Here is a 108,371-nt window from a genome sequence, read left to right on the forward strand (position 1 = left end):
GAGAGGGAGAGTGACAGACAGACACCACTTGTGAAACTTCCCTCCTATAGGTGGGGAGCTGGGGACTTGAACTCAGATCTTTGCACGGGTCCTTGCACTTTGTACTATGGGCATTTAACCAGGTGTGCCACTGCCCAGCCCCCTGGAGGCTCTTCTTTATCCAGCCTACTTTTTGGTCTAGTCACACTCTGAAAAGCTCAGGCTGGTCTCCAGATGGTCCAGAGAGACTTATGAAGCCAAGATGGAATAAAGTGGGTACTCAGCCCCACGGTGGCAGGACTGACTGATCTGGGCCAAGACCGTGAGGCCCACTGGGGCATGTGGATGGAGGGCTGGCGGAGCAGTGAAACTGGGCTAATAACATTGCAAAGCAGATTGCTATCCATGTGACCTACCGTGTTGTCCTGAACGTGTATGTTGCTGCACTGAAGTTTCGCACATGTGTAATCTCACTGCTCCAGGGCCAATGTTTTCTTTCTGTTGACAGGCTGCCTGGTACATGCACAGTTTTTGTTTGTTTTTTCGGTGTTGTTGTTACTATTATTGTTGTTGTTGGATAGGACACAGTGAAACTGAGGAGGGAGGGGAAGACAGAGAGGGGGAGAGAAAGCTAGACACCTGCAGACCTGCTTCACCACCTGTGAAGCGACTCCCCTACAGGTGGGGAGCCGGGGGCTTGAACCGGGATCCTTACGCTGGTCCTTGTGCTTTGTGCCATGTGCGCTTAACCAGTTGCACTACTGCCCGGCCCCCCATGCACAGTTTTTAACTACTCCAGGGCCATTTTTATGTATCAGAGCTTCCTCTGGTACTATGGCACCTTCTGTGTGGTGTCAGGACTCAGATTGAGACACATGCAAGATAAGGCAGGCTACCTATCTAGTGAACTGTTCTCCTGGTCTTGAGCCAACTTTTTTGTTTGTTTGTTTTCTTATATTTTATTTCAGAGAGAGAGAGAGAGAAGTGACAGAGAGAGACTAGCTACCATAGCATTATTCCATTATCTAGGGAGCTTCTCTGGTAAAATGGCGCTCCTGTGCGGTGCTGGAGTTCTCATCCAGAGGATCCCACAGCACCAGGGGAAGCTCCGTGGATCACCACAGAGGCAGAGGTAGTGCTCTGTGGTCTCTCCTTTGCTCTCTGTCTGTTTTTGCTATGAAGATAATGAGACACAGGTCATTAAGCTTAAAGAACTTAAGCTGTCAAACAAACAAACAAAGGGTAATATCATAGCCTGGGAGGTGGTGCTGTGGATAAAGTGTTGGACTCTCAGACAGGAGGCCGTGAGTTTGATCCCTGGCATCTCATATGCCAGAATAAAATTCTGGTTCTGTCTCTCTCATTAATAAATAAATATTTCTTGGAATTGGAGTATTACACCAAAGTAAAAGACTCTGGGGTGGGTGGGTGGGTGGGGAGAATACAGGTCCATGAAAGATGATGAATGACATAGTGGGGGTTGTACTGTTAAATGGGAATCTGGGGAATGTTATGCATGTACAAACTATTATATTTACTGTTGAATGTAAAGCATTAATTCCCCAATAAAGAAATAAATTATTTAAAAAATAAATAAATAAATAAATAAATAAATATTTCTTGTGGTCTGGAAGGTGGTGCAGTGGATAAGGCACTGGACTTTCAAGCATGAGGTCCTGAATTTGATCTCGACAGCACATGTACCAAAGTGATGTATTGTTCTTTCTGTCTCCTCCTGTCTTTCTCATTAATAAATAAATAAACAGAATCTCTTAATAAATAATTATTCTTTAAAAAATTAATATTGTGGGAGTCGGGTGGTAGTGCAGCCGATTAAGCGCAGGTGGCACAAAGCGCAAGGACCAGCATAAGGATCCTGGTTTGAGCCCCCAGCTCCCCACCTGCAGGGAAGTCGCTTCACAGGCGGTGAAGCAGGTCTGCAGGTGTCTATCTTTCTCTCCCCCTCTCTGTCTTCTCCTCCTCTCTTCATTTCTCTCTGTCTTATCCAACAACAACAACAATAATAACTACAACAATAAAACAAGGGAAACAAAAGGGAATAAATAAATATTTAAAAATTAATATTGTATAAGTCCAGTTTTTTTTCTTCTGTCAGGGTTATCACTGAAGCTTAGTGCCGGCACTACAAACCCACCACTTCCAGTGGCCATTTTTTCTTGTCTTTCTATATTATTTGACAGGACATAGAGAAATTGAGAGGGGTGAGGGAGGGAGAGAGAGAGAGAGACACCTGTAGACATGCTTTACCACTTGTGAAGTGTCCCCACTGCTGGTGGGGAGCTGGGGGTTCAAACTCAGGTCCTTGTGTATAGTACTATATGCGCTTAACCTGGTGCACCACTGCCTGGCTCTTAAGTCCACTTATTTGAGGCACCTGGATCTTCGGTTTTGTAGAGACAGGGAGGCAGAGTGGTGAGTACCAGGAAGGGTAAAAGGGGAATCAGTGTTTATGGACTCAGAATCTCAGTTTAAGGGTTAGGGACACAGCATGATGATGATGATGGCAGACTTTCTCGCCTGAGGCTCCAAGGTCCCAAATCAAACCCCAGAACCGCTAAAAGCCAGAACTTAATACTGCTCTGGTCTCTCTGTCTCTCTTTCTCAAGTAAAATAACAAGCAGAAAACAACAACACAAATTTTTAAAAAAATCTCTAAGGTGAAAAAGTTGAGGAGATGGACAGTGGTGATGGCTGTACAACATCAAGTACTCAATGTCACTGAGTGCACTGAAAATAATTCAGACAATGGCTGGCAAAATAGCTCCTTTGGGGGGCTAGGCAGTAGTACAGCAGGTTAAGCGCACATGGCATGAAGTGCAAGGACAGACATAAAGTAAGGATCCCGGTTCGAGCCCCCGGTTCTGCACCTGCAGGGGAGTTGCTTCACAGGCAGTGAAGTATGTCTGCAGGTGTCTATCTTTCTCTCCCCCTCTCTATCTTCCCCTCCTCTCTCCATTTCTCTCTGTCCTATCCAACAACAACGACAACAATAATAGTAACAACAAGGGCAACAAAAGGGAATAAATAATTTTTTTTAAATATTAAGAAAAAGAGGAGGAAGAAGTCAACCAATTGATGCCACTGAAGTCCCCTCTGTCACCTCCTTGGTTCCAACTCCTTTCTGTCAGTCAAACTATTTATTTATTTATTTATATTTGCTACCACAATTATCGTTGGTTCCTGGCAGCCATCCTCCCCCTTTTTAATTACTTATTTTGGCCAGGGGTAGATATCATAATGGTTATGCAAAGAGACTCAGGGGGTCAGGCGGTAGCGCAGCGGGCTAAATGCACGTGATGCGAAGCACAAGTACCCACATAAGGATCCCGGCTGGGTCGCTTCACAAGTGGTGAAGCAGGTCTGCAGGTGTCTGTCTTTCTCTCCTCCTCTCTGTCTTCCCCTCCTCTCTCTATTTCTCTCTGTCCTATCCAACAACAACGACAGCAGTAACAAGAAGGGTAACAAAACAGAAAAAAATGGCCTCTAGGAGCAGTGGATTCAAAGTGCATGGACTGAGCCCCAGCAATAACCCTCAAGGAAAAAAGAGAGAGAGAGAGAGAGAGAGAAAAGAGACTCTCATGCCTGAGGCTCTGAAGTCCCAGGTTCAATCCCCTGCTCCACCATAAAACAGAGCTAAGCAGTGCTCTGGTAAAAAAAAAAAAAAAAAAAAAAAAGGATAAATTACTTATTTTATCTTGATAGGACAGAGAGAAATTGAGAAGGGAGAGGAAGATAGAGAGAGACTCCTGCAACCCTGCTTCACCACCACTCCTGAAGCTTCCCCCCTGAAAGTGGGACCAGGGGCTTGAACCCTGGTCCTTGAGCATGGTAATGTGTGCTCAACCAGGTGTTCAGCCTCCTCCAGAAATGTTCTTGACCTGCTGCATATTTTCCCCAACCTTTCATTTAGACTGTCTCTCTAAGCTGTAGGAAGGGGGCCGGAAGGTGGCACATCTGGTTGAGCATATATGTATGTTACAGTGCACAAGGAGACGGGTTTGAGTCCCCAGTCCCCAAGTGCAGGGGGAAAGCTTTGGGAGTGCTGAAGCAGGGCTGCAGGTGTCTCTCTGTGTCTCTCCTTCTCTATCACCCCTTCCCTCTCAATTTCTGACTCTCTCTATCCAATAAATAAATAAATAAAATTTAAATAATTTAAATTATATTATCTACTGTGCCACCTCCCAGACCACAAAAAGACAAATTCTTTTAAAAAATTTTTTTTTAATTTTTTCCTCCCAGACCACAAAAAGACAAATTCCTTTTAAAAAAAAAGACAAATTCCTTTAAAAAAATTTGGGGAACTGGGTGGTGGTGCACCTGGTTGAGCACACATGTTACAGTGCGTAAGGACCCAGTTCAAGCTCCCAGCCAAAGAACGATAATTAAAATTATTTTTTAAATATTTTATTATCTTTATTTATTGGATAGAGACAAGTCAGAAATCGAGAGGGAAGTGGGTAATAGAGAAGGAGAGAGACAGAGACACCTGCAGCTCTACTTCAGCTCTCGCAAAGCTTTCTTCCTGCAGGTGGGGGCTGGGGGCTCGAACCCGGGTCCTTAGGCATTGTAACATGTGTGCTCAACCAGGTGTGCCACCACCCAGCCCCCAAAAAAAGGTTTTTTAAAGGAATTTGTCCCTCTGTGGTCCTGGAGGTGGCACAGTGGATAAAGCATTGGACTCTTTTTTTTTTTTTTTCCTCCAGGGTTATTGCTGGGCTCGGTGCCTGCACCATGAATCCACCGCTCCTGGAGGCCATTTTTTCCCCCTTGTTGCCCTTGTTGTGGTTGTTATTATTATTACCACTGTTGATGTTGTTTGTTGTTGGATAGGACAGAGAGAAATGGAGAGAGGAGGGGAAGACAGAGAGGGGGAGAGAAAGACAGACAACATGCAGACCTGCTTCACCACCTGTGAAGCGACTCTCCTGCAGGTGGGAAGCCAGGGGCTCGAACCAGGATCCTTATGCCAGTCTTGTAAAATGACTTTTGAGCCTGAGGCTATGTGAGCTCTCAGGTTCCATTGCAGGCACTGCCATTAGTCAAAGCTAAGCAGTGTCCCTGTGAATAAATAAAATAGAAACTGTCTGAAAGCCGTTATTACACCGAACGCCCACACCTGGGGCCACTTCTGAGATCAGAGATTCACCCAGATTGACCCGAGCAACTGAATCTGGTTGGTTTCCATTGCTGTTCAGCGTGATGTTTCCTGCGGGAGGAAGGCCACCAGCTTCGTTATCATTCTCCTGGTATCGGACACTTGGGCTGTGGCCAAGGGAAACCCTCTGTACATATAGAATGAGTCCACTCCCCCTCCTCATCCCAGAGATGACATTCCCTGAGTGTGTATTAGTTTTCTGAAGCTGTTACAAGAAACCACCAGCTGTGTGTCTGGGCACAGCCTTCATCTATTGTCTTACAGTTCTGGAAGGCAGAAGTCCAAGTGGGTCACACTTCCTCCAGAGTCTCTGGGGGAGGGTCCATTTCCTATTCTTTTCTTACTTCTAGAGGTTGCCTGCACTCCTTGGCTTGTGGCTGCTTCATCTTCAGAGCCAGTGGCAGCAATAACCCTGGAGGCAAAAATAAAAATAAAAGAATAAAAGTCTTTTGCTGAACTATTATGCTGTCTCCTGGCCCCAAATATCAATATGATATAATAAATCACAGAACAGACCTTTCTCCCTTTGTGTGTATGTTGCTCTCTCAACAGGAAAAAATACATATATATATATTTTATTTGTTTTGTTTTAATTTTATATATATTTGCTTTAATCTCTTCTGTCAGGCAGTGTTGTAGGCATAAACCTGGTTCCCAGTCTGGATCGTAGGAGTACTACCCGCTTTAACCCAAAAGGCTCCCCAAAAATAGAGACTATGACCCCCCCACCCCGTGCCCAGCACACAGGCCCCTCCCACCACCCACGCACCCACTCCTCCAACTCTGAGACTCTGCACAGACAACAGAACCGGGACTGTGATTTTGGGGACATCCTGTCTTCATCATTAAAATGTCAGCCACCTCGAGGCCGGGTGGTGGCACAAATCATTGAGCACATATGTTACAATGCACAAAGACCCAGGTTGGAGGCCCTGCTCCCCACCTGCAGGGGGAAAGCTTTGCGAATGGTGAAGCAGTGTTGCACGTGTCTGTCTCTCTCCCTCCCTGTTTCCCCCTTCCGTCTCGACTTCTGGCTGTCTATATCCAATAAATAAAGATAACAAAAAATTTTAAAATATATACCAGCCACCTCTGCAAGTAAGCCCTCCGCAGCACCCGTCACCCCATTTCACAGACGGAAAGACTGAAGTTGGCGGGGTGGGGAGCGGCAGACCAACAAGGAATCCAAGTTAGCAACAGGGGAGGAGCTCCCGACTCTGCAAATGGTCGAGCGAACCCGGGTGGAGAATGGAGTGGGGGGGGGGGGTCTTAGCGCAGCCAGCGGATTGCAAACTCCAGGGCGGGGGTGGGGGGCAACCGGGGGAGAGGGGGAGGGCGGGGGCGGGAGGAGGACGTGAGCCCAGGGGCGGCTCCAGCAGTCCGGGTGGCTGCTGGAAGCCGGGTTTCGGGGCGCGCCCGGCTGGCGGGGATGCGGCCCGCCCCCTCCGGCCCCGCGCCCCACCCCCAGCCCGGCGCGGCCCCTTTAAGGACGCGTGGGGCGCCCCCTGGCGGCGGCGCGGCGCGGCGGCCGGGATCCCGGAGCAGGAGCGGAGCGGCGCGGACCGGGGCGGAGCGGGCCGAGCGGGCCGAGCCAGCAGCCGAGCTGGGGGCGCGGGCGGGCGGCATGTACCGGGCCCGGGCGGCGCGGGCGGGGCCAGAGCCCGGCAGCCCGGGGCGCTTTGGGATCCTCAGCACCGGGCAGCTCCGGGACCTGCTGCAGGACGAGCCCAAGCTGGACCGGATCGTGCGGCTCAGCAGGAAGGTAGCGCGGGGGTCGTGGAGGCGGGGGGCGCGGGGCAGCGGCCTGGATGAGCCGCCGGGGACCGAGGGCCGCGGGTGTTGGGGTGCAGGGCCGGGGCGCGGGGGGCCGGGCACGTCCGGGTGGGCCCCGCGGAGCCGCCCCCGGGGAGGGGGTGCCCGGGAGGCGCCGTGCACCCCGGGATGGCCGCGAGGCGTGTCCTCCAGCCGATGCTCCTGGGAGGTGTGTTCTGAGGGGCGGGGGGGCCTTCCCTGTGTTGTGGGGGGCCCAGGCTCGCACACCCACGTTCTGGAGGGCCAGAAAGGGGAGGAGCCATCGTGGGGAGAGCTGGGGGGCCCCTGACACCTTGGAGGAACCCTCGGGGCGGGGTGGGTGGGTGGCGTCCACATTCTGGGGGTGCACGAGGGGGCTTTGTGCCTGGCGTTGGGGAGCCGTGCGTGCCATAGGCCGCCAGAGGAGAAAGTTGTCTATTTCAGATAGGCCTGGGCTGCTGGGTGTTGGGGGGACAAGAGGGGAAAGCGCCTACAGGAGCCAGGCGGGCAGGGGGGCCAGTGCGTCCTGGAAGGGGCAGATGGAGGGTAGTATACCTCTCGGGGGCACACGGGGATGACTGTCCCTCCTGCAAATGGGGGGGGGGGGCGGGACAGAGGCTTCTCCAGGCCCGAGGAAGCTAGGGATGTGATTTCTACTAGAGCAGAAAGTGAGGAGTAGGTCCTGAGGGATCTGGGAGGAAAAGGGGGTGTGTATTCCTAGGGGGTGCGAGGATCCCCCCTGGAGGGCAGAAGGAGGGGGGGCAAAGGCAAGATAATGCTGCTTGGTTGGCGGGGGTCCTGGGTGGGAGAAAGCCAGGGCGCAGATCTGGCTCTGAGCACTTGGAACTGGGGGGTTGGGGTGTTTTGGACCAAGAACACCTGAAGAGGAAGCAGACAAAGGCCCTGGCGGGAGGGGGCTGCCCAGGCCTGGAAAATGGGACAGAGGCGGGAGGGGGACTCCCAGGGGACCTGCGCTGAGGTATTAATTGAAAAATTAAAAATTAACTAACATTTGTAGAAGGCTTGGGTTGCTTCCCAGACACCCAGACGCTGGGCCCAGACCCTCCACCTGTTGGTTTGCCACCCTGTGGGCCCAGGTCGGGGTGGCCTCCTGATGGGGGCCTGAGGTGGCCTTTGGGGCCCCCAGCCAGGCCCCCTGAGACTTCCCTGGTCTCTCCTTTGCCGCCAGTTCCAGGGCCTGCAGCTGGAGCGCGAGGCCTGCCTTGCCTCCAACTACGCGCTGGCCAAGGAGAACCTGGCGCTGCGGCCCCGACTGGAGATGGGCCGTGCTGCCCTGGCCATCAAGTACCAGGAGCTGCGAGAGGTGGCCGAGAGCTGTGCCCACAAACTACAGCAGCTGGGTGAGGTGGCCGTGGGCTACAGTGCCCAGGCTGGGACACAAAGGGTGGCCTTACCCCTGCCAGCCCCAGGGGTGGTTGGGGAGTCCTGTGGGGGAGGATCTGGGTGGTGGGAGAACAAGTTCCCTCAAAACTTAGGACCTGGGGAGGGGGCTCCAAGAGCCAACCCCTTCCCCACAAGGCCACAGCAGGGACCCAGATGAACACTGCACAGAAACTCTCAGCAGGGACCCTGGACATCCATCCGCCCTGCCTGTCCCTCTTCCCTTGGGACACCTTGGGGTTCACTCTGCTCACCAGCCCTTCTCCCCCACTCCCCCAGAGGATGGCGTACATCGCTGGAGCCCCCACTGTGCTCTGGGCTGGCTGCAGGCTGAGCTGGAAGAGGCTGAGCAAGAGGCTGAGGTGAGTGGATAGGTGACTAGAACTGTGGCCAGAGCGGGAGGTCCAGCCTGGGGTTCACCACCTCCCTCCCCGCCCTACACATATACCCACTGCATCCTAACATTGCAAGCTGGACAGCTTCTCCAGGAAGCCTGCCCTGAAGTGCCGAAGTGCCAGGCCTAGAAGAGCCTCCTCTGCACAGCAGCAAGCTCACCCCCAGACACACACTCCAGTTCTCCCTGTCCCCCCAGTCTCCCACAGCAGTTGGGGCAGAATTCTCCCTGCTGGGTGGGGAACACAGTGCTCAGTGAGCTCAGAAGACATGAGTCCAAGTCCCTTAACGTGTCAGACCTAGGCCCAGGCTGGAACCCAGAAGGTGTTCAGGGCCAGAGAGGGGAGAGGGGCCTTTTTTTTTTCCCTTTAAGATTTTATTTATTTACTGACACAAGAGAGAACCAGAGCATCGCTGGTACATATGATGCAGGGGGTGGAACTCAGGACCTCAGGCTTAAGAGTCCAACCCTTGGGCAGGGGTAGATAGCATAATGGTTAATGCACACAGACTCATGCCTGAGGCTCCAAAGTCCCAAGTTCAGTCTCCTGCCACCACCATAAGCCAGAGCTGAGCAGTGCTCTGGTTCTTCTTCTTCTAGCGTTTGCCCTTCTTCCGTAGCCAGTCAACAGCGTCAGGTTGAAAGCTGTCAGGAGCTGCTTGTTGCTGGCTTTGAAAGTGACTGGGATCCATGTGGATTCAGTCCGCTAGGAAGGATCGTCAGTTTCCCCAGTGAATGGGGACTCACGGGATGCACCACGGGAAGGTCGATCCAATGTGCTCTGGTTAAAAAAAAAAGAAAAGAAAAAGAAATGTCCAACCCTTATCCACTGTGGTATGTCCTGGGAGGCACTTTATTAACCTTTTCTTCTTTTAAAATTTTACTTATTTATTTATTGGATAGAAACAGAGAGAAATCTAGAGGGAAGAAAGATATAGAGAAGAGACAGAGACCTGGAAGGGACACTGCTTCACTGCTAATGAAGCTTCCCCTGCAGGTGGGGCTGGGCCCAGCTGTTGTTTACTTTTTTTTTTTTCTTTCTTCACCAAAGCACTGCTCAGCTCTGGCTTATGCTGGTGTCTGGGACTGAACCTCTGAGCTCAGAGTATCAGGCATGAGAATCTGTTGGCATCACCATTGTGCTGTCTCCTCCACTGCTCTTTCTTTTAATTATCTTTTTATATTTATTTATTTATTTATTGGATAGAGATAGCCAGAAATCGAGAAGGAAGGGAGGGGTAAAGAGGGTGAGAAACAGAGTCGCCTGCAGCCCTGCTTCACCACTTGCGAAGCTTTCCCCCTGCAGGTGGGGTCGAGGGCTCAAAACTGGGTCCTTGTGCACTGTAACATGTGCGCTCAACTATGTGTGCCACCACCTGCCCCGCTTCTGTTTGCATTATCTACAAATGACTTTTTAAAGATAGGCAGAGAGAAAGAACCAGATACCACTCTGGTACATGGTACATGTGCTGCCAGCAATTGAACTCAGGACCTCACACTTGAGAGTCTAATACTTTATCCACTGCGTCACCTCCTGGACCACATCTACAAATAATTTTATATCTCAGCGAGAGAGGAGAGCCAGCCACCTTCTGGTACATGTGATGCAGGGATTGAACTCAGGACCTCATTCTATGAGAGAAGGGAAAGAGCTGGAGCCCCACTGTGGCAGGTGCGATGCTTGGGATCAAATCTGGGACCTCATGTTTGAGAGTTCAAAGCTTTATCCAGTGCGCCGCCTCCAGGGCCGCACACCGCCCCACACCGGCCTTCGCCTCCCGTGTAGGAGCAGATGGAGCAGCTGCTGCTGGGGGAGCAGAGCCTGGAGGCCTTCCTGCCCGCCTTCCAGCGCGGCCGCGCCCTGGCGCACCTGAGGCGGACCCAGGCCGAGAAGCTGCAGGAGCTGCTGCGCCGCCGCGAGCGCTCCGCCCCGCCGCCCCCCGCCGCCGCCGACCCCCCTAAACCCTTCCCGCCTGCAGCCGTTCTACCCACCGGGGCCGCCCGGGGGCCTCCAGCAGTGCCGCGGAACCTGCCTCCCTTGGACTCCCGCCCAGCGCCCCCTCTCAAGGGCTCCCCCGGGTGCCCCCTGGGCCCAGCCCCTCTGCTGAGCCCTAGGCCCTCGCAGCCAGAGCCCCCCCACCGGTAGGATCCAGGGTATGCCCCCTCAAGGGGGGGCTCCCGACTTAGTTGATGCGTGGCTCCTCCCCCCCCCACTGCCTGGGTGGGGGGAGGGGCAGGCCCCTCCCCCGGCCTCCCCAGGTCCTGGAGGATCACCCCTTAGGCGCCGGAGACAAGCAGGGTGGGTGGGCTGGGATGAGGCCTCTGGCGCTGAACAACTTTTGGGGTAGGAGACCCGGGAAAGAGCTTTCCTCCTGGGGGGGCCTGGGAAGATGCCCGCTCCCCCCCAAGGGGCCCCGCCTGGGGGGGCCTGTCGCACCCCGCCACTGCACAGAGCTCTCCTCTCTCCCTGCAGACCCGGGGCCTGCGCCCTAGGAGCTGGGTGGGGGCTCCAAGCTGCAGGTCAGGGCCGCTGGGCCCCCCCCTCGTGCTCCAGACCCCGGGGCAGGGGAGCCCAGGGCCTTGTGACCTACACGGGTGAGAGTGGGCCACCCCCCCAAAGGCCGTTCATTATTTTTCTGTCCCGGTCTCTGTAGAATGGAAGCGTTTGGAGGGCAGGTCCTTGTCTTTGTATGTTCTGTCCCTAGCCCCGCCTCCCAGGGGCCGTCAATAAATGTGCTGATGAGGTCGGTGCCTGCCGCCTGCTCTGTCCCCTGTCTCCTGCAGTGGAAGATTGCCCAGGCCAGTCTTCCTGCCTCTTCCGCCGTGCCCGCTCTTGCTGGGACCCGCGGGGGCCCTGCGGATGGCACCTCCTCTGGCCCAACACACATGGGGAAGGAAAGGCAGGAGTGGAGAGAGGGGGTTCTCAGGGCAGGGGCTTAGGGCAGGCCCCGTGTGGTGTACAGGGGTCTGACCAGAGGACAGTGTGGGCTCTGCTTTTCTCTCTTTCTTTCTTTCTTTCTTTTTTTTGCCTCCAGGGTTATTGCTGGGGCTCAGTGTCTGCACCATGAATCCACTGCTCCTGGAGGTTATTTTTTCCCTTTTGTTGCCCTTGTTAATTTTTTATCGTTGTTGTGGTTATTCTTACTGTTGTTACTGATGTCGTTGTTGGATAGGACAGAGAGAAATGAAGAGGGGAAGACCTGCTTCACCTCTTGTGAAGCGACCCCCCTGCAGGTGGGGAGCTGAGCTGGGGGCTTGGACCAGGATCCTTATGCCATGTGAGCTTAACCTGCTGCACTGCCACCCGACCCCCAGCTCTGCTTGTCTTTCCTTTTGTGTTGTCACCAGAGCTTCCCCCACTCCAGGCTTTCTGGGGGTGGGGAACAGAGGGAGAGACCACAGCACCTAAAGCTTCCTCCAGTGCGGTGGGGGTGGGGGCTTGACCTTACCGGAGCCCGCTGTCCAGGTGAGTGGTTTTTGCTAGCCCTGGGCCTTGCTTTCCAGTGAGTAATTTGTTTGCTTTTTGAAATTTTATTTACTTACTTTTTTTTTTCTATTGATTTTCCCAGAGCCCTGCATAGCTCTGGCTTATGGTGGTGCTGGGGATTGAACCTGGGACCTTTGATGCCTCAGGCAGGAAAACCTTTTTTGCAGAACCATTGTTTCCTCTTCAACCCTATTTATTTACTTTTTTAGGAGAGAGGGGAAGGAGGAGGAGGAAGGAGAGAGAACCAGGGCATCACTGTGGCACTGCAATGCTGGTGGTGGAACTCTGGACCTCACACTTGAGAATCTGCTGCTCCCTCGTGGGCTGCTTCACTGATGTCTGACCCTCTGGGCAGGACCTTAGAGCACTAAGGACGAGAAAGAGCTGGGACTGAGAACTGGGAGAGACGGTAGAGAAGTGTGCCTCTGATGTGTGATGACTCGCCTGAGCCTTTCAAGGCTGCTTCATGTTGAATCAGAGCCTGGTGTGATGGGCAGAAAGCGCTGGGGGCCATACGAGGACTCAGGATGAGACCCTGAGTTAGGGCAGCTGTGCGGTGGACATCCCCACCCCTCCAGAGGCAGGGGCTTTAGAGAAGCCAGCGACAGTGTGAGGGACTTGCCCTTCCTTGGCTTTATTTTCTTATATTTGATAGAACAGAGAGAAATTGACGGGAGACAGACACCTGCTGCCTTGCTTCATAGCTTGCTACCTTTAAGTGGGGGCCAAGGGCTTGAACCTGGGTCCTTGTGCTCAACTGAGTGCACTACCGCCTGGTCCCTCTGTTTCACATAGACCTGAGCTTTCAGGAATCGGGGAGCAGCACCCCTCGAAGGCAAAACTGGTATCCAGGGCCTGCTTCAGCTTCCCCCTCCCCAGGCAACGGAGGGAGGGCCTGGGAGGGAGAAATGTGTCACCATGGGAACCAGATGGCATCTTTCAGACTCAGGTTTAGGGATAAGGACCCCAAGGAAGACTCAAGGCAGGTGGGATAGACACCACTAGAGGGCAGTGGGCCTGATTCTGGGCCATGAGAATCTTCAGAAAGGCTGAGAATTGGAGGGTTAATCAACTTCATTGCTCCCCCTGCTTGAAGGCACATGGAATGTTCTAGAATGTTACAGGCAGCCTGTACTTTCCTTCCCTCCCTGAAACCTGCTGGCACTTCCTGCTTACAGGTTCGGGGGCCTGGGGGAATGTTCCTGGCAGTGATTTTGTGTGTGTGTGTGTGTGTGTGTGTTGGAGAGAAAGAGAACTTGAGGGCCTACGTCATTGTGGGAGGGGCCTATGAGAGGTCTCACCCACTACAGACCACAAGTACTTAAACAAAACAATACCCAGATAAAAAGCTTTACTCCTTTTGATAAAAGCAGAGTTTCTGCCCTTGGACAGCCTGCTGGGGACTCTGTAGCCTCTATTCACCTCCCCAGCCTCCTCCCTTGTGGGGACTTAACATGAGATCATAACATCAAGTACACCTCCTTGTGTTTGGGATCTGGGAAGGCCTTGAGCCCAAGCAGCACACATGAGCCCTGTGGTCGCTGCACAGCCACAGCTAAGAGCCTTCCCCTGACCCAGGGCACGACAGAATGAGATGGTGTCCAGCAGACCCAGTGGGACTGGCTGCAGGTTGGTTCCAGCTGACACAGCCATTTTCCCCAAGGGCCTGAGTGTAGAGCCTGGCATCACTGGCCCCAGGTGCCTTCGCATATTCAGTCATTGACAAAACAGAGATGCAAAGAGGAAAAGAGACCAGGAGAAAGCCAGAGGATTACTCTGGCATATTCAATGCCAGGATTGAGCTTGGGGCTTCATGCTTGCATGTCTGGTGTTCTAGCCACTGTACAACCTCCTGGACTGTGGCCCCCAGCTCCCCACATGCAGTGAAACATGTGTAGGTGGGGAGCTTGCGGCTCGAACCCAGATCCTTATGTGGGTCCTTGCACTTAGTACAATGTGTGCTTAACCCTGCCCCCTCCTCTTTCTTAAATAAATCTTTTTAAAAAAATGCACCCTCCCCCATGTTTCTGGAAACATGTGGTCTTCCCTGCCCTACCCCCCTTTATAGAGATGGGGTACTGAATGGTCCTTCTCTACTGTGAGCAAAATAGGGCAAGTGTGTGACTCCAAGCTTTTGAGAGCTGCCCTGTTGGGAGTGCAGGGCAGTGGTTAGCAACTAACCCAGATGTCAGTGTCTCCAGGCACTGATGGAGGCTGGGAGTACAGTGGTGGCCTCTCATTCTTTGAAAGAAACCAGGAACCTTCATTGTCATGCAAAGTCTACTAAGTTTGGGGAGAGAGAGAGAAACCACACCACCACATCTCCCTTCAGCGCAGGGGGTCTGGCCTCCAACCAGGATGGTGCACACAGCACTTCTTCACCAGCCTGTCTCCTAAATTTTGTCGTTGGCTAGTTTTCTTCCTTCATTCCTCCTCTTTCTTCTTTTTTTGCCTCCAGGGTTATTGCTGGGGCTGCTGCCTGCACTGTGAATCCACTGCTCCTGGAGGCTATTTTTTCCCTTTTGTTGCCCTTGTTATCTTTTTCTTTCCTTTCTTTCTCTTTCTTCCTTTCCTTCTTCCTAATATTGCCAGAGCACTGTTCAGTTCTGGTTTATGGTGGTGCTAGAGACTGAACTAGGTGCTCAGAGCCTTAGGCGAGAAAATTGCTTGTATAATCATGACACATGAGTCTCTCCAGCCCTGAGTTATCTTAAACCGCAGTACCAAACATTGCATAGTGTAACTGTGGCCCACGACCTGTGAAGCTCAGGTGTTTTTTTTTTTTGCCTCCAGGGTTATTGCTGATGCTCGGTGCTAGCACTATGAACCCACTGTGCCTGGAGGCCATTTTTGTCCACTTTATTGGATAGGAGAGAGAGAAGCAGAAAGGTGGAGAGAGAGGGAGAAAGACAGACACTTAAACCTACTTTGCCACTTGCAAAGCTTCCCCTTGCAGGTGGGAAGCCAGGGCCTCAAGCCTGTATATATATATATAATTTATTTATTTATGAGAAAGAGCCAGATATCACTCTGGCACATGTGCTGCTGGGGATCGAACTCCGGACCTCATGCTTGAGAGTCCAGAGCTTTATCACTGCACCACCTCCCGGACCACATACATATTTTCCCTTTTTGAAAAAAAAAATTTAAATATGACAGAGAAATGGAGACTGGAGGAAAAGACAAGAGGGGGAGAGAAAGACACCTGCAGACCTGCTTCACCACCTGTGAAGTGACTCCCCTGCAGGTGGGGAGCCAGGGGCTCGAACCGGGATCCTTATGCTGTACCTTGCGCTTTGTGCCATGTGTGCTGAACTACCTCCTGACTCCCGCGAACCTGGATATTTGCACAGGACTTTGCACTTAGTAACTATATGCATTTAATCAAGTGTACCACTATCATACCACCTTTCTTTTTTCCAGACATTTATTTTTATTATTTTGGATTTTTTTTTTTTAATTATTGCCGGGGCTTTGTGGTAGCACTACAAATCCACTGCTCCTGTGGCTATTTTTTCAATTTTTTTTTTTTTTTTTTGGATAAGAGTGGAGAGGAAGATAGGGAGAAAGACAGACACCTGGAGACCTGCTTCACTGCTTGCAAACTGACCCCCCCCTTGCAGGTGGAGAGCCGAGGGCTTGAACCAGGATCCTTGCGCGGGTCCTTGCACTTCATATTATCTGTGCTTAACTGGGTGTGCTGCTGCCTGCCCCCCTTCAGGAATTTCTTTATTCAGAAATACTTATTTTTTTTTATCCCCCTTGCCTCCAGGATTATTGCTGGGGCTCAGTGCCTGCACTAAAACCCACTGCTCCTTGAGGCTATCTTTTTTTCCCTTTTATTTGTTGCCCTTGTTTATTGTTATTATGTCAGGTTGAGCCTGAAGTAAAGTTTCGAGACCTCCTTTGAATCTGGAGAGGTGGCAGTCTCTGACTATGTGGGTCATAGTCTGTCTGGAGCCGCAGGGGCAGTTCGGGTTGTCTCTGGCTCAACCTGACGCTGTTGACTGGCTACGGAAGAAGGGCAAACGCTAGAAGAAGAATTGTTATTACTATGGTCGTTATTGGATTGAACAGAAATGGAGAGAGGAGGGGAAGACAGAGGGGGGAGAGAAAGATAGACACCTGCAGACCTGCTTCACTGCTTGTGAAGCAACCCCCTTGCAAGTGGGGAGCCGGGGACTCGAACCGGGATATTTATACCAGTCCTTGTGCTTTGAGCCATGTGCACTTAACCTGCTGCACCACTGCCCAGCCCACTCATTATTTCTTTATTCAGGAGCAGCAGAGCTGGATTACTTTGGCACATGCAATGCTGGGGATTGAACTTGGGACCTCATGTCCAAAAGTCCAGTGCTTTATGAACTATATACCACCTTCTGGGCCACGTGGTTTGTTCCTGGTCCTCTGGAAACAGGCATTATTATTTTTAAAATATATTTATTTATTCCCTTTTGTTGCCCTTGTTTTTTATTGTTGTAGTTATTTTTTTTTGCCTCCAGGGTTATTGCTGGGGCTCGGTGCCTGCACCACAAATCCAGTGCTCCTAGAGGCAGTTTTTTCTCTTTTTTGTTGCCCTTGTTGTCCATCAGTGTTGTAGTTACTATTATTGTTGTCACTGTTGTTGGGTAGGACAGAGAGAAATGGAGAGAGGAGGGGAAGACAGAGAGGGGGAGAGAAAGATAGACACCTGCAGACCTGCTTCACCACCTGTGAAGCGACCCCCCTGTAGGTGGAGAGCCGGGACTTGAACCGGGATCCTTACGGGTTCCTGTGCTTTGCGCCACATGCGCTTAATCCGCTGTACTACCATCCGGCCCTCCCCCCATTGCAGTTATTATTGTTGTTGTTGATGTCATCGTTGTTGGATAGGACAGAGAGAAATGGAGAGAGGAGGGGGAATACAGAGAGGGGGAGAGAAAGACACCTGTAGACCTGCTTCACCACCTGTGAAGCAACTCCCTTTCAGGTGGGGATCGGGGGCTCGAACCAGGATCCTTACTCTGGTCCTTGTGCTTAGCGCCACCTGTGCTTAACCTGCTGTGCTACCACCTGACTCCCAGATACAGGCATTATTATTCCATTATCATCATCCCAGCATCAGTCCTCTCTAGGGCTAAGGATGTGAACACTGAGAAGCAAAGCCAGGACCCCTGTTCCTACAGACTTAGGAGACAGTGGTGTGGGCTGGGGAGAGAGAATAATGGTTCTGCAAGATTTTCATGCTTGAGGCTATGAGGTCCCAAGTTCAGTCCTCAGCACCATCATCAGCCAGAGCTGAGCAGGGCTCTAGTCTCTCCCACTCAGTGAAAAATGAGTAGATAAAATACCCCCGCACCACCATAAACCAGAGCTGATCAGCTCTAGTTTTTAAAAAAAATGTGCTTGTACTTGGTGACACTATGTCACATGGTGGTACCATGACCTCAGGACATACGATGGCACGCTGCACTGGCTTGGTGGCATGAGAGCACAGAGTACCCAGGTATCTGCCAGGCCACTTCAGCACCTCCTAACACCAGCTGGCTTGAGGTACCTGAGCTGTTCTGCAGAAACCCCCTGGTGACAAGGTCCCAAGCTGCTGGGACAGATGAGGGGGGACTTTTCCCACCACCCAGCTCCTAGGCAGGTGGCCTTGTGTGACCTCACTCACTCCAGGGCAGAGAAGCTGCGAGGAGTCGCAGGCTGAGACCCACTTTACAAAATCCCTGATTTGATCAGAGCTCTGGCGCTGGGGATTGAACCTGGGACCTCAGAGCCTCAGACAGGAGAGTTTGTTGCATAAGCCATTGTTCTGTGTCCCCAGCCCCTAGAGTACACTTTTCTTGAGCCCTGAAAAAAATTTTGATAAAGCAGCATCATTACTTATCCATGGCCCCTTCCCTTGGCCTCTCTTCAAAGAGTCTGCTGACTTCTGTGGAGCCCAAAAGTAGCAGACATAGTCCTCCTCACTCCCACCCATGTCCCCCCAAAAAGCACCGTGGGGCTCCACACTTGTGCTTTAGCCTCAGGATGTGACTTCAAGAACATCTTACACACACACACACACACACACACATATACACACACACACCAGGTGGAGCATGGCCTGACCAGACTATTCTCACTTACCTTAGCTTGGGCTGGGCCTTTACAGAGGGAGAGATGCCCCAGCCAATGAGACACCAGGATGTTAGGAAGAAACCAGAAATCCTGTTCCCAGGGCCCTGGGATTGGGAGGACTCTCTGGCCCAGCAGGGAAAAACAGTCTGGCTGGGGAGGAAGAAAGTCCCACTCAAGTTAACAGTATGGCAGGACACCTTTGCTTTCGGTCTGGCCCCATGTGGGCCTCCCCCGACCAAGCCTCACCCCAGCCCTGATGAACGACACCTCTCCAGGCCTGTCTCCCATTCTGGGCCCACATTTCCCTGGAGTGTTGTGCCAGGTTGTGATCAGAAGGAAAAGAAGGACAGTTGAGCAGGTCTGAGAGTTCTTCCTGTAGGAACTGGGGAGTACTACCACCATTGAGAACCTGGGTTGGAACCCCCACTCCCCACCTGCTGGGGGGAAGCTTCACAAGCAGTGAAGCAAGTCTGCAGGTGTACCTCTGTCTCCCTAGCTCCTGCTCCCCTCTCAACTTCTCTGTCTTACCAAATAAAATAAGGAAAAAGAAAAAAAGGAACTGGGGAGCAGTTCCCTGACCCACCCCCCTCATCCCCAGAAGGCAGGGGTTCTTGTCACAGGCTTCTCCCCAGGGCAGGGGAGAAGAGGAAGCAGAGACCATGGAAGTCTCCATGGAGTGGGAAGGGAGGGAGATGGGCCACCAGAAGAACCAGCTGAGGGTTTCTGCAAAAAACTCTTCCAGGGGCTGGGCTGTGGTACACCTGGTTGAGCATAATTAAAAGGCATAAGGAGTTGTACCCCTCCTACCCTATGGATTTGTTAAGTTATCCTTTCTTAAATAAAAAATAAATTAAAAAAAAAAGGCATAAAGACCTGGGTTCAACCTCTGATCCCCACCTCAAGGAGGGAAGCTTCACAAGCAGAGCTTATGAAGCAAGGCTGCAGGTGTCTCTGTTTCCCCTTCCCTCTCAATTTCTGTCTCTATCCAAAAGAATAAAACAAGCAAGTAAAACAAAACAAACCCCTCCCACACTTCTCCAATGCCAGGCAGAGCCCAGGCTGGGTTTTCTGGTGGGGGTTCTGGCCTAAAAACAGTACTAACACAGTGGGCTGACCCGCTAGGCCTAAAGAGGGACTGAAGAGTGAAAGAAGATAAACTGGAGGGGGCCAGGTGGTGGTGCACCTGGTTAAGCACACTTGGTACAATGCACAAGAACCTAGGTTTCAATCCCCAATTCCCCACCAGCCTGATGCGAATTGAAGCAAGAATGGAAACTGGTTCAGCCAGCACTGGGTAAGGGCATGGATTCTCATCCTGGGCTTCTTGCTCCTCCGTCATCTCAGGACTACCCAGAGTCCTTTACAAGTATGGGCAAAGCGGCAGGTACACTAGCTCACTTGGATAGAGCACTGCATTGCCATGCAGGAGACCCAGGTTCATGTCCAGCTATCACTGCACTGGAGGAAGCTTTGGTGCTGTGGTCCTTTTCTCTCTCTCTCTTTAAAAGCTTTCCTTTTAAAAAATATTTATTTATTCCCTTTTGTTGCCCTTGTTTTATCGTTGTAGTTATTGTTGTTATTGATGTCATTGTTGGATAGGGCAGAGAGAAACGGAGAGAGGAGGGGAAGACAGAGAGGGGGAGAGAAAGACAGACACCTGCAGACCTGCTTCACCGCCTGTGAAGTGACTCCCCTGCAGGTGGGGAGCCGGGGCTCAAACTGGGTCCCTTGCGCTTTGCGCCACCTGCGCTTAATCTGCTGCGCTACTGCCCGGACTCCCTCTCTCTTTCTAAAGAAGTCATCTTGAAGCTGTGATGTCCCAGCATGATCAAAGAAATCTAAGGGCAGTGAAGTCTGACAGATGCCCACAGGAGACATAATCTGGTGTCCTGCCCAGAGTAACATCAAGGTCATAGGTCGGATAAGTGACCTTATGCCCTGTGACCTTGGTTTCCCTCTCCTGGGGGAAGGGGGTGACCACTGCACGGCCAGTGTCTACCTATCAATTCTGACCCTCCACCCTGGTCTCACCTGGGGCCCCGAGGACCCACAAAAAGACAAGGATGGCACAAGCCCACACTCTTTTTGGCAGCCACCAAGTGGTCACATTGCACGTTTTGAGGTTACAAAGGAGCCCACCCCCAACCCCCGATCCGGGGCAGCACACACACTCCTTGCTCCCAACCTTACAAGGCAGGTGGAGCGAGGGTTCCAGAAGCTGACAATGTCAGGAAGGCAACCTCTGGGAGCGAGCACCCCAGCCAACCCTTGCTCCCGGGCTTCCAGGGCTCTTCATCTTGAGGCCTCTTTGCTAGGTGAAGACTTCTGTTCTGGAAGGTAGGAGAGGGGTGCACACACGTCAAAGGTCCCCAGAGAGGTAGACTACGGAAGGCAAACAATTCCAGGGATGGAATCAGGCCTTGTCCTGGAGGGAAGGGGCTGCCCCCCCCACCTCTGTTAAACACGAAATCCCATGATGATGAAGAGAGTGATGAAAAGGAAAATCAAGGCCGTGTCCCGGGTCTCGTCCCAGCGGAAGCCCTTGTTGGCCTTGTCCTCCTGCAGTTTGCGAAGGGCCTCCCGCCGGGCTCTCAGGCGCCGTTCGCGCTCGAGCTGCTCCCCGTAGTGCGCCTGGTAGAAGGCGTCGAAGTCGAACTTGGGGCGCCGGGAGCCCTGAGCAGCCTGGCCGGGGTCCTGAGAGGCCGGGGGCCGGGGACCGGGTTTTCTGGGGCTGGCGGAAGGCGATGGGGAGGGCCGGACGCCGGGTCCGCGCAGGTCCTCGTCGCTGAGGAGGCCTCGGTCGTACTTGCGGCGCAGGCTGGTGCTGCCCAGCACCAAGTATGCCTGGGAGATGCGGGTGAAGCGCTCGGCCGCCTCCGCGCTGCCCCAGTTGCGGTCCGGGTGGTAAAGGAAGCTCTGCCGGTAGTATGCGGCCTTAATCTGCGCTTGCGTGGCGGTGGAGGGCACGCCGAGCAGCTCATATAGCGCCGTGCGCGAGTACGGACCATCGCACCGGGAATAAGCCCTCACTTCCAGGCCCAAGCCCCATCCCGGGAGTCGGGGGGCGCCTGGGACTAGCCACAGCCTCCAAAGGTGTAACCCAGGCAACCTTAGACCGCTCTTGGCTACCATCTTGAAGAGGTGGGCGGGGCGGGCGAGCTGACCAATCAAAAGCGCGCGTCGGTCGCCACGTGGAGACCACCGTAGCCAATGGGCTAAAGAGGAGGGCGAGGAGCGCTGTGGTGCATGCGTATTACTAGGTCGTCGCGGAACCGATGACATAAACTTCAAGCTCCCGGAAGCGGGTTCTTAACAGCGCTGCCGAGGCGTGAGGATGGCGTGTCGCGGGCGGAGGCCAGAGCACGGCGGACCCCCGGAGCTGGTGAGGCCTCCGGTCTGCGGGTATCCTCTCTTTCCTTAGGAAATTCGAGTCTGTACTCCCTGCCGACCACCCTTTTCTTTTCTTTCCTTTTTACGGCAGTTTTACGACCAGAATGAAGCCCAGAAATATATGCGCAAGTGAGAGGAGCCTGGATGCGGAGCGGCGCCCAGGGGGCGGGGGCCAGAGAGTCCCCCAGATCGCCGCTGTGGCTGGGGGACAAGAGGGTTTTGGGGGTTTGGAGGTGAAGGATAGGGGGCTCTCGTGTCTTGTTTTGAACTGGAGCGACCGTGGGTTGCTGGAAAAGAGGTAAAACGGGCAGGAGACAGGGGTCCCGTGCTGTTGCGGGGAGCAGATAATATTCACTGAATGCTTACTGAGTGCCCCATCTGCACGATCGAAGTCCTCCAGACATCTGTCAGTGTAGCGTGCCTTATTTTCACAGGAGGCGGTGTTTATGGAACTGTAGTCATTTAGCTGGTAAAGGCAGGAGCAGAGACTCCCGGGCTCACCCTTTTGGATGTGGTACTGTAGACAGTGCCACCAACAAGGGGCCCTGGGAGGTGGCACAGTGGATAGAATGCCACTTGAGTGCATGAGGTCCCGAGCCTGATCCCTGGCAACGGATATGCCAGAGTGATGCTCTGGTTCTCTATCCCTATCATTCATACATACGTACGTACATACATACATACATACATACATACATACATATCACAGACATTTGTTCTCTTATTCAACTTCGAATCCAGGACAGGGTTATTGAACACTGGAGAATTGCACAGGTCCTGTTGTCATTAAGTAGCAAGTTTTATTTATTATTGGACAGAGACAGAGAAGTTGGGAGAGGAGGGGGAAATAGAACGAGAAAGAGGCTGAGAGACACCTGAAGCCCTTCTTCACCACTTGTGAAGCTTTGCCCCTGCAGGTGGAGGCTGGGGGGCTCAAACCTGGGTCCTTGTGCATTGTAATGTGAGCGCTCAACCAGGTGCGCCACCACCCAGTCCCAGCAACAGTTTTTTTTAATATATTTTTTTTAATATTTATTTTATTTATTCCCTTTTGTTGCTCTTGTTTTATTGTTGTAGTTACTATTGATGTCGTTGTTGGATAGGACAGAGAGGAATGGAGAGAGGAGGGAAAAACGGGGAGAGAAAGACGCCTGCAGACCTGCTTCACATCTTGTGAAGCGACTCCCCTGTAGGTGGGGTGCAGGGGGCTCGAACCAGGATCCTTACTCCGGTCCTTGCGCTTTGTGTCACGTGCGCTTAACCCACTGTGCTACTGCCTGACTCCATTCTTCTTCTTCTTCTTCTTTTTTTTTTTTTAAAGATTTTGTTTATGAGAAAGGAGAGAGAGAAAGAATAAGACCGGGGACTGAACTCAGGACATCACACTTGAGAGCACAATGCTTTATTCACTGCACCACCTCCCAGACCACAATCCTTTTTCTTTTAAACTATATATTCTTTCTGTTTTTTAAATTTTTATTTATTTATTAATGAGAGGGATAGGAGGAGAGAGAGAAAGAACTAGATATCACTGTGGTACATGTGCTGCCAGGGATTGAACTCAGGACTTCATGCTTGAAAGTCCAATGCTTTTTATACTGCGCCACCTCCCGGACCATTGTAGTGCTGATCCTTAAATGAGGAACTCTAGTGAATAATTCTCCCAGAAGATAAGTTCTTTTTTTTTTTTTAATCTATTTTTTTAAACTTTTTTAAGGTTTTTTTTTTTTGTTATCTTTATTTATTTATTAGATAGAGACAGCCATAAATTCAGAGGGAAAGGGGTGATAGAGAGGGAGAGAGACAAAGAGACACCTGCAGCCCTTCTTCACCGCTCACAAAGCTTTCCCCCTGCAGGTGGGGACCAGGGGCTTGAACCTGGGTCCTTGCTCACTATAACATGTGCGCTCAACCAGGTGCATCATCACCTGGCCCCAGAAGATAAGTTCTTAAGTGATACATTATGAAAGCCTGATAGAGTTGAAAATATCCAGTAGTTGGTCGTTAGCTAGGAGATTTGTTCCACATCAAGATTCATTTTTCAGAGAGAGAGAGAGCAGAGTACCACTCAGCTCTCTGGCTTATGGTGGACTGAACCTGGGACTTTTGGGGCTCTGAGTATGTGAGTGCTCTCTGCCTGCTGCCCTGTTTTTGCTCTGGATGAGCTTTTGGTCTAAAACTCCCTCTCTGCTCGCTAATGCTTCTGCCTCCCCAGTTCCCGGATGATCGACATCCAGACCAAGATGACCGCCCGCGCACTGGAGCTGCTTTGTCTGCCTGAGGGCCAGCCCTGCTACCTGCTGGACATTGGGTGAGCCTGGGGTCTGGGGGTGCAGCTTAGTCTGCACAGGGCTGGAGTGGGCAGCTGCTGTTCACCTTCCTGAGTTCTCATCTTGGTTGTGTCTTCCAGCTGTGGCACAGGGCTAAGTGGAGACTACGTATCTGATGAGGGGCACTATTGGGTGGGCATGGACATCAGCTCCGCCATGCTGGGTAAGGGGACCCTCCAGCCCTGGGCTCGTCTGCCCCGTGTGCAGGGCGCAGTTAGTCCTCTTACCTTCTCCCACAGACGCAGCTTTGGACCGAGAAACTGAGGGGGACCTGCTCCTGGGAGACATGGGCCAAGGAGTCCCCTTCAGGCCAGGCTCCTTTGACGGCTGTATCAGGTGAGAGGCCTCCTGTCACCTTTCTGGTCCTCGGGGCCCACGCTTCCCAAAAGGCCATGCACCAGAGTCAGCAGTCTCAGGAAGTGGCTAAGGATGTGCATCCCCAGAGAGATCCCGGGTGTCAAAGGTCAGAGCAAAGCCCCCATGTGTACTTTGCTTTGTTTGCATAGTGAAGCCCCGGTTGTGTAGACCCTGCTGCTTCATGGGCTGGGGAGGGGAGGCCCCAGCAACCACCTCATTCCCCCTTGGAAGCAGTCTGTCTCTCAGTGCCTAGAGTTTCGATAAACAGATCTTACAACACCAGAGCTTTCTTCTTTGTCGTCTGTGGGCACTTCTGCTGGGTCTCTGGCATGTAGGGAGCTGGGGGGTAGGGAAGGGAGCCAAGGTTTAATGACTTGGGGTAGAGCCCTTGCATTCATGACTTAAATCGGGAAGGATGCCGAACAGAGCTTGGGGAAGGAGTGAAAACGGGTCTGGGGGCAAGACTGAAGGGAAAGCATTTCTAGGGAGCTATTGCTTTTCAGGAACAATTGAGTGAAATGTTCTGAGGCAGAGACATGTTCTGGGGATTGAATCTGGGACCTTTAGTCCTTTTTTTTTTAAATTTTTTAATTTTTATATTTTTTATTTTATTTATTTATTCCCTTTTGTTGCCCTTGTTGTTTTATTGTTGTAGTTATTATTGATGTCGTTGTTGTTGGATAGGACAGAGAGAAATGGGGAGAGGAGGGAAAGACAGAGAGGGGGAGAGAAAGACAGACACCTGCAGACCTGCTTCACCGCCTGCGAAGGGACCTGCCTGCAGGTGGGGAGCCGGGGGCTCGAACCGGGATCCTGATGCCGGTCCTTGAGCTTAGCGCCACCTGGGCTTAACCCGCTGCGCTACAGCCCGACTCCCAGTCCTTTTTTTTTTTAAACATATTTATTTATTTATTTATTCCCTTTTTGCTGCCCTTGTTGTTTTATTGTTGTAGGAGTTATTGTTGTCTGTCTTCGTTGTTGGATAGGACAGAGAGAAATGGAGAGGGGAGGGGAAGACAGAGGGGGGGAGAGAAAGAGAGATACCTACAGACCTGCTTTACCGCTTATGAAGTGACTCCCCTGCAGGTGGGGAGCGGAGGGGGGGCTTGAGCCGGGATCCTTATGCTGGTCCTTGCACTTTGCGCCACGTGCACTTAACCCACTGCGCTACCGCCCAACTCCCAATCTTTTTTTTTTTTTTAAGCTTATGTTAAAGAGAGAGAGCACTGTTTCCAAAACAGCTTTTTCATTCTCTTCATTTTAGATGTACATGTATAGACGGAGGGAGAGACCACAGCACTGTTCCTCCATCTCTATCTGGGGAGCTTCGTCTGGTGCTGTGGTGCTTCCATGTGATGTTGGGGTTCAAAGTCCCAAAAGTGTAGGGGGAGCAATGAACTTCAGTCCCTCTCCTGACTGGCCCCTTCCTCTCTCCTGTAGCATTTCGGCCGTGCAGTGGCTCTGCAATGCCAACAAAAGGTCCGACCATCCTGCCAAACGCCTGTACTGCTTTTTTTCATCGCTTTATTCTGTGCTGGTGAGTCGAACCGCTCCTCTGCATCTGGGCTGGCTGCCTCCCCCTCCCTGGACCTGCAGGTGGAGTGGGGGATTTGGGGTGTCCCTCCTCACAACCTGCAGAAGGATCTGATGAAGGCCTGAGCACGTCTTCAGTTACTGTGCCACTAAAATGACACACGCTGATTTTTTTGCCTCCTGGGTTATTGCTGGGGCTCAGTGCCTGCACTACGAATCCACTGCTCCTGGAGGCCTTTTTTATCCCTTTCGTTGTCCTTGTTGTTTATTGGTGTTGTTACTATTGTTGTTGTTGTTATTGTTGGATAGGACAGAGAGAAATGGAGAGAGGAGGGGAAGTCAGAGGGGGAGAGAAAGATAGACATCTGCAGACCCGCTTCACTGCCTGTGAAGCGACTCTCTTGTGGGTGGGGAGCCGGGGGCTCAAACCGGGATCCTTACGCCAGTCCTTGTGCTTTGCGCCACATGCGCTTAACCTGCTGCGTTTAACCCGACCCCTGACACACACTGATTTTTGTGTGTGTGCTCTAGCGTGAGGCCAGGAACAGACCTGGCATCACACACACATGCTACTGAGTAGCCTCCCCAACTGAGCTTTATTCCATTTGTTAGAGGGAGAGACACCAGAACACCTCTCCACCATCCATGGACAGCACCAGGAGAGGAGATGGTGCTGGGGCTCGAACCTAGGGCTACACTTTAGAGTTCAGTGTCTTACCCACTGCGTCAACTCCCAGGCCACAGACTTACTTATTCATGAGATATGGGAGGGGGGGGGATTGGAGCATCACTCTGGCACATGCTGTGCTAGGGATCAAACTTGGGACATCCTGCTTGTAAGTTCAGTGCTTTACCCACTGTACAATCTCCTGGGCTGCTGATTTTTCTCTCTCTTTTAAAATTAGTCATTCCGGGAGTCGGGCTGTAGCGCAGTGGGTTAAGCACAGGTGGCACAAAGTGCAAGGACCAGTGTAAGGATCCCGGCTCGAGCCCTGGCTCCCCACCTGCAGGGGAGTCGCTTCACAGGCGGTGAAGCAAGTCTGCAGGTGTCTCTCTTTCTCTCCCCCTCTCTGTCTTCCCCCATCTCTCTCCATTTCTCTCTGTCCTATCCAACAACGATGACAACAATAATAACTACAACAATAAAAAACAGCAAGGGCAACAAAAAGGAATAAATAAATAAATAAAATAAAATAACTAAATAAAATAAAATAAAATTAGTCATTCCTTTTTCCCCAGAGCACTACTCAACTCTGGTTTGTGGTGGCGTGGGGGATTGAACCTAGGACCTCAGAGCCTCACACATGAGAATCTGTTTACATAACCATATACTGTCTCCCCTGTCCTTATATTTAGTCATTTTGTTTTTATTAATTTATTATTGGACAAAGAGGGAAATTGAAAAAGGAGATAAACAGGGAGAGAGACAAATGCAGCCTTGTTCTACCAGTTGTGAAGCTTTCCCCCTGCAGATGGGAACCAGGGACTTGAACCTGGGTCCTTGCACACTGTAATGTGAACAATTAATTGGGTGTGCCACCACTTGGCCCTTATTTATTTATTTTTTCTCCAGGGTTATTTCTGGGGCTCAGTGCCTACACCATGAATCCACTGCTTCTGGAGGCCATTTTTCCCCCTTTTGTTGCCCTTGTTGTAGCCTTGTTGTGGTTATTATGGTTGTTGTTGATGTCGTTCGTTGTTGGATAGGACAGAGAGAAATGGACAGAGGAGGGGAAGAGAAAGATAGACACCTGCAGACCTGCTTCACCGCCTGTGAAGCGACTCCCCTGCAGGTGGGGAGCTGGGGGCTCAAACCCAGATCCTTATGCCAGTCCTTGCGCTTCGCACCACGTGTGCTTAACCCACTGAGTTACCGCCTGACCCCCACCCTCCCCCACATTTATTATTTTTAAAAATTTTTTTTCTCACATTTATTTTTAATGACAGAGAAAGGTACACACCAAGAATTACCAGAGCACTGCTCTGCTCTTGCTTATGGTGGTGCTAGGGACTGAACCTGGGACTTCAGAGCCTCAAGCATGAAAATCTTTTTTTTTTTTTAATATTTATTCCCTTTTGTTGCCCTTGTTGTTTTATTGTTGTAGTTATTATAAATTGTTGTTGTCGTTGTTGGATAGGACAGAGAGAAATGGAGAGAGGAGGGGAAGACAGAGAGGAGGAGAGAAAGATAGACACCTGTAGACCTGCTTCACCGCCTGTGAAGCGACTCCCCTGCAGGTGGGGAGCCGGGGTTCGAACGGGGATCCTTATGCCGGTCCTTGTGCTTTGCACCACCTGCGCTTAACCCGCTGTGCTACAGCCCGACTCCCGCATGAAAATCTCTTTACATAACCATTATGCTGTCTCCCCAACCCCATTTAGTTGGCTCCTAATGAGCAAATGTGAGAAGAGAATCAGAGCATCACTGGTCCAACACTAGGGATCGAACTCAGGGCCTCACGCAGTAGGCCAGACATTCTACCTGCTGTGCTATCTCTCAGGCCACTGATTATTTTCTTGCTTTTCTTTCTTTCTCTCTCTCTCTCTTTTTGCCTCCAGGGTTATTGCTGGGGCTCGGTTGGTGAATCCACTGCTCCTGGAGGCCATTTTTCCCATTTTTGTTGACTTGTTATTGTTGTCGTTGTTATTGCTGTGGATAGGACAGAGAGAAATGGAGAGAGGAGGGTAAGACAAAGGGGGAGAGAAAGACAGACACCTGCAGACCTGCTTCACCACTTGTGAAGTGACCTCCCCTGCAGATGGGGAGCCGGGAACTCAAAGTGGGATCTTTGCACCAGTCCTTGAGCTTCGAGCCGTGCGCTTAACCCACTGTGCTACCACTCACTCCCCTCCCCCGGCCTGCTGATTTTCTTTAAAAAAAAAAAAAAGATTTATTTATTAATGAGAAACACAGGAGGAGAAAGAGCCAGGCATCACTTTGGTACATGTGTTGCTGGGTATCGAACTCAGGACCTCATGCTTGAGAGTCTGATGCTTTATCCACTGCACCACCTCCCAGACCACTGATTTTCCTTTGTTTTTATCTTCTTAGACTGTGGGTTAGCTGTGCCCCCCCGACCCAATGTGAACTCACCAGGGTTCAGAGGTACCTTTGTTTATAGCCATTTCTTCCTTATCCCTCAGGATACAGTGCCCAGACCACAGCGGGGACCCAGAGGGTGCTTAGGAACAACAGGAAGGGGGGCCAGTCTGACATCTTTGCCCATGACTTTTGTTGTTCACAGATGCGTGGAGCCCGGGCTGTCCTGCAGCTATATCCCGAGAACACAGAGCAGGTGAGCCTCCTTGCTACTGGGGGTGTGGGGACGGGGTGCAGGGGACACCTGCCCTTTTGCTGGTGGGACACCACTCACGATGGAACCTTCTGCTGGTGGGTAGGAGGGAGGCAGTGCAAACCCAGAGTGCTCCTGGGCGGTTCTCCCCAATGGTGCTTGGTGATCTGACCTCCTACAGAAGAGAAGCGGGATTTGCAGGGCCCTAGATGAGAGGACATTCATCTAGTTTGGAGCCATAAGATGGCACCATGGGGCAGGCAGTCAGGGGTTACTGTCTCCCTTGCCAGATAAATCAACAGGACTGTGTTCTGAACCCCAAGCAGCTAGGAGGTGGGAGGCTTAGCCTTTGAGAAGTTGTCAGTCTCCCCCATGGAGAAGGAGGGACCGTCAGTTCTTTTTTTTAAGATTTTATTTATTTATTTATTTATTAATGAGAAAGATGGGAGGAGGGAAAGAACCAGACATCACTCTGGTACATGTGTTGCTAAGGATTGAACTCAGGACCTCATGCTTGAGAGTCCAGTGCTTTATCCATTGTGCCACCTCCCAGACCACAGATAACCTTCAGTTCTTTCTCCCAGGCTGCTCCATTCTGGGACTGACTGGGTTCTGGGGGTTGAGGGGAGGGAATTGGGGTGGAATGTGGAGCCTAGCTGACTTGACTGTGCCCTGCTCCCCCCAGCTAGAGCTGATCACCATGCAGGCCACCAAGGCTGGCTTCACTGGCGGCGTGGTGGTAGACTACCCCAACAGTGCCAAGGCCAAGAAGTGAGTGCAAGGCTGGGGAGTGGGAAGGGCCTGAATCCTTTCCCCCCCGCCCCCACTGCCCCTGGATCTCTCTCCACCTCCACTCTGCTCACTCTCGTTTCAGGTTCTACCTCTGTCTATTTTCTGGGCCATCGACGTTTCTACCAAAGGTGAAGGAGCCTGACTTGGCAGGCCTGTGTCTTGGGGCGTCTCTGCTGGTGGGGCTGGGGACCCGTGCCCTCTAGGCTAGGAGTGCTCCTGAGAGGGCTAAGAGCACTGTGCTTCCTGCAGGGGCTGAGCGAGGCTAAGGAGGAGGAGGCTGAGGAGTCCACCTTTACCAGTGAGAGGTAAGGCACCCACATTGGACCCGGGAGGAGCGAGGCAGCAGTGGCAGGGCAGCCCCACGCCTTTGCCTTCTCCAGCCTCTTGGGTGGAGCTGCGGTGCTGACGGTAATACCAAGGTGGCAGGAGGGCCTGGAGCCCCTTGGACTGTGCCCACTTCAGTTGCAGGCTGGGCGGCCTGGGCTGTGGATCAGCTAGTGATGACAGAAAATAAAAGGCCACGACCAAGCCTTTGGCCACAGTGGGGCTCACTTCGCCCACTGCCCACCATCTGTCCTCACCTAACTTGCCTAGGTGCCGTCTTGACTCACTCCTCACTTCTCCCTCACCAAAACCGCCCCCACTTGCTCCCAGACTTCCGCCTCTGCTTCCTGAACCACAAACAGTGGTCTTGGTTGTTTTTTGAAGATTTATTTTAGTGCTGGGGAGACAGCATAATGGTGATGCAAAGATTCTCCTGCCTGAGGCTTCTCCGCCGCGGCCCAGGTTCAATCCCCAGCACCACCCTCAGCCACAGCTGAAAAGGGCTCAGGACTCGCTGTATCTTTATCTCCCATTAAAACAAACAAAAAAGTAACAAAAAAAAAAAAAAAAAAGATGTTATTTGTTTCAGAAGTTTTACATGTGAGAGAGAGAAAAAGAGGCCAGGGCACTACTCCATTACATACAGTGCCTGGAAGGAGCCTCAGGCCTCCAGGCCCTGCACTCCACCAGCTGAGCTGTCTCTATGGCCCCACACTCTTGGTTCCCACCCCAAACTTACCTCCTTTCTACATGGGGCTCCAGCATGTCTGCTTTCCCATGTCTTGGCCAGTGGATCCTGCCATCCTGCCCCCCCCCCCCAATCTCACTTCTGTGCACAGTCCAGGTGCGTCTGGCCTGGGGACGCCCACCAAGGGGCCACTCCAGAGAGGCTAGAAACAGACCCCAGTACTGCAGGGCCTCACTGCCATGAAGCTGGGGGGGAAGGGCCTATCCCCCTCGGCAGGTCTAAAGGCCAAGATCAAGCCTGGGAGGGTCATCGTGGGGGTTGCCGCCAGTTGGGCAGCCTCGTTTTCCGACCTCGGACATGTGTGGTTTCAAGGGGCTCAGGTGGCCTGTGCCTGTGTTGGGGGGCCCCTGTGTCAGTCTGGCCAGGCAGCCCCTGAAGTGGGGAGTGTACCCCCTCCCCCAGGGTCACAGACCCAGAAGGTGTCAGGGAGGGAGTGTCCAGCAGCGTAAACTCACTGGGCAGAAGTCCTCCACTTCCTCCATTGGGGTGCCCGCCAGGCTGTCACCCATCTCTCATCCCCCGTGCAGGGTCTCCCACAGGACAAGGTGCCGGGTGGTGCGCAAGAGCCGGCAGTGGGTGCTGGAGAAGAAGGAGCGGAGGAGGCGGCAGGGCAAGTGAGTGCTGTGGGGGCTGGGCGAGGGAGGAGGGCAGAAGGACCCGGAGGCTGGCCTGTACACCAAGGGTCCCCTTCCCGCTGACACACTGCTGTGCCCATCTCCGCCACAGGGAGGTCCGGCCCGACACGCAGTACACCGGCCGCAAGCGCAAACCCCGCTTCTGAACACTCTTCTGCTTCCTGTGGCACGTTTGCTGCTTCCACCCGGGTCTGCAGTCACCAGCCCTGCCCATTGCAGGTGGCTGCCCCTGCAAAGGTTTCTACTTCCCTGTTGAAGCATCTACTCTGTGATTACCTTTGTGGAGAGTCCTACTCAAGATATTTTTCTTCACACAAAGTCAAGAGAGCGTCTTAAGTTTGTTTGGAAAGCAACAAGCCACACACAGGGGAACCCAGCTCTGGCATTTCCACTGTCTACTTTTTTTTTTTTTTAATAGCTCATTTGGCAGAGGGTAGATAATGGTGATGCAAAGAGACTCTCATGTCTGAGGCTCCAAAGTCTCAGGTTCAATCCCCCATACCACCATCAGCCAGAGCTGAGCAGTGCTCTGGTAAAAAAAAAAAAAAAAGATCAGAGCCTTGCTCATGGCGGTGTTAGGGACTGAACCTGAGACAGAGCCTTCATGAGGACAAGTCTTTAGTCTCCTCACTATGCTGTCTCCCCAGCCCATATCTTGATTTCTATGAGGGGAACTGGCAGGCCAGATCACCCCCACCTTTCTGGCAGGTGCTGGGGATCAGATCGCAACGTGTGCAAGTCTTGTTCTCTACTGCTGAGCCTCTCCCGTTTCCTCTCCCTCCCCCCTGTTCTGTCAGCAGGGGCTGCTGCTGGGGTTTTCCTCAGGCGGACAGAAGGACTTGTTGTTGTTGTCTCTGTTTTCCCATATCCCTGCTCAGCTCTGGCTCGAGGTGGTTCTGGGGATTAAACCTGGGGCCTCAGAGCCTCAGGTAGGAAGGAGGACTGGGATTTAGCCAAATGGGAGCTCTCTTGCTCTGTGAAGGACTCGGTAGCTGTTTCCAGGCTTTATCCACAGCTGCATTAAACAGCATTCAGCACTGTGGGGGCTGGGCTGGGTGGCCAGGAACGGGGAGCCCTGTGGTCTGCAGGACTCCCCCCCCCCCCCAACTAGTTCAGCACTGATTGTCCCATCTCCTGCCAGTATCTGGTCGGTATCAGTATCTGAGGTGGGGACTGGCAGGCTCATGGGTGCAGGGGGACAGATGGTCTGAAGGGGCAGGCCTTGTAAGGCTGCACGCACACACACCATGGGGTTCTGAGGCAGTGACACTGTGACAGGAAGGGCCAGCCCGGTGCAGATACAAATGTTTATTCTACATAAAAAGTCCACAAAATGGGCAGCTGGTTGTACGAGACCTTTGGTAAAGGGAGGCAGCACGGGTACTGGGAGGGTGGGGGCACGGGCCCCCCCTGCTACATGCACTGGCATGCATGTCCCCCTACCGGGCTGCAGGGAAGGGTGGCTGGGAGGGCCCCCAAGGGGAGGGCAGAGGGCGCCTCTGCCCCAGCTGGCTGCGGAATACTGCATCCGTGGCGCCCAGTGCCCACGTGGCACATCAGTGGGGACATGGGCAGGATTGAGGGTCGGGGGTGACATTGCAGACCATTGTCCCAAACATGCAACACGATGGCTTGAGGGCCTGACAACTGAGGCCAGAAGGGAGGGAGGCCTGACTTCCCCAGCTGGCTGGCATCAGTCAGCCTCTTCCAGAAGGTATCTTGGGGTCAGGCCTGGCCACAGGACTGCGGAAAGTGGAGGGGGGAGTACCCCCTAGCCTCCCAGGTAGTGATGGCTGTTAGAGGCTTAGCGCTGGGCTGTCTTGTCAGGGGGCACCCTCCCCAAACCTGAAAAGCAGCACCATGTAGCCAGCTGGTCCCCACCCCTCAGGGGGCTGTGCTTGGGACAGCTGGAGAGGCCAGAGGACAGGGCGCCGGTCAGGAGGCCAGGGGGAGCAGTCTGGATGTCCGTCCCCCACCGCCGAGCTCCCCCGGTCCCCGGCCTCCTGGTGCCTGGCCCTGCTCTCCTCTGCCGTTTCTGCACAGACACACACAGTCACAAAGATCATGCACACAACAGCTCGGGGCAGGGGCAGGAGGGCCCCGTGGCCTCATGGGTGGTGGCGGAGAGGCAGCAGCCAGGGGCCTCTCAGGCAGCCCATCCTGAGGAGTGGAGGTGGGGTGATCCTATCCAAAGATGCCCCCGAAGGTGGAAGCGATGACAATGCCCAGGATCACGCAACACACGATGATCATGATCTTCTTCTGCGGGGAGGTGGGAGAGGTGTGAGTGGGGGGGGAGGAACCTGGGCCAGCCTGGAGGGGCTGGGGGCTGCTGGGTACAGCACTGAAGGCCTCAGAAAGCTGAACAGAAACTGGGTGACAGGGAGATAGCTCATTCAGTAGAGCACACTCTTTACCACACAAGAGGACGGACCAGGTTCAAGCCTGCAACTCTGCATGGGAGCACACCATGCACCAAAGGGAAGCTCTCTCTCCCTGTCTGTATTTTTCCCTTTCTGCCTCTATTTAAAATTAAAATGGGGGGTCGGGCAGTAGCACATCAGGTTAAGCGCTCGTGGCACAAAGTGCAAGGACCGGCTCAAGGATGCCAATTCAAACCCCCTGCTCGCCACCTGCAGGGGAGTCGCTTCACAGGCAGTGAAGCAGATCTGCAGGTGTCTTGTCTTCCCTTCCTCTCCCCATTTCTGTCCTGCCCTGGCCCTGGGGAAGTTCCAAGAGTGGTGGAGTAATGCTGTGGTGTTCCTCCCTCTCTGCCACCCCCTCCCCACCACAGTCTTAAAAATCAAGTGAGAAGGTCTAGGCTGGTCCTGGGTTTGAGCAACCCTCGGGTAAACCCTGGGGTACTAACCCGGCGGGCCTTGCTCTGGTACTTGACAGCCTTCTTGGTGTCTGACACAGCTCTCTCCACATAATCCACCGCATGTTCCACGTTGTACTCGATCCTGTCAATCATCTCCCCCTGCAGGGTGGGGGGGCATCACAGCTCCAGAGGGTCAGGGTCTCGGAGGGAGGGTCCCCTGAGGTCAGAGAGAAAAGGGGGCCTGAGGTCGGAATGGGGCTTCTCATCTGGGGGCTGGGACCTCAGGCGATCATGGGGAGGCATGCCATCTCAGCTGAGGGGCGACACCATGCAGAAAATGAAATGCCCTGCGGGGCCCCGACCCTGGAGCCCACAAAGTACATACAGGGAGCCTCATTCCACCCTTCCAGATGTGATGGTTCCAGCCAACCTTTGAGATCTAGGACCTTCCCCCAGGAGCCCCCAGCACACAAGCCACCCCAGACTCCCACCAACCCCACCCCTGCCTGTACCCTGCCAGCACCCCTGGGCCCTAGTTCCACTCACTCTCCTCTCTGCCCCTTGGCCTCTTGTGTAAGCTCCTCTAGAGTTCTAACTTCCCCTCCCCACAGCCATCACTGGCCACAGTGGCTGCCCAGGTCCCTCTATCCTGGTGGCATCATCCTTGACCTCCTTAGAAAGCATGTTAAACCCACATTCAGGGGAGTCGCTTCACAGGTGGTGAAGCAGGTCTGCAGGTGTCTATCTTTCTCTCCCCCTCTCTGTCTTCCCCTCCTCTCTCCATTTCTCTCTGTCCTATCCAACAACAACAACATCAATAACAATAATGACTACAATAAAACAAGGGCAACAAAAGGTAATAATTTTTTTTTAAAAAAAGCATGTTCAGGGATGGGGCCCCTGGGATGGGGCTCAGTGGATAGAGCACTGGACTTTTGGACCTGAGGCCCCGAGTTTGATCCCCAGCAGAGTGTGCCAGAGTAATGTGGTGCTTCTTGCTCTTTCCCACCCTCTTCTCATTGGCATTCTGCTCTGGTTCTCTTTCCATTAATAAACGTTAAAAAAAAAATAGGGGTCTAGGTGGTGGTGCACTGGGTTAAATGCACATAGTGCAAAGTGCAAGGACCACGGTTTGAGCCCTGGTTCCCCACCTGCAGGGGGGTGGCTTCACAAGCGGTGAAGCAGGTCTGCAGGTGTATATCTTTCTCTCCCCTCTCTATCTCCTGCTCCTCTCTCAATTTCTCTCTGTCCTAGCCAATAAAAATGAGGAAAGAAAGAGCCTCCAGGAGCAGTGGACTCGTAGTGCAGACACTGAGCCCCAGCAATAACCCTGGAGGAAAAAAAAAAAAGAGCTGGGGAGACAGCATCATAGCGATGCAAAATGGCTTTCCTACCTGAGGTTCCTAGGTTCAGTCCCCAGCACCACCTTGAAGCAGAACTGATCAGGACTCTGGTCTTTCTCTCTGTATCCTTTCCTGTATCTCTCTCATTGAAATAAAATGTTTAAAGTTAAAGAAAGGAATGCATATTCACAGGGGCCCGGGATCTGACTGAAAAGGAGACCTCATGCCTTTCGAGTGTCACAGCCAAAGGCTAAAGTGAGTTGCTCTCTCTAAAGTGGGTAAGCAGTGCTCTTGGGGCATCTCCTTTCCTCTTAAAAAAAAAAAAAAAAAAAAAGGGAGTCGGGCGGTGGCACAGTGGGTTAAGCGCACGTGGCGCAAAGCGCAGGGACCGGCGTAAGAATCCCGGTTCGAGCCCCCGGCTCCCCACCTGCAGGGGAGTCGCTTCACAGGCGGTGAAGCAGGTCTGCAGGTGTCTATCTTTCTCTCCCCTTCTCTGTCTTCCCCTCCTCTCTCCATTTCTCTCTGTCCTATCCAACAACAAAAGCAACGTCAACAACGGCAATAATAACCGCAACGAGGCTGCAACAACTAGGGCAACAAAAAGGGGGAAAAATGGCCTCCAGGAGTGGTGGATTCATGGTGCAGGCACCGAGCCCAGCAATAACCCTGGAGGAGGAAAAAAAAAAAAAAAAAAGAAACAGAATGCCATGAGGCCAAGCAGTGTCACATCTGGTTAAGCACACATTATAGTCCACAAGGGCCCAGGTTCAAGCCCCTGGTCCCCACCTGCAGGGAGGAAAGCTTTACAACTGGTGAAGCAGGGCTGCAGGTGTCTCTCTGTCTCTCTTCTTATCTCCCCCACCTTTTTCAATTTCTCCCTATCTCTATCCAATAATAAATAAAAAATATTTAAAATTAAAAAAATAGAATGCCATAGATATACATAGGTAGATAGATACAGAATGTGAGGCCCATGGTTCAGGAGGTGGCGCAGTAATAAGGCTTTGGACTTTCAAGCATGAGGTCCTGTGTTCGATCCCCGCCAGCACATGTGCCTGAGTGATGTCTGGTTCTTTCTCTCTTCTCCTATCTTTCTATTAATAAATAAATAAAAACTTTTAAAAAGTGAAGCTCAGGAGGTGTCATGGTGGCTGAAGCAGTGAATTCTCAAGCATGAGGCTCTGAGTTTTGATCTCTGGCATCAGATGTGCCAGTGAGCTCTGCTTCAACTACTCATGAATAAATACAACTTAAGGGAGTCCGGCAGTAGCGCAACGAGTTAAGTGCACGTGGTACAAAGCACAAGGACCGGCTCAAGGATCCCAGTTCGAGCCCCCGGCTCCCCACCTGCAGAGGAGTTGCTTCACAGGTGGTGAAGCAGGTCTGCAGGTGTCTGTCTCTCCACCTCTCTGTCTTCCCCTCCTCTCTCCATTTCTCTCTGTCCTATCCAACAATGACAACATCAAATAACAACAATAATAACTACAACAATGAAAAACAAGGGCAATCAAAGGGCAAATAAATAAATACAAAATTTTTTTTAAAAAAAGGATCCCAGTTCGAGCCCCCAGCTTCACAAGCAGTGAAGCAGGTCTACAGGTGTCTATCTCTCTCCCCCTCTGTCTTCCCCTCCTCTCCATATTTCTCTGTCCTATCCAACAACGATAGCAATAACATCAAAAATAATGAAACAAGGGTAAACAACAACAACAAAAATGGGAAAAATGGCTTCCAGGAGTAGTGAATTCATACTGTAGGCGCTGAGCCCCAGCAATAACCCTGGAGGCATAAAAAGAAAGAAAGAAAAAAGGAAGAAAAGGAAAAAAAAAACAATATCAACACAGAATGAGAGTTGGGTTGGGGAGGTGCCTCAGTGGTATCACACATGTATACAAAGCCCTGGGTTAGATCCCAACATGGCATAATAGAGGCATATTTGCAGCCCAGCCCAGGAGGTGGTGCAGCAGGTAACGCTTTGGACCCTGAAGCATGAGGCTGCAGGTTCGAGCGCTGGCATCACACGTGTAGGAGTGATGCTCTGGTTCTTTCTCCTAGCCTCCTCCCAACATTCCACTCATCACTGACTAGGGCTGCCCTCTAGCCCTACTGTCCTCCTGCCTCCAACACCTATGAGAGTGACCACCTGACAGACAGACAGACAGCTGGAGACTCCAGAAATGAGGCTGGGTGTTGGGGCAGAGGACCATGCAGTGCCTGGGGCCTGGCGGGCAAGCAGAGAGCCATGCAGTGCTGGGGCCCAGGGCAGAGCCATGCAGAGTAGCCTCGGCCCATGGGCAGGTGCTCAGTTACCTGGAGAGTGGGTCCCTCCCACGCAGGGCAGCATGTCGGGCAGAAAGAAGGTGGTCAGAACAGCCGGGGGCTGCATTGGGGGTGGGCGCAGGGTGCTCTCACCTGGCTCTCCACCAGCATCGCCATGTCCGTGAACATATCGTGAAGCTCCCGGATGCTGTTCTCTAGCTTGATAATCTCACTGTGCCGAGTCTCGATCTCGCTCAGGGCTTGCTTTGAGATGCTGGAGTCCATGATGATCTAGAGGGGGAGCAGGGGCTGAGTGTAGGCACTGGGCCAAGGCAGTGGGCTGAGCAGAACAGCCTCCACCTCGCCTCCACCCCACCACTGCTTCCTGCTGGCTTTATGAGTAGTTGCTGCCTTATTTCTCAGAGGCCCCATCCACACCTGTGATACAGGGCTCTCAGCACCACTCACCAGGCTTGTGCATAGTAACTACTCTGTGGGCACCAGTTCTCATGGCAGGCATGTATGAAGCCCACACAGACTGCCTCAGGGGCCCCTAAACCTCCTTCTCCCACCCACCCCCAGTCCTCATCTTTCTCCCAGGCTGATTATAACTGCCTCTCCTGGAACCCACAGCCCCAAGTGGCCTCCCACAACTTGTGCCACCTCCTCCAGGCAGACCCCTTTACTACTCAGCATCTGAATGCAAAGCTAACGGTACTGAAGCCCCCAGGAAGGTAACAGGCTGGCTTGAATTAAAAGGACAGGGGTGAGCAGTAGGGACCAGGAGGCAGGCGTCCTGAGCCCACCTCTGCCACCATGGTGGCTCTGCCCAAATACTGCTCTACTCAACACTGTGTACACACACCCGGGGTCCCGATGGGGTCTGCACTCACCCCGGAGGCAAAGATCGCGGGGTTCCCACTCTCCAGCATGTCCTCCAGCTCTTCACTGGTAGTGGTCCTGCCGGCTGTGGCAGGGGTGGCACTGAGCCCGGCCCTCCCCAGGAAGCCCCGCCCCTCACCCCATGCCCCACCCCAACCCCTTGTGGCCCCGCCCCTTAGCCACAAACCAAACCCCGCCCCTTGACCTCACCCTCGTCCCTCAGCTCTGGCTCCAACTCCTGTCCAATCCAAACTTGCCTTTCAGTCCTGGTTCCACCCACCGCCAGGCCCCGCCCCATCAGCGCTTGCCCCGCCCCCCACTCACTGATCTCAAGCTGCCTCTGGATGCGGCCCTTGCAGCGCTCCCGGTAATCAGACTGCGTGGCGTTGTACTCTGACATGACCTCCACAAACTTTCGGGACAGCGTCGAGTGCTGAGGATCCAAGAAGGGGGTGCAGATGTTGGCTCAACCCCGCATTACCCAGGGAGCCTCCGCACCCGACCACAGGCCCCGAGGCCAGCCTGTACCTGCGTCTTGCGGATCCTCAGGTCAGCGGAGGAGCGGTTCAGGCCTTCCTCCTGCTCTATGCTCTGCTCAATGCCTGGGGGCCACAGCCTGTGAGCGCGCCTTCCCTCACCCACACTTCCATTTGGGGGTGGGGGTGGGGTCCCCTGGGGCCAAGAGGGCCTAATGCACTTGGAGGTGTGTGCATATGCTTGTTCCAGAGTGCTTGTCCACTTCTGAGACAGGCTGTGTGCTGAGTGGCCCACCCTCCCACCGCTGTCCAGTTCCCTTCCAGCTTGGGAAGGTAACAAGGCCCCACGTGCCTCCTCCCACAGAGCCAGTAAAGCCCTGTGGGCTCCATGGAGGAAGCAGGCCTGGAGCGCCTCCACCCCAGCCGCCAAGCCTGGGACTCACTCTTCAACTTGGAACGGACTTTGTTGGCTGTCTTCTTGATGTCGGACATCAGTTCTTCCAACTCCTCTTTCGTCTCTGCAGAGAAGTTGGGGGAGACGCCCAGGGTTCCCCTTTACCTCTGGCTGAGGCTCTGATCCTGGGCCAGGCCATGCAGGTGGCCTCAGGGGGTCCCCTTTGTCACCCCCCTTTGCAGATTGTGCTCCATTTTAGGCAGAGGGGACTGGCACCACTGGAGCTGGCACTGGGGCTCATTCACTGGGTCCGAAGTGGGGGCACAGGCTCACCTTCTACCACCTGGTATAGTCATACCTACAGGCACCTCATGGCTGGGGGGGGGGGCATCAGATCAGCTAGTGGGTTGCTGAAGGTAGCAGCCCAGGCAGTGGGCACTGGGCAGGGTGAGCGCTGATGAAGAGGCTCAAAAAAAAAAAATAGGGGGAATGATGGTAGTGCAGTGGGTTAAGCGCTCATGACGAAAAGGCTCAAAAAAGTAGGGGGTGGGTCCTGGGGCACAGTGCAAGGAGTAGCACCTCAAGAAACCAGGTCTGAGCTGGGGCAGGGCTTCAAGAGTGGTCTGCCAAGAAAGCTTTGGTGGAGCGGGAGTGAGTGGGGGGATCTAGAAGCTGAGGGGGGTGCCCGTTGGAAGAAACAAAGGGAGATGTACTCGCCAGATGCTCTGACGATGTCTCAGCTAGCGCTTAGAACCAAAATAGCCCAGCCTGGATGGCAGCCCCCCAGAGTAGGCAGAGAAAGAGGGGGTCTGCCAGGGAAGCCTGTCACTCCCTGCCACTGCCCTGGATCCCTGAGTGGGGTTCGCTCCTCCCCAGATGTGCCTTCTACTCACCCCCCATCTGGGGTTGACACTAGGCTAATATCCAAGGTGGCAGCTCTGTCACCTCATGGCCCACCCCACCTTCCAGCAGGTGAGAAGCCAACCCCCCAGTTTTCAGAGCCCTGCCCCACCAACTGCCTTCTGACCAGGGGCGACCCTAGGGAGATGGGGGACAAGGGGCAGTGCGGGGAGGGGCTCAGATACACTGGGCATTGTCACATGGCCCCAATACATCTTCAGGGAGGGGCTGTTTTTTTTTGTTGTTGTTTTCTCTTTGGCAGTCTCCCTTGACCCCACAGGACTGGTTCTGCCCTTAAGGGCCAGGCACTGGGCTTTTGGCTGGCGTGGCACCAGCTCTGGGTTCGAGTACACTGAAGCTGTAGAGAATGAAGCCAAGCCCTGGGCACCTGGGATGGGGAGGCAAGCAGGCCCCGCCGCAGGATAGCGCATAGCAGGTGGGGTCTGGGTCACACCTGCACTCACTAGAGAGGTTCTAGGCAGGGTTGTCAGTGCGGGGGGGGGGGGGGGGGGACCTCCAGGAGCTGGGCAAGCAAGGCTAGGGTCCCCCGCCCCCTACACACACACACACACACACCCCGCGCGCGGGCAATCTGGGGGCCTGCAGACACAGAGGGTTGCCCCGCCCCCTACACACACACACACACACACACACACACACACACCCGCGCGCGCGCAATCTGGGGGCCTGCAGACACAGAGGGTTGACACACACACACACACACACACACACACACACACACACACACACACACACACACACACACACACACACACACACACACACACACACACACACACACACACACACACACACACACACACACACACACACACACACACACACACACCCGCGCGCGCGCAATCTGGGGGCCTGCAGACACAGAGGGTTGCCCGGGCGGAGGGGCAGAGGTGACTTCCTAGAGCTCAGAGAATGCACTGCTTGCCCGCCGGTAGCTCAGCCTCCCACTGCGCCTTCACCATCTGCTCCCAGCGGGGGGGGGGGGGGCTGGGAGGGAGCGAGGGCCGGCCCAGGAGGCCTCCTGCTGCTTGGAGGCTCATCCCTCCCCCCCATCCCACCTGCAGTCCGGACCCAGCAGAGCTGGTGCCTGCCTGGAGGCGGGGCTGATAATGACCCCGCCCACGCCTGGAGGACACCGCCCTCAGCAGGGGACCTGGGTCCACCTGCACCAGGACCCCCAGCTGGCCCCCCACCAGGCTGGGTCCGGGCACCCCCCTCGGGCTGGCAACAACAAATGAGCGTTGCTGGGCTTCCGGGAGCCCCACCCTTACCCACACTTACTCTCGTCGGGGTTCGGAGAGGCCAGGATGGCGCTGTGTTTCCGCTTCACCTCTTCCACGTTCTCTGAGATCTTGTCGATGAAGCCCCGGATCTCCTCCACCTGCGGGGTCGGGGCGGGCGTGGGGGGGGCAGGCTGGGCGGGGCCCGGGAGGCTGGGGGGCCAGGGATGCGCGTGGGGGGCAGTCTACTCACACCCGTTCATTTTTCTTTTTGGGGGCAAGGGTGGTGGTGCTGCGAAGGCAGGCCCGGGGTGTAAAGCCCGCTGGGAAAATTTAAAAAAACAAAACAAAACCGCTGTCCCCGCCATTGTGGGAGAAGGGAGGGTAGGTGGGCTCACGAACCTGCTCGAAGAACTCGTCCATGAAGCGGTCCCGGTCCACGGCGACGGCGACATCGTCGTCATCATCGCTGTCCTTGGCCTGCCCGGGGGTGTGCACCCACGAGTGAGTCCATGCTGTACTCCCTCAGCCCCCCCAAACCTCCAGGCACCCACATGACGCTGGCAATCAGACCTACTGTACCTCCTTCCCCAGGGGTAGACTGGGGGGAGTGGTCCCTCCAGGTCCTTTCTTTCCTTAGCCTTCATTTCTCGGAGCTTCAAAGCTCCAAGTCAGCATTTTCAGATAATGAGAGACACAGAGACAGAAATAGAGAGATGGGGGAGTTGGGCAGTAGCGCAACGTGTTAAGCGCTCATGGTGCAAAGCGCAAGGACCGGCATAAGGATCCGGGTTCCAGCCCCTGGCTCCCCACCTGCAGGGGAGTCGCTTCACAGGTAGTGAAGCAGGTCTGCAGGTGTCTATCTTTCTCTCCCCATCTCTGTCTTCCCGTCCTCTCTCCATTTCTCTCTGTTCTAGCTAACAACAACAAGATCATCATCAACAACATTAACAACTACAACAATGAAAAACAAGGGCAACAAAAAGGGAAAATAAATAAATATATATATATAAAAGAAATAGATGGAGGGGGTCGGGCGGTAGCACAGTGGGTTAAGAGCATGTGGCACAAAACGTAAGGACCAGGAAAGGATCCTGGTTGGAGCCCCTGGCTCCCCACCTGCAGGGGAGTCGCTTCACAGGCGGTGAAGCAGGTCTGCAGGTGTCTGTCTTTCTCTCCCCCTCTGTCTTCCCCTCCTCTCTCCATTTCTCCCTGTCCTAACCAACGACGACATCAATAACAACAACAATAATAACTACAACAACAATAAAACAACAAGGACAAGAAAAAGGGAAAAACAAGCAAAATTTAAAAAAAAGAAAGAATAGAGAGATGGGAAGACACTACGGCATGGAAGCTTCCTCCAGTGCAGCGGGGGCCAGGCTGGTACCTGGGTCACGTTCCTGGCAAAGCAGGTGCATCTTTTCTTTTTGAAGGTTTATTTATTTGGGGCCAACAAAATAGCTTTGGGCTTTCTCTCTCTCTCCCTCTCCCTCCCTGCATGTCTCTATCGGAAAAGAAAGAAAAGAAAAAAAAAGTTTTATTTTATATATGTTTTTTTAATTACCAAACCACTGCTCAACTCTGGCTTATGGTGGTGCAGGGGATTGAAGCTGGGACTTTGGAGCCTCAGGCATGAGAGTCTGTTTGCATAACCATTATGCTATCTACCTTAAGCCCCCCCCCCAATTAAGCTTTTAATATATTTTGTTATTGGATAGAAACAGAATTTGAGAGGGGAGAGGTAGAGAGGGAAAGAGACAGATACCTGCAGCCCTGCTTCACCACTTACGAAGCTTTTTTCCCCAGCAGGTGGGGACCAAAGGCTTGAACCTGGGTCCTCACACACTGTGATGTGAGCGGTTAATCAGGTGTGCCACTGCCTGGCTCCCCTTTTTAAAAAATATTTATTTATTTATTCCCTTTTGTTGCTTTGTTTTATTGTTGTAGTTACTATTGTTGTTGTTATTGATGTTGTTGGATAGGACAGAGAGAAATGGCGAGAGGAGGGGAAGACAGAGAGGGACAGAGAAAGATAGACACCTGCAGACCTGCTTCACCGCCTGTGAAGTGACTCCCCTGAAGGTGGGGAGCCGGGGGCTCAAACCGGGATCCTTCTGCCAGTCCTTGAGCTTTGTGCCACGTGCGCTTAACCCACTGCGCTACCACCCAACTCCCCTGGCTCCCCTTTTTAAAAAGTTTTAAAAAATATTATTTATTATTGGATAGAGACAGAGAATTTGAGAGGGTAGAGAGAGAGAAACAGAGGAAATTTTTTTTTTAATTTTTATTTCCTTTTGTTGCCCTTGTTTTATTGTTGTAGTTACTGATGTCATCGTTGTTGGATAGGACAGAGAGAAAAGGAAAGAGGAGGGGGCCGGGTGGTGGTGCACCTGGTTAAGCACAGGTGTTACAATGCTCAAGGACCCAGGTTCCAGTGCCCGGTCCCCACATGCAGGGGGAAAGCTTTACAAGTGGTGAAAGCAGGGCTGCAGGTGTCTCTCTGTTTCTATCACCTCCTTCCCTCTTGATTTCTGGCTGTCTCTATCCATTAAAGATTAAAAATAAATAAATTTTAAAAAAGAAAGAAATGGGGAGTCGGGCTGTAGCACAGTGGGTTAAGCGCAGGTGGCGCAAAGCACAAGGACCAGCATAAGGATCCCGGTTCGAACCCCGGCTCCCCACCTGCAGGGGAGTCACTTCACAGGCAGTGAAGCAGGTCTGCAGGTGTCTATCTTTCTCTCCCCCTCTCTGTCTTCCCCTCCTCTCTCCATTTCTCTCTGTCCTATCCAACAACAACAATAATAACTACAACAATAAAACAACAAGGGCAACAAAAGGGAATAAATAAATAAATAATAAAATATATAAAAAAAAGAAAGAAATGGAAAGAGGAGGGGGAGAGAAAGGCAGACACCTGCAAACCTGCTTCAACACTTGTGAAGCTACTCCCCTGCAGGTGAGGAGCAGGGTGCTTGAACTGGGATCCTTACACCGGTCCTTGCGCTTTGTGCCATGTGAGCTTAACCCGCAGTGCTACCACCCGACTCCCAGGAAAAAAAAAATTTAATATTTTATTTATTTATTTTGCTTTTTGTTGCTCTTGTTTTTATCATTGTTGTGGTTATTATTATCGTTGTTATTGATGTTGTTGCCAGATAGGACAGAAAGAAATAGAGAGAGGAGGGGAAGACAGAGAGGAGGAGAGAAAGACAGATACCTGTAGACCTGTTTACCACCTGTGAGGCGACCCCCCTGCAGGCGAGGAGCCGGGGGTTCAAACCGGGATCCTTATACTGGTCCTCAAGTTTCTCGCCATGCTTTTAACCTCCTGTGCTACAACCGACGCCCAGAATTTTTTTTTTTTTTTTTACAAAAGACAAAGCTCTGGCATATAATAATGCTTGAATTGAAGCTGTGATCTCATGTGCACATCTTGTTCTCTGCCGATGCACTGTCTTTCCCTTCCCTCCCTCCTCAGTGGTCTGAACATTGAGCCTTGACCTTCTTTCCTCCCAGGCCTCCTGTCATCCACCTTCAGGCAAGGTCCTCTCCTCTGCCACAGCCAGGCCTGGGGCGGAGACCCTGGTGGCCCCTTCAGTGCCTTTCACTCAGGACTGTGGGCCAGGGCCAAGGAAGGCGCAAGGAGCTGAGGGATGCATCCACCAGTCGGGCCCCCCAGCCAGCTGGGACAGGGTTGGGGTTCTGGGCTCAGCAGAGTTGCTGGCCGAGGGCCTTCTCTGAGGAATGAGGACAGCACAGGATGGCGAGGAAGGAGAGAGAGGAGGCCGGCTAGGCACTTTCTGGAGGCGGCTGAGGTGGGGGCTCTCAGCCTGAGTTCACACCTCCGCCCAGGCAGCTAAAATAAATCCTCTTCAATCCTGTTCCCACAAGCCACAGCAGTGGCTGCTACCAGGTGGCCCCCTGCCCCCATGGAGCCCACCCTTGGGCCTCCCCCACTTCCCACACTCCCAGGCCAGGGCCCCAGCAAGAGCAGCGCCATCTGGGGAAACTGAGGCAGACAGAGGGTGGGCTGGGCAGCCTCGGGGTGAAGAGGTGGGCCCAGGAGTTCCTGCTATTCTGTTAGATGGAGGTAGAGTGGTTTGAGTCGACCCCCACCACCCCACTTACCAGCAACTGGGGCAGACTCCCCCCAGGGAGTGGGCAGGAGGGTTGGACACTTCTCTAAGTCTCTGTCAGGGCAGCTGGGGCCTCATCTGGATGGGACATTAGGACTGCTCCCCCAGGGGGCCTTCAGATGAGCCCCAGAGTGCCAGGAGGTGATAGCTCAATGGTAGAATGCATGTCTTGAAGGCCCTGAGTTCAATTACCCACCTCTCCCTGCCATGCGCACTACAGGGGGGGAGAAGGCAGGGCCCAGGAAGTGGCTCAGTGGGTAAAGTGATGGATTCTTTGAGTGTTCGATCCCAGCATCACCAGTGCCAGAATGATACTCTGGTGTTCTCTGTTCTTTCTTTTTCCCCTTGCCCCCCCATAAATAAACATCTTTATTTATTTATTTATGTTTTTATTATTATTTTTTACCAGAGCATTGATCAGTTCTGGGTATGATGGTGCCTCAGGCAGGAGAGTCTCTTTGCATAACCATTATGCTATCTACCTCCATGGTGCCTGTGCAATGGATCCACTGTTCCTATCAGCTTTTATTTGCTAGAATAGAGAAGATGGGCTGTCCATCCTCCCACGATGGACAGCCCATCCCTGCAGATCTGCCCAGGGCCAGAAACCCCCCCCCCCCAGGGCCTGCCTCCCTGAGGAACTTGGTGCCCTGACCCTAGGCTGACTCTCCGGAGTGCCAAAGGCTTCCAAGTTCTCTGTGGCTTTTGTTTTTCATCTCAAGATGACTGGCCCCCACCCTAGATCTGACCCACCAGCAGCTCTTCTCCTGCAGTGCAAGATACAAACCGAATCTGCTACAAAGAAGACTAAGGCAAGTATAAACCTATGGGACTACATCAAATTCAAAAGCTTCTTCACAGCAAAAGAAACCACTACCCAAACCAAGAGACCCCTCACAGAATGGGAGAAGATCTTTGCATGCCATACATCAGATAAAAGTTTAATAACCAACATATATAAAGAGCTTGCCAGACTCAACAACAAGACAACAAATAACCCCATCCAAAAATGGGGGGAAGACTTGGACAGAATATTCACCACAGAAGAAATCCAAAAGGCCAAGAAACACATGAAAAATGCTCCAAGTCTCTGATTGTCAGAGAAATGCAAATAAAGACAACAATGAGATACCACTTCACTCCTGTGAGAATGTCATACATCAGAAAAGGTAACAGCAGCAAATGTTGGAGAGGGTGTGGGGTCAAAGGAACCCTCCTGCACTGCTGGTGGGAATGTCAATTGGTCCAACCTCTGTAGAGAACAGTCTGGAGAACTCTCAGAAGGCTAGAAATGGACCTACCCTATGACCCTGCAATTCCTCTCCTGGGGATATATCCTAAGGAACTCAACACATCCATCCAAAAAGATCTGTGTACACATATGTTCTTGGCAGCACAATTTGTAATAGCCAAAACCTGGAAGCAACCCAGGTGTCCAACAGATGAGTGGCTGAGCAAGTTGTGGTCTATATACACAATGGAATACTACTCAGCTGTAAAAAATATGGTGACTTCACTGTTTTCAGCCAATCTTGGATGGACCTTGAAAAATTCATATTAAGTGAAATAAGTCAGAAACAGAAGGATGAATATGGGATGATCTCACTTTCAGGTAGATGTTGAAAAACAAGATCAGAAAGAAAAAAAAAAACACAAGTAGAACCTGAAATGGAATTGGCGTACTGCACCAAAGTGAAAGACTCTGGGGTGGGTGTGGGGGTGGCAGTGGGTGGGTGGGGAAAATACAGATCCAAGAAGGATGACAGAGGACCTAGTGGGGGCTGTATTGTTATATGGGAAACTGGGGAATATTATGCATGTACAAACTATTGTATTCACTGTTGAATGTAAAACATTAATTCCCCAATAAAGAAATAAAAAATAAAAAATAAAAACTGAATCTGCTACTGCTTGTGGTCTGAGGAACACACTGCGCCCATCTCCCCTTTGTTCTAAGCAGTCTACCACTGTTAACGTAACTGGAGGCTGTCGACTTGACCTCGGGGCACTTCCTGCCAAGGACAGCTCCACACCCTTGCCTCACCATTTGACCAGACTATGTCCTCTATGGAAGAACCTTCTGTTTCATTTCATTCCTGATCCTTGTTGTAGTTTCTGAGAATGTAAACGACCCCAAAGAGCAGGGAGGTGGCTCAGGAGTGGAGCACATGCCTCGTATATGTGAAGTCCTGGGTTCGATCCCTTGCACCGGACTTAAAAAAAGGGGGGGGGGGGTCTGGGGGTGGCGCATCGGGTTAAGCGCAGGTGGCACAAAACACAAGGACCGGCGTAAGGATCCTGGTTCGAGCCCCCAGCTCCCCACCTGTAGGGGAGTCACTTCACAGGTGGTGAAGCAGGTCTGCAGGTGTCTGTCTTTCTACCCCCCTGTCTTCCCCTCCTCTCTCCATTTCTCTCTGTCCTATTCAACAACGAACTGCATCAACAATAACAATAATAACCACAACAAGGCTACAGCAACAAGGGCAACAAAAGGGGGAAAAATGGCCTCCAGAAGCAGTGGATTCATAGTGTAGGCACTGAGCCCCAGCAATAACCCTTGGAGGCAAAAAAAAAAAAAAAAAAAGACAGGTTTTTTTTTTTTTTGGTCTGTCTGGTGAGCTGCGGGTTCTTGCTCTGGCCTTGTCTGGAACCCTTGAGGGCAGGGCCCTAAGCTTCCCTGTGGAAGTGGCAATCCTGATGGTCTTCCCAGCAGAGGCTACCTAGGTCCAGGCCACTGGCTGCCTGCAGCCTTCTAGAGAGGCAGCTCCCTCAGCTGATTGATTCATCCTTCCGAGCAGCAGTTGCTGGTGTCTGCCCCAGGGCTGGTTTCCTTCTCTTCTTTTTAATGACTAATCAAGTCAGAATCCAGTACAGAGGCCCAGGGTGCTGCAGGCCAGGCAGGGGGCCCTGTAATGGGGACTCTCTACTGAACCCCTCTCCCACCTAGGCCTCCCTCTCCTCTGCCAAGTTCTGCTCTCAGCTACAAGTACCCCCTTTCCTCCTCCAAGTTGCCCAGGGAGGCAGGACTCAAGTCTCTGGCGCTGTGTGACACTCAGACATCCCCTACCCTCTCTGGGCCTGGGATAGAAGTGGAAGCCCTGTATGCCATCCCAGCTGTACCTCTCAGGAAACCATGCCCAGAGTCCTTGTTTCTTTGCAAAACACCAAAGGGATCACAGGAAATAGGGAGACCTTACCCTGAGCCTGTTTTTAAATTAATTTATTTGGGGGGGGCTGGTGAAGCTTGCATTCAGCCTCTGAATTGCTCCCCTGGCCCCTGTGAATCTTTTTTCTTTTCCCATGTATTTTTTGAGAACCAGAGAGAGGGTGTGTGTCTTGCCATAAGCACAGCACAGGTTCCAGTCCCAACACCACATGTGAATACAACACCAGAAGCAGCTCTGGTGCTGTGACATATCTCTCTCTCTAAGTGAAAAAAAGAGTGGTTAAATAAAAAAAAAATAATAATGGAACCAAGTAGTGGCGCGCCTGGTTAAGCGCACGTTACAATGCTCAAGGATCTGGGTTCAAGCCCCTGGTCCCCACCTGCAAGGTACCTTCCAGCTTTGCAAGTGGTGAAGCAGTGCTGCAGGTGTCTGTCTCTCTCCCTATCTCCCCCTTCTTTCCTATCAATTTCTGGCTGCCTCTATCCAATAAATAAAGATAATAAAATTTTTTAATCATAATAATACTAATAATTTACTTTATTTAAACATTTATTTATTCATTCCCTTTTGTTTCCCTTGTTGCTTTTTTATTGTTGTAGTTATTATTGTTGTTGTTATTGATGTCATTGTTGTTGGATAGGACAGAGAGAAATGGAGAGAGGAGGTGAAGACAGAGAGGGGGAGAGAAAGACAGACACCTGCAGACCTGTTTCACTGCTTGTGAAGCGACTCCCCCACAGGTGGGGAGCCGAGGGCTCGAACCGGGATCCTTACACAGGTCCTTGCTCTTTGCACCACGTGCTCTTAACCCCGCTACACTACCACCCGACTCCCAATTTATGTGACAGACAGAAACCAGAGCAGCACCCCAATTGGCACCTGGGACAGAGTCAGTACCCTCAGGCACACAAGCCTTGCACTCTACCAGCTGAGCTATCTCCTCAGGCGCCCTCCAAGTCTATTCTTACACCTCCAGCCTGGGTTGTCCAACTCCTCTGCCTCTGTCCCCACTCCTTTTGGGGGAGTACCCTCTCTTCTGCTCTGCAAACCCACCTCCCTGTCCCGGTCACCCCAACTTCTCTTCCTCCAGGCTCTGGCCTGTCCCCTGGTGCCAGGGCAAGGTACGGGGACGGCCGGGGTTGAGTGTGTCTGGGTTGTTTGGGTCCTCCTCAGATCTGGGGTCCTCCTCTGCTCCCCCAGGGCTGCCTACAGGAGAGAGGGAGCTGGAGGCTGCTGGAGGCCCAGCTGGCCAACGTTTGCCCAGGAGCTGAGCCAGCGCCTCCTCAAGTGTGACTTTTATAAATAAGCCGCCTTCGCCTCCCTCCCCTCCAAATGTGGCGAAGGCATTGCTGGAGAAGTTAGGGGGAAGTGGGGGGCTGGGGAGGATGGGTACAAGTCGCTGTCCCAAGCAGCCCCCCTCTCCAGTCCAGCCAGCATGGAGGGTGGTGTGTGTGTGTGTGTGGGGTGTCTCCTGGCTCCTGGGCTTCCAGGAAGACCATTATGACTCTTGGGGAGGGTCAAAGGGCTCCTCCAAATATGGGGCCAGGGTTGAGAGACTGGTGACCACTCTTTTGTGCTGAGTTTTAGGGTTCTAGGTTTTCTGGGCTCTGCCACAAAGATGGCAGGATCCAGAAGGAAGGACCTGTAGGGTTGGCCGGGTCCCCCTTTAGCCTCTGTCCTGCACTATAGCTCTCTTCTCATGCCTCAGTTTCTCTCTCACTCTCTCTTTTTTTTTTTGCCTCCAGCATTATCACTGGGGCTCAGTGCCTGCACTACATATCCACTGCTCCTGGAGGCCATTTCCCCCCATTTTTGTTATCCTTGTTGTTGTTATTGTTATTGTTATTGCTGTTGTTGTATAGGACAGAGAGAAATCAGGAGAGGAAGGGAAGACAGAGAGGGAGAGAGAAAGACACCTGGAGACCTGCTTCACTGCTTGTGAAATGATCTCCCCTGCAGGTGGGGAGCTGGGGGCTCGAACCCGGATCCTTGTGCCAGTCCTTGGGCTTCAAGCCATGTGCACTTAACCTGGCCACCTGGCCCTGTGCCTCAGTTTCTCCATATGCAGAGGAGGTGATTTCTAATGCACTCCAGAAGTCTGATCTGTGTGTGTGTGTGTGTGTGTGTGTGTGTGTGTGTGTGTCTGATCTGACAGACACACACACACACACACAAAAAAAAAAACCCTAACACTCTTTCTTAGGTGTCTGTGGGGCCCACCAGGACCTCCCTTTGCTGGACACCAGCAGAAACACCATGTGGGCATTGAGGGCCGAGATCCCAGGAACACGGGCCAGGCTTGAGGGCTCAGGATGGCCCAGACCATGTTCTTCCTCTAAAACCTCGAGGGGTTTAACCACCCCCATGGGGGGAGGGGAGGCTGGCAAGGGAGCAGAAGATGAGGGGGTCAGTCATGAGGGCAGGGACAGAAAGCAAACAAGCCCTGGTCACTGAAGCCCAAAGGACACCAGAACTTTCCCCACAGAGGGATCTGGGTCGCCGGGTCTGGCTGGCTGGGCCGCAGGGCGAGGTGGATTCTGCAGAGACACACCTCAGAAAAATAAAGAGTGGAGGCCTGGCAACAGGATGGTCAGTCAGAATAACAGCTGAGACTTGACCTGGTCTTGAGTCCTGCCCCTCCCCGCAAGCTGGTATCCTAAGGACCTAGGTGCCAGCACCATGGTAGGTGGCAGAGGCCTGGGGAGGGCAGACGACAGGATGAGGAGCAGGGGGCTGGGGTCTTGGAGGGTGGGTGCGGGTGGCAGAAAGTGACCAGTGACTTCAAAGCCCGAGTGCCTCCTCCCTCTCCTGGTCCCCCAAACCCCGCCCCAGGAGCCACACCCCAGGGGCCTTGGGGACACAGGTGGAAAAATAGGTTTCTGTGGGCCTGTGCCGAGGAGGCCGGGAAGGGCTAGAAACGCTGGGCCGGGGTGCAGAAGCGGGGCGCATCTGCACCCCCAAACACGCATCTGCACCCCCCAAACACGCATCCCCACCCCCCACCCCACTCGGCTGGAGATAGGTCCCCAGGCGCTGGGGTGGGTGGGGAGCCACAGGTGACACGAGCCACAGGTGATGCGGGGGGACGGGGCACCCCAGACGCACCCCCGCGGGAAGAGTGCGGCCCCAGCCAGCCCCCCGCTCCGCGCAGGGGGAACCCCCACCCCTGGCCCTGAAACGGGGGGTGGAGGAGCTGGGGCACCAGGGGGTCCGTCCGTAGCAAGGCGATCGGACCCGCTGCCCGTGCCAGGGGGTGGGGGGCGCTCAAGGCTCCGGTCCCGCCGCGGATATCTGATTAAGCTCCTCCGATCCCCCAGCCCCTCAAAAAAAAAGAGAGGTGCCAAAAGTTTATGCGGGACCCCGGGTTCCAGCACCAAGGAGCGGGACAGGGCGCGCGGCAGTCGGCATCCCCGAGGGGGCTGGGGAGCGGGACACGAGGGGAGACGGGGTCCCCGGCCCCGCGGCGCAGGGTGGAGCGCGGGGGTCCGCGGCGGGACTCACAGTGCGGAGCTCCTGGGTTCGGTCCTTCATGCTCCCGGGAGTGGCCGCGGCGCCCGCTGCAGCCGAGTGAGCCCCGCATGCGCGCCCGCCGCCCGGCGACTGCGCAGCGCCCGCACGGCCCCGCCCCGGCCCGGGGACCCCGAGCCCCCCCAGGCCCCGCCCCGGATCCCAGGACCTAGAGGCCCCCCTTCCGGCCCGAACCCAAGGATCCGAATCACCCCAAGCCCCGCCCCGAATCCCGGGACCCCGGCCCCCCCTCAGGTCCCGCCCCGAACCCCGGACCACCCCAAGCCCCGCCCTTGCCCACCGAATCCCCGAGACTCCCGCCCCAGTCCCTTGTACCCCGTGCTCCCCCAGACCCCGCCGGGACCCCGAGTCCCCCCCCCGCCCCCGCCCCCGCCCCCGCCCCGGCCACCCGGAGTACCCCCAGGTCCCACCCAGAACCCCGAGTCCCCCCTGGACCCCGCCTCGACCCCCGGACCCCGAGTCCCCCCCCCCAGTCCCTGCCCCAGCTCCCTGAATCCCCTAGACCCCGTCCGGCCTCCTGGACCCTGAGTACCCCCAGGTCCCTCTCCAAACCTTGAGCCGCCTCCAGGCCCCGCCCTTAACCTCGACCCCCCAGGTCCCCAACTACCCCAGGCCCCGCCCCGGTCCCCTGGACCCCAAGTCCCTCCAGGTTCCTAAGGAGTCCTTCCCAGAGTCACACCCAAACTCAGCCTGAGTCCCTGGGGTTGGGGTCCCCAGCGCCCCCCCCTCAGCATTCTGCCTTCTGTACCCCGAATCTCTACCCATGGGCATTGCAGACACACACATACACCGCATTCCCTTGAGTGTATTGCCTTGGGACTCCTCCCAGCGACCCCCCTCCAAAATCCAGCCTCTGAGACCCCTACCCTGCCTAGCATCTCCCCACCATCCCCACTCCAGACCATCCTCCAAGTCACTCACCTAGACTCATGCTCTGGCCCCCATTCCCCCTGTATCTCTCAGCCCACTGTTCTAAGACTGGGGGCAAGGGTGTCATCCTTAGTGTCTGCCTCAGCCAGCCTCAGAACTTGTAGGTAGGTGGGAGTTAGTTTTCGTCCTCTCTCTCTGTCTCCTCTCTCCCTCTCCTTTTCTCATATCCCTACTTTTCAGTAGGAAGCCTGGGATCCTGTTTTCTTCCTTCCTTCCTTTTGTTTTTCCTCCAGAGTTATCGCTGGGGCTCTGGTGGACATTTATTCCATTAAAAAAAATTTTTTAGGAGCCGAGTGGTGGTGGCGCACCTGGTTGAGCGCACATGTTACAATGCTCAATGAGCTGGGTTTGAGCCCTAGTCCCCACCTGCAGGGAGAAAGCTTTAGGAGTAGTGAAGCAGGGCTGTAGGTGTCTCTCTCCCTCTTTATCTCCCCCTACACTCTCAATTCCTGGCTGGCTCTATCCAATAAATAAATAAAAATAATTTTAAAGTTATTTTTGGGTGATAGAGAGGGAGATACCTGCAACACTGCTACACCACTCACAAAGCTTTCCCCCCTGCAGGTGGGTACTAGGGGCTCAAACTGGGGCCTTGCACATTGTAATGTGTATGCCCAACCAGGTGCACCACCACCTGGCCCCCATTTATCCCATTTTTATTGGGTAGGACAGAGAGAAATAGAGATAGGAGGGGAGGAGAGAAAAGGAGAGAGAAAGACACCTGCAGACCTGCTTCATTGCTTGTGAAGCGACCCCCCTGCAGGTAGAGAGCCTGGGACTCAAACCCAGATCCTTGAACTGGTCCTTACACTTCGTACTATGTGCGCTTAACTCGGTGTGCCACCTCCTGGCCCCCTGGGATCCTGTTGTCTTTCTTTTTTTCTTTTTTTAAATAGAATCAAAGGCAGAGAAACAGGGAGAGACCACAGCAGCGAAACTTCATATATATATGAAACTTCATATATATATATATATTTTTTTTTTTTTCTAGGTGTGTGTGTGTGTGAGGGGATGGGCAGGTACAGCACCATTCTACCATCCAGGGAGCAGCTGCCCCTTTGGTGCTGAAGCCTGACCCTGGGTCTTGTGTATTGGGAGACATGCCCTGTGGGCTGAATCACTGCCCAGCCTCCCTGTAACCCGAGTCAGATTTACCTGCCCCCTACCCTCTACTGTCCCCTCTGAACTGTGACTCAGAGTCTGTTGACCTAATGACAACCACTCCTCCTCCCTGCCCTAGGCTGCCAGGTTGCTGTCCTGGCACTGGGCCAACCTCCCACTGCCAGTGCATCCAGCCTGGCACTTCTCCCAGACTGTGGACACAGGTGAGCTGGCTGGCAGGCTGGCTGGAGACATTTCCACTTCCCTTCCGGGAAAATCTAACCCCAGACTGTCTCTGATGTCATCTGCTTGAGGGATTGCCACTCTCTGACAGTGGACCCAACGGAGCCAGTATTGGCAATGCCCCTTTGACAGCTGAGGAGCCAGGGCTCACTTGCCAGATGGACTTGCCTGGGGGTACAAGGAGCAGGTGGCAGGGAAGTGGTATTGTCTCCTGGTCCAGACGGTTTCTGGATGTAGGGATGCTTGGTGGGGTGGGATGTGGGTGAATCCCAGAGCCCAGTGTCTGGCCTTATGGGGAGATGTCAGGAAGGAGAGACACCTCCAGGTCTTGTATCATACAACATCACTTACTGAGATGAATATGAGATGGTAGTTTGATGAATCAATAAAGAATGGCAGGCGGAGGCCAGGCAGTGGTGCGCCTGTCTAAACTGCTCACATTACAGTGCACAAGGACCTGGGTTCAAGCTCCTGGTCCCCACCTGTAGGGGAAGCTTCATGAGCAGTGACACAGGTCTGCAGGTGGCTCTCTTTCTCTCTCTCTCTCTCTGTCTCCCCCTCCTCTTTAATTTCTCTCTGTTCTATCCAGTGACAGTAACAGCAACAACAACAGAAAAAAAATGGCCTGTAGGAGTAGTGCATTCATGGTGTTATGGTGCAGGCACTGAGCCCCAGCAATAACCCTGGGGGCAAAAAAAGAAAGATTGGGAGTTGGGTGGTAGCATAGCAGTTAAGCACAGGTGGTGCAAAGCACAAGGATTGACGTAAGGATCCTGGTTCAAGCCCCAGGCTCCCCACCTGCAGGGGAGTTGCTTCACAGGCAGTGAAGCAGGTCTGCAGGTGTTTTTCTCTCCCCCTCTCTGTCTCCCTCTCCTCTCTCCATTTCTTTCTGTCCTATCCAACAATGAAGACATCACCCCACACCTATGGACATCTAATCTTTGACAAAGGGGCCCAGACTATTACATGGGGAAAGCAGAGTCTCTTCAACAAATGGTGTTGGAAACAATGGGTTAAAACATGCAGAAGAATGAAACTGAATCACTCTGTTTCACCAAATACAAAAGTAACTTCCAAGTGGATCAAGGACTTGGATGTTAGACCAAAAACTATCAAATACTTAGAGGAAAATATTGGCAGAACTCTTTTCTGCATAAATTTTAAAGACATCTTCAATGAAATGAATCCAATTACAAAGAAGACTAAGGCAAGTATAAACCTATGGGACTGCATCAAATTAAAAAGCTTCTTCACAGCAAAAGAAACCACTACCCAAACCAAGAGACCCCTCACAGAATGGGAGAAGATCTTTACATGTCATACGTGAGATAAGAGTTTAATAACCAACATATATAAAGAGCTTGCCAGACTTAACAACAAGACAACAAATAACCCCATCCAAAAATGGGGGGAAGACTTGGACAGAATATTCACCACAGAAGAAATCCAAAAGGCTGAGAAACACGTGAAAAAATGCTCCAAGTCTCTGATTGTCAGAGAAATGCAAATAAAGACAACAATGAGATACCACTTCACTCCTGTGAGAATGTCATACATCAGAAAAGGTAACAGCAGCAAATGCTGGAGAGGGTGTGGGGTCAAAGGAACCCTCCTGCACTGCTGGTGGGAATGTCAATTGGTCCAACCTCTGTGGAGAACAGTCTGGAGAACTCTCAGAAGGCTAGAAATGGACCTACCCTATGACCCTGCAATTCCTCTCCTGGGGATATATCCTAAGGAACCCAACACATCCATCCAAAAAGATCTGTGTACACATATGTTCTTGGCAGCATAATTTGTAATAGCCAAAACCTGGAAGCAACCCAGGTGTCCAACTACAGATGAGTGGCTGAGCAAGTTGTGGTATATATACACAATGGAATACTACTCAGCTATAAAAAATGGTGACTTCACCGTTTTCAGCCGATCTTGGATGGACCTTGAAAAAATCATGTTGAGTGAAATAAGTCAGAAACAGAAGGATGAATATGGGATGATCTCACTCTCAGGCAGAAGTTGAAAAACAGTATCAGAAAAGAAAACACAAGTAGAACCTGAAATGGAATTGGCGTATTTCCCCCAAGTAAAAGATTCTGGGGTGGGTGGGTGGGGAGAATACAGGTCCATGAAGGACGATAAATGACATAGTGGGGGTTGTATTGTTAAATGGGAAACTGGGGAATGTTATGCATGTACAAACTATTGTATTTACTGTTGAATGTAAAACATTAATTCCCCAGCAAAGAAATAAATTAAAAAAACAACAATGAAGACATCAATAACAACAATAATAACTACAACAATAAAACAAGGGCAACAAAAAGGGGAAATGAGTAAGTATTAAAAAAATTAAATCTTAAAAAAAAAAAAGAAAGATTATGTGGGGGCTGGTGGGGGACACTCAGTGGTTGACTAAATACTTCACATGTATGAGGCCTTGGGTTCAATCCTGGAACCCCCCCTTACCCCCAGAAAGAAAAATGAACCCTTGACCTTAAACTCTGCCTTTCTGATACATCTTACCCTCTTTCAGTCATTCATCAGAATTTACCTGGGACCAGCATTCTGCCCATAGTGGGCACCTAGTGCCAAGGAGAGGTGGACCAGAACTCAGCATTTGAAGGAGCCTGGTCTCCAGCAGGGCAGGCTGGGCTGAAAGGACTCTAGGAGTGTGTGTGGGGGGGTGGGCACTAGGGGAACTCCAGAAGCTTGCCATTCAGGAGTGAGGGTGCACATGTATGGAGATGATGCCAGTGGGGCTTCTTCTTCTAGCGTTTGCCCTTCTTCCGTAGCCAGTCAACAGCGTCAGGTTGAGCCTGATGTAAAGTTTCGAGACCTCCTTTGAATCTGGAGAGGTGGCAGTCGTTGACTATGTGGGTCATAGTCTGTCTGTAGCCGCAGGGGCAGTTCGGGTCGTCTCTGGCTCCCCAGCCAGTGGGGCTAATACAAAGGCAAAGAGTGTTAAACAGACAAAAGTGAGGCTCTCAGTCCTTTAAGCAGACAGTACAGGGCCTGGAGATGCCTCAAGGGTAGAACACAGGACTTGTATTTGTGAGGCCCTGGGTTCAGTCCCCAGCACTGTATATGTCGGAGATGAGTGCTCCTGTGGTCTTGCTTTCACTCTCATAAAAGAGCCACTTACGGGGGGTCGGGCGGTGGCGCAGTGGGTTAAGCGCATGTGGCGCTAAGCGCAGGGACCGGCGTAAGGATCCCGGTTCGAGCCCCCGGTTCCCCACCTGCAGGGGAGTCGCTTCACAGGCGGTGAAGCAGGTCTGCAGGTGTCTATCTTTCTCTCCCCTTCTCTGTCTTCCCCATCTCTCTCCATTTCTCTCTGTCCTATCCAACAACGAATAGCGTCAACAAGAGCAATAATGATAACCACAACGAGGCTACAACAAGAGCAACAAAAGCGGGGAAAAAAATGGCCTCCAGGAGCGGTGGATTCATGGTGCAGGCACCGAGCCCAGCAATAACCCTGGAGGAGAAAAAAAAAAAAAAAAAAAAAAGGAAAAAAAAAAAAAAAGAGCCACTTACGGAGTCGGCTGTAGCGCAGCGGTTTAAGCGCATGTGGTGCAAAGCACAAGGACCGGCATAAGGATCCCAGTTCAAGCCCCTGGCTCCCCACCTGCAGGGGAGTCGCTTCACAGGCAGTGAAGCAGGTCTGCAGGTGTCTATCTTTCTCCCCCTCTCTGTCTTCCTCCTCTTCTCTCTATCCTATCCAACAACAATAATAACTACACCAATAAAACAACAAGGACAACAAAAGGGAATAAATAAAAATAAATATTTAAAAAAAGAGCCACTTAATTTGAGGATTCTAGAGGGTGGGGATAGCTCTGGCTGATGGGGATGCTAGGGTGCTGGGGATTGAACCTGGGACCTCAGAGCTTCAGGTATGAGAGTCTTTTGTAGAACTACTATGATCTCTCTCTCTCTTTTCTTTCCTTTTTAGTAAGAGTGCTCCTGTGGTGGTGGGGCTCGAACCTGGGCCTCACACGTGGTAATGCAGTGCCCTCCTTTGTCCCTGGATCAGGTAATTTGATCTGAATATCTGGGAAGTTGGAGCTGCCACTCCAAAGGTGGGGGGGGGGGGGTGAGGAAGAGCTTTGAGGGAGTAGATGGGGGCTGTGAGCCCACCCACCCCCACAACATCACCTCCACTCAAGAGCTTCTCTGCATGCCCCCCACCCTGCCCAAAGACTGTATTTAGCTAGCTTATAACTCTGGCTATCTTGCTGGGATGCAGGCTGTGTGGGGTGCCTGGCTCATCACAGATGGGGGGAGAAGGGGGTGTTCTTGCCTGCCCTCCCCCCCGGCAGGTTTGTGGATGTCAATATTCTTGAATAAGCAGGCACACTGGGTGAGGAGGGTGCAGGCTGGGCATTTGGGAGTTCTGGAAACCCTGGGGGACACTTTGGGGGTTCCATGCTACAGATGGGGTTGGTGTGTTCACAGGAGCCCTGAGTTGGGAACTTCTGCCACCTGCTGGGCAAGGCTGGTATTGCCTCAGTGCCCAGCACTGTTGTGCCCGGGTTGTATGGTGGGGAGACAGTAATGGGAGAGCAGACAGGGGCCTGGAAGGAAGAAAAGGCAGCTTTTGATCCGATTTTAAAATGTATATATAGCGTGCAGGTGGCACAAAGCTCAAGGACCAGTGTAAGGATCCCGGTTCGAGTCCTCACCTGCAGGGGAGCCGCTTCACAGTTAGTGAAGCAGGTCTGCAGGTGTCTTATCCAACAACAATAAAACAAGAAGGGCAACAAAACGGGATATTAAAAATTTAATATATATATATATAAATATATATACAATTTATTTATTAATGAGAAAGATAGGCAGAGAAAAAGAACCAGACATCACTCTGGTACATGTGCTGCCGGGGATTGAATTCCAGACCTCACACTTGATAATCCAATGCTATATCCACTGCACCACCTCCCAGACCACAATAAAATCTTAAAAAAATTTTTTTTAAATGTTTATTTATTTGTTCCCTTTTGTTGCCCTTGTTGTTTTATTGTTGTTATTGATGTCGTTGTTGGATAGGACAGAGAGAAATGGAGAGAGGAGGGGAAGACAGAGGAGGAGAGAAAGATAGACACCTACAGACCTGCTTCACCGCTTGTGAAGTGACTCCCCTGCAGGTGGGGAGCCGGGGGCTTGAATCGGGATCCTTACACCGGTCCTTGCACTTTGTGCAGCCTGCACTTAACCTGCTGCGCTACCACCCGACTCCCAATAAAATATTTTAAAATTATTTTTATTTTTTAGAAAGAAACAAACAGGGGTTTGGGTGGTAGTGCAGTGGATTAAGCACACATGGCGCCAAGCGCAAGGACCAGCTGCAGGATCCCAGTTCGAATCCCGGCTCCTCACCTGCAGGGGGGTTGCTTCACAAGCGGTAAAGCAGGTCTGCAGGTGTCGTCTTTCTCTCCTCCTCTCTTGATTTCTCTGTGTCCTATTCAAGAACAACGACATCAATGGCAATAATAACAATGACAACAACAAGGGTAATAAACTGGGAAAAATGACCTCCAGGAGCAGTGGATTCATGGTGCAGCCACCGAGTCCTAGCAATAACTCTGGAGGCGAAGAGAAAAAAGAAGAGAGAGAAAAAAGAGACAGCCAGAAATCAAGAGGGAAAGGGGAGAGACACCTGCAGACCTGCTTCACCACTCTCGAAGCTCCGAACCCAGGTCCTTGTGTACTCTAATGTATGTGCTCAAGCAGGCGCACCACCACCTGGCCCTACCACAATAAAATCTTTGTTTTTTATTTTTGCTTAACCACAGCACTTCTCAGCTCTGGTCTATGGTGGTGTGGAGGAATGAACCTGGGACTTTGGAGCTTTAGGCATGAGAGTCTCTTTGCATAACCATTATGCTATCTACCCCCACAACTCATAATAAAATGTTTATCTAGAAACTTGGGAGGCTCTGGCAGGGTCCGAGGGAAGCTAGGTGTTGGGGGGGGTGGGAAGAAGGGAGGAGCAGGGAGGTGAGTGTGATGTCCCAGCTCAAGCAAAGGAGAAAACTGGAGTCCCTGTCCTCTGCCAGGTGGGGCAGATAAAGCCCACCCACATGGGGAGGGCTGCAGCTCTGCCCAGACCACTGAGTCAGATGCCAGTCTCCTGAATACCCTAGGACACGCCCAGGAATCATCGCATGGACGGGTGACCCATGGCCCACGAGCTGATGCCTGTAACTACCCACCCCATGGATCAAGACAGGAGCACATCCACACACGCTGGCGTTTCTGTGTTGTCTCCTGATCGCCAAAAAGCTGAGCCCTTACAGCAGTGAGCTTTGCTAACCCCCAGATCTTGGTTTCTAAGTATTATTCTTCTCCAGAAATGGCTGCTTCCAGGGCTGAGACCAGGCCCACCCAGCTGAGCTTTAAGTAGCTCACTGAATCCTAAAGAAAGGACGTGAGCGAGAGGAAACAGCCAGAGTTTGGGAACAGAGGTGGAGCACAGAGGTGGAATCACTTCACAATCGGTGAAGCAGGTCTTCAGGTGTCTTCCTCTCCCTCTCTCTATCTTCCCCTTCCTCTCTCCATTTCTCTCTGTCCTCTCCAACAACGACGACATCAAGAACAACAACAATAAAACAAGGGCAACAAAAAGGAATAAAAAAATCTAAAAAAAAAAAAAATCAGTAGATCTAGAAAAGATCCAAACAAGGGGGGCCAGATGGTGGCACACCTGGTTAAACACACACATCACAGTGCACAAGGACCCAGGTTCAAGCCCCTGGTCCTCACCTGTAGGGGAAGGGGGAAGGCTATACGGGAAGGCTTTATGTGGTGAAGCAGGGCTGCAGGTGTCTCTCTCCCTCTCTATCTCCTCCATCCCTCTCAATTTCTGTCTCTATCCAATAAATAAATTATCTCCAAAGAAAATAGCAAAAGGTGAGGGGAAAAACACCCATTGGCAAAATTCCAGAAACCCGCAGGATTTATTTATTTTGGACACTGAAGAAGAATCTTTTTTTTTTTTTTTGTCTCCAGGGTTATTGCTGGGGCTCAGTGTCAGCACTATGAATCCACTGCTCCTGGCAGCTATTAAAATTAAAGATAAAAAATGTTTTTTTTTATTTTTAATTTTTAAAAATATTTGCCCCTTTGTTGCCCTTGTTTTATTGTTGTAGTTCTTATTGTTGTTGTTATTGATGTCGCTGTTGGATAGGATAGAGAGAAGTGGAGAGAGGAGGGGAAGACAGAGAGGAGAGAAAGACAGACACCTATAGACCTTCTTCACCGCCTGTGAAGTGACTCCCCTGCAGGTGGGGAGCCGGGGCTCGAACCAGGATCCTTATGCAGGTCCTTGCGCTTTGTGCATGTGTGCTTAACACACTGTGCTACTGCCCGGCTCCCTAGATCTGCTGATTTATGAGAACCTGAGCATTACTCCAGCATATGCAATGCCAGGGGGTCGAACTTGGGGACTTGGTACACGCAAACCCTGTGCTCCACTGGGATCCTTATGCTGGTCCTTTGCTTTGTGCCACATGCACTTCACCCACTGTGCTACCACTTGACCCATTTTTTGCATTTTATAGGATAGTTCAGAGAGAAATTGAGAGGGGGAAGCGGAGCCAGGTTCCTCATGCAGGTTCTTGAGCTTTGTATGTGTGCTTAACCTGATGTGCCACCACTTAATGGCCCCCACCTCCTTTCTGGGATTCAGTCAAAGCAACTGAGGAACCCAGTGGCTGGTGGTGCACCTGGCTGAGACGGTGTGGGGAGGGGACCAGGGACAGCCAGGAGTCACGTCCACAGGGGGTTTCCTGATACCTGTCCCCAAGACGTCACTGGCCTGCTGAGTGGTGACAGTGCTCACCCAGAGCTGGGCAGATACACCCACGTTCAAGGTACAGCACGTGTGGACATCAGGGAATAAAGAGCTAAAGAGCACGGAGAGCCTGGATTCCAGACCCTCCGTCTAGGAAAAAAAAAAAGAGACTCATGCCTCAGGCTCCTAAGTCCCAGGTTCAAATCCCCCACACCACCATAAGCCAGAGCTGATCAGAGCGCTGGTTAAAAAAAAAAAAAAAAAAAGTCACCCAGGAGTGGTGAAATTGCCCCAGTGCAAAACACACACACATCTCTGGACAACCTGGGAGTTCAAGATGTTAGAGCTGGAGGGGTCCCCCAGGCCAGCTCTGCAGGAGTGGGTGGGCATGGCAGCAGTAGAGGCTGGCTCTCTCTCCCACCTGATAGAATCAGAGCGCCCCCTTGAGGCACGGGATGGGTAGTATGAGGAAGCCCGGAGGGTTGGGGGAGGCAGGGTTGGGCAAGCAGGGAGTGTCAGCCTCGGCGAGGGCAAAGGGCGAGCCCCACCCAGTGACAAGACTCCCAGTCTCGGGGCCACCCAGAAAGTTTGGGGGACGTGTCCTTTTAAAATCAGCAGAGTGCTGTCCTGGGGAGCCCACTAAGAACAGCGCTAGTGCTTCTGAGGGTGTAACCGCCTTGCCCTCTGCTGCCCCCCAGAGGGCAATCAGGAGCCATAGCAGACAAGACAGTCTGCAAGGCCTGCCACTGGAGGGTGGGTCTAGAACACTTCGCTTCTCCTTGCCTCTGCCACCAGCCTCTGGGCCCAGAGCGCAGGGTTCCCCCAACAGGTGGGCCTCAGATCGTTGCTCCCTCCTCTGTCATCTTTCACCAGAGGCCGCCGGAGCACTGGGGGACACCCAGACTGAGTCAAGGGACCAGCTCGTCCGGGAGCGGGATGAAGCCATTGCCAAGTGAGTGTGGATGCACGCCCTCCTGGGCACAGGTTGGGGGAGATCCCCTCAGGCCTCTGTCCTGCCTAGAAGGAAGGAAACGGGCATTCCTGGAGGGAGGACCACCCTCCCCTGCCGCAGTGGGGCCTGAGCTTCAGGCCTTTTGTCTTTCTGCACACCACAGGAAGCGGGCCCTGGAGGTTGAGCTGGATGCCTGCAGGGCCAAGCTGTGTGCTGTGGAGGCCCAGTTGCTGGAAGTCCTGCAGGAAAAACTGAGGCTAAGCCAGGAGGTGGAGGCCTGGGAGGTAGGCTGGGCAGACCACCTGGGCCTGGGCTGGGGGACTTGGGTGAGGCCCCTGAACTTGCTCTCTTGCCCGCAGGAAGATATGCAGAGGATGGTCCAGCAGCAGGTGGAGAGGCAGCTTCAGAGAGAGGCTGGAGTCTCGCTGAGAGCCCCCCTGGACCGTGGAGCCCCCAGAGCTCCCTGGGGCCAATTCCCTCTTGGTCGGTGGGGGTACTGGCGATGAGAGAGCTCTGCCCAGGATCTTGGGGGACAGTGTTTATTATTAAAATGGGAGGTCTCAGCTCCTCTGCAGCCCTGCCACTGCCTAAGTCCTTCTCAGAATCACGGAGCAGGCTGCGGGGATCTTGAAGCTGGGGGTCCAGCCCCCAACTGGCCAACTCCTCTTATGCCAGGAAGCCCTGGATGGCAGCCATGAAGTCCTGCGGGCAGTCGGCGTGGACCCAGTGGCCAGCATTGGGCACCGTCTGCATCTGGGCTCGAGGGAAGAGCCGCCGGATCTCGGGGTGGTGGCTGGGACTGTCTCCCGAAGAGCAGGCACCAAGGGGAAGGGGGAGTGTGGAGACATGGGGAGAGGAAGAGCTGTGAGGGCTGAACAAGGAGAGACAGAGAGCCAGGGGATCCCTGCAGGGTTTGGAGGGCAACCTCTGCACATACCCTGCCCTCCCACTGCACCCAGCTTACTTACGGCACGAATCCAGAGTTCCCACCCAGGAGGAAGAGGGTGGGCCCTGGATAGGATTCCCGCCGCCAGGGGAAGGTCATAATCTTGTCCACATGCTGCGCCAATGCCTCCAGGTTCACCCGCCACAAGAAATGCCCGTCCACCTCCACCAGGTTGGTGAGCAGGAACTGCCTCACAGACACATCCTGCAGGGGAGGGGGGTACCTATGAGGCTCAAGGCTGGCACTCTTCCTCAATGGGTCCCTAGTGCCCCCCACACACCCGACACCACCCAGGGCTGTGGGTGTCTTACCTGGATGACTGGCCTGAGCTGGTCCTCCGCCAGCTTGCGGGCACGGGAGCGGGGCACCTCGTCCGGGATGTGGATGGCCTTCATGGCCGCCATGTAGTGCGGGAAGTCCGAGACAGTGGTGGTCTCCTTGGGGCTGATGTCCACAGCGATCAGACGCTCCACCAGCTCTGGCTGCAGGAGAGGGAGAGAGAGAGGGAGAATGGCACTGGGGACCAGGCTCGGGAGTCCTGGGCTTCCACCCTGGCCCAAAGCTTGCCCACAGGAGGGAGCCTGTCTGGCCACTCACCCGCTGGAGGGCCAGCAGCATGGCTGTCTTGCCTCCCATGCTGTGGCCAATGAGAACGCAGGGCCCCAGGTCCAGATGGGGCAGCAGGTCCTGCAGGTCCTGGCTCATGGCCTCGTAGCTCATGTCTGGACTATGTGGGCTGTCACCATGGTTCCGGGCATCCACTGTCAGAACCTGGGGGACAGGGAGAGGGGACAAAGCTGGCATCCCTGTTCAGGGGGCAGAGTGCAAGCTGAGGGAGTGCAGAGCCTGAGGAGAGGGATTTGGGTCTGAATGGTGAGGCCTAGGAAGCATGTACCTTACCCTGCACCAGGCTCTGGACACCCCATGGGAGGACCATGGAGGGCAGAGTTGTGCTGTGAGGTCTCTCTCCTCAATAACAATTTGAAAACAAACACAGGCTGTGGAGTCCACTCAGTGCTATCAGTGGAAGGACCTCAGTACATTCTCCAGCTCCACATAAAGACAATTAAAAGAAAAAAAATTAAACGGGGACAGGTGGTGGAGCACCTGGTTGGGAGCACATGTTATAAAGCACAAGGACCCAAGTTCAAGCCTCTGGTCCCCACACCTGCAGGGGGGAAGCAATGCTGTAGGTTGTCTCTCTTCCTCTTTTCCTCCTCTCTCAATTTCTCTCTGCCTCTATCTAATAAATAAATAAAAGTAAAAAAAGCATATTAAAATATAGTACCCCAGAGGTGGTGCAGTGGGTAGGTAGTGTCAGACCTGTGATCATGTCTGCACCCCAACAACGTGCATGCCAATGTGATGCTTTGGTTCTCTTTCTCATTCTTTACTAAATGAGTTAAAATAACGGCTTGTTCCAGCTATAGGAGGTGGTAAGCCTGGGTCATGTTAGGGAGCCTCTGGAGTCCCATATGGCGCTGGGAGCAGAGCCTGGTTTAGTGCAGAGCATGCAGGCGGAGCTATACCACCAGCGACAGGCTGGCTGGCTGGAAATAGGAGGAAATAAGTGGGACCTCAAACTTCCAAAGGTCAACTTCTCCTTTCACTGAAGCTCAGACACCTGCCAAGCCCCAGAAAAGGAGCAGAGGCCAGCTCGCCCTTCCCAGCCCCACCCCGCTCCCCCACACCTCCAGGAGCCATCCAATCACCTTCCAGGCTCCGTTCAACCTTACCACGACCCTCGGCGTCCACCCAATCACCTTCCAGGCCCCGCTCAATTCAGGTCACGCCTCTTTCCCCAGGGCCCTGGCCCCGGAAGCTCACCCTTCGGCCAGTCCGCTGAGCCAGCGACTTGGCGATGGAGTTGAAGTTGTTCTTGCAGCCGAAGAGCCCGTGCAGGAAGACAAGGGCCGGGAGGGTAGCCTCCCCGTCCAGGAGCGTGTAGGAGAGTGGCACTGACCTGGCGGGAGCAGCGACGATGGGGAACGGATCGAGCCCGAGGGGGCGGGGCGGGTTCAAGCGGGGGGTGGGGGGTGGGCGCGGCTCTGGCCAGGGCTGGGGCGAAAGGCGACCTGTAATCGGGCGCCCTTGACTGACCTCGGCTTGGCGCCATCGCCGCCGCTGCTGCTGGGTGCGACTTCCACTCTGGCGGGGCTGGAGTCGGAGGGCCTGAGCCCCCTGTGGGGGATCCTCCAGGATCGGGTCCAGCGGAGCATGCCCGCCCGACCTTCGATAATCCACACGCGGACCGGCCTGAGTTCCCCTGGCTCCTTCTCCCGCCTTCGCTCTGGCTCCGCCCAGTTCGGAGTCCGGAATTTTTCCCGCCCGGTATCACGACGCTCCCTGCCTTTGTTCTGTTGCCTTACGTAATCCCAGGTACCTGTCTGTCACCTCCAGGCTCCGCCCCTCGTTCCATTACGTAATCCCTTCAGGCGGCGGCTCCGCCCCTCGCTACATCCGGGGCTGAGTCACCCAATATCCAGTTCCGCCCCGCCCCGCCACTTCCGAGTTCGAGTCCTTCTCGCGTGGCTTCAGGTGCCTGTGACTTCCGGCCGGATCTGGCGGCTTGAAATACTGGAGGTGTGCTTCGAGCGGTCGCTTTGCAGCTTCGGTTTCCGAGCCGCCGAACTCCACATTCTGGGGCCGGGCGGGCCCTTCTTCCTGCCTCGAAACCTCGAGAAGGAGCCAGGAGGGGTTTTGCACAGCTCCCCTCATCCATAGTTCTGCCGCCTCCCCTTCCGCAGTTTTCCCCTCCCATTGAACCCAGGGTGGCGGTGACATGTGTCTCTTAAGCAGTTTCCACTGCGGTCCATCCTTAAGCTTATACAAAAGTGCAGCTGCTCTTTTTATTATTGTTATTTTTAAAGCTATAGTGATGCTCTGGTTCTTTTTCATAAATAAACCAATATATTTTTTAAAATGCTCTCCAGCTGTAGGGGGAGACTTCTGGAGCGGTGAAATAGTTATGCATGTGTCTATCTTTCCCTTTCTCCCTTCTCAATTTCTTTCTATTCTAGCAAATAGGTCAATGAAAAACAAAGTACAACAAGGGCAACAAAAATGGGGAAAATGGCCTCCAGGATCAGTGAAATGTGCAGGCACTGAGCCCCAGCAATAACCCTGGAGGCAAATTAAAAAAAAAAAAGACCTACATGGTGGCCTAGTGGCTAAGTCACTGGACTCTCAAGCATGAGGTCCTCAGTTCTATCCCAGGCATTGCATGTGCCAGAATAATGATCTGATTCTCTCATTAATAAATTTAATGTTAAACAATTTTTTTTTAATGAGGAAGAAACAGGGCATCACTGTGGCATAACTTAGGACCTCATGCCTGCAAGGCCTCACCCTGCCACCCAACCACCTCCCTAGCTGCAGGACCAGCAAAACTCACCAAAGTATTCCCAGCTGGGATCTTCTCCCCCAAGCAATCACCCTGGTTTACACTGTGCACTGCCCTCTAGGCCATTATCTCTTCTCTCCCAGCTGGGATGCTAGGCCCCCTTCCAGGGACCAAGCTCCCCAAATTGTAAACATCTTTTAAAGGTCCAAGATAGCTGCTGCCACCTCCTGAAGCCTGCCCAGATTTCTCCAGTTGTTCTCAAAGCATGTGTCATGGGCATCACATGGCACTCAGTGCCCCCAGGCTCCTGGTGCCTGGGGTCGTGTGTGTGTGTGTGTGTGTGTGTGTGTGTGTGTGTGTGTGTGTGTGTGTGCGCGCAGGGACCAGGGCCTTTTGATTCCAAGTGCAGTACTGATCTTACTGAACCATCACAGAGGGCCTCAGGGCACAGGCAGAGGCTGAGGCAAAGGTCCAGTTTAGTGACTGGGTGACTCAACTCTCCCCGGAGCCTGCCACAGGAATGGTCCCTTTGAGGCAGGTCCGATAGGGGTTTGGTAGCTGTCAGGCCCAGTGAGCTGGTGCTTGTTGTGTTCTAACCCCTTGAAGGTGCTTGAGGGAGCTGTGACCCTGTGTGGCCAACTGAGGTCTGTCCGTGGCCCAGAAGGGGTCCTCTGTCTGGGGTGATGGTAAAACATCCACTTTTTTTCTAGAGTTGTGGGGACGCCAGGGACATTTCTTTCTTTTTTTGTGGGGGACATTTCAGACCACCTTCACCCTCCCCATCCCCAGCCCACAGGTTGAGCCTGGTCATGGGAACCCTGGTCTGTCCACTGACCTCAATCCTCCTTCCTGGTTTGAATTTCAGGGAATAGGCCCCCACCCCACCCCATGACTGAATCTTGGGTTCACAGCCTGTCCTGGGGTGGTTATTGGTTAGGGTGAGATTTGCTCTGGATAACCCAGGAGGAGGTGGGGAAGGGTTCCCCTCAATGCAAAGGACTCTGGGGGTGGGCTGGACCCTGGGAGCTGCCCACCCCTGCAGGGGAGGCCTTGGGGCCCCCTGCTGAGCCAGGGTGGATTTGGTGGGAGCAGTTAGGGTGACAGGAGAGTTGGCAACTTGCACCCACCCTGGCCCCTTGCCAGGTGACACAGCCCGAGTGGAGTCACCCAGTCACTGTGTGACTCCTAGCACAGTGCCCCCTGGATTCAGCCCTGCCCTCCTGGCTGGGGCCCCGGGGATGCTGCGGTGGGGAATGGGTTAAGGCCGAGAGGCCGCGGGGTGTCCCCAACCGCACCTGGCCCAGTATCGGTCACGTGGCCCAGGGTTTCACCTGCCCCGCTGAGAAGGGACAATCAGCCTGCTTGTTCCCTGGCTGGTCGTCTTGGTGACTGCCTGCGCCTGGGGGAGGTCACGGGGTAAATTCCTGCCAGCCAGCGGGGCGGAGCTGCTGGGGTGTCCGCTATGGGGAGTGGGCTCCAGGTTCCCCCTGGGCTGCCCCTGGGTTCCTGTGGGAGTCCCCGCCGGCCTCACCCCACTCAGCCCATCCCCAGCCGGGCTGCTGTCTCCTGGGGTGCAAACCTGGATTGGGGTAACCCCGGGACACTGAAGCTGTGTCTTGCTTTAATGCTTAAGAGGAGCTGGGGATATAGTATAATGGTGATGTAATGAGGCTCTTGTGCCTGAGCCTCCATAAGGCCTAGGTTCAAACCCTGCACTAGGTTCAAACCCTATGTTCTGTCAATGTTCTGTCATTCTTTCTTCAGAGGCCCTGGGGAACTTCCTTTTTGTGTGCTGCTGCTCACAGCTGTGAATCCACAACTGCTAGACACTTTAGGACCACTGAGAAAAAAGTGGGGTGCATGTGGCCATCTCAGCTGTGGTATCAAGAGAATCTTTCTTGGCCTCTGGGCTCTCCTCCATCTCCTGCTCTGTCCAGAACCTTCTTTTTATTTATTTATTTTTAAATATTTATTTATTTATTCCCTTTTGTTGCCCTTGTTTTTTTATTGTTGTAGTTATTGATGTTGTTGTTGGATAGGACAGAGAAAAATGGAGAGAGGAGGGGAAGGCAGAGAGGGGGAGAGAAAGACAGACACCTGCAGACCTGCTTCACCATCTGTGAAGGGACTCCCCTGCAGGTGGGGAGCCGGGGCTCGAACCGGGATCCTTACGGGGCCCCTTGTAATTTGTGCCACATGCGCTTAACCAATTGTGCTACCGCCCAACTCCCTGTCCAGAACCTTCTACAGTCCTCCCCCTCTTCCTCTTCTCCCTCGTCTTCCTCCCCAGGGTTATTACTGGGGCTCAGTGCCAGCAGTCCCAACCAATCCACTTCCACTGCTCCTGGTGGACATTTTTTCTATTTTATTGGATAGAGACAGAAATTAAGAGGGGAGGGGGAGATGGGGGAAAAATAGACACTGACAGACCTGCTTCATCACCTGTGAAGCTAACCCCCTGCAGGTGGGGAGCCGGGGCTCGAACCAGAATCCTTGCGCGGGTCCTTGTGCTTTATACTATTTGTACTATGTGTGCTTAACCCGGTGAACCACTGCCCAGCCCCCAGCCCTGCTTTTAAGGAGAATACTTGTCCACTGTTTTTTTTTTTTTCCTTTCCTTTCCTTTCTCTCTCTCTTTTTTTTTTTTTGCCTCCAGGGTTATTGCTGGGGCTCAGTGCCTGCACCATGAATCCACTGCTCCTAGAGGCCATTTTAAAAGATATTTATTTATTTCCTTTTGTTGCCTTCGTTGTTTTTATTGTTGTTGTAGTTAGTCGTCGTTGTTGGATAGGACAGAGAGAAATGGAGAGAGGAGGGGAAGACAGAGAGGGGGAGAGAAAGACAGACACCTGCAGACCTGCTTCACTGCCTGTGAAGCGACCCCCCTGTAGGTGGGGAGCCGGGGGCTGGAACTGGGATCCTTACGCTGGTCCTTGCACTTTGCTTTTTTTTTTTAACTTTGGTTTATGGTGGTGTGGGGGATTGAACCTGGGACTTGAGAGCCTCAGGCATGAAAGTCTGTTTGCATAACCATTATGCTATAACCCACCCAAGCTTGAGTTTTTTGACCAGCTATTATGTGCTAGGCGCTGAAGGTGAGAGAGAGAGAGAGGCATGGGCACTCAGCACTCTGGAAGCTGGCAGAGGAGGGTGGGAGAAGGGGAGGGCAACTCTACAGCAGTAACGTCTGAATGGGTATTGGAGGGGTGCCCGGGAGCCCCCAGGGGGATGGGGTGACAGTGAGGAGGCCTGCCAGAAATGGGACCCCCTGTGCATGCTGAAGTCCCCCCATGCCCATGACAGTTATTTTAAAATATTTACTTATTTTAATGAGATACAGAGAGAAACGTACAGTGAGAGGGAGAGAGAGAGAGAGACAAAAGAGAGAGAGAGAGAGAGAGAGTTATCAGAGCCCTGTTCAACTCTAGCTGATGGTGGTGCTGAGGATTGAACCTGGGACCTTAGAGTTTCAGGCATGAAAAAGTTTTTCTTTTTTTTGTTATTATTGTTTGTTTTTGCATAACTGCTACACTGTCTTCCTGTTTATTTATCTGTCTATCTTTAGCAGTGCCAGGCAATGAACTTGGACCTCCTGCATGCCTGATACCACTTAATGTCTTCTCAACCCAGCCCAATTCTCTCTCCCTTCATTGTCTTTTTTTGGAGCTAGAGAAGGAGAGACAGACACAGAGAGGTGAGACCACACAGCACCACTTCATCCTCCACAGAGCTCTCTTGGTTATGTCCGTGGTCCTTCCATGTGGTGCTGGGACTGAGACGCAGGTTTCGGAGCATGGCCCCACATGTGCTCTACCAGATGAGTGCATGTTCCAATGTGCTAAGACCCAGGTTTGAGCCCCTGGCCCCCACCTGCCGGGGGAAAGCTTTGCGAGTGATGAAGCAGGGCTGCAAGTGTCTTTCTGTCTCTCTCCCTCGCTGTTTCTTCCTTTCTCTCGATTTCTGTCTGTCTCTATTCAATAAATAAATAAATATGATAGTAAAAAAGATTTAAAAAAATTTTTTTATTTAATAAAGGATTAATTAACAAAACCATAGGGTAGGAGGGGTACAACTCCACACAATTCCCACCACCCAATCTCCATATCCCACCCCCTCCCCTGATAGCTTTCCCATTCTCTAGCCCTCTGGGAGCATGGTCGTTGAGGGTTGCAGAAGGTAGAAGGTCTGGCTTCTGTAATTGCTTCCCTGCTGAACATGGGCATTGACTGGTCGGTCCATACTCCCAGTCTGCCTCTCTCTTTCCCTAGGAGGGTGTGTCTCTGGGGAAGCTGAGCTCCAGGACACATTGGTGGGGTCTTCAATCCAGGAAAGCCTGGCCAGCATCCTGATGGCATCTGGAACCTGGTGATTGAAAAGAGAGTTAACATAGAAGCCAAACAAATTGTTGAGCAATCATGGACCCAAAGCTTGGAATAGTGGAGAGGAAGTTTTAGGGAGATACTCACTGCAAACTCTAGTGTACTTCTACTTTCAGGTATATATTTTGCAGTAGTTTATGGATACGTGTGAACATAAGCTCTCTCTCACAGAAACTGGTGTATATCTAGGTTTTGGGACTTTGTTAGAAAGTGAACCACCTGAGATGAAATTAGAGTGTACTATAAAAGGAAAGGTCTCACCTGAGTAATGAAGCTGAAGGGTTGTCATTCCACACGTGAAGTCTCTGGACACAGTCTGAGGTGAAGCATGTTGAGGTGGCAATCGTTGCACTGGTTAGGTTGTGATCGGCGGATGCAATATTATTTGGTATGGACTGGGAGAGGCATACGGGAAAGTGGGCCCTATCCAAGGGTGCCAGGACTGGGGGAAGTAGGGGCTCTATAGTGGAGATGTGAGGTTCCTGCTGTCTTAGGGTTCAAAAAGACAATCGATAGTTAATGTTATCATCACATTATTTGGTAATTGGGTTAACTTTGAAAAGTCCTTTTGTTATGGTTTGCTGTACAGTATCCAGTATCTTTTATATAGCTGTGCTATTGGATGCTTCTAATCTACTTGGTCTAGACTTTTGAGAGAGTCTGCATATCAAATACACAGCCTATATATTAAAAAGATTCAGTTTGTGTTTGAGACATACAATTGATTTTCCCCCTCTCATATTAATTAACTACTGATTTATATGTCTACATTTTGCTAGGAGTGTACATAAACACCATTCCCACCACCAAAAGACTGTGACCCATCCCTCCCGCCCACTCCCACCCCCCACTGGCCCAGGAAGCTGCATGTCTACCCCTCACCACAGGGTTTTTACTTTGGTGCCCTACTTACAATTTGATCAGGTCCTGCTTTTAGTTTCCCTTTCAGATCTTCTTAAGTCTTTAAAAAAAGACTTAAAAAAAAAAGATCACCAGTAGTAGTGGATTTGTTGAGCAGGGACTGAGACCCAGAAAAAACCCTGGTGGGGAAAAACAAAGAAAGAAAAAAAAATGAAGAAAGGTTATAGATAGCATAATGGTTATACAAAGAGAGTCATAAGCCTGGGGCTCCAAAGTTCCAGGTTCAATGCACCCCTCCCCCCCATAAACCAGAGCTGAGCAGTGCTCTGATAAAAAGAGAGAGTGAGAGAGAAAGAGAAAGGGAAAGACCCCATATTTCCAAAGCTTCATTCAGTGTGTTGGGGGCCAGGCTCAATCCTGGGTCATGCATATGACATAGCTGTGCACTGTCCAGGTGACACATATATATATATATTAACTGAATAGAGACAGAGAGAAATTGAAAGGGGTAGGGGAGATAGCAAGGGAGAAAGACAGACAGAGAGACAGAGAGACACCTGCAGCTCTACTTCACCACTCCTGAAGATTTCCCCCTGCAGGTGGGGACCAAGGACTTGAACCCGAGTCCTTGTACACTGTAGTGTGTGAGCTTAACCAGCTACCACCTGGCCCCCCAGGTGAGCTATTTCTTACCCACCCAGGTATTATTCCTGGTTTAGTTCTGAGCACTGCATGTGCCAGAGTAGTGCTTGGGCTTCCCTCTCTCTTGCTTTCTGTTTCATATGAGACTCTCTTGCTTCTCTTTCTCTCTCTCTCTCTCTCTCTCGCTCTCGCTCTGTGTGTGTGTGTGTGTCTCCAGGATTATCGCTGGGGCTCATCGCTGGCACTATGAATCTACCGCTCCTAGCAACTTTTTTTTTTTAAATTTTACTGGGCAGGACAGAGAGAAATTGAAAGACAGGGAGTTAGAGAGGGAGAACGAGAGACACCTGCAGACCTGCTTTACTGCTGGTGAAGTGACTCCCATACAGGGGAGCCAGGGGCTCAAATCAGGATCCTTGTGTGTGTCCTTGCATTTTGTACTATGTGTGCTTACCCCAGTGCACTACCACCTGACTCCCTCCCCATAATTTCTTTTAAGCATAGGTTAAAGGTAAATAAACAGGGAGTCAGGCGGTAGTGCAGTGGGTTAAGCACATGTGGCGCAAAGCACAAGGACCCGCTTAAGGATCCCGGTTCGAGCCCCCGGCTCCCTACCTGTAGCGGAGTCGCTTCACAGGTGGTGAAGCAGGTTTGCAGGTGACTTTCTCTACCCCTCTCTGTCTTCCCCTCCTCTCTCTGTTTCTTTCTGTCCTAACAACGACAACATCAATAACAACAATAATAATAACTACAACAACAATGAAAAAACAAGGGCAACAAAAGGGAAAATAAATAAATACAAATTTTTTTAAAAAAGAAAAAGGTAAATAAACAACTATTGATGTCGAAAGTCACTACTCAGAAACACCTTCTCTCTCTTGTCAAACCCCAACCGTCTCCATTTTGTTCCACTCATCATGTCAGTCTTGGGCAATTTCCCACATGAATAAAGGAAAGAAACTTTCCAGGGTGGGGAACTGGCTAGGCTAAGAGCACAGGAGTGAGGTGTTGGGTTCAGCCCCAGGCATCACATGTGCCAGGGTGGTGCTATGACCGCCTCTCTCACAGAAAATAAATAATGAAATGATTGATTCACTAATGAGAGGGAGAGAGATGAAGAGGGAGGGAGAGAGAGAGAGGAAGAGAGAGAGAGAGAGACCAACCAGAGCCCTGCTCAGCTCTGGCTAATGGTGGTGCTGGGGATTGAACCTGGGACCTCAGAGCCTCAGGCAGGAAAGTCTTTGCAGAACCATTATGCTATCTCCACAGCCCTCACTATGGGGGAGATGAGGGAAAGAGAGACAGAGAGACACCAGCAGCTCTACTTTATTACTTGTGAAGCTTTCCCCCAGCAGGTGGAGACTGAGAGTTTGAACCCAGGTCCTGTGCACTGTAACATATGCACTCAACCAGGTGCCTCAGCATCTGACCTCATGACTTCATTTTTTTCCCCCTCCAGGGTTATCACTAGGGCTCAGTACCTCCACTATGAATCCACTGCTCCTGGAGGCCATTTTTCCCATTTTGTTGCCCTTGTTGTTACTGTTATTGTTGGTATTGCTGTTGTTGGTGGTAGAGAGAAATTGAGAGAATAGAGGAAGACAGAGAGGGGAAAAGATCACTTGTGAAGCGACCCCCTGCAAGTGAGGATCCTCATGCTGGCCCTTGAGCTTTGCACCATGTGCGCTTACCCCACTGAGCTACCACCTGGCCCCCGTGACTTCATTTTTTAAAAAACAAGCGCAAGGACCGGCATAAGGATCCTGGTTCGAGCCCCCAACTCCCTACCTGCAGGGGAGTCACTTCACAGGCAGTGAAGCAGGTCTGCTGCTCTCTATCTTTCTCTCCCCCTCTGTCTTCCCCTCTTCTCTTCATTTCTCTCTGCCCTATCCAACAACGACGACATCCATGACAAAAAGAGCAACAAAAGGGAATAAATACTAAAAAAAAAAAAACCCTAAAAAACAAACAAACAAACATAGCTTGCCCTACCCATTCTGGTCCTTGTGTCTGTATATTCACCAGCAGGGGAAAGAACCAAAGAGGCAGGGAAGTGCAGTGGTCAATAGCTGGCCAGATGGCCCTGTGTGGACGTGGGGCTGAGAATCAGACAACTCTAGTTCCCATGCATGACCTCAGCAGACTCTACTGTCCTTGCCCTTTGGTCCCTGCGGGTGAGGCGAGAGGCTGGGTTATTCTTGGCTCCTGCTCCCTCCCTGATCCTGATTTGGTTGGTTTCAACACTGGGTGTGTCCTACAGCTGTGGTTTCCTGGGGGAAATTCTTTCTCTATGGAATCTCCTACCTCCGTTCTCCCTTCCCTCCTTCCCTTTCTTTCCCTTCCTGCTATTTTTGATAAGAGACACAGAAAAAATTGACAGGGGAGGGTAGGAGATAGAGAGGGAGAGACCCGAAGCACTGCTTCACCTCTCATGAAGCTTACCACCCTCCTCATGTGGAGACAGGGGCTTGAACCCAGGTCCCTGTGCATAGTGACCTATATACTCTACTGGGTGCACCATGGTGTATGTGGGGGGAGTATCCTTCCTTTGACTCCTGTACGTCATTTCCTGTGTGGTACGCCAGGGACTTGAACCTGGGTCTCATGCATGGCAAGGCAGGCACCCTCCCAGCTGAGCTATCTTGCCGGCCCCTGTTTGTCATTTCCAAACTTTGCTTGGAGAAGTAATAGCTCCCCACTGCTGTTACTTTCTTGAGATGTCAACACAACCCCTTCCAGTGGTCTCTTCAGGATTCAGCTTCTGGCCTCCTTCCTACTGGGGCCTTAATACAACTGGTCTTCAAAGCTGTCCCAGGGGAAGGGGGAACAGTTTTGCTAGGTTAGAGGATTTGGAGAAATATCATTGATTAGAGAAGCTATGTAACTTTCAAGTTTTTTTTTTTAATCTTTATTTACTTATTTGATAGAGACAGCCAGAAATCAAGAGGGAAGGGGGTGATAGAGAGGGAGAGAGACAGAGAGACACCTGCAGCACTGCTTCACCACTTGTGAAGGTTTCCCCCTGCAGGTGGAGGCTGGGGGCTCGAACCCAGGTCCTTGTGCACTGTAATATGTGCGCTCAACCAGGTGCGCCACCACCCGGCCCTGTATTTTTTTTTTTTTTTAATATTTATTTTATTTATTTATTCCCTTTTGTTGCCCTTGTTGTTTTTTTTTTATTGTTGTAGTTATTATTGTTGTTGTCGTTGTTGGATAGGACAGAGAGAAATGGAGAGAGGAGGGGAAGACAGAGAGGAGGAGAGAAAGCTAGACACCTGCAGACCTGCTTCACCGCTTGTGAAGCGACTCCCCTGCAGGTGGGGAGCCGGGGTTTGAACCGGAATCCTTATGCCGGTCCTTGTGCTTTGCGCCACCTGCGCTTAACCCGCTGCACTACAGCCCGACTCCCGTATTTTTTTTTTTTTTAATATCTTTTGTTTGTTTGATTTTTGCCTCTAGGGTAATTGCTGGGGCCTGCAACTACAAATCTACTGCCCCTGGTGGCCATCTTTTTTCATTGTTGTTGTTGGATAGGACAGAGAGAAATTGAGAGAGGAGGAAATAGAGAGGGGGAGAGAAAGAGAGAAACCTGAAGACCTGCTTCACCTCTTGTGAAGCGACCTACCTGCAGGTGAGGAGCCAGGGCCTCGAATCGGGATCCTTGCACTTTGTACTATGTGCGCTTAACCCAGTGCACTACTGCCTGGTCCCCTTAATTTATCTTTTGTGTTTTATTTTACCAGAGCAGTGCTCAGCTCTGGTTTATGTTGGTGCAGGGGATGGAACCTGGGACTTTGGAGTCACAGGCATAAGAGTGTCTTTGCATAACCATTATGCTATCTATTCCCATCCTAACTTAAAAATATATATTTTATTTATTAATGAGGGGGATAGGGGCAGGGGTAGATAGCATAATGGTTATGCAAAGAGACTCTCATGCCTGAGGCTCCAAAGTCCCAGGCCATGGCCGGTGCGCTGCTATGTTCCATCGCTGGGGAGCCAGAGACGACCCGAACTGCCCCTGCAGCTACAGACAGACTATGACCCACATAGTCAACGACTGCCACCTCTCCAGGTTCAAAGGAAGTCTCGAAACTTTACATCAGGCTCAACCTGACGCTGTTGACTGGCTATGGAAGAAGGGCAAACGCTAGAAGAAGAAGCACGTCCAACTTGAGTTAGGTGACTGGCCACTGAGTTTGGAGATACGGGAGGATGGGAGACGGGAGGGGGTTGGCTACCGGCACCCAGTCTGTGAAGAAACTTCCAGGTCTTCCTACTTGAGTGGGTGAAGTTCAGACTTTCCGTGAGTTGTTGCCAGCGGGCTTGGTGTGCTGCATCCAGGGAGGCAATGAGATGGTCAGCCACGTCTGGGTCGCCCAACTCATCATACTGCTTTAGTAGTTGCTGGCATTCAGCATCAAGACAAGGCATATAGTTAGCATGTCTCCCACGAGGAATGGCTTGGGAAGCTGCTTTGAAGATGGCTTGGCGGAAGCGCCTGTAGGAATCTTCAGAGGGGATAGAGTTAATTGGAATTGCAGGAATAGACTTATTGGTAAGATCACTGAACAGACGCCAGTTTGCTTTCCGAAAGTTCCATCTTAGTTTCTCCGAGCACAGAATCAGTGGGAGCTGGAGACCAATGTGGATGATAGCTGGGCGGTGATGACTGTGCGGGAAGATCTTGAGAACTTGTCTCGTAGCGGGAAAGGCTTGGCTGTTGACTGTGCTAATCCAGCACAGGTCGGGTGATGAGTCTTTATTCCATCTAGCACTGTGAAAAGAGCCTGGCTGTTTGGGATCATATAATAGGGAGAGGTCATTCGCTGAAGCCCAGTCGGCTAAGATAGAGCCGTCAGCATGAGTGGAGGAATATCCCCAGTCTTGGTGATGACTATTAAAGTCTCCAACGTAAACGGCTGGGTGATTCGGCCTCATTATCCCATGAGGCACTGGGAGGCTTATATACGTTGACGAGCTGAATAGTTCCAATAGTAATGGAGTCGTAGACGGTCGAAGAGGCTGTATGGTAAACGTCCGCAAGACACGATTTGGCATAGATGGCTTGGCCGTGTTTAGGATGGAGATTATAGCATATTAAATCGAATCCACTGATGGTGAATCGAGCAGCTTCATCGAGTGCTATATGTGTTTCTTGTAGGCAAATAACATCTGCCTGATGCTGTATCACCAATTGACCAATAAGAACGCGTTTGGCAAAGGACAGCCCCTCAACATTAAGTTGGAGGACTCAAAGAGCAGGACCAACAGCTTGAAAGCTGTCAGGAGCTGCTTGTTGCTGGCTTTGAAAGTGACTGGGATCCATGTGGATTCAGTCGGCTAGGAAGGATCGTCAGTTTCCCCAATGAATGGGTACTCACGGGATGCACCACGGGAAGGTCGATCCAAGCTTGCTGGCAACAACTCACGGAAAGTCTGAACTTCACCCACTCAAGTAGGAAGGCCTGGAAGCTTCTTCATAGTCTGGGTGCCGGTAGTCAACCCTCTCCCATCTCCCATCCTCCCGTATCTCCAAACTCAGTGGCCAGTCACCTAACTCAAGTTGGACGTGCTAAGATCGACCCAGTCTGGAAAAGAGAAATTTCCCATGAGTGGTCATCCCACTTCCGGTTATCTTGTCCATCTCCAAAACTCTCTCCCTTTACACTGTCTGAACTGGAAGACGCTTTGAAGAGGGTTAAACCAGGAACGGCTGCTGGCCATGATAACATCACCCCAGAACTCATTCTTAACTTGGGCCCCACGGCAAAGAAGTGGCTCACTTCATTCCTGTCCCACATCTTGGAATCTGAATCTATGCCCAAAATTTGGTGTCGTGTGAAGATAATAGCAGTTTTGAAACCAAAGAAAGACCCAACACTGGCCGCCAGCTATAGACCAATTTCTCTCCTCTCCGTGTGTTACAAACTCCTTGAGAGGCTGCTTCTGTAACGTATTTCTCATCTTACAGAGAAATTCCTATCACCCGCCCAAGCTGGTTTCCGCCCAGGAAGATCTACCTGCAAACAAGCCCTGGCCCTCTCAACTTACATTGAAAATGGATTTCAGAAGAATTTAAAGATGGGTGCTGTCTTTGTTGATCTCACAGCAGCCTATGACACGGTCTGGCACCATGGTCTCCTAGTCAAGATCTCAAGATGCCTGCCTCCATGGGTGGCCAACACTATATCGTTTCTTCTCCAAAACAGAAGATTCCGGGTGCATCTGGGTGACAAGTCTAGCAGATGGAGACTTGTCTCAAGTGGCCTCCCCCAGGGCTCTGTTCTGGCTCCTACGCTATTTAATATTTACATCAATGACCTCCCAGAAACTTCTTCAAGGAAGTTCATCTACGCCGATGACATCTGCTGTGCAACTCAGGCATCCAAGTTCGACATCCTTGAGGAAACACTCACGAAAGACATGTCTCTGATATCTGATTACTGTAAAAAATGGCGACTAATCCCTAGCACTGCAAAAAATGGTATCATCTGTTTTCCATCTACACCATGCCTCGGCCTCAAGTGAGTTTAATGTGCAGCTTGGCGATACGAGAATCCGGCATGAAGCCCAGCCAGTCTATCTTGGCGTTACTCTCGATCGCACTCTGTCATTTTACAAACATCTCATAAAAACTGCAGCAAAGGTGGGCGCGAGGAATAGCATCATTGCAAGACTGGCCAGCTCCTCATGGGGCGTGAGCGCTTCCACACTATGATCATCATCTCTGGCATTATGCTATTCCACTGCAGAATACTGTGCCCCAGTATGGTTCCGTAGCCCCCATGTCCACTTGGTCGATTCCAAATTATATTCCTCCATGAGGATAATTTCTGGAACCATCCGTTCCACCCCGGTTCCATGGCTGCCAGTTCTTAGCAACATCGCCCCGCCAGATATTCGTCGGGATGCGGCATCATCTAAGTTCATTTCCCACGTCTACGCTCGACCGGACCTGCCAATATACGCGGATATCTTGGCCCACCCTGTCCAACGCTTGACGTCTCGTCACCCAATCTGGTCCCCTATGCCTACACTGAACTTCTCTGTTCTCTTGGAAACAGAGTTGGCAGTCAGCTGAGGTAAAGAACAAACACCTCATCACAGACCCCTGCAAGCGTCAACCCGGCTTTGACCTAGCACGTTATGATTGGGTCCTCCTCAATCGCTATCGAACAGGCCATGGCCGGTGCGCCGCTATGTTCCATCGCTGGGGAGCCAGAGACGACCTGAACTGCCCCTGCGGCTACAGACAGACTATGACCCACATAGTCAACGACTGACACCTCTCCAGATTTTTTTTTTTTAAAGATTTTATTTATTAATGAGAAAGATAGGAGGAGAGAGAAAGAACCAGACAACACTCTGGTACATGTGCTGCCAGGAATTGAACTGGGGACCTCATGCTTGAGAGTCCAGTGCTTTATCCACTACGCCATCTCCTGGACCACACCTCTCCAGATTCAAAGGAGGTCTCGAAACTTTACATCAGGTTCAACCTGACGCTGTTGACTGGCTACGGAAGAAGGGCAAACGCTAGAAGAAGAAGAAGCAGTGCTTTGGTAAAAAAAAAAAAAAAAAAAATACATTTTAGGGTGGGGGTAGATAGCATAACGGTTATGCAAAGAGACTGTTATTATGCCTGAGGCTCTGAAGTTCCAGGTTCAATCCCCCGCACCACCATAAGCCAGAGCTGAGCAGTGCTCTGGTGTTAAAAAAATTAAAAAAAAAAAGTCTAAAAAAAAATGAGGGGGATAGGAGGAGAGAGAGAGAGAATCAGACATCACTCTGGTACCTGTGCTGCCAGGGATTGTACTTGGGACCTCATGCTTGAGAATCCAAGGCTTTATCCACTGTGCCACCTCATTGATTTACAGGAATTTTCTGTCATATATGATGTGAATGGCTTTCATTCTTTTTTTTTTTTTTTTCTTTTAACCAGACCTGTTCAGCTTTGGCTTATGGTGGAGCGGGGGGATTGAATATGTGACTTTGGAGCCTCAGGCATGAGAGAGTCTGTTTGCATAACCATTATGCTATCTACCCTCTGCCCCCTTTTTCTCTTCTTTAACAACCCCAGAGACCTGCTCAGCTCTGGCTGATGGTGGTGCTGAGGATCAAACTTGGGATCTCAGAGACTCAGACAGGAGAGTCTTTTTGCAGAACCATTATGCTATACCCCCGGCCCACAGTTTTCTCCTGGTTTCTTCCTTATCTTTGCCAGTTGTTTACCTTCCCGCCCCACATATAATGTCTTTATATTGTAGAAACACACACACACATCAAAATTTACCATCTGAACTGTGATACCTGCTTCAGGAATGTGAAGTATATTCACAAGGTGATGAAACACATCCAGGACATTTTCAAGGGTGGAATTTGAAACCCTATACCCATTAAACAATAACCTTCCCTCCGCCTGACCTTTGGTTTGGCAGCCACCACTCAACTTTCTGTGCTGAGATGCCTCATGTGAGTAGAGACATAAAAGCATTTTGTGTTCTTGACTGGCTTACTTCACTTCGCATCATAGGCTTAGTGTCAAGTTTTGTTGCCGACCGTACCCATAACAAACTAAGGCAAACTGAGGCTGACACACACAAAAATAGATAAAATGGTCCAGGAGGTGGCACAGTGGCTAAGGCACTAGACTCTCAAGCATGAGGTCCTAAATTCAATCTCTGGCAGCACATGTACCAGAGTGATGTCTGGTTCTTTCTCTCTCTCCTATCTTTCTCATTAATAAATTAATCAAATCTTAAAAAAATAAAGAAGTATTTATTCATACAAGCACATAGAATAGCCATTATTACAAACTTACACATGTACAGACACTGAAACTCTCTCTCACACACACAGACCTCAGGAGAGCAGAGCCCCCCCCCACCCCCAAGCCAGAGTGCCCAAAGCGAGAGAGAGAGAGACCAAGAATCTTCAAACCCATGTCTATTTATAATGGTTAGGAACAGGATGGTCACTCTTATCCAGAGGGGCAGAGGGGCAAAGGTTTTTTTTTTTTTTTTTTTTTTTTTTTGTGAGTTCATTCTATACCTTATCTAAGTTATACATTTAAAACTGTATCTAGGGACAAACACAGACAGCAATACTCAGTTTTGTAATCTCACTCTTAGCAAGCAGGAGCCAGCATAACTGAGTTATCCCAAGGCCAGCTGGCCTTAGGCGTTCAGCCGGAGGGAGATTCTCAACATCTGAAGAGCCAAGTAAGTGGCCTCTGTCTGTGGCCTGACTCTAAAAATGGAGATCTTTTAAAATGAGAGCTCTGAGAAAAGCCTCTGGGTGAACTAGTTTCCTCACACTTAGGACTCATGCACACAGTCATGTCTCTCTGAACTTCCTTCCTTCCTTTTTCTCTTCTTTCTTTGCCTCCAGGGTTATCGCTGGGGCTCGGTGCCTTCACTATGAATCCACTGCTCCTGGTGGCCATTTTTTACATTTTATTGGATAGGACAGAGAAATTGAGAGAGGAGGTGGAGATAGAGAAGGAGAGAGAAAGAGACACCCAGAGACCTGCTTCACTGTTTGTGAAGCTTCCCCTCCCATGCAGGTGGGGAGCCAGGGGCTTAAACTGGGATCCTTGCGCAGGTACTTGCACTTAGGTATTATGTGTGCTTAACCGGGTGTGCCACTGCCTGGCCTCCCTTCCTTTTTTTTCTTAGAGAGAGAGCGAGGGAGACTACAGTGCCAGAGCTTCCTTCACTGTGGTGGGGACCGGGCTCCAAGCTGGGCCGAGTACATGGCAAAGCAGCCATGTCCAAGGAAGTTCTCCCGCTGACCCTGAATTTCCTCTCTTAATAAAGCAGAATGACATCCCACTGTATGCAGAGACCCTGCTGTTGCTTCTCTGAGCACCTGCACTCCTTCCATCCCTGTGAAGAGTGTCACAGTGTGGACATGTGTGCAGATATGTCCTTGAGACCGGACTTTCAATTTGTGTATTTTTTCAACTTTTTTTTTTTTTTGTCTCCAGGTGTTATCTCTGGGGCTCTGTGCCTGCACTATGAATCCACTGCTCCTGGAGGCCATTTTCCCCATTTTGTTGCCCTTGTTGTTGCCCTTGTTGTGGTTGTTATTGTTATGATAGCTGTTGTTATTGGACAGGACAGAGTGAAGTTGAGAGAGAGGAGGGGAAGACAGAGAGGGGGAGAGAAAGATAGACACCTGCAGACCTGCTTCACCGCTTGTGAAGTGACTCCCGTGCAGATGGGGAGCTGAGGGCTCAAACCGGGACCCTTACACTGGTCCTTGCGCTTTGCACCACATGCGCTTAACCCACTGCTCTACTGCCCGACTCCCTTGAGTTAATGTTTATATGGTGTTGGTGAGAGTTTAACGTCATTCTTTGGCATGTGGGCATCGAGTTTCCCCAGTTATTGAAGAGACTATTATTTCCTCATTCTTGGCACCTTTTTTGAAAATGATTTGACTACAGAGCAAGAGTTTATTTCTGGAGTCTCCCTTCTTTAAAGATTAATTAACTTACTTGTTATGCAAAGGCAAGATCAGCGCATCACTCATCACTTGGCTCTGACATACAGAGTGCTGGGGATGGAAAGTGGGGTGTCTAGCACTCAGGTGCTAGATTTTGCTGCCAAGTTATCTCCCCAGGCCTAGAGTCTCATTTCTGGTATGCTGAACTGTTAGTTTTTATGCTAATACCACACCCTTTTGATTAGCATTGCTTTATTTTTTTAAAGCTTTTATTTATTTATTAATGAGAAAGATAGGAGGAGAGAAAGAACCAGACATCATTCTGGTACATGTGCTGCTGAGGATTGAACTCAGGACCTCATGCTTGAGAGGCCAATGTTTTATCCACTGCGCCACCTCCCGGACCATATTATCATTGCTTTATAATACACGTTGAAATCAAAGCTATGAGCCCCCAACTTTGTCCTTTTTGTATAGATACTCAGGGTCATTTGAGATTCCCTATTGAGTTTTAGGAATAATTTATCTATTTATGCCCTACCCTCTCCCAAATGCTCTTGGAGTTTTGATAAGGGAGTGCCTCAAGCTCTAGATAAGTTTGGGTAGTATGGACATTTTAGCAGCTTCATGTCTCCTACTGCGCAGGCCTGGGATGTGTCTCCTTTTAGCTGTATACTTTTTCCCTCTCTCTCTTTTAATATTTTATTTATTTATTTATTTATTTATTTATTTATTAATCAGGAAGATAGGAGGAGAGAGAGAGAAAGAACCAGACATTCACTTTGGTACATGTGCTGCCGGGGATTGAACTCAGGACCTTACGCTTGAGCGTCCAATGCTTTAATGCACTGCATCACCTCCCAGACCACTCTCTCTCTTTTTAAAATTGTAGATTCCTACTGAAAAAATTTCTTTTTCTTTAAAAAAATATTTTATTATTATTATTTATATTTATTTATTTTCTTTTTTTGCACTTGTTTTTTGTTGTAGTTATTGTTGTTGTTAGTGATGTCATCATTGTTGAATAGGACAGAGAGAAATAGAGAGAGGAGGGGGAGACAGAGAGGGGGAGAGAAAGATAGACACCTGCAGACCTGCTTCACCACCTGTGAAGCGACTTCCCTACAGTTAGGGAGCTATGGGCTCGAACCGGGATCCTTATACCGGTCCTTGTGCTTTGTGCCACGTGCGCTTAACCCGCTGTGCTACTGCCCGACTCCCTATTTTATTATTTTTAGTGAAAGAGACACAGAAAAAAGATACACACAGAGAGCTACCAGAGCACTGCTCAGCTCTGACTTATGGTGGAGCTGGGGATTGAACCTGGGACCTTGGAGCCTCAGGCATCTTTTGCAGAACCATTATGCTGTCTCTCCAGCCCAACTGTGCTCTCTTTATGTTCATTTTGGCTGAGAGTAGTGCTCCATATGCCGCACTGGGGCTTGAACTAGGAGCCTCAGACATGCAAACCTGCTGTTCCCTGAGCTGAGTTACTTTCTTAGCAGCCATGCAGTTAATTCTGTGTCTGCACCTCCTTGCCTTTGCCTGATGAGTGATGCCTGTCCCTGTGCCTTCTCTCTGCTCTGCCAACCTTAAGTCTTCTCACTGGAGACTCGCTTCAGAGCCAGACTGGGGCAGCTTTTCTGTGACTTCCAAACTCTCCCCAGAGCAACCACTTGTGCCTTGACTGAACATAAGACAGTTGTTTTATTTTTTCTCTTAAGCGCTCTGTGGGTGTTGGGGAGACAGCACCCGTATCAGGGTGTATGCTTTACCACGTGCAAAGCCCCAGTTCAGATGCTGGGACCCCATGGGATACCATGACCTTGGGAGAAGCTTCTCTGGGTGATGTGGCAGTGCTGTGGACTCTCTCTCTCTCTCTCTCTTTTGCCTCCAAGGTTATTGCTGGGGCTCAGTACCTGCACTACGAATCCACTGCTCCTGGAGGCCATTTTTTTTCCCCATTTTGTTGCCCTTGTGGTATCTCTTTTTACATGAAATAAAAATAAATCAAAAGTAGGTCCTGCAGTGGTGTAATTATTCAGGCACAAGGCTCTGGGGCTGCAACAAAACAAACAAAACAAAACTCTCCCAGTGCAGAGCAGGCATGCGCCTTGGGTCTCTGGTAGCTTCTGCTCCATGCTGGGCTGGGCATTCTTCCAGGCTGGGGCATACAATGGTGACCAGGGAGTTAGGGCCCCTCTCTGACAGGGAGGATGGTCCAGGGGCCTGAAAAAGGCAAGTTTAGAGACACTTCTGCAGTCAGGGAAATAGCTCAACTGGTAAAGTCCAGGACTTGCACACCTGAGGTTTCTGGTTCTACTTCCTGACACTGCATGTACCAGCGTGATGCTCTGGCTCCTCTCTCTCCCCCCCACCCCCCCACCACACACATAGGAGATACATAATGGCTCTAGAGACAGCACAGTGGTTACTTGACAGAGAGGTTCCAGGGGTCCAAGTTCAATCCCTCACCCTCCCCTTGGCACCACCATCAGCCAGAGCTGAGCAAGGTTCTTGGTAAAGAAGAGAAAGAAATATTTAAAATAAAGGGGCAGGCGGTGGTGGCGCACCTAGTTGAGTGACATGTTACAATGTGCAAAGATGCAGGTTCAAGCCCCCAGTCCCCACTTGCAGGGGAAAAGCTTTGAGAATGGTGAAGCAGGGCTGCAGGTGTCTCACTGTCTCTCTCCCTTTCTCTCCCCCCATTTCTCTCAATTTCTGGCTGCTTCTAGTAAATAAATAAATAAATATAATAAAAAATTAAAGAAAAGTTTATTAAAAAAAACTTAAGAAGACAGTCTGGCACAGAGTGACGAATGCCGCCATGTGGTTCTGGCTATGCAAGACTAAAGGTACACAGGGAACATAATCAATAAGTAGATGAGGGAGGGAGGCAGGAAGGGGGGACGGGTGGGAGAAGAGACGACGAGAGGAAGGGCAGGAGGGAGAAAGGGACAAAGGGAGGAAGGGAGGAAAGGAGGAAGGAAGGGAGGAAGGGCCGGCAGCCACGCAGTGACACGCTTGGTGGAGTATAAGGACCTGAGTTTAAGCCCCTGGTGCACACTTGCAGTGGAGAAAGCTTCACAAGTGGTGAACCAGTGCTGCAGGTATCTCTTTCTCTCTCCCTCTCTCCCTTACTCCATCTCTATCTTCCCCCCTGTTGATTTCTCTCTCTCTCTGCATTTTTATTTACTGATTCATGAGAAAGATAGGAGAAGAGAGAAAGAACCCGACTTCACTCTGGTACATGTGCTGCTGGGGATTGAACTTGGGACCTCATGCTTGAGAGTCCAATGCCGTATCCACTGTGCCACCTCCCAGACCCCCTCCCTTCTTGATTTCTCATAGTCTCTCTCCAATAAATAAGTAAAATAAAATATAGGGGGAAAATACTATTAAAAGAAAAGGAAAGAAAAAAAGAGAGAGAAACAGAGTTCTCACTCCCCACCCTCTGCCCTGTTCTCCCACCTCTTTACTGGACCTTTGTGCTTACACAACTGTGGTTTTATTTTATTTTTATTTTATTTTATTTTTATAGATTGCAAAAGATAGGAAAGAGGGACAGAGAGAATGCAGAGACACCACCACACTGCCTCACCACTCATGAAGTTTCTCCTTTAGTTGTTCCCATGTGGTGGCTGGGGACTTGAACCCAGGCCCTCATGCCTATCAGAGAGAATTCTACAGGTGAGTCACCTCCCGGCCACACAGAAGCTCTCACAATTCACCTTGGAGCCACAATTCACCTTGGGGAAAGTATTTCAAAATGGCATCAAAGCTTTCACACTCCCAAATCATGTTCAAATTGCTGTATTAAAAAAAAAAAAGGCAGTTGGGCGGTAGTGCAATGGGTTAAGCGCATGTGGCACAAAGTGTAAGGACTGGCTGGCCTAAGGATCCGGGTTCGAGTCCCCGGCTCCCCGCCTGCAGGGGAGTACCTTCACAGGTGGTGAAGCAGGTCTGCAGGTATCTTTCTCTACCCCTGTCTTCCCTTCCTCTCTCCATTTCTCTCTGTCCTATCTAACAATGATGACTTCAATAACAACAACAATAATAACCACAACAACAATAAAAAAAAAAAACACAAGGGCAACAAAAGGGAAAATAAACAAATAAAACTAAAAAAAAAAATCTTTTTTAATTTTGCCTCCGGGGTTATTGCTGGGGCTCAGTGCCTGCACCATGAATCTACTGCTCCTGGAAGCTATTTTTAAAAAAATATTTATTCCCTTTTGTTGCCCTTGGTGTTTTATTGCCATAGTTATTATTGTTATTATTGGATAGGACAGAGAGAAATGGAGAGAGGAGGGGAAGACAGAGAGGGGGAGAGAAAGATAGACACCTGCAGACCTGCTTCACCGCTTGTGAAATGACTCCCCTGCAGGTGAGGAGCTGGAGGCTTGAACCGGGAACCTTATGCTGCTCCTTGCACTTTGCGCCACATGTGCTTAATCCAATGCGCCCCACTCCCTCCTGGAAGCTATTTTTTACCCTTTTGTTACCCTTGTTGTTTTATCGTTGTTGTGGTTATTATTGTTGCTATTAATGTCATCATTGTTGTATAGGACAGAGAGAAATGGAGAGAGGAGGGGAAGACAGAAGACAGAGAGGGGAAGAGAAAGACACCTGTAGACCTGCTTCACCGCTTGTGAAGCGACCCCCCTGCAGGTGGGGAACTGGGATCCTTACGCCTGTCTTTGCGCTTTGTGCCATGTGCGCTTAACCCGCTGTCAACCGCCCGTCCCCCCCATTATTTTTTTTAGCCAGACCCCTACTCAGCCCTGGCTGATGGTGGTGCTGGGGGTTGAATCTGGGACCTTGAAGTCTCAGGTTGTTTGTAGAACCATTATGCCATCTCCCCTACCCTCAGGTTGCTGTACTTTTCATCTGTGTGCACTTAACCAGGTGTGCCTGGCCCTTGTACTTTTTTTTTTTTTTTGCCTCCAGAGTTATTGCTGGGGCTCAGTGCTGACACTATGAATCCTGGAGGCCATTTCTTCCATTTTTCTTTTTTAATAAGTAGGACAGAGAGAAATTGAGAGAGGTGGGGAATATAGAGAGGGGGAGAGAAAGACACATGCAGACCTGCTTCACTACTTATGAAGCCACACCCCTGCAGGTGAGGAGTGGGAGGCTAGAGCTGGGGTACTTGAGAGAGTCCTTGTGCTTCATACTATGTACACTTAACCCGGTGCACTACTGCATAGCCCCACCCCTATACTTTTCAACTACGTATCCATCCCTCCGTCCAGCCATCCATCATCTGTCTACTCTTCACCTACCTTTTTCTCTACTCATCTGTCCATCATCTGTCTGTATCCACCCATGATCCATCATCTATAATCATAATCAATGTATTTTCTATCACTTATCCATCCATTTACCTATCATCTACCTATCTATACATCTAAAATCTATTTACTTATCAATTCATCTTTTAAAAATATTTTATTATATTTATCTTTTATTTTTTAAATATTTTATTTATTCATGAGGAATGATAGGAGAGAAAGAATCAGACATCACTCTGGTACATGTGCTGCCGGGAATTGAACTCGGGACTTCATGCTTGAGAATCCGAAGCCCTATCCACTGCGCCACCTCCCGGACCACTATATTTCTTTTAACCAGAACATTGATAAGCTCTGGCTTATGGTGATGTGGGGAATTGAACCTGGGACTTTGGAGTCTCAGGCATGAGAGTCTCTTGGCATAACCATTATGCTATCAACCCCCCACCCTCCATTCATCTTCTATCACCTATCTACTATCCATCTATGAGCAATCAATGTATATTACCTATCTATCAATCTATCATTTATATCCATTTATAGAATATCTACCCGTCTTCTACCTACGTAGCCATCTCTAATCTATTTTTTTAAGATTTTATTTATTAATGAGAAAGATAGGAGGAAAGAGAGAAAGAGCTAGACATCACTCCGGTACATGTGCTGCTGGGGATTGAACTCAGGACCTCATCCTTGAGAGTCCAGTGCTTTATCCACTGCACCACCTCCCAGACCCCTATCTATCTTCTTTTTTAAAAAAATTATCTTTATTGAATAGAGACAGCCAGAAATTGAGAGGAGGAAGGGCGATAGAGACACCTGCAGCCCTGCTTCACCACTCCAAAAGCTTTCCCCCTGCAGGTGGGGACTGGGGGCTCGAACCCGGGTCCTTGTGCACTGTAATATGTACGCTCAACCAGGTGCACCACCACTCAGCCCCCTCTATCTTCTGTTAATCTATGATCAATCAGTGTATTATCTAATCTTTTGCCTATGCCTGGACATATGGGGGAGGGGGTAGGAAGCTGGAAAGCTTTTATTTTAATTTTATATCTTGGAATGCTGGAGCTGGAACCCAACGTCTCATACCTGAGAGGCAAGCTCTCCTCCTCTGAACTCCCTGCAGGGCCTTGAGACAGGAAGCATATTAACCAGGGGAAGGACATGGTCACATCTGGGACTGTGTCACTCACATAGTCACCTGGCTGCCTTACAGGCTGTTGGACAGGGCAGGGCTGCCAGTGATGTGTCCAGTGTCTCTGGGCAGAGCTGGGTCCTTTTCTCTTCCTGCTCTGGAGAATGTTCTCTCCTGGGGCCAGTGCCCTTGAGGGAGCCTGGCGGGTGGAGGGGAGGTGGCAGGTACTGTTTGTTCCCACAGGCAGTCGCAGACCTTGGAGGAGCCACAATAAACCCTGTTTGTTTGCTGAAACACTTGGCTTTGGGTCTGTGCCCCAGGAAGCACAGGAACAGGTGTGGCCAAACAGTTGGAGTCAGGGGAGTGGGAGGTAGGGCGGGCAGGACAGAGCCTGGGGCCCGAGGGGAGAGGAGAGACCAGGGTCCAGGACTGCGGGTTCTCAAGCTTTTAGTACTGTCTCATGCCCCAGGCCTCTCCTTTTCTTTTTCCCTTTTGTTGCCCTTGTAGTTATTGATGTTGTTGGGACAGGACAGAGAGAAATGGAGAGAGGAGGGGAAGACAGAGGGGGAGAGAAGGATAGACACCAGCAGACCTGCTTCACCGCCTGTGAAGTGACTCCCCTGCAGGTGGGGAGCCGGGGGCTCAAACCGGGATCCTTGAGCCGGTCCTTGCGCTTGGCGCCACGTGCATTTAACCCGCTGCACTATTGAACCCCATCTCTCCTCATTCCCATGCTGCTTCTCCTGGTTCCAATACTAATGACACGAACTCCAATCACATGCTGCCCCACTGTGTACCTGGTGCTGTCCTGGTCACTTTCCATGCCCCTAACCTTGGGGACTGACCTCTGCCAAGCCCATCATTTGCCCCTATGACGGGTGAGGAAACTGAGGCTCAGAGACCTGGATGGCTCTGCTCACCAGGCCAGCTTGGCTCTGACAGATTGTCTTCTTGGGGGGGGGGGTGGAGTGTGTCCCCAAGATAGAGATGTGGCAACCCAGGAGGGGCTGCAGTGGCTACAGTGCCAGGCTCTCAAGTGTGAGGCCCTGATTTAGACCCCTGGCATCTCGTAGGGCAGAGTGATGCTCTGGTTTTTGTTCTCTCTCTTATTAATAAGTTGAACTTAAAAATAATGTGGTTGGGGGGATCAGGTGGTAGTGCACTGGGTTAAGCACACATAACATGAAGCACTAGGATTCATGCAAGGATCCCGGTTCAAGCCCCTGGTTCCCCACCTGTAGGGGTCGCTTCACAAGTGGTGAAGCAAGTCTGCAGGTGTCTATCTTTCTCCCCCCTCTTCCCTTCCTCTGTCCATTTCTCTTTGTCCTATCTGACAACAGCAGCAGCAGCAGCAGCAGCAGCAATGGAAAAAAAAATAAAGGCTTCCAGGAGCAGTGGATTCATAGTGCAGGCACTGAGCCCCAGCAATAACCCTGGAGGCAAAATAATTGTTATGCCCAGAAGTTTGAGTCCTGATCTTATGCAAAGAAGACCAGAATCACATGCAATAGCAAGAGCATTAATTAGCAAGCTTAAGCTTGGGCCTCCAACACCCTTCCACACAAGGGGAGAGTCTGCAACGACCCAAACATTCATCTCTGCCTTTTATAGTACGCGGAACAAGGCACAGTTGGTTTCGGTTTGAACAGTTGGTTGCAGTTTAACAGTCTCTAACAAGGAACAGTTGGTTGGGGCTTTTCTCTAACCTCCACATTCCCCCCTTGTCTTTTGTAACTTCTAGGGCCCAATCTTGGGCCAATCTCTGTTTCTCACTACTGTCCTGGTCAATGGGGTTTGAGGAGCAGTAGTAGCAGGAACAAAAGATGAGAGTCACCAGGAGAGAAAGAGTTGGCAGAGTCAAGAACAGAGCCACCAGAACTTGAGCAGGTGTTTGGGGACAGAATTGAGTCGCCATCTGGTCTTGAACTCTTCCATCTCTGCTGCATGGATGTGGGAGTGGTGGATCCACGGGTCGATACCGTCCACCTTCAATGCCGTGGGGGTGGCTAGGATGACAGTATAAGGTCCTTTCTACTGGGGATCGAGTGTCTCTTTTTGGTGTCATCTCACCAAGACTGAGTCTCCAGGCTGGAAGGGATGAGGGTCTGGAGGAGGTGCAGCTTCATATATTGCTCTCAGTCTCAGCCACACATGCTTTTGGGCTCAAGCTATTGTCTGTAAAGAGGCAAGCATGTCCTGATCATTAATATCAGCGAGCAAGTCTGATCTCAAGACTGGGGTTATGGGGGGGGGGAATGACCGAACATGTTCTCGAATGGGGTCAGCTTTGCAGTATAGGGGGTATTCCTTACTCTATAAAGGGCAAAGGGAAGGAGAGTTACCCAGTCTACGCCAGTCTCCATAGTTAATTTTGTTAAGGTCTCTTTTAGAGTTCTATTCATCCTTTCTACCTGTCCTGAGCTTTGGGGCCTATAGGCACAATGTAATTTCCATTTTGCCCAAGGACACCTACCAAGTTCTGGGTTACCTGGAAAGCAAAGGCTGGACCATTCCATTATCTGCTAGCTGGTTGCCCCATACCATAGGACTTTCTCCCTTTTGGTGTCCAGGGCAGTGTATTATGGCCACCTCATCTGGCATCCAGATAGCCACTAACAGGTCTAATATTTCTTGTTGGGTTTTTGATAGCTTTACCTTCAGCTGTGAGCAGTCCCCTTTCTCGATATATAGCCCCATGGATGTGGGCTGTGGTAAAGGCATAGTGGCTATCGGTGTAGATGTTACGTTTTTTCCCTTTTCCCAGGTTGAGGGCTTTTGTGAGGGCAATTAATTCAGCTTTTTAGGCCGAAGTCCCTGTGGGCAGGGCAGCTGCCCACACAATTTCATGTTCAGTAGTTACCCTGGCCCCAGCATACCTTACCCCATATCTAATGAAGCTACTCCCATCAGTATACCAGTTCACTTCTGTTCCTTTTAAAGGCTGTCTTTCAGGTCTTCCCAAGGCTAGATGCGTAGCCCAGAATCTCAGAGCAGTCATGTAAGGGAGCATCTAATTTGGGGTCAGGGAACAAGGTAGCTGGGTTCAAGGATGCTCTGGACGAGAACTGAATGACAGGTAGGTTTAGCAGCAAGCTTTGATAATCAGTTAACCTGGCATTGCTGATCCACCTGTCAGGAGGTTGTTGGAGGATTCTATCTCATTCTATCAGCATGAGAAGTAGTCATGGTCAATTTCTGACCGAGAGTCAACTTCTGAGCATCCTTTGTTAACATAGCTGTAGCAGCTATGATGCGAAGGCACGGTGGCCATCCGGCAGCCACTGAGTCTAGCTTTTTTGAGAAATAAGCTACCGGCCGCGTCCAGGGCCCTACTGTTTGTGTTAGGACCCCGTTTGCTATCCCTTGCTTTTCATCTATGAAAAGGTGAAAGGGTTTAGTCACATCAGGCAGTCCCAAGGCCGGAGCTGACAACAAGGCATGCTTTAGTTGTTTGAAGGCACTCTCGTGAGCCTCAGTCCATTTAAGAGGCTGCCCTTCTCAGGTTGCCTCATAAAGAGGTTTTGCTATTTCAGCAAAACTGGGGATCCACAGCCAGCAAAACCCCACTGATCCCAAGAATTCTCTTATTGCCCGTCAGGTCGTGGGAGTAGGTATCTTATGTATAGTCTCTTTTCTTGGTTCAGACAACCATCTTTGCCCATTGCTGAGGACGTACCCCAGGTAGGTCACTTTCTCCTGGAACAGCTGAGCCTTCTTTGCAGAGGCTCGGTATCCTAGATCTCCTGAGACTCGAAGGAGATCTTCAGTGCTGTTAGGGCACTCTTCCATTGTTCTGGCCGCCACGAGGAGATCATCAATGTACTGTAAGAGGGAGATCTCGGGGTGTGCCTGCCGATACTCAGGTCCTGGTGCAGCACCTCATCAAAGATGGTGGGAGAGTTTTTGAGACCCTGTGGTAGCCGGGTCCAAGTCAGCTGTTCATTGAATCCTGCTTCAGGGTCTTGCCACTCAAAAGCAATATTGGCTGGGCCTTTGGGGCTAAGGGGAGGCTAAAGAAGGCATCTTTTAGGTCCAGGACTGAGTACCATACTCAGTCGGGATCTAAGGAACCAGGAGTGTGTAGGGGTTGGGTACTGTAGGATGTATGGCTATAACCCTCTTATTTACTTCTCATAGGTCTTGGACGGGTCTGTAGTCCCCCGTGCCTGGTTTTTTTTTTACCAGTAAAAGTGGGGTATTCCAGGGTGATTGGCAAGATACTAGAATGTCCAACTCCCATAATCTCCTGATATGGGGGGCAATGCCCTTACAGGCTCCTAGAGGGAGAGGATACTGTTGAACCTGGATCGGCTCTACCCCAGGTTTGAGTTCTATCCAGATGGGGGTCTGATGTTCTGCCAGACCCATTCTTCCTGTTTCAGCCCATGCAAGTGGAAATTTATTCATCCAGACTAAAAAATCTGGGGAGGAGGCTCTGAAGGGCCGGGTTTCTGGTAAAGTCAGTATTCATCATCCAAATTTAAGGTAAGGATAGGAACTGGCATGGAGTTGGTGGTCGTAACTACTGATCCTTGGGGTTGGAAAGTAATAGTTGCTCGTATCTTAGAAATCAGGTCTCTCCCAAGAAGGGGTAAGGGCATTGGGGAATAAGCATAAAAGAATGAGATACCTGTCCCTTCACCAAGTCCACAGTCCTCCCAAGTAGTCCAGGAATATTGTTTCATGCCAGTTGCTCCTTGTACCCAGGTCTTTTGTTTGGATAGTTTTCCCATGGACTGGGTTAACACTGAATGTTGAGCCCCGTATCTACTAGGAAGCTAACAGGTTTCCCCTCTATTGTTTTTTGTTGTTGTTGTTTTTAAAATATTTATTTTATTTATTTATTCCCTTTTGTTGCCCTTGTTGTTTTATTGTTGTAATTATTATTGTTGTTGTCGTTGTTGGATAGGACAGAGAGAAATGGAGAGAGGAGGGGAAGACAGAGAGGAGGAGAGAAAGATAGACACCTGCAGATCTGCTTCACCACTTGCGACTCCCCTGCAGGTGGGGAGCCGGGGTTCAAACCGGGATCCTTATGCCGGTCCTTGTGCTTTGCGCCACCTGCGCTTAACCCGCTGCGCTACAGCCCGGCTCCCTCCCCTCTATTGTTAAAGTTACCCTGGGTTCAGGGAGGAGACCCGAACCCTGTCGGCCCTCGTCACTGAGCTTGCCCAGTTCTAGGATTTTTGTCTTATTGGCCCCAGTGTCCTTCTGTCTCCTTTTTCTTCTCAGACACTCTCTGGCCCAGTGACCCCTCTCTTTGCAATATACACATTGATCTTTAAGGAGCTTCTTTTCTCCCTCCTTGTATGGACCTCTGCTCTTTTCAAACTCTCGGGGAGGATGGGCCTCTCAGCCTTTCCATCGAAGGTGTTCCGTGGTAGCTGCTAACAATACCTTAGTGAGGTTGTGAGTCTGTTGCTCACTAACTGCTGTCATTGTCTGTAATTGGCGTTCTTCAGGGGTCTCTCGGTTGTTAAAGACTTTCTCCACTACTGCCAGTAGTTCATGTAAAGACTTATCTGCTAGTCTAGCTATTTTCTCGAGTTTTTTTCAGATATCAGGGGCAGCCTGGTTTACCAAGGCCATAATTACTGCTGACTTATTCTCTGCAGCTTCTGGATCTAGGGGAGTGAACATTCAATATGCCTCTATGATTCTTTCTAAGAGACATCTGGGGTTTCTGTCTTTTCCTGTTGCACACTACTAACCTTGGCCAAATTGGTGGGTTGGTGTGCAGCCACCTGGAGACCACCCATTAGAGCCTGGCGATAGACTCGGAGCTTCTCCTTACCTTCAGGTGAGTTAAAATCCCAGGTGTGTCTTATCAGAGGGAAACCGGCATCTATCAGGGCTGAGTTTAAGGTGGGTTCCCATCCGCCCCGGGCACGAGTTTTCAGGCTTCTGAGAGGATCCTTTCTCTTTCTTCCGTGGTAAAAAGAATCTGTCAAAGCTGCTGGCAGTCGTCCCAGGTTGGCTGATGGGTAAAAATAACAGAATCTAACAGGTCAATGAGTGCTGCTGGTTTTTCTGAAAACTTAGGGTTCTGCGTTTTCCAATTATATAGGTCACTAGTGGAAAACGGCCAATACTGCATCAATTGTTCGCCATTCTCATTCGGGGGCCCGGAGGGGCAGGACCACCGAATCAGGGGTTCTCTGGGCTGTGCGGGCTCTCATACGAGGAGGGCTCCGTAAGTCCTGGCCTGCTGCCTGGGGTTCCTGTGGGACTGGGGGGGGGGGTGAAGTTGGTAGGGAGGAGGGTACTCTAGGAGGTCTTCTTCGGGACCACCTTGGAGAATAGGGTAGGAGGGGGAAGTGGGAGGGGGCGCGGAGGGGGCAGTAGGCTGATGACGAGAATCCTTTAAAGCGAGAATGGCTGGCGGGTCTTGAGCCCTGTGGAGGAAGAAAAGGTTTTAGCCAAGGGGAGAGGGTTCTCTACCAGATCCTGCCAAGTAAGGACATAAGAAATCTGGTCCGGGTGTCCTGGGTGTCCGAAGATGACGTCTCTGGTAGCATAGATAGTAGGCAGGTTCCATGTTCCTTCTGGGGGCCAACCGGTAGAGAAGGATGGCCACTTATCTTGACAATAAGTGATCATCTGGTCCTGTTTTACCCCTAGACTCAAATTGTGAGCTGTTTGAATTCTTTGAAATGATCCAGGACCATAGACAGAGGAGTCAAAGTAGCCTGACTCCTGACTTTGGACTTAAGAGCAAAACTGTCAATGAACACAGAGACAACACACACAAGGAAAATACAGAGACAACACACACACAGAGAATACAGAGACAACAACATACTCAAAACTCCAGTGGCTCAGCCACTAACACTCTGATCCAACAGATGGAAGGACAGCCTCTCGCTGCTTCCCTACAGATGGGAGGACGGCCTTTCACTGCTTCGTGGGAGCGACCCACTCTCCCCTTCAAAATTTGTGAGGGGGATCCAATCCCCTACAGCAGGGCCTGAGACATCTCCCAGGACCCTGGACCCGGAGACGCCCAGCGCGTCTGCCTTCGACTCCAAGGGGTCTCTCACTACAGATACCTGAAATTTTTACCGGACCTGAAGGCTCAGTGAGGCTGGCATTCTTTTAGTGAGGTGGGGATCCCGGACAGAGCCCCCAAATGTTATGCCCAGAAGTTCGAGTCCCGATCTCACACAAGGAAGACCAGAATCACATGCAATAGCAAGAGCCTTAATTTGCAAGCTTAAGCTTGGGCCACCAACACCCTTCCATGCAAGGGGAGAGTCTGTGACGACCTGAACATTCTTCATCTCTGCATTTTATAGTACGCGGAACAAGGCACAGTTGGTTTCGGTTTGAACAGTTGGTTGCGGTTTAACAGTCTCTAATAAGGAACAGTTGGTTGGGGCTTTTCTCTAACCTCAGAATAATAATAATAATAATAATGTCAGAAGGTCTGGGGAATGGAAAAGGTAAATTAGGGTGGCCCCCAGAGACCACCAGGGAGGGCCCGGGGACTTGAACCTGGGTCCTTGTATGTGGTAACACATGCACTCTATTGGGTGTACCAGTGCGGAGTCTCAGGACGCTTTTTAAAAAAATTTTTATTATCTTTATTTATTTATTAGAAAGGGACAGCTAGAAATCTAGAGAAAAGGAGGCGATAGAGAGGGAAAGAAACAGAGAGACACCTGCAGCCCTGCTTCACCACTCAAAAAACTTTCCCCCTGCAGGTGGGGACTGGAGGCTCAAACCCAGGCCTTGCACACTGTGATGTGTGTGCTTAACCCAGTGTGCCACCACCCTCCCCCATTTTTTCTTTGATCCTCCTGCCTTCTCTTCCTTTCTAAGTCACACCTACTACTTCTGAGTGTCCCCCCCTTCTGTCTCTGGGTCCTGATGGAATTGGAGTTCAGGGCCCTCTGGTCATCTTCTCCTAACATTTCTCCCCCTCTGGGAGTATGGATCAAATTTTTTTATGGGTAGCAGAAGGTGGAAGGTCTGGCTTCTAGAACTGCTTTTTCTCTGGACATGGGCATCGGCAGGTGGATTCATACCCCCAGACTCTTTCTTTCTTTTAAAATTTCTATTTATTTATTTATTTTCCCTTTTTCACCCTTGTTTTTTTTTTATTGTTGTTGTAGTTATTATTGTTGTTATTGATGTCATCATTGTTGGATAGGACAGAGAGAAATGGAGAGAGGAGGTGAAGACAGAGAGGGGGAGAGAAAGATAGACACCTGCAGAGCTGCTTCATTGCTTGTGAAGTGACCCCCCAGCAGGTGGGGAGGCAGGGGCTTGAACCAGGATCCTTACCCCAGTCCTTGTGCTTTGCGTCACCTGCGCTTAACCTGCTGTGCTACCGCCCGACCCCCATTCTTTTAAGATTTCTTTATTGGGGGATTAATGGTTTACTGTTGACAGTAAAACACAGTCGTTTTTTATTTATTCCCTTTTGTTGCCCTTGTTGTTTTTTATTGTTTAGTTATTACTGTTGTTGTTATTGATGTCATCGTTGTGGATAGGACAGAGAGAAATGGAGAGAGCAGGGGAAGACAGAGAGGGAGAGAGAAAGATAGACACCTAAAGACCTGCTTTACTGCCTGTGAAGCAACCTCTCCTGCAGGTGGGGAGCCGGGGGTTCGAACTGGGATCCTTATGCCGGTCCTTGCTTTGCACCACATGCGCTTAACCTGCTGCGCTACCACCGGACTCCCGCACAGTAGTTTTTACATGTGTAACATTTCTCAGTTTTCCACATAACAGTTTAACCCCCACTAGGTCCTCCTCTGCCATCATGTTCCATGACATGAACCCTCCCCTCAACCCCAGAGTCTTTTACTTTGGTGCAATACTCCCCCAGCCTGTTTTTTTTTATTTATTTATTTATTTATTTATTTATTTATTTATTTATTTATTTCTTATTATCTTTCTGGGATGCAGACAGTCAGAAATTGAGAGGGGAGGGGGAATGGAGAGGGAGAGAGACAGAGAGACACCTGCAGCCCTGCTTCACCACTCGCAAAGCTTTCCCCCTGCAGGTGGGGGCCGTGGGCTCGAACCTGGGTCCTTGAGCACTGTAACGTGCGCTTAGCCAGGTGTGCCACCACCCGGCTCTCCCCAGCCTGTTTCTATCTTTCCCTAGTGCCCTGCTATTGTTGAACCCTGTCACTGTGTGTCCCCTCTGCTCACTGCCCCCTTAAGCCCTTTTCCTTCTTTGTCCCCCCACTCTAAGTCCCCTCTTTGAAATTTATTTATTTATATTAGATAGGACAGACAGAAATTGAGAGAGAAGGGGGAGATAGAGAAAGAGACAGAGAGACATCTGCAGTCCTGCTTCACCACTTGTGAAGCTTCTGTCCTGCAAGTGGGAAGCAGGGGCTCTAACCTGGGTCACAGAATGTCCCCCTACTTCTCACTCAGCCCCTCCCATACACTCCTCCCTCTTTTTGCACAGCCCTCCCCCACCCCAATATTTCCTCAGGGACAGAACCTGGGACCTCAGCCTAGCACAAAATCTGAACAGCCTTCCTGAGCCGATTTCTTTCTTCTTTGCTTTTTAGAGAGAGGTGGGGATGGGGGAAGGGGACGACAGCCACACAGAGAAGAGAGATACCACAGCAACACTCTACCGGCCATACAACTTCCCCTGTGTGTTTGTGGTCCTCTCTTGCAGTCCTAGGGCTTAGACGGATGGCTTCATGCTGAGCAGGTGAACTATCTCCTGTCCCCTTCACACCTCTTTTCTTGAATCCACTTCTTCTCTTTCTTTCTTTCTTTCTTTCTTTCTTTCTTTCTTTCTTTCTTTCTTTCTTTCTTTCTTTTTTCTTGCCTCCAGAGTTATTGTTGGGGCTCGGTGGCCATTTTTTTCCTTTTGTTGCCCTTGTTGTTATTATTAGTGTTGCCACTGCTGTTATTGTTGTTGGATAGGACAGAGAGAAATGGAGAGAGGAGGGGAAGACAGAGAGGGGGAGAGAAAGATAGACACCTGCAGACCTGCTTCACTGCTTGTAATGTGACCCCCCTGCAGGTGGGGAGCCGGGGGCTTGAACCAGGATCCTAACTAATGCTGGTTCTTGCACTTCATGCCATGTGTGCTTAATCCTCAGTGCTACCGCCTGCCCAGCTCTGCCTCGTATCTTTCTTTTTTTAAAATCTTTTTTTTTGCAAGATATATTTATTCATTAATAGGGGAGGAAAGGAGCAGAGTGTCCCTCTGGCACATATGATACCAAAGACTGAACTAACGCCACGCTTGAGAGTCCAAATGCATTATCCACTAAGCCACCTCCCATACTGTGATCTTTTTTTCTTCTTATAAAAGAGTTCTTACAAAAGCCAGACCTTCCACATTCTTCACCCCATAATGACCCTGGGTCCATACTCCCAGGGGGATAAAGAGGATAAAGAGCAGGAAGGCTATCAGGGTAGGGGATGGGATACGAAACAGAGTTCTGGTGGTGGGAATCGTGTGGAGTTGTACCCCTCTTATCCTATGGTTTTTGTCAGTGTTTCTTTTTTATTATTATTATTTATTTATTCCCTTTTGTTGTCCTTGCTGTTTTTCTTGTTGTTGTTATTGATGTTGTTGTTATAGGATAGGACAGAGAGAAATGGAGAGAGGAGGGGAAGACAGAGGGGGAGAGAAAGATAGACACCTGCAGACCTGCTTCACTGCCTGTGAAGTGACTCCCCTGCAGGTGGGGAGCCGGGGTTCGAACCGGGATCCTTATGCTGGTCCTTGTGCTTTGTGCCACGTGCGCTTAACCCGCTGCGCCACCGCCCGACTCTGCAGTGTTTCCTTTTCTTTTTTAATATTTTATTTAATATTTATTTATTTATTTCCTTTTTGGCCCCCCTTTTTTATTGTAGCTGTTATTGATGTCGTCGTTGCTGGATAGGACAGAGAGAAATGGAGAGAGGAGGGGAAGACAGAGGGGGAGAGACTCCCCAGTGTTTCCTTTTTATAAATAAAATTAAAAAAAAAATTCCTTATTGGGGGCCAGGTGGTAGTGCACCCAGTTAAGTGCACATAGAACTATGTGCAGGAATCCTCGCAAGGGTCCAGGTTTGAGCCGCCGGCTCCCCACCTGCAAGGGGGGGGGGTCATTTCATAAGCAGTGAAGCATGTCTGCAGGTGTTTTATCTTTTTCTTTTTATCTCTCTCCCTCCCTCTTTATCTCCCTCCCCCTCTCAATTTCTCTCTGTCCTATGCAATAAAATAGGAAAAATGGCCACCAGGAGCAGTGGAGTTATAATGCTGGCAAGGAGCCCCAGTGATAACTCTGAAGTAAAAAAAAAAAAGTCTCTCTTGATTTTGAGACAGAACCAAAGCACCAGCCCAGCATATGAGGTGTTCGGGGTAGAATCCAGGGTCGCATGTCTGACAGTTCTGTACTCAACCAGAGTCATCTCCCCAGCCACATTAAACAAGGAAGGAAGCAAGGAAGGAAACGAAAAAGATAAGAAAGGATACCACAGCACCAATGTTCCCTCCAGTGCAGTGGGGCTGGTCTTGAACTTGTATCGTTCAGAGCAAAGCAGGCACACTGTCCAGATGAGCTATCATGCTGGCCCTGCAAAAAAAAAAAAAAATTCCCCCAGATCTCCTCTCCCCATCTCTCCCCTGGGTCTGTCTCCATTCTAACACCCCCAACCCTACCCTCATATATATATTTATAAGTTTTATTTATTTATTCCCTTTTGTTGCCCTTGTTGTTTATTATTGTAGTTATTGTTGTTGTTATTGATGTCGTCATTTTTGGATAGGACAGAGAGAAATGGAAAGAGGAGGGGAAGACAGAGAGGGGGAGAGAAAGATAGACACCTGCAGACCTGCTTTACCGCCTGTGAAGCGACTCCCCTGCAGGTGGGGAGCCGGGGGCTTGAACTGGAATCCTTCCGCCAGTCCTTGTGCTTTGTGCCATGTGCGCTTAACCCGCTGCCAGGGACTGAACTCGGGACCTCATGTTTGAGAGTTCAACACTTTACCTACTGCACCTCCTGGATCACCCGTTCTCATATTCATGCCACTCTTTTTTTGTTTGTTTGTTTCTCTCTCATGTCAGGCCAGAAGAGTAATTTATTCACAAAGTCCTTGAAGAAGATTCACTTGCCACCTAAGTCTTTAATGGAATTATTATTTTTAAAAATTAAAAATATTTATTTATTCCCTTTTTTTGCCCTTGTTGTTTTATTGTAGTTATTCTTGTTATTGTCGTTGTTGTTGGATAGGACAGACAGAAATAGAGAGAGGAGGGGAAGACAGAGACGGGGAGAGAAAGACAGACACCTGCAGACCTGCTTCACAGCCTGTGAAGTGACTCCCCTGCAGGTGGGGAGCCGGAGCTTGAACTGGGATCCTTACGCCGGTCCTTTGTGCCATGTGTGCTTAACCTGCTGCGCTACTGCCCGACTCCCCAAAATTATCTTTATTTATTTGGAGAGACAGCCAGAAATAGAGAGGGAAGGGGGAGATAGAGAGGGAAAGAAACAGAGAGACACCTGCAGCACTGCTTCACCACCTGTGAAGCTTCCCCGCTGCAGGTGGGGGGCCGGGGGGCTTCAACCTGCATACTTCTGCATTGTAACGTGTGCTCAACCAGGTGCACCACAACCTGGAAATATATATGACAGAGACAGAAAGATTGAGAGGGAAGGGAAGATATAGGAGAACAGAGAGACACCTGCAGCTCTGCTTCACCACTCATGACCCCCCACACACACACACACACGTGTGGGGACCTAGGGTTTGAGATTTTCAGCTGGGGTCCTTGTACACAATAACAAGTGCACTCAACTGGGTGCACCACCATCCAGCCCCCTTCTGGAATCTTCTGTTGGAGAATGCCCTAAACCAGGCTCCCCTCACTCTTCAGAGGAAGCTGCCTGCTGTGACTGGGGTCACGAAGAGTGACAACTTGTTGATGTCCCTTAACTGGACATTAAGTGGGCGGGGATCTAAAAAGGGTCCTGCAAAAAATTTTTTGACTAAAAATAATTTAAAAAATCTGTCTTCCACAGGTTCCATTTGCTTCTGCTTCCCTGCAGGAAAAAAAGTTTCAGATAGAATAACTCAGACCCGCCAAGGGTTGGGCGGTGGCACACTCGGCAGAGCACACACTGTACCACGCATAAGGACCCAGGTTCAAGCCAGTGGCCCTCAGTTGCGGGTGTGTGTGTGTGTTTCCCAAGCAGTAAAGCAGCTATTTTTAGTTTTTAATTTTTTTTCTTTTTGCCTCCAGGCTTATTGCTGAGGCTCGGTGCAAACGAATACTCCGCTCATGGAGGCTATTTTTATCCCCTTTGTTGTCCTTGTTGTTTTATTGTTGTTGTGGGTATTATTGTTGTTATTGATGTCATTGTTGTTGGATAGGACAGAGAGAAATGGAGAGAGGAGGGGAAGACAGAGAGGGGGAGAGAAAGATAGACACCTGCAGACCTGCTTCACCGCTTGTAAAGCGACCCCTTTGCAGGTGGGGAGCTGGGGGCTTGAACCAGGATCCTTACGCCAGTCTTTGCACTTTGCGCCATGTGAGCTTAACCCCCTGTGCTACCACCTGACTCCCTTCAGTTTTTTAAAAATATTTATTTAAGACAGAAATTGAGAAGGGAGGGGGAGAGAGGGAGACAGCAGCCCTGCTTCACCACTTATGAAGCTTCTCCCCAAGTAGGTGGGGACCAGGGGCTTGAACCTGGGTCCTTGTGCACTGTAATGTGTGCGCTTAACCAGGTGCACCAATACCTGGCACCCCTTCTTTCCCCCTTCTCTCTCTAATTTTCTATGAAAGAAAGAAAGAGAAAAAACCCCTCTGTAAAAGCACCACTGGGAGTGGCAGATTTGTCATGAAGGTACTGAGCCTCAGCAATAACCCTGGTGGCAAATAAAATAAATGAAAACAGGGAGTCGGGTGGTAGCGCAGCAGGTTAAGCCACAGGTGACACAAAGCACAAGGACTGGCTTAAGGATTCCAGTTCGAGGCCCCGGCTCCCCACCTGCAGGGGAGTTGCTTCACAGGCGGTGAAGCAGGTCTGCAGGTGTCTATCTTTCTCTCCCCCTCTGTCTATCCCCTCCTCTCTCCATTTCTCTCTGTCCTGTCCAACAACAACAACATCAATAACAATAGCTACAACAATAGGGAATTAATAAATATTAAAAAATAAAAATAAATAAATTAAAACAAAGTAATTCCCTTGCCCACGCCCCACCAGCCAGTCCTGGACACCTGGACACACTCTCTCGTCACCCCCCACCCCTGCCCAGTGCTGGACCTGCTCAAGACCCCTTTCACCAGCGAACCTCTTGGTAGCACAGTCTTCATATCCTGCATTTGTGTTCCACTTGCGTTCTTGCAGAGACTGTCCCCACTCTTTCTCCTCGGATACCCCTCGGTCACTCCCCAGGCCTCACCTGGCCTGACCGCTTCTGGCCTAGGCCACCTCACTGAAACGTCTTCCTTCTCAGTTTCTGGGTTGGCCTCATCCATCTCCTTGGTTTCGGTTGCCCTCTGTGAGCCCCCAAGTCCCAGCTCTGGGTCCATGTCCCCCACCCGCAACTTGCTGGACACCTCTGCTGGTAGGTCCTCCGGGCTTGGGCATCGCTAGCCCCTCAAGAGCAAACCTGTCCTCTTCCCCCAGCACCTGGGTCCCCATCCAATCAAGGATCTAGGCTGGACAACTGGGGTAAACCTCATTCTTCCCTTTCCACGGCACCCAAAGGTTCTCGGGCTCTGCTCATCTGGCTTCTTTAAAAAATAAATAAAAGTTGGAGCTGAGTGGTGTTGCACCTGGTTAAGCACACTTGCACAAGGACCTGGGTTCGAGGCCCGGTTCCCACCTGCAGGGGAAAGCTTTGCCAGTGGTGAAGCAGGGTTGCAGGTGTCTCTCTGTCTCTCTCCCCCTACCTTCTTGTTTTCTGGCTGTCTATATCTAGTAAATAAATATAACAAAAAATATATAATAAAATAAATGAAAGTCTGAAAACATGTATGCATTAATGAGAGAGGAAAGAGAGAAGAGAGAGAATCAAGAGTATCACTCTGGAACATGTGACAGCAGGGATCAAATTTGGGTCCTCATGCTTCAGAATCCAAGGCTTTATCCTCTGGGCCACCTCCCAGGCCTCTCATCCTTCATCTCTCTCTTTTAGATTTTTAAAAATATTTATTCCCTTTTGTTGCCCTTGTTTTTTTTTTTTTTATTATTGTGTAGTTATTATTGTTGTTGGATAGGACAGAGAGAAATGGAGAGAGGAGGGGAAGACAGAGGGGGAGAGAAAGACAGAAACCTGCAGACCTGCTTCACTGCCTGTGAAGTGACTCCCCTGCAGGTGGCGAGACCGGGGCTGGAACTGGGATCCTTACGCGGTCCTTGTGCTTTTCGTCACCTGTGCTTAACCCGCTGTGTTACTGCCCAACTCCCCATCCTTCACCTCTTTATTGGGAACCCCCACCCTCCACCCCCAGCCAGCAGGGGCGGCTACAAGTGTTATTTGAGAGCATTAATCCACCTGCCACTTCCCTTCCATGACTCCAAAGGCACCAGAGGAAAGTCCAAAGTCTGCACCTCCGCCCAGGAGTCTCCAGCTAGTCTCTTCCCCTTCTCGCCGGCTGACCACCTCTCAACCCCCTCCCCCGGCTCTGGGACCAGCCCTCTTCCCTGCAAGCTGGAGCCTCCAGTACCCTCTCTGGCATGAGTGCCCGGTGGGGAGGCTCCGGACTGGGTTCTCCTGAAGCACAGGGGGTAGGTTTCTAAGTCACCCAACTCTCTTCCTGCGCCCAGGAACAAGCCAGGCCCCTCTCCCACCTGTTCCTCAGGTCCCCAGGGTAAGACATCTTTTCCTGGAGGTGCCTGTCAAGGAGACAATAGGCCGTTTTGTTCTCACAGGCGCTTGCCCAGCGGGCTGTGCAGGCCGCGTCCTCCCAGAGCCCCCCCCCCCAGGGCCCAGCGTTGAGAAGAGGGTCCCGGGCCCCCTCCCCACCGTCTGCCCCCCCTTCTCTAACTGCTTGCAAATCCGGTGCTCTACCCGCGGCACCCCCTCCAGGGCCACCTAGCTCCGCTCACCCTTCCCCACCCCCTGTATCACCCAAAAGCCCCCGGCTTGGCCAGGCCCTCTAGGGGCGGGCTCTCTGCAGGGAGGTATCGGCGCTCAGAACAAGGAGGCGCCGCCGCCGAGTGCAAAAAAAGAAAAAACAGAGGCTTTTATTGAAAAATATGCAACGGCCAATCCCGGAGTCGCGCGTCCCTGCCCAACGCGGGCTTGGGGAGGGAGGGTTATCGGAGGGGGTGCGGACCCCTCACCTCCTTGCTGCCCCGAGGCTCCCAAAGGGCGAGGTTGCTTTCTGTCCACGCTGGGGTTCCGCAGCTCTGTTTCCGGGCCCCCCAGGGCTGGCGGCAGCCGGCGCGCACGCGCGCGCTGGGAGAGGGGCGCGTCCCCGTGCGCGGGAAAGGGGACTGCCCGGCGGCTGGGGCTTGTCTCCGCAGCGGCGGTGGGGGGCGCGGCTGGGGGGCAGCCCCTAGACGTAGTCCTTGCGGTCGTAGACTGAGCTGGCGGGCGCTGGGGGCCCGGCGGAGCGCGGCGCCGAGTAGAGCACTTTGGTGGGCGCGTACTTGTCGCGGGGAGGGCAGGAGCAGCAGAGCAGCGCGCCCCCCAGCAGCTGCAGCGCGGCGGCCGCCCAGCCCACGTACAGGGCGGTGCCCATCTCCCGCTTCTGCGCGTCGGGCACTAGCGGGTTGTAGAAATCCCGGATGATGGTGTTGGCCGACCAGGACACGGGCACCAGGGTGAGCAGCGCGGCCAGCAGGAAGAGCACGCCCGCCACGATGGTGATCTTGGCCTTGGCCGCGTCGTCCTGCACGCAGTTGGTGCACTGCGCGCCCACCAGCGCCACCATAAGCCCACCGCCCGCCAGCAGCACGGCCACCACCAGCAGCGCCCGGGCGGCCTGCAGGTCCTGCGGTAGCGCCAGCAGCGAGTCGTACATCTTGCACTGCATCTGGCCGGTGCTCTGCACCACGCAGTTCATCCACAGCCCCTCCCAGGTGATCTGCGCAGTGATGATGCTGCTACCGATGAAGGCCGTCACCCTCCACATGGGCAGCGCGCACGTCACGATGGTGCCCAGCCAGCCCAGCACGGCCAGCGCGGTGCCCGCAATCTCTAAGCCCATGGACATGGCTGCCCGGCCTCTCCGGGACAGGACCAGGCGGCCCCGACGCACCGACGCACCGACGGACGGACAGGAGGCCCAGGAGCAGCGACGCACGGACGAACGGACAGACCGACGACGCGCGCTCCTGGCTGCACCTGCGCCGGCCTGTGGCTCGGTGGGCGGGCGGCAGCGACTGGGCTGGCGGCGGGCGGGGGCCCCGGAGTCCTAGCTGGCAGGCCGCGCGCGGCCGGGGGAGGAGCCCGGGGCCCGGGGCCCGGGGACAGTGACGTGGCCCCTCT

General features: G+C 51.4%; 7 protein-coding genes, 1 long non-coding RNA gene and 1 other non-coding gene across 12 annotated transcripts; 5 read left to right on the forward strand and 4 right to left on the reverse strand.

The window, feature by feature from the left end:
• The first annotated feature begins 6,660 nt into the window (after positions 1–6,660).
• On the forward strand, positions 6,661–11,486 carry VPS37D (VPS37D subunit of ESCRT-I). The gene is made up of 4 exons (XM_060173488.1): positions 6,661–6,917; positions 8,136–8,307; positions 8,627–8,709; positions 10,528–11,486. Exons 1-4 carry the CDS (start codon positions 6,780–6,782, stop codon positions 10,885–10,887), a joined length of 753 nt encoding a protein of 250 aa, XP_060029471.1. The 5' UTR covers positions 6,661–6,779; the 3' UTR covers positions 10,888–11,486.
• An 8,924-nt stretch (positions 11,487–20,410) lies between these two features.
• On the reverse strand, positions 20,411–21,462 carry DNAJC30 (DnaJ heat shock protein family (Hsp40) member C30). The gene has a single exon (XM_007518008.3). It carries the CDS (start codon positions 21,460–21,462, stop codon positions 20,788–20,790), a length of 675 nt encoding a protein of 224 aa, XP_007518070.1. The 3' UTR covers positions 20,411–20,787.
• A 128-nt stretch (positions 21,463–21,590) lies between these two features.
• BUD23 (BUD23 rRNA methyltransferase and ribosome maturation factor) lies at positions 21,591–32,055 on the forward strand. 2 transcript variants are annotated; one of them, XM_007517957.3, is made up of 12 exons: positions 21,591–21,712; positions 21,812–21,849; positions 23,936–24,031; positions 24,131–24,213; positions 24,290–24,386; positions 25,848–25,944; positions 29,186–29,236; positions 29,919–30,004; positions 30,108–30,153; positions 30,275–30,330; positions 31,625–31,711; positions 31,824–32,055. In XM_007517957.3, the coding sequence occupies exons 1-12, from the start codon at positions 21,665–21,667 to the stop codon at positions 31,876–31,878; spliced, it is 840 nt and encodes a 279-aa protein (XP_007518019.2). In that variant the 5' UTR covers positions 21,591–21,664; the 3' UTR covers positions 31,879–32,055. The 2 variants fall into 2 exon arrangements, with proteins under 2 accessions (XP_007518019.2, XP_060029475.1); XM_060173492.1 differs by lacking the exons at positions 21,591–21,712; positions 21,812–21,849 and adding an exon at positions 21,984–22,018.
• Positions 31,265–31,398, forward strand: LOC132533274 (small Cajal body-specific RNA 20). Its single transcript, XR_009545167.1, has one exon. It is a non-coding gene; the product is annotated as a small Cajal body-specific RNA 20 (non-coding RNA).
• Positions 32,056–33,021: 966 nt separating the features above from the next.
• STX1A (syntaxin 1A) lies at positions 33,022–53,079 on the reverse strand. Of its 2 annotated transcripts, none has more exons than XM_007517958.3 (10): positions 52,856–53,078; positions 42,451–42,528; positions 42,110–42,209; positions 39,957–40,031; positions 39,566–39,639; positions 39,362–39,470; positions 39,049–39,122; positions 38,309–38,446; positions 34,602–34,712; positions 33,022–33,994 (listed from the first exon to the last, which is right to left on the reverse strand). In XM_007517958.3, the coding sequence occupies exons 1-10, from the start codon at positions 52,883–52,885 to the stop codon at positions 33,917–33,919; spliced, it is 867 nt and encodes a 288-aa protein (XP_007518020.1). In that variant the 5' UTR covers positions 52,886–53,078; the 3' UTR covers positions 33,022–33,916. The 2 variants fall into 2 exon arrangements, 1 of the variants encoding a protein (XP_007518020.1); XR_009545036.1 differs by having other exon boundaries at positions 33,957–33,994; positions 34,602–34,770; positions 52,856–53,079.
• A 382-nt stretch (positions 53,080–53,461) lies between these two features.
• LOC132532987 (uncharacterized) lies at positions 53,462–59,189 on the forward strand. The gene is made up of 3 exons (XR_009544882.1): positions 53,462–53,916; positions 55,053–55,137; positions 59,109–59,189. It is a non-coding gene; the product is annotated as an uncharacterized LOC132532987 (long non-coding RNA).
• A 732-nt stretch (positions 59,190–59,921) lies between these two features.
• On the reverse strand, positions 59,922–67,244 carry ABHD11 (abhydrolase domain containing 11). Of its 2 annotated transcripts, none has more exons than XM_007517959.3 (6): positions 66,947–67,244; positions 66,674–66,809; positions 65,444–65,617; positions 65,158–65,328; positions 64,869–65,050; positions 59,922–64,699 (listed from the first exon to the last, which is right to left on the reverse strand). In XM_007517959.3, the coding sequence occupies exons 1-6, from the start codon at positions 67,063–67,065 to the stop codon at positions 64,567–64,569; spliced, it is 915 nt and encodes a 304-aa protein (XP_007518021.1). In that variant the 5' UTR covers positions 67,066–67,244; the 3' UTR covers positions 59,922–64,566. The 2 variants fall into 2 exon arrangements, with proteins under 2 accessions (XP_007518021.1, XP_060029480.1); XM_060173497.1 differs by having other exon boundaries at positions 59,922–64,762.
• Positions 61,336–64,478, forward strand: LOC132533006 (BICD family-like cargo adapter 1). Its single transcript, XM_060172324.1, has 5 exons — positions 61,336–61,356; positions 63,647–63,701; positions 63,744–63,900; positions 64,064–64,184; positions 64,260–64,478. Exons 1-5 carry the CDS (start codon positions 61,336–61,338, stop codon positions 64,404–64,406), a joined length of 501 nt encoding a protein of 166 aa, XP_060028307.1. The 3' UTR covers positions 64,407–64,478.
• A 39,852-nt stretch (positions 67,245–107,096) lies between the features above and the next one.
• CLDN3 (claudin 3) lies at positions 107,097–108,303 on the reverse strand. The gene has a single exon (XM_007517960.3). It carries the CDS (start codon positions 108,094–108,096, stop codon positions 107,437–107,439), a length of 660 nt encoding a protein of 219 aa, XP_007518022.1. The 5' UTR covers positions 108,097–108,303; the 3' UTR covers positions 107,097–107,436.
• Positions 108,304–108,371: the final 68 nt, after the last annotated feature.

This window comes from Erinaceus europaeus, chromosome 15 (genome assembly GCF_950295315.1).
Source record: "Erinaceus europaeus chromosome 15, mEriEur2.1, whole genome shotgun sequence".
Taxonomy (NCBI): domain Eukaryota; kingdom Metazoa; phylum Chordata; class Mammalia; order Eulipotyphla; family Erinaceidae; genus Erinaceus; species Erinaceus europaeus.

What these genes read in the sequence shown, in the direction of transcription:
- VPS37D (XM_060173488.1), top strand. Translation starts at nt 6,780, where the DNA reads ATGTACCGGGCCCGGGCGGCGCGGGCGGGGCCAGAGCCCGGCAGCCCG. An exon ending in TCGTGCGGCTCAGCAGGAAG is followed by an intron (nt 6,918 to 8,135) that starts GTAGCGCGGGGG and finishes CTTTGCCGCCAG; the next exon opens with TTCCAGGGCCTGCAGCTGGA. An exon ending in AGGCTGAGCAAGAGGCTGAG is followed by an intron (nt 8,710 to 10,527) that starts GTGAGTGGATAG and finishes CCTCCCGTGTAG; the next exon opens with GAGCAGATGGAGCAGCTGCT.
- DNAJC30 (XM_007518008.3), bottom strand. Translation starts at nt 21,462, where the DNA reads ATGGTAGCCAAGAGCGGTCTAAGGTTGCCTGGGTTACACCTTTGGAGG.
- BUD23 (XM_007517957.3), top strand. Translation starts at nt 21,665, where the DNA reads ATGGCGTGTCGCGGGCGGAGGCCAGAGCACGGCGGACCCCCGGAGCTG. An exon ending in AACAGTGCCAAGGCCAAGAA is followed by an intron (nt 30,005 to 30,107) that starts GTGAGTGCAAGG and finishes CTCTCGTTTCAG; the next exon opens with GTTCTACCTCTGTCTATTTT. An exon ending in TCCACCTTTACCAGTGAGAG is followed by an intron (nt 30,331 to 31,624) that starts GTAAGGCACCCA and finishes TCCCCCGTGCAG; the next exon opens with GGTCTCCCACAGGACAAGGT.
- STX1A (XM_007517958.3), bottom strand. Translation starts at nt 52,885, where the DNA reads ATGAAGGACCGAACCCAGGAGCTCCGCACT. An exon ending in CTCTCCGAACCCCGACGAGA is followed by an intron (nt 40,032 to 42,109) that starts GTAAGTGTGGGT and finishes ACTTCTCTGCAG; the next exon opens with AGACGAAAGAGGAGTTGGAA. An exon ending in ACCAGAGCAAGGCCCGCCGG is followed by an intron (nt 33,995 to 34,601) that starts GTTAGTACCCCA and finishes ACCTCCCCGCAG; the next exon opens with AAGAAGATCATGATCATCGT.
- LOC132533006 (XM_060172324.1), top strand. Translation starts at nt 61,336, where the DNA reads ATGGCCCACGAGCTGATGCCT. An exon ending in GCAAGGCCTGCCACTGGAGG is followed by an intron (nt 63,702 to 63,743) that starts GTGGGTCTAGAA and finishes CTCTGCCACCAG; the next exon opens with CCTCTGGGCCCAGAGCGCAG. An exon ending in CGGGATGAAGCCATTGCCAA is followed by an intron (nt 63,901 to 64,063) that starts GTGAGTGTGGAT and finishes TGCACACCACAG; the next exon opens with GAAGCGGGCCCTGGAGGTTG.
- ABHD11 (XM_060173497.1), bottom strand. Translation starts at nt 67,065, where the DNA reads ATGCTCCGCTGGACCCGATCCTGGAGGATCCCCCACAGGGGGCTCAGG. An exon ending in GGCGATGGCGCCAAGCCGAG is followed by an intron (nt 66,810 to 66,946) that starts GTCAGTCAAGGG and finishes TGCTCCCGCCAG; the next exon opens with GTCAGTGCCACTCTCCTACA. An exon ending in TGCTGCTGGCCCTCCAGCGG is followed by an intron (nt 65,329 to 65,443) that starts GTGAGTGGCCAG and finishes CCTCTCCTGCAG; the next exon opens with CCAGAGCTGGTGGAGCGTCT.
- CLDN3 (XM_007517960.3), bottom strand. Translation starts at nt 108,096, where the DNA reads ATGTCCATGGGCTTAGAGATTGCGGGCACCGCGCTGGCCGTGCTGGGC.